The 144,179-nt window shown below is 35.1% G+C and overlaps 1 long non-coding RNA gene across 1 annotated transcript; it reads right to left on the reverse strand.

Moving 5' to 3' along the window:
* Positions 1 to 17,257: 17,257 nt before the first annotated feature.
* Positions 17,258 to 73,980, reverse strand: LOC111545112. The gene is made up of 6 exons (XR_002732345.1): positions 73,719 to 73,980; positions 59,621 to 59,881; positions 58,363 to 58,464; positions 24,533 to 24,642; positions 19,642 to 19,707; positions 17,258 to 17,288 (listed from the first exon to the last, which is right to left on the reverse strand). It is a non-coding gene; the product is annotated as an uncharacterized LOC111545112 (long non-coding RNA).
* Positions 73,981 to 144,179: the final 70,199 nt, after the last annotated feature.

A 144,179-nucleotide genomic window follows, 5' to 3' on the forward strand; every position in this document is an offset into this window, starting at 1 on the left:
TGGAAAAAAAAGTCAAAGGTTTTACTTAGATTATCAGGTGATTGTAAATGGTAACTGCTACCCTTTTATTTATAGGTACATTTGTAGTTACCATACTCCAAAAGGTCATGAAAATTGACATATTGCTAACTTAAAAATACTTTTAATATTATTTTTGATGAAATATTTTAATCTTATGTGCTTTCCATATATTTTTGGCTAAACTCAGAAATGCAGATTTAGCTCTTTCAAGTTCTGGAAAGTGTTGGCCACATAATCTAATTTGAAGAGATAATCAGCCAAACCAGATTTTTATTTTTGCTCTTTTTTCCTCCTTGTCAGGGTCTAGGTAGAAAACGTGAGTGGGTCACACATTATATAAAATTGAACGTACATTTCCAGATTATGAAATCTTCAGGTTCCTTTAACATTATACTGAATAAGTATTTGCTTTTTTATCTTACATCATTAGGAGCAAAAATGACAGCTGAGATTCTTAACTTCCAATTTAATAGAAACTTTCTCATATCCCCTGGTGGAAGGATTACTCCCTTGGGTACCAATAAGACATCTTAAACCACAGAACCCCGATTTAGGGTCAGACTTCTTAAACCAGCAGACCTTCTTAAACCAGCAGAGCCCAGATTTTGAGGTCAGAGAATCAGCATTTTACAAGTAGTTTTTGAGGTATAATAGTAATAAATATTAGCTCCATTTCCGTCCCTTGGTTTCTGAACCCATGTATTCTAGCTATGGAAAAAAACTGTGTGGATATATCATTCAGTGGCTCAGAGCATAGAGGACTGAAAACCTATCTCTTAAGGTTATGCTCATAGTAGGTAGAGCAACTGAATATTGAATAGCTATTGAATAACTTTAAAAGAGAAGTCATTGCTTTGAAAAGGGTCCAATGAAATCACTACATGGCTAGATGTAATGGGACCCTGAAGGCCAAGATTAAGACGTGATTTCTAATGCACAACATGAGCCAATAAGGCTTGTGGGAAAGGCTTTCCAGCAGTGCTGGTAACCATATCAGATTTGGCAAAGGGAAACCATGGTCTTGAACTCCTAACTTATACTCCTAACACTATGGCTGCTTTGTCCATGAATTCATGAATCAGTATTATGGAATGAATTGTTTCCCCCTAAAATTCACATGTTGAAGTCCTCACCTCCAGTATCCCAGAATGCAACTTTGTTTAGAAATAGGGTAGATAAATAGGCAATTAATGTAAAATAAGTTCACACAGGCATGCCTTAATTTGATATAAGAAGAGGAGACTAGAACACAGACAAGCACAGAGGGAAAAGAATGTGAATACACAGAGAGACGACTGCCATCTACAAGCCACGGAAAGAGGCCTCAGAAGAAACAAACTCTGCCTACACCTTCGTCCTGGACTTCTAGACTCCAGAATATGAGATAATACATTTCTGTTGTTTAAGCCACTCAGGCATACTTAGCAAACTATGCTGAGGAAAGATGTAAGGGATATCTATATGTCAAGTCATACTGTGTATATTGTGTGCTTGTGTATTTAATTACTGAGAACCTTCTCTTCCCGGGGGTCCTTTCGTACGCCCCATATTTTATACCATGGATATACTTTTAGAGGTCTATCATTACCAAATCATTGGAACAGGTGGTTTTTGTTTTCATTTGTCTCTAATAAGGAACAGTAATGAGCCAAGATTTATTTGGCATAAAAGAAAAGTCTTTGGTCTACATCTTTAGGGAAAATTTCTGTAATTTTCTCATTCAGATTTTCCAAAGTCACTGTTTATCTTGGTTGTATAGGTTAAGGACACATCTAATTCATTGCTAGAAAACTGATGGCCAATATGACACCAGATATGTTTTTTTTTTTTTAATTAGACATTTTAAAAATGGTAAAATCTGGCTCTAGTTCTAAATCTGGAAACCTTATTGAAGTCATTAAATGTGTTAAAAACAAACAAAAAACAAAAAAACAAAAAAAAAGCAAAAGGAAACAAAAAAACAAAAACGAAAAATTGAGCTCAGGTCCTGCCACAACCCAATGAACAGGTCACTTCCACTCGTCAATACTGTTTGCCAGGTGGACGTATGGAGATAACTGAGATAATTAAAAGGCTGGGGGAGGTGCATATAGTGTGTGGCACCCACAACCCCTATAATTCTCCAGTGTGACCAGTTAGAAAGCCTGATGGAACTTGGGAGATGATGGTGGACTCTCAGGAACTGAATAAGATAACACCCCATTTGCATGCAACTGTACCGTTAATCATGGATTTGATGGACCATTTGACAACAAAACTAGGAGAGTCCCGTTATGCAGTGGACTTGGCCAATGCATTTTTCTCCATAGCTATGGCTCCAGAGGGCCAGGAACAGTTCACCTTCACATAGGATGGGCGGCAATGTCCAACAGGATGGAATTTTAAAGTGTTGCCACAGGGTGGTGTGTGTAGCCCCACCATATGTCATAGTCCAGTTGTCACAGATTTAGTCACCTGGCAATGTCCCCAAGAGGTCCACCTATTCCATTGTATAGATAATATTACATTAACCTCTGATTCTCTTGCGGATTTAGAAGCATCCGTGCACCTCTTGTGGCAACATTAGGTCATCAATGAATCCAAGCTCCAAGAGCTTGGATTATCTGCCAAATTCTTGGGAGTTATCTGGTTGGTTAAGACAAAGGCCATCCCAGAGGCTATCATTGATAAGATTCAAGTATATCCCCCGCCCACCACGGTGAAGCAGCTGCAAACTTTTGTGCTGCTTGGAATATTGGCAGGCATTTGTACCCCATTTAGCTCAAATGATAAAACCGTTACATTGATTAATAAAGAAGGGCGCTGCCTGGGATTGGAATGAAGTGGCTGAGACCACCTTTCTGGCAGCCAAGTGGGCTGTTCAGCAGGCACAAGCCCTACGAGTAGTTGACCAGGGGCACTTATTTGAGCTAGGTGTGCATGTGACCACAGATGGTTTTTGTTGGGGCCTGTGGCAGTGCACGGAGCACTTGAGAATGCCAGTAGGCTTTGGGTCCCAACTATGGAAAGGAGCTGAGCCCTGGCAGTCCTGGATAGGGAAACAGCTAGCGGCTGTATGTGTTACCCTCCAGGTTTGTGAGAGTATAAGAGGATGGGCTGCAGTTACTTATTTGGTAGCAGGATGGGTGCATCCATGGGTAACGACCTCCACCCCCATAGGCATGGTGCAGACATTCACTTTGGCAAAGTGGGGGCACCTACTTGAACAAGTGGAGTATGCTGAGTACAAGCTGCTTAGCAGCCAAGTTGCAAGAGATCTTGAAACCTGTAGTCCTAATGCAAGATAAGGCCATGGGGCCTGAGACATCTCTAGAACATGAGCCTTTACTGTTTAAGGAAGGGCATCTCCCCATTCCCAATGGGGCATGGCACACAGATGGGTCTAGTCAAGGTGCTACTATGGCCTGGACCACTGTTGCAGTTCAACCTGGTACTGACACCATATGGTTTAAAACTGAGTGTGGACAAAGTAGCCAATGGGCTGACTTCAGAGCAGTATGGATGGTGATCACCAAGGAGGTGACATCTAATCTCTACCGATAGCTGGGTAACCTTTCAGGGCTTAACCTTGTAGTTAACTACTTGGAAAATAAAGAAGTAGTCAGCCACCAACCGATTTGGGGCCAAGCCATGTGGCAAACGGGTTATCAGAAGGAAGTAACCATATATCATATGTCATGCCATATGCCTTTGACCACTCCCGGCAATGATGAGGCAGATGACTTGGTCAAGGTCTGATGGTTAGAGTTGGCACCTACATGAGATGTGGCCTTGTGGCTACACCAAAAACTGGGACATGTGGAGGCTAAACTGATGCAACAGGTCAGTAAACATTGGGGACTGCTCCTGCCTCTGCAGGACATTTGGGAGGATTATCAGAAATGCTCGGCATGTGTTCAGGCGTACCGTAAATGGAGGCAGCTGCCCGGTGTTACACAACAAGTAATGGTAAGGTGTGTGCCTTTGACTAGATGACAAGTAGAATACATTCAGCTGCTGCCTAAGTCACAAGGGTATATGCATGTGCTAACAGCTATGGACATGGCCACAGGCCTGTTGTTCACCCTCCCTTGCAGGGTTGCCCCCCACCAGCACACCATCCAGGCACTGCACACCTATGTACCCTGTATGGTCGCCCACTGATCGTTGAGAGTGACAGGGGAACATGCTTCACCAGACAACAGATACAACAATGGGCACAAAAAATTACATAAAGTCGGGATTCCATGTGCCAAACTGCCCGCAAGCTGTGGGTATGATTGAGCAACAGAATGGGCTTTATAAGAATGAGTTATGCTTGCATGTCACACCCCCATCTTTGCAAGACTAGAGTTCCAGGCTTGATCTGAGGCTCCAAACCTTGAATAAATGGCCACAGAAAGGCAGCCTGGCCCTGGTGGAGTCCCTGTTACACTAGGCCACCACCCCATTCAGTTGCAGATACACTGTAAGGATGATCTCCTTCGACCAGGTATGTGGACAAATGGTAACATGCTGTTGCCTGGCCCAACACCCCTGGAGGCAGGGGAGCAGAAAACCTGGCTGTGGGCACGGACCCTCCAGGCCCCCACTGCGGGTGGCTGGCCATCAGAGCTCCCTGTGGGGAGGGCCTACAGTAGGGCTTGCATGTCATTCCTTGGGTGTTCAATACATGGTTCCTGCAGTTAACTGTAGGGGAATGGCCAGAGAAGGAACCCTCCTCCAGGGGACATATTTACTGTCTGTGTGGTGTTTTATGAGTTCCCCTGGGACTTTGGCAGGGATACAGAACCCAAAAACCATGGGGAGCTGAAAAGTTGTGGTACCATCTCCAAGGGGTGCATTATTATCCAAGGATGAGCAGTTAGCCTGAATGTTTTCTGAGGGATGTGATTTACCCTCACGTGTTAGTACCTGTGCCTGCTGTCACTTCAACCTTAGGTTAACATGCTCTAACCGTATTGTGGGCTGAGGTGATCAATATTTTCTTTTCTTTTTTTTTTTTATTATTATACTTTAAGTTCTAGGGTACATGTGCATAACGTGCAGGTTTGTTACATATGTATACTTGTGCCATGTTGGTGTGCTGCACCCATCAACTCGTCAGCACCCATCAATTCGTCATTTATATCAGGTATAACTCCCAATGCAATCCCACCCCTCTTCCCCCCCCATGATAGGCCCTGATGTGTGATGTTCCCTTTCCCAAGTCCACATCCTTTGTAGGGACATGGATGCAGCTGGAAACCATCATTCTTAGCAAACTATCACAAGAACAGAAAACCAAACACCGCATGTTCTCACTCATGGGTGGGAACTGAACAATGACATCAATGATCAATATTTTCAACTGTTGTATCTGCATCCCCCTTCCAGTAGCAGCTGTGAATGTCTTGCCTTGGCCCATACATTCAGCATCTGCAGAATACTGGACATGGCTGGAAACTTGGGGTCCCATAGCCAATGCCTGGAATGTAACATGGCAAGCTCTGGAAAAAAGATGCCTCAAGACCCATGGCGCCTCTTGCCCCTGGCTGGCTCATAGCATTTATGACAGGTGGGGCTGGCTAGTGGGAAAACATGCAGTATGCCCAGACCAGGTGCCATAGTGCGTAGAGCAACAATGGGGTAACACAGCTGTGGGATGCATTCCCATCACGGCCTGTGTAAATATAACACATGTCACCACACTGAAGGTATGGTAGAACAAGTGTCCCTACCAAGATCATGCCCCAGTGAATTTTGTGCCCCTTCCTCGGAGTTTATGGGTCTGTGGGGACACAGGGTGGCCTTCCCTATCAGCAGACTGGACTGTACCTTGTATCTTGGGGTGGCCTTCCATACTTGCCACTGTTCTCCCAGACACCCACATAACGGAGGTGCTACATTCTCAGTTTTTGCTAGTACAATGAGCCCTTTGGTGGTTCTGCCCCTTGGCAATGACTATCCCTGCAGTGGGTGTCATAACTGTGGAAGCACAAGTTACTGCTCTTGTCAAGCACACTGCTCGGGCTCTGAATTACACCTGACTGGCCCTCCTCCTGTTACTGGATGAGGTTGCTCAGATCAGAAAGGTGGTGTTGCAAAACCAATGGCCTTAGGCATAATAACTGCTGCCCAAGGAGGCCCCTGTGTCCTTTTAGGAACACAATATTGTACCTTTATCCCTGACAATCAGCAGAACATAGCAGCAATGCTGCAAGGTGTCTCATGGGAGATTAAGGTGGTTGAGAGCCTTATTGGCAACCCCCTGCAGAGATGGTGGGCATCCCTAGACTCTGGACTATGCTGAGCCCTATAGTCACAAGTAGTATATCTGGGATCTTAGGAGTAAGCTGTTGCTCTCTGCATAGTTAGTTGTTGTGGGTTATGGAATCAGGGCTCCACTCTATGGACATGAGTCACTGCCTGGTGGAGGCCCTTAGCCTAGGGGATGGAGTGTAAGGGAAATACCTGCGCTTTAGTCAGGAGTTGGCTGAGGAGCAATTCCAGCACAACATGACTCAGCAGGTTTGGAGGGCAGGCACACAACCCCGCACATTATGTAACCATGCCATGTGAGGTGCATTAGGTGATCACCCACATGAGCTTGTCCTTGGCTCAGAGCCACTATTGTCTGTAAAGGTATAATTATCCTGCTAGTGCTATACATATGGCTCCCTCTATGCCCAGAGAGAGAGAGTAAAGCCATGCCGAAACTGTTGATGATTCCTCGAGTGTTTTTGCAGCTACCTGCCACTCACCCGCCAACTCCCCTTGGACCTCAGTTAGAACCTGACAGGCACACATGGAGATGTGTCACCCAGGTCCCTTTTTAAGGGTATTCTGTCCAGCCGTAGGAAGTATAGTCAGTAGACAGCCTCTAGCTGCCAATTATTACCAAAGTGTTGACCTCAGCTGCATAGATTTCCTTCTCCTGAGGTCATACTCTTTCTAGGAAGACTTTATGTTATGGCTGAGCCACACGTCTAGAGGACTGGCCATTCTGTCCTGGCAATAGGCAACTCTGACAGATAATGTTAGCTCCAGAACTCACTGCTGGGTTGGCCATGGCATTATCAGGCCCATATCATATGCTTCTGTCTAATCCTGCCTCCTCTTCACAAGTATTGGTCCTTAATATAAATGCTGGACCTCAAATATTTTAACTTCTTTGCTGAAGAACTTAACATGTGATACAGAGTCCTTGATATTTCATTGATAAAAATTTTGATCAGCCCAAGACGCAAACTACTTAAACCAGCAGAAATTCCAGCTGAGGCTCTCAAGTGGGTTGTTTAGGAAAACGATAAGAAATGTCAGTTATAGTGTGAGCAGTATCAAGAGGGCTGTAGATTACCCCAGTAACACTCCTCTTTTGCTGTTTGATTTTTTCCTACAATATAAAAAATGTAAACATGAAATTACTTTTATATCTATTCTGTCACATCATTATTAATGAGAAAGAAAGCTCAAGAAAGAATTATTGGGTCCACTTGAAAGGTATTTATAATGAAAAGGGGCTATTTACTATGCCTGAGCATGAATTGTTGTGATTTCTAAATATTTAGTTTTATTTTGAAGTACAATTATTAAATCTATTTTTCAACAAGTTAATGGAATTTGAATGGCTAGAGGAACTAGATTTCTAAAATGGTGCCCAAAGTAATTTTTAACACTATAGAAAAGCAGAAGTATATTAAAGGCTTAGAAAATTAACAGAAATCTTGATAGCAGTGGTCTTGTGGAGTATCCTCAAACAAAGGTATTTCCAACTTTATGCTAAGAAATAATTTCTAATTTTTAAAAAGCTCTGTTTGAAAAGAACAAAAGAGATGAGATGTAACATCTGCATTTGTTTCTGAAAAGAAAATACATTTAATAATTTCTTAGTGCAACACATGTTTGAGAAAAAACATTGATTATCTTTCAAGGGTGTTATACTTCAAATGGCACGACCTTTAGCCTGGGAACCTGAAATGATCACTCTTTTGAGCAAAAGGATGTTGATATTATGCTCTCTCACTGGGAAGCATATTAACCAGATTGATTCATCCACTTATTCTTTCATTATTTATGCATGCATGTATTCAAGTATTTGTCCAACAATTGTTTACATATGACTGACTATGATTTGGGCACTGGTGTAGATGTGGAAATAAATTGGTGAACAAAAATAAACAAAATGCAATCATTTTGTTCCTGCTTTAAGAAAAACCTTGTTTGGTTTTGTTAATTTATTAATAAAACAAATACTTTATTATGTGATTTATAGGAAAAATCATCTAATACTGCGATGGAGGAATTCTGTATTTTCAATGCCTCCTTACCCAAATGTTCTAATCTTAGTTTCTGATCTTACTACTATGACTCATGAAATTATTTCATACTATCATGATCCAGGAGAATGAAACCAGAAGACATCAGGTGGCAATGAAAATGCATTTGTGTATCGAGTGTGCAGCCAGGACAATAAATCCAGACACAAATGCTGCCTGGTGGAAGAGGAAAAAAAAAAAAAAAAAAACATCTAAAAGACAAAGGCAGAAAGTAAGAATATGGAAAATGGAGTTTTAATCTCTGTGTTTTTGATGTTTATAATGTTTTTGTATAATTACGACCTCCATGCTGTTTCCCTTTCCTGAATGTGGTCAGAAATGTGACTTACTTCTAACCAATAATACGACAAAAGTGATGAGATGCAACTTCTATGATGAAGTTACCTTATATCAGATTTCATCTTGCTAGCAGACTCTTTCTAGTCTCCCTGTCTTTACTTATTGTCAAAAAGCCAGCTGTTGTGAATTCTACTATTACAATAATTGAATGCTGCCAACAGCCACAAAATGGGGAGAGCAGATGCTTTCCAAGTCAACATTGCAGATGAGAGGCCAGTTATTGCCAACACCTAGATTGCAACCTTGTCAGACCTTTTGCAGGAATACAGCTAAGCCATACTTGAACTTAGCCATACTTGAACTTGTAACTCATAGGAAGTGTAAGGTAGCAGACTTATGCTATTTTAGTCTGTTAATTGTGTGGTGATATATTACACAGTATAGAAAACTAATACTACATGTGTGATGATCTCTGAGTTCTCATAGCATTAGATTAAAAAAAAAAAGCAGAGAAAGTAAATAATACACAAGACCCATTTCATTCACTGTGATCTGAAATATAAAGAATGACTCTTAGTGAGAATCAAGAAAGCTCTACTCTTGAGGCCAGTGGTATGCCCAGTTCAGCAACATCTCATCAATATAAACCTAGTTATGTCCTTCAAACGCCTAAATGGTCTTCATTTGGTTTCTACAAAAAAATCAGAAAATTTGATGAAACCCTGCATGGAAACTTCACCTTACTCTGTCAATCACCTTCTGTGTTTTAGTTCCCCTGCTTTCAAGTGTGATAAAAGAAACCGTACTCACCTCTGCATGAGATTTCTCATTTGTAACATCTGGAATTTGGTTCTCTACAGTTTGCCTAATAAACTTTTACTCATTTTTTAATAAGTTTATAACCAGTCATTCTTTTCTCATAGATACTTTTTATGATACCTAGGACTGGGGCAAATCCCTTATTTTAACTCTTATTACATCATATATCTCTATGGTATCCCTATATGATATTTTGCTCTGTAAAATTTGTGTCTTGTCACATATCACAGAGGGTGAGACAGTCAGTGGAGAAGCTGGAAAACAGAAACAGAGGCAAGGGTTTTGAAGAAACTAAGCATCCATGTATGATTTATTATATTGGCTAAATATTAATTAATTATTAGGTACCAAACAATGACAGGGAGATTGCTTTTAAAAAGTGAAAAGTACATCTAAAATCACTGGGAGATTTAGAAGACACAGACGTACAATGAGTTCTGATGTCTATTCAAATATATGAATGTTTCACAATCCATTTAATGTGGCAATCAATATAGGCATGTCTCCAGAAAAAAGGAAGCTCTTATATAAATCATTCAAAATATTTACAGTAGTTTTAATATATGCCAAGAATATTAAACTCAAAGAAATATAAAACACATATTACAATAGTTTGGTTTACTTCTAGCACAGTAAATTTGCATCCTTAAAAATGTATCATTTTTAGACAGTTGCAGACATAATGATTCAATGCAGTATCTTTTCTATGAGATTTGTATCTTTCTTTTTTTTTAAAGTATTTGAAAATTCACCTCTCCTTCATTTCACAAATATTCTTCAATCATGTACTATTTTCCCAGGATTACATTGTCAAATTTAATTTGGGATACTTTTTTTTTCACAATAATAGTATACCAACTGTGGAGAATGATAAATGTTAACAAAATTCATTGACAATTGTGACCTGAAAATACCAACACTGACAAATCCTATTTTTCTGAACAATGTATTCATTTTAGAAAACCCATTGACTAGCTACTATTTACTCTCTTTCTATACTAGAAAGAGTAGCTGTTCCAACAGCTGTGCCTTAAATAATTCTCTTTCCTTTTACACTCTCAGCTTAGTCTGAAGTGTATGGTTTTTCCTGACTTGATCTCAAAATATGCTGAAACAGCAGAAGTCAGCATTTATTGAACATTTTCTGATCTCATCGTGCAATAAAAGCATTCTTTTTGAAAAGCCCACTGTATGCATTATTTATTTTTATGCTACTTTCCCAGGAAAAATTTAAACATTTAAATATTTATATACATAACTATAAATGTTTAAGTATCAATTATATATTCTTAATTATATACATAACTGATACATAAATTTAAATATTTATAATATTATATATTTTTCAAAAATGTACAAACACAACAAATGAAAGACAAATTTCAGAAAATTAATATGAAGAGAACGTGTACTGAGAAAAAACATGGAGGAATAATAAGATAAAAAAAGTAATCTTGATAAAAAGAGGACACATTGCTTTGTTTTCGTTCAACACTATGTGTTACTTTAGCCCACAATTTAGCCGTTTAGCCAAGAGCAACTATATTAATATTCTTAGACAATCTGTAAACTAAAATTCCAAATGATCAGCGTTTTGACATAATGTTCCACAATCCTGTCAGAGCTTTCTAATACTTCTGTTTAGATTCACAGTTTCCACATTTAAAATAAATTTGTGCCGTTTTTCAAAGCCTACAATCAGGTCTGCTGCCTCAAGGTGGTCAAAGATATCTGTCTGCAGGCTGTGAAGTTTAAAATTTATGATAAGAAAATAGAGATGAGGGATATCAAAACTATACGTTAAACACTTTACAAATATTTAGATCTAAATCTAAAATGTATCGTACTCGTTTTCTATTGCATAATAACCAGTTACCTCATACTTAGGGCTTAAAACAACATCCATTTTGTTTCACACAGTTTCACAGGTCAGACGTTAAGGGGTTTCAGCTGGGACATGGCTCTCAGTCTCCCAAGGCAAAATCAAGGTATCTGCTAGGCTGAGTTTCCTTCTGGAGGCTCTGGTGGGGAGAATATACTTTCAGGTTAAGGCAGGTTGTTGCCAGATTCAGCTCCACACTGTAGGACTGAGGTCCTTTTTCCATGCTGGCCATTGGCTGGGAGTTGCTTTCAGTTTCTAGCAAACACCCATGAATAAATATCTCCACACATGTATCATACAACATATATAGAAAATAAATAAATGCATAAATATATTTTACACATCAGACAAGTTGAATCAACATTACTAGACTTTTTAAAAAATGGAAAGATATCACTGCTTATAATGAAACATTCAAAAAATCATCATCATCATCATTAAAAAATTACATAGCCTTTATTAATAAATTAATGTATTCAATTTTTTAATCTTAAATCTAATTTTAGTAGAGTATTTTTTTCTTAGGTTATTTCTGTAGGTACAGGTGGTGTTTATTGATGTTTCCATAGGTACAGGTACCTATTTTTATCTTAAATCTCATTTTAGTAGTGTGCTTTTTTTTCCCATAGGTTATTTCCATAGGTACAGGCGATGTTTATGGTGTTTCCATAGGTACAGGTACATAGTTTATTTCCATAGGTAGAGGTGGTGTTTGATTACATGAGTAAGTTCTTTAGTGGTGATTTGGGAGATTTTGGTTCACCCATCACCTGGGCAGTGTACACTGCATCCTGTTTGTAGTCTTTTATTCCTCGACCCCATCACACCCTTCCCCGCAAGTCCCCAAAGTTCATTGTAACATTCTTATGCCTTTGTGTCCTCATTGTTTAGCTCTCACATATCAGTGAGAACGCATGATGTTTGGTTTTCCTTTCTTGAGTTACTTCATTTAGAATAATAGTCTCCAATCTCATCCAGGTCACTGCAAATGCCATTAATTCATTCCTTTCTATGGCTGAGTAGTAATTTATCATATAAATATATATTTTTATATGTTTATTTAAATATAAAAATACGTATTTTATATTTTTAAATTTTATATAAATATGAATACATATATATTTTATATATATTTACATGATAGATTACTACTATATATAGTATACATATATACTATTATATAAATATTATACATATACTACTATATATAAATAAATAGTATATTATATATACTACTATATATAAATAAATAGTATATTATATATACTACTATATATATAAACAAGTAGGATATATATCACAGTTTCTTTACCCACTCGTGATTGATGGGCATTTGGGTTGGTACCACGATTTTGCAATTACAAATCGTGCCTCTATAAACATGCGTGTGCAAGTATCTTTTTTGTATAACGACTTATTTTCCTCCAAGTGGGTACCCCATAGTGGGATTGCTGGATCAAATGTTAGTTCTGCTTTTAGTTATTTAAGGACTCTCCACGCTGTTTTCAAGAGTGGCTGTACTCGTTTACACTCCCACCAGCAGCATAGAAATGTTCCATAGTCACTGCATCCGTGTCAACATCTACTTTTTAAAAATTGTTTTGATTTTAAGTCCCAGCTATTTATCTTTGTTTTTATTTCATTTGCTTTTGTGTTCTTGGTCATGAAACTCTTGCCTAAGCCAATGTCCAGAAGGGCATTCCCAATGTTATCTTACAGAATTTTTATAGTTTCAGGTCTTAGATTTAAGTCCTTAATCCATCTTGGGTTCGTTTTTGTGTAAGGTGAGAGATGACGATCCAGTTTCATTCTCTCACATGTGGCTAGCCAATTACCCCAGCATCATTTGTTGAAAACGATGTACTTTCCCCATTTTATTCTTTTGTTTGCTTTGTTGAAGATCAGTTGGCTGTAAGTATTTGGGTTTATTTCTGGGTTCTCTATTGTATTCCATTGGTCCATATGCCTATTTTTATACCAGTACTATGCTGTTTTGGTGACTATGGCCTTATAGTATAATTTGAAATCAGGTAACGTGATGCCCCCGGATTCGTTCTTTTTGTTTAGTTTTGTTTTGGCTATGCGGGACCTTTTGGTTCCAAATGAATTTTAATTTTTTTTTTTTTTCTAATTCTGTGAAGAATTATGGTGGTATTTTGATAGGGATTGTGTTGAATTTGTAGATTGATTTTGGCAGTATGCTCATTTTCACAATATTTGTTCTACCCTTTCACGAGCATGGAATGTTTTTCCATTTGTTTGTGTCATCTGTGATTTATTTCAGTAGTGTTTTGTAGTTTTCCATGTAGAAGTCTTTAGACTCCTCACTTAGTATATACCTAAGTATACTTTATTTTTTTGTAGCTATTGTAAAAGGGTTTGAGTTCTTGATTTGGTCCTTCACTTGGCTGCTGTTGGTGTACAGAAGAGCTACTGATTTTATACATTAATCTTGTATCTAGAAACTTTGCTGAATTCTTTTATCAGTTCTAGGAGCTTTCTGGAAGAGTTTTCAGGGTTTTCGAGGTAAACGATCATATTGTCAGCAAACAGTGACAGTTTTACTTCCTGTTTAACAACAGGGATGCCCTTTATTTATTTCTCTTTAGTAGAGTGCTTTCGTTGTAACCATGCAGAATCAATTATTGTGCCAAATTTCTTAGACTACTTATATTGGCAATGTGAATTTTTCCCAGAAAATTTGTGTATATTAGCTTTTTAATAACTAATTTCATCTTTAAACAAATTCACATTGAGTTTTGTTAAAATAGTAGTCTAGATAGATATGTCATTTTAATTATTGCTATAGTCAATTTAGTTTTAATAAACATTTTATCATTTATTTGATCATTGAATGAGAACAAAAAAACAAAATACATATAAAGTATACATTTTTGATTTGAAGTATTAGATTCAACATGATGAAAAACTTTTTAAAATAAGTTTATATTTTAGAATACTCTTCAAAAGCTGTAAATAATAGTATGCAATGAAGATGGACAGTCTGGGTTTTCATAAACATTCATTAATATAATGTTATTTGATATTGGCTGCAAATAATGTGTATAAGAAAAAAATTTGGAAAAATGTTACAATCTAAAAGGTGGAACTGACAGAGTCAGATATCTAAGTTTGCTAAGTATTAAAAAGTAGATTGCTTCACTATTAGAAGAAAAACTGAAACTTTAACTTCAGATAAACGCATGAAAACATTATGTATATTCTCCCTATCACTCTTCTTTCATAAACTCTGCCTACATAGTGGCGATTACCCTCCGCAATAAGAAACCTACCTCCATACTCTTCATTCTACGCTAAACTTCTGCATTAAAAATCTTGTACTTACAATTATGCCTTCCTTTTTTTCTGCATCAGCAATTATCCCCTGCACAATATTATTTTCTCTTTATCAAAATTTTGAGAATCCAATATCTACTTCTACCACCATAATCATCTGCATATAAATTGAGCTTATTCTTAGCTCAAATATAGGTTTCTTTGACATGAATTATTTTATTTTTCCAATTTGCATCACAATTTAAGTTGATCACTGTTATTCCTTCCGTATTTTTAATTCTTTTAATTCTATACCACAATAACTTCTACAAAATTTACAGCTTCACTTAAATTCATTTTTTCCCATTTTTAAACGAATAAACAATGGCCAAAGGGGAAGAATAGCTGGATAGAAGATAGAGTTTCTTAAGCTTCCCTGCACAGCAGGTTTGCAGGTGTGATCGTGCCCGTAAGTGGGTCCGTACGAGTGGAGGCGAGTGACTGAAATTTGTGATGCAATAATTGAACATTGTAGCAGGTTGGTAATTAACAATATACTCAACAAATTTTAATAATGAATAATATTCAAATCTAGAATTTTTCTTATTGTTCAATGCTATTCTATGAATTATTGTTTGAGAGTAGAGCAGGGAAGATTTTTTTCATGAGTAGGAAGAAAACAACTGAAAAATAATAACACTCCTTTGCAAAGCTGACTTTTCTGACTAACCTGGCTACATTATTAATAGATTATTACATAGTTAAATGGTTTTTGTGCATGAGATGGTATGCTCACAATTATTTTTACATTTTTTATTGGTGAATGCATTAATATTATGAGTTAATTTTTGGCCAAGTCTAATCATTAGACAGTTTTTTGTAATATAGTTTCAATTACACAGAGTGGGGCTATTATATCGCAGAATTTATTATGGAGTTTAATTTCTGAAACATGAGTCTTTCCCAGAACAGTGCCTGACCTAGTGTGCTGTATTTATGATTTATTGAACTGATCTGTTCCTTTTTTATTCTTTGATATAATTAGAAGTGTCATCTAGGCTGTCCTACGGAGTAGAGTTAGCTTTCTTCCAGGTGTTTGATTTTTTTCATCATTTTTTGAAATAAATATTGGATCTTTTATTGTGTTATTTTATGGCTATTGTCACTATTAGCCTCTTTCTACCTGGATAATAATATGTGGCCACCAAGGCCAATGAACACTGCAGGTCTTAGCATAATTTCATTAAAGAGATTGCTAGGTTTACACATGTTTTACACTATTTCTCTTCTCTGCTTGCAAAGACTAAAATATGTAGATATATTTAAGTATGCTTTCAGTCATTTAGTATCTTGAAGTTCTTGCAAGCATACAACAAAATGTCCCAGATACATCTAATTTCATTTATGCCTCGAGTTATAAAAATACTCTTCAAAGATTAGCTTTAGCAGTATCCAAATTCACATGGTACAATTGCTTTTTGAATTACTGTATTCCTAGCTCATACTAAGAGCAAATTAATGTTTGACAATTTAAACAATAATAATAGTCATAGACAAAAGAAATATATACACACTGTATTTCTTCTTCGAGTTCTTTTGTATCATGTACTATCTGAATTGTTCTCATTGCCACCTCCGCCTCCAGGTTCAAGCAATTCTCATGTCTCAGCTTCCCAAATATCTGGGATTACAGGTATGCATCACCACACCCGGCTAAATTTTGTATTTTTATTAGAGAGAGGATCTCACCATGTTGGCCAGGCTGGTCTCAAACTTCTGACATCCAGTGATCTGTCCGCTTTGGCCTCCCAAAGTGCTGAATTACAGGAGTGAGTCACCATGCCTGGCCTCTGAAAATTGTTTTTAAAACATATCACGGCCGGGCGCGGTGGCTCAAGCCTGTAATCCCAGCACTTTGGGAGGCCGAGACGGGCGGATCACGAGGTCAGGAGATCGAGACCATCCTGGCTAACACAGTGAAACCCCGTCTCTACTAAAAAAATTAGCCGGGCGAGGTGGCGGGCGCCTGTAGTCCCAGCTACTTGGGAGGCTGAGGCAGGAGAATGGTGTAAACCCGGGAGGCGGAGCTTGCAGTGAGCTGAGATCCGGCCACTGCAGTCCAGCCTGGGAGACAGAGCGAGACTCCGTCTCAAAAAAAAAAAAAAATAAAAAAAATAAAATAAAACATATCACATTTAAATCTTAAGACAAGCAAGGAAGTAGATCAGAAAAGGAGCTCAGGAACTGGTTGAAAAAAATTACTCAAGCTAAATAATGAAGAAATACCACAATATTTACTGAGCAGAGTTTCTGATATTCCTACCACTTTAAGAAAAGCTCAAGTTAGCAATTACATGTTTCTATTTTAAATACTCTTTTAAAAATAAATTCAAAAGTGTACATTAGTTGTATATCTTTACAGGATTGGAGAAGCTGATTCATTTGAGGCTCAAAGTCAATTAAAGGCTGATATTGGAAAAATGTTCACTTACACCAAATATCTGTGTAAGTTTTTCCCTTTGCAGGTCTACATAACACACCCTAACTAAATCATCATCACTTCATCAATGAAATTATTCAATTTTTCTGTATATCTTTTATATTTTTTAAAGATGAACTACTATTGGTAACTTTAGTTAACATGAATACTCATACACACATACACAACGTTCAAAATTTTATTCAGTCTTCATGTGGAGAAGAAAAACTTATACCTAGAATCAAAAACCAATGAAGAAAAATAAGGAAAGAGAAAATGTAACATATTAACTATAATTCTGGTAGAAAAAATGACAAAATAATTAGTTGTGATGAAGCATATACCCTATATGTTATGCCTAATCATTTAACTTAGAACAGTCTTAGATGAATGGCATCAAACCAAAGCCAAGAAACAAATATCAGGGGCAAAGACAGAGAAAGAACAGGAGGAAGAGAATTGGAACTGACTTTTTGCATAAAGCAAGAGGAAAGGTGCAGATAATGAACAAGACAGGAAGAAAAAATAAGAAAAAATAAAAAGTAGCGTGGTACTGATAGCAGCAAGGATTGTTACATTGACTATAGACGGGAAAGAGCAGACACAATGGCAGAATAGAAGATAGTTCAGGATGATGAGACAATAATCCAACAGCTTCTCAGCCTGAGGATAAGGACACAGTACTGCATTCTCAAATCACCCAGAACTCATCCTCTCAATCTGCGGAGGAGAGGGATGAAATAGGCAGCAGCAATTACTGCATCCTTATCATTCAGAAAGAGTACAAGCCTATCCTGGGGATGGACTTTGTCCAGTCAAGTTCAGCCAGGAGATTAGGACTCATTTCCCATGCAAATTACCACAATGACCAGCGGATTATTCAATCCTATAATACACATTATCTCCATCTACCTTAATATTATGCTGGCAAATTGAAGCATAAGACAAAATGAAGCAAATGTTATATGATTCTATTGAGTGTGTTAGTGTGTAATGTGAAGTATATAAAAAGTTGTAGAAAATGTGCTAATACTCAAACTTACCAAAGACTAACATTTTGTAATACATCAATCTTTTCTTTTTTAATGCACTTTTAATTTAAATATTGTATTCTTAAAACACATCAGACATAAGAATGCCGCTCAATACAATTTTACAAAATTGAATAGCACCCATACGCACTTCTATCCACTAAGCTCTCAAAGATGAGAACTCCCCCAACTTTTAAACACCCAGGTTAGATTGAATTGCTTATGAGTGTTAAATAAATGCAACTATAAATGAGATAATTGTCTATATCTTATAAAATATATAATTATATTTTATAGTTATATTTATTTAACATTCATAAACAATCTATTCAATATTCATAAGCAAATTCTGGCTTGCTTAGCTGAATATTATATTTGAAGCAGTCACCATTGTTATTGAGCATTTCAAGAGTTTAGTCATTTTCATTGCTGTGTTAAAATTATATAGTCTTGTTTAAATTTCTACAACTGTGGTAAAAATAACTGTATCTGGTACCCCAGATATGGTTCAATAAAGGAAAAGTATAGTTCAAATGTTACTCAGTAACATATATGTAACTCATTTTAAAAATCACATATAAGATTCTAGATCTATCCCTTTATATTTCATGTAACCTTTACGTTCTATGTGATTGATTTCTGCTATATCTTTTACTTAAAGAGTGCAAATTTTTATAATAAGCAAGAAACAGTAAAATTTGAAAGTAAATAAGAGGTAAACAAAATAATTAGTATACCTTTATGAGTAAAATACTTGTATCTGAAATAGATCCAATAAACCTGTGTTGTATGACATTTAAAAAAAAATGATTGCTATAAAAGAATGAACACAATAGATGGGGGATTATGGACGATGGACTACAAATCATGAATTAGCCATGGAAGAGGCTAGGGATTTAGCAATTTAAGATTGCTAGAAGAGGTAGAATTTAAATGACTACGAATCTTGGTTGATAAATCTGAAATTACAAGATAACTAGAAAGCACGAAGCAATCAGGAGGTGGAAGTCATAATGGAATAAATGATAAAGTGAGGAATGCACATAGTAAAATAATTGAAAGTAGAGATGGCAAACCGAGAAAAAAATAGTTTCTAAAATTTGAAATTAGCCATGGTATCAAAATGGTCTCAAAGGAAGCATACAAACATTTATACATGCATATACACCTATGTACATTCATGGATCTATGCATACATACACACATATGTACACTAATACACAACTGTAGGGAGGTGTCAGTGTAGTGATTTAATGGAGTGAGATCTAGAGTTAGAATAGGTTTAAACCCCAACACAAGAATTTTAAGCAACAGTAGTTCTAATCTCATTCAACTTAATCTGCTTAGATCATGAAAAATAGTCAATACATGATTAAACCTTTTTGCTTCTTTTAGTATCATGATTTCATTGTCTGTATAATAATAGAGAATTAGACTAAATAATTCTTATTCTGTGATTTCAAAATATGGAAATCCTGATATTCATATCATTAACAATAACAGTCTGTTTAAAGGTGAAGACTATCTTAATCTGAAAACAACGTGGTAGTTAAAAACCTTTGTCACAGCGTTGTAGTCCAGGGACCAGCAGCAGGTGTCAGCAGGGTTGGTTCTTTCTGAGGGCTATGAGAAAAAAGAAAAAATAAAACTCTTTTGTGCCTCTCACCTTGAATCTGGTGGCTTGCTGGCAATCTGTATTGTTCCTTGGCTTGTAGAACGTTGCTCTGATCGCTACCTTCATCTTCACGTGGCATTTTATGAATGCGTTTGTCTCAAATTCCCTCTATGATGTGAACACCACTCATATAGGATTAGGGCCCATGCTAATGACCTCATCTTCACTTAACTAATTACATCTGCACCTGTTTTCAAATAGGGTCACATTTTTCAGTACTAGGGGTAAGGACTTCAACAAATGAATTTTGGGGAAGGACACAATTTAATATGTAACACTACCGGTATTTAATTCACAACAAGAAAAAAGAGGACCAGTATTGCCCTTAAAAATTTGAAATTGTTATCAGTGACTGCTAAAGTAAACTGGAATCATGAAAATATTTTTGATATAAATACCTTTCATTCCTGTCTAAAATATACTAAGAAAATGATTATTATAAGACCTTGTAAAAACATCTCTTAATGTATCCTTAAAATATATCTTTGTCTATGTATGTAAAAGAACATATAATCAAGCAAATGCAAAGCAATTGTTACATAATTACTAAAATTCAGTTTTTTATAATATTCTAGCATATTATTTTAATCTAAAACTTTGAAATTGATTACTCTAAAATATCTCTTTCTACAATAAGTATGATAATCAGGACGTCCACTTATCTAGCTTATACCTTACTAAATCAAAGTTCACATATTTTGTGAGAAACAGAGAAAACACTGACTGACTGAAAATGAATAAAGGGTATAATTATGCACATAGTTTCCCAAGAGATTTGAGAGGTCACATCCACTTTCTTCTCTCCGTCCCTCCACCAATGTCTAATCAAAATCTTCATCCCTATGAACTCTATTTGTTCAGTATTTCTCCCTTCACTCTAGACTTTATGTACTTCAACATTTTTGTAACTGTTCTCTCTGTATCAGTATTTTACCCCTGAAGTTTTTCCAACATTAGAACTATATTAACTCTCTAAAATAGAAATATGATTATGTCGCCCTCCTGAGAAGATTCTGCAAGAGCTTTTGGTATAATATTTAAGAATATTGATATGACAACAAAATGCCTGCACTGGATCTTGCCTTTAATGCTAATTAGCTGAGTTAACTTTACCTTCAAGAAATACGTTTATGTTTACTACGTATCAATTCCCTCACCTGCGAAACTGTGATAATTAAACATATTACCTGCTTTATGTCTGTATTGTGGGAAATAAAAACATGTAATATGTTTGAAAGCATTAAAGACCTACATAAATGATGTCAAAAGTTATTGGCCTTATTGAAAACTCCAAGTACAAGTTTACTTAAAAAGATATGATCAAAGAATTTTTATTTCTGAGAGCACAAATTGTAACATCAAACCTGATACGGAGGCCACAAGTTCTCTGTTGACTGAAGATAGTCCCAGTGTCACCTATTTTTCAGCCATAATTATTAATAACACCCATTTTCAATCTCAAAATCTTCCTGTTTGTGTAATAAAGTATACGGTGACCTTATTTATATACTCAATTGTTCATTGCAAAAAGGTTTAATATACATCTATACAAGAAATTTAAACTTAAATGTATTAGCTATGGATGATAAATTATCATTTCAAAGTAAATCAACCTATTCTACCCTTGTCCACCTCCAGATTCAGAAATAATAGTAGCAGCTAAAATTCAAGCAGAATCTGTGATCTCTGTACTCCACATATTGTTTGTCCTTACAGATGCTAACTAACTTAATTCTCACAATAATCCTTTGATAAAATACATGCTATTGTTATTTTTATTCTATAGAAAAGGACACTGAGAATTGAAATATCTTAGGTTCTATACATAGTCATTTGCAAAACTAGGGTTTGATCCCAGGCAATTTGCTAGTAAGTCCATGCAAACACTATTCTACTTTATTATACTCCGTTTGTAAATAACTGACCACTCAATGTTCTCTACCTGAAAGAGTCAACCATGGATGTCAGGATAGATATTCCCCCAGCGACTATGGCCTTGCCAGGCTCTTCTTTTTTCTTGACACTAGTTCCAGAGATATATTAAGGTCTCAAAGAACTTTTCTTTTTTTACGCTAGAAACTGTTTATTTCATTCTTCTTCTAAAAGCTGGGCATTATTTACCAAATTTCCTAGCAACATAAATTATAAATTTAACCTAATAATTTATTAATAGATAACAGTTATCTATGTTTATCTGAAAACAACACATCTGGTACGTGTGTAATTTCTTTCTTGACTGATTTAGGATATTCAAAACCTAATCTCCATTACCAATTAGCATCATTCATCGCTTTTTTTCTAAATAAGAAAAGTCCTGTAAACTAGTGATCTGATAATAAAATTCAAACTTTATTTACATGACTTCCAAAGTGAGTTATGCTTGGTTTCCGCTTGACTGTTTACCATCTTTTCTTGTAATTGCTTCTCCCGATAGCTCCACTAAAATGTCTTCTCATTGGTTTATTGTGGTACTCTTTCCCTAGCCACTGAAAGCTTGAACATACTGTTTTCTATCCTTCACCTTCTTGACTGGCTAACTTTGATCTTAATGGTTCAGTTTATCTGTAATTGATTTCGTGAATCCCTTTAGTTCTCTGCCGACTGGCTCCCTTCCATACATAAGTCAAGAGGACTTTATTACATGACTCTCCTATATGACTTCTACTTCCCAGGTACTTAACACTTTGAGTAATTGCCCACTAACTTGTTGTTTTATCTTTAAAAACGTATGTTATGCTTCATTGGGAAGGAACTATGCCATGCTTACCACGAAAATAACTCTTATTAATATATTAACTAGTAGTCAACAAAGGTATACCTAACTTGATATTTTAATACTCTAGCTGTCATACAGAAATTTAACGCCAATGCCCCATATTCGTTATTTGTACATAATATAGCGTAACAATAATCAATGAAAAATAGATTTGCAGATAAAATGTAATTATAAAATAACATAAAATATTAATTTAATCTAAAATGTCACTATAAAAATGATTAATAATGTGCTGCATATAGTCTTTATAAAATGTCAACACTAACATAAAAAAGTGTGATTGTTGCTACTTCCATTTAGCTAAAGAAAGACAAGATTGTGGAGAAAGATGCTTTAAAGGTCCCTATGTTACTTTTTTCCTTTCATGAGCACTTCACTAACTTAAAACTGTCAGTTTGTTGGTGCTATACTGAAGGCAATCCAAAAAATGGCAATGAGGAAGTAAAAAACACATCATTCTCCATCCAAAAAGAGTTAGACAAAAAGCATAGATTTAAGAACAGAAGGAAATGAGTCAAGACTCTGCCTCTTATGATAGCTGTGCTTTTAATCCAGTTTTGATTTTAACCAAAAAGTGCACACTCAGAGAATTGGAGGTGGATAAGAAAAATGAGATTTTTACTTTTGGCCCAAACTAATTCAAATTAAAAGAATGACAAATTGATAGTGAAAATGTGTGTGGGAAAAATAAAATATAATTTTCTACTTTCAAACTTTATAAAGTTTAGAAGATATTTATTAGATGACAGTATGAAAGCCATTACATAATAACACCTCACTAATTACTTTGTAATACTTATTAGTAATGCATTAACATCAACATTCGTAATGATTTTTAATGTTACACGAAAATATCTTCTAATCTCATACATACAAAAAAGCACAATCTCACACACAGAAAAGCATAATCTTTGGTGGTTAAATCAGTCCTTGGACAGGTTTGGAAATTTGCCAGGACCTAGAAACCGATAAAATTTAAACTATGAATAATAAATTTATGAATCTAGAAAATATTTTATTATATAATCAAATAACACAAAAAACTTAAGTTTAATTTTTTTAAAAAAAGCTTAATACACATATTTTAGGAGATGTATTTTTAATGTTTAAATTTTATTCAGGATCAAAACATTTTTGCTTAAATAGAATCTAAAAAATATGAATTTGTACAGAAAAAGAAAATTCAATCAACCAAGCTTCTATCAATGGATGAATGAATAAAGAAAATATGGTACATATACATAATGGGGTCATTATTCAGCCATAAAAAAAAAAAAAACAAATCCTGTCATCTGCAACTATATATGGAATTGGAGGACATTATGTTAAGTGAAATAAACAGGTCAGAGAGACATTGTTTCTTGTCTCTTACATGTGGGAACTAAAAATGTGGATCTCATGAAGATAGAAAGCAGAGTGGTCATTACCAGAGGCTAAGCAGGGTAAGAAGGAGAGGGGGATGAAGAGAAGTTGATTAATGGGTACAGGTGTATAGCTTGCTAGAAGAAATAAGATCTAATGTTTTTTACGATAAACTATTGTATATTGCAAAATAGCTGGAGAGGAATTAGAATGGTTCTAGCATAAAGAAACGAGAAATATTTAAAGTGATGAATATCTCAAGTAAACTGATTTGATCTTTACAAATTATATTAATGTATTAAATTACCACATGTACCCTGAGACTATGTAAATATGCATCAGCTAAAAAAACAATCTAGACAAAACAAAATGTAAGTTGTACATTCACTTTCTAAAAAATACTAGATAATAAAAGTTATAGTCCTATGGTTAAATTTTGGCCATTACTTAAAACGGTAGCAAATTTTACTATGCTTATACAACCAATTTAAAGAAATTATGAAAAATGTACTTTCCTCTACATGTGTGGATACCTGTACCACATTATGTAGTGTATTAGCCTGTTTTCATGCTCCTGATAAAGACATACCTGAGACTGGGCAATTTATAAAAGACAGACGTTTAATTGGACTTACAGTTCAACATTACAGGAGAGGTCTCACAATCAAGGTGGAAGGCAAGGAGGCTCAGGTTATGTGGATGGCGGCAGGCAAAAAGAGAGCTTGTGGAGAGAAACTCCCATTTTCTAAAAAAAAAAAAAAAAAATCAGATCTAGTGAGGCCCATTCACTATCACGAGAACAGCACGGGAAAGACCCACTCCCATGATTCAGTCGTCTCCCACCAAGACCCTCCCACACAATGTAGGAATTATGGGAGCTAAAAGATGAGATTTGGGTGGGGACACAGAGCAAACCCATATCATGTAGCTCCCAGTAATTATATGAATATTTTTATTTCAATTTCAGAGACATTTTGTGGGTCTTGCAATCAGGAATATCAATATCTCAGAGTGTTGACAGCTGTTGGAAGACCTTGGTTATTGACTTCTTAGTTTAAAAGAATTTAAACAATAGATACACAGCAAAGGAGATGCAGCACTGAGCAATTTATTGCAGAGGAAAAAGAATATTTTGAAAGTTAAAAACAGAATAGACAGTGCAGGCTGAGGGCGAGAGAATTTAGTGTAGGCTATTCATTAGAATGAGACAGGAAAAACTAACACGAGGGAAACTCCCTTTATGGGAGTCCTACATGATTATTCATGAAGGTGTGGGGAGAGTTGTTATAGTAGGGATGTTCTGGGTGGTCCTCTGGGCACAGTGAAGTAACTGTGCATGCTTGTTCATATATCACATTTCTCATTAGCATCTTAAATCTCCATCTAAGGTTGTGATTTTACTATTATAATGAGCAAAGAGTTAGTCTGAACACAGGTAAAATCAAAATGTACATGTTCTCTATAGGGGAAATTCTCTATTGGAGATAACTTGGCTTGAATAACGTCGACGACGGTGCAAATACTGGGGCTTATTGTGTTGACTGTATAGTCCCAAGGCTGTTGTGTCCTGAGGACATAGTTACTCCCTTGACCGCCTCCTACCTCAAGAGTATTGTGACTTTCACTGTCTGATTTAGTGACAAATTTCAAACACAGGAATTTCATCACAGAAATAATGCATTTTACATTTTTATAAGTAGTGGAATACATTAGATAATTTTTAATATCTTAAAAACATAGCTAAATTTGTTTTACTCTGGGACAAATATGCAATGGCTATTTTTTGGGAAGTAACTATGATGGAATAAAGTATATAGAGTAAAATGAAATATGTTTATGCTTTAAGTTTGGGGTTGAGGGGAGGCACGAAAAGAGGATGTCTTCATACAACTCAATAAATCTTTTGACTGATGGAAATTTTGCCTATCTGTTCTTTTCTCGAAATGGCTACTTAACAAAAAAGTGAAAATGGTTATGGTAATTTTGTGTGTGGGACCAGCCCGAGGCAAGATTATAGTGCTTCCTTCTCAGTGATTGCTTTTCAAATCTTGAAAGTAGCCCAGGAAAAATATTGAAGTTAGCGGGGACCAACAGAAATAATTAATTTTTAAATTTACTTTTCAGATATCCTCTGCATACGTGATAGTCAAGTATTCCGACTGTTATAAGTAATGGTTAACTTGGGATGACAAGGCAATATTTTTTGAATGCCCTTCAGTTTTGTGATTATATCAATACAGATGTTTATTTGAACTATTTTTCCCTTGCATTTATTGTCTTTGTGCTATTTCATATCATTCACAATACCTAAGCACTTTGAAAAACAGATCATAAGAAAGGAATAAAAGTATAGCATTTATCCCTAAAGATGACCTGGGATTCTAACTTTTCTGCAGTAAGATAACTTCTATCAATCAACTTGATGTATTTATTTGTTTAGCCATAATCTGATTAAACATGGCAAAGAATACTTTCATTTAAGTAAGTTTGTTTTTAACAATATACTGTATGTTGTCTTAGTCTGTTCTGGCTGCTATAACAAAATGCTATAGATTGGGTAATCTATACACAACAGAAATTTATTGCTCACAGTCCTGGAGGCTGGGAAGTCCAAGATCAAGAACCCAGCAGCTTTTATGTTTGGTGAGGGTCTGTACCTCATGGATGGTGTCTTCTATGTGCCTCACATGGTAGAAGAGGTGAATAAGCTAATAAGCTCCCTCAGGCCTCTTTTTTTTTTTTGATGGAGTCTTGCTCTATTGCCCAGGCTATAGTCCAGTGGCACAATCTCGGCTAACTGCAACTTCCACCTCCTGGGTTCAAGCAATTCTCCTGCCTCAGCCTCCCTAGTATATGTAAAGAATGTCATTCAACTTTGTGTCTTTATGGCATACTGTAAATTTTAGTCAATTACAAAAGAAAAAATGTATATATTCCCCCAAATATGTATTTGTGTATCCCAATTGTGTATACAGTATATAATTTTAAAAATATATGATACATTTATAATTTTACATATACTAATATATTATAAATTATATTAATTATATAAAGTATGTGATTACACACATATACAAAATGGACAATTTTAATATAATATCTGCATATGATTAGAAATGAAGAACTGGGTAGGTTTATATAAAATTCAATGAGAGTTACTTTTAATCATATATAATCATTTAATCATTTCTTTTTTAAACTCAAGTACTTCCAAAGTAAGAATGGTAGCCACTGGCAAAAAAAAATACATTATTTCAACATTAGTTAGTTATAGATTATATATGCCCCATCCCCCACCTCACTTTTCTCCAAAATAATGTGTAAAGAAATGATTTACATTATTACCTCCTAGCTCAGTGGTAACAAAAGTGAATGGTGTTATTGTGAGAATACCCTTAAGCAAATTTTCTCTAGAGAAATAGCTATGGACCATTACTACCCCAGAGGGACACGGTCTCTAGGATTACCCTCATGTCTATGAATCCACTCCACCTCTGAGCCGTGAGAGTCAATTACGTAGATATCCACTGTCACAATTTGACTTGAAAGTCAAAAATAAAGAAATAAATAAAAAGAGAGAAAAAAGTTCAGCCATTTTACTATTTCACTTTATTTTTCTCTCTTCCTCCCTTTTTAACTCTTCCCATCCCTTTCTTCCCTTCATCTCCTTTGCTTTTTTTTAATTCTATTTTTTCTTTGTCTTTTCTTTTTCTCCCTACTTCATTTATCTTTTCCCTGACATACCTCTTTGGCATATAAGTGGCCAAACATTTCCTCTTGCTGTTTGTCATGATTTAGTAAGAAATTTGGTTATGATCTACTTTTTTTTTTTTTTTTTTTTTTTTGAGATGGACTCTCGCTCTGTTGTCCAGACTAGAGTGCAGTGGCAAAATCGCAAGTCTCCTGCCTCAGCCTTCTGAGTAGCTGTGATTACAGTCGCCTGACATCATGCCTGGCTGATTTTTGTATTATTACTAGAAACAGGGTTCACCATGTTGGCCAGGCTGGTCTCAAACTCCTGACCTCAAGTGGTTCACCCGTGTCTGCCTCCCAAAGTGCTGGGATTACAGGTGTGAGCCACCGCACCCGGCTATGAACTACATTTAACACGATAATCTACTAGATGCTATATGAAAAATGAGAAAAGAAAAAAATATCAAAATACGCACACACACATGCATGCGTGCACACACACACACACACACTCACAGTCTCTGCCTTTACAATTTATTTTCTTTTTTTTCTCATGTGTACTTGTACCCTACAAAAAGACCAAAATACCAGTGAGTTTTGATCATGAAGTACACCTAGCCTGTATTACATTCTCTCACATGTTAGTCTCTGAATTGACTCTTAGAACACAACATTTTGGATGCACCCCCAAAAGTACAAAAGATGGTATTGTTGACATTCTAAGCTTTGACACCCAGAGTTCTTATTTTTTATTCATAGGTTACAGATATTCAATGCAAATATATATTTAAAAACTATGGAACATTTATTTCAATCAGTTAATATAGTGATACACATACTTCCTGATAATACTTTATTGTTATCATATGCTAAAAAGCACATTTTTGTCTGTAATATAGTGTTGTGTTTCTAGTAAATGTGTTGAGTTTCAGATAATATACTCGGAAAGAACTATTTTACTAATCTCTTTCTTTGAAAAGAATACTAGTTACAGTCCAAGGGGTGTTTTCAGTGAAGAAATGATAAAGCAAATGTGTTTTTCTACCTGCCCAGGAATAGATTTGTTTTTGTTGTTTGATTGATTTCAATATTGGTCCTTATGCTCATCAAACAAAATTTTAAGAGAGAGAGAGGGAGAAACAGAGAGAAAGAGAGGGAATAAGCATATACTATAAATAGTTGTCATGTAAAAACATTGATTTAATTCATCCAGTAGACGTTTTTCCAAATAAAAGTGGAAAATCAAATACCTTCTTTAGTTCTTTTCAGAAATTTCTTCTGCAAGGACATTGAAATAAAAACACTCGCAATAGTGAGATTAAGTTGAAGGTAGACCTTTACAAGAATCAAGAGATGCAATCTGTTTTAAGAAGGAAATAGTGTGGTACACCCTATTTAGTACACTTTTAGAGATAATTGCTTTTCTACCAGAAGATTTCTAAAGACTTATGTTGTAAATTTTGAAACTGCTGTTTACAGTGTTCTTTGTTCTTTTGCTTTTCATAGACAGGCCTGAAATTAGAAGTTCATATGGAAGTTCCTAGCATCCTAACTCAACGAAAAGTAACTTTCCTTTTTCTAGTTTAAAATTCGGTAAAATCATTCCTCCCTAGCAAACCACACCGAATTCAGTGTAGGTGGTAAAAGGAAACTTAAGCTTGACCAATCAGAAACTGCCAAATTACCTCCAACTAGAGACCATTCACAAGAATGATCCCAATAAGGCTGCCGCTTCACTTTGGCCAATCACATATTTTCTTTCCCTTCCTTCTGCACTCACCCTGAAAAAGCTTCCCCCTAGTGCTCTGTCAGCCACTTCAGCTCTGGAGCTGCCTGAATTGTGAATCACTGAATATTCAAAGTATTTACTATTTTAAAGTGACTCAGTTTTTCTTTTTCCTTTTTTTTTCTGTTTTCTTTTCATGACTTTTTCCAACCTTCCACTTTCCCTCCCTTGCCTTCTTGTATTCCTCAGAGTATATTGCTTCCATTTTTACGATCATGTGTACCCAAGGTTTAGCTCTCACTTACAAGTGAGAACATGGAGTATTTAGTTTTCTGTTTCGGCATTCACTTGCCTAGAATAATGGTTTCCAGCTGGATCCATGTTGCTGCAAGGATATGATTTCATTCTTTGTTATGACTGTGTAGTATTCTGTGGTATATATGTACTGCATTTTCTTAATCCAGTCCACTCCTGATGGGCAGCTGGGTTGACTCTACGTCTTTGCTAGTGCAATGACTCAGTTTATCTTTTAACATAGCTAAGAATACAGTATTCCTCCCTTCTTGAGCTTTCAACCAAAGCCTTTCCTTTTGGAAAGAGGAAGTCAGTGTTTAATGTCCTGCCCCAATGAAGTTAAATTATAGCTGAGTGTAGTTGAATGGTGGAGACTTCCTTCTTTCGATAAGTCCTCCGATGGAATAAGTGCTGTACATTGTTCCCAGTGTGTTGATAATGCTATGGCGCTGATTGCCCTTTCCAGTGCATGAGGTAGTAGTTCCACTGCAGGACAAGCAAGCCGAAAAATGCCTCCTGCCCACTTCTGCTCACTGAATACTTAGCTTTTAAATCTGGGGTTTACTCAGAGAGAAGCATGCCGTTGTCCCCACCTAGAACTTATGAGTCCTGGATCAGAAACTTTGCCTGAGGGAAGAAACAGACTATAAAACCAGTTTCCAATTTCTACCCAGAACACCTGACTTTATTTGCAACAGATAAGTTCAAAACTAACAATGCTCTCAAGAACAGTACCTGAGTGGTGAGAGGCTTTTGTGGGTAGATAAAAGACAGAGGTTATACTGTAGCCCAGTGAGTTTACAATAGAAAAACTTGGAATAAAACAGCTAGAAGAGGCTAACATGGTGAAACCCCGTCTCTACTAAAAATGCATAAAATTAGTTGGGCGTGGTGGCGGACACCTGTAGTACAGCAGTCTGAGATCTAACTACAAGGGGTCAGCGAGGCTGGGTGAGGGGCACCCGCCATTGCTGAGGCATAAGTAGGTAAACCAAGCTGCCAGGAAGCTTGAATTGGGTGGAGCCCACCACATTTCAAGGAGGCCTACATGCCTCTGTAGACTCCACCTCTGAGGACAGAGCATGGCTAAACAAAAAGCACCAGAAACCTCTGCAGATGAAAATGTACCTGTCTGACAGCTTTAAAGAGAGCAGTGGTTCTCCCGGCATGGAGGTTGAGATCTGAGAATGGACAGACTGCCTGCTCAAGTGGGTCCCTGACCCCTAAGTCCTAACTGGGAGACATGCCCTACTAGGTGCAGACCAACACCTCACACCTCACACAGCTGGGTACACCCCTGACACGAAGCTCCCAGAGCAAGAATCAGACAGTGACACTCGCTGTTCAGCAATATTCTATCTTCTGCAGCCTCCGCTGGACCCAGGAAAACAGGGTCTGGAGTGGACTTCAAATAAACTCCAACAGACCTGCAGCTGACGGTCCTGACAGTTAGAAGGAAACTAACAAACAGAAAGGACACCCACACCAACACCCCATCAGTACGTCACCATCATCAAAGACCAAAGGCAGATAAAACCACAAAGATGGGGAAAAAGCAGTGCAGAAAAGCTGGAAATTCAAAAAATAGAGCACATCTCCCCCTCCAAAGGAATGCAGATCATCGCCAGCAACGGAACAAAGCTAGATGGAGAATGACTTTGACGAGCTGAGAGAAGAAGGCTTCAGTCAATCGAACTTCTCAGAGCTAAAGGAGGAACTATGAATCCAGCACAAAGAAACTAAAAACCTTGAAAAAAGAATGGAAGAATGGATAACTAGAATAACCAACGCAGAGAAGTGTATAAATGAACTGATAGAGATGAAAACCATGACACGAGAACTACATGAAAATGCAAAACCTTCAGTAACCGACTCAATCAACTGGAAGAAAGAGTATCAGTGATTGAAGATCAAATGAACGAAATGAAGCAAGAAGAGAAGTTTAGAGAAAAAAGAGTAAAAATAAATGAACAAAGCCTCGAAGAAATATGAGATTATGTGAAAATATCAAATCTACATCTGATTGGTGTGCCTGAAAGTGATGGGGAGAATGGAATCAAGTTGGAAAACACTCTGCAGGATATCATCCGGGAGAACTTACCCAACCTAGCAAGGCAGGCCAACATTCAAATTCAGGAAATAGAGAGAATGCCACAAAGATTCTCCTCGAGAAGAGCAACTCCAAGACACGTAATTGTCAGATTCACCAAAGTTGAAATGAAGGAAAAAATCTTAAGAGCAGCCAGAGAGAAAGGTCGGGTTACCCACAAAGGGAAGCCCATCAGACTAACAGCAGATCTTTCGGTAGAAACTCTCCAAGCCAGAAGAGAGTGGGGGTCAATATTCAACATTCTTTTTTTTTTTTTTTTTGAGACGGAGTCTCGCTCTGCCGCCCAGTCTGGAGTGCAGTGGCGCGATCTCGGCTCACTACAAGCTCCGCCTCCTGGGTTAACGCCATTCTCATGCCTCAGCCTCCCGAGTAGCTGGGACTACAGGCGCCCGCCACGTCGCCTGGCTAGTTTTTTGTATTTTTTAGTAGAGACGGGGTTTCACCGTGTTAGCCAGGATGGTCTCGATCTCCTGACCTCGTGATCTGCCCTTCTCGGCCTCACAAAGTGATGGGATTACAGGCTTGAGCCACCGCGCCCGGCCTCAACATTCTTAAAGAAAAAGAATTTTCAACCCAGAATTTCATATACAGCCAAACTAAGTTTCATAAGTGAAGGAGAAATAAAATATTTTACAGACAAGCAAATGCCTAGAGATTTTGTCACCACCAGGCCTGCCCTACAAGAGATCTTGAAGGAAGCACTAAGCATGGAAAGGAACCACAGGTACCAGCCATTGCAAAAATATGCCAAAATGTAAAGTCCATCAATGCTAGGAAGAAACTGCATCAACTAACGAGCAAAATAACCAGATAACATCATAATAACAGAATCAAGTTCACACAGAACAATATTAACCTTAAATGTAAATAGACTAAATGGTCCAATTAAAAGACACAGACTGGCAAATTGGATAAAGAGTCAAGACCCATCAGTTTGCTGTATTCAGGGGACCCATCTCACATGCAGACACACACATAGGCTCAAAAAAAGGGATAGAGGAAGATCTACCAAGCAAATGGAAAACAAAAAAAGGCAGGGGTTGCAATCCTAGTCTCTGATACAACAGACTTTAAACCAAGAAAGATCAAAATAGACAAAGAAAGACATTATATAATGGTAAAGGGATCAATTCATCAAGAAGAGCTAACTATCCTAAATATATATGCACCCAATACAGGAACACTCAGATTCATAAAGCAAGTCCTTAGAGACTCACAAAGAGACGTAGACTCCCATACAATAATAATGGGAGACTTTAACACATCATTTTCAAAATTAGACAGATCAACGAGACAGAAAGTTAACAAGGATATCCAGGAATTGAACAAACTCTGCACCAAGCGGACCTAATAGACATCTACAGAACTCCCCACCCCAAATCAACAGAATATGTATTCTTCTCAGCACCACATCGCACTTACTTCAAAATTGACCACATAGTTGGAAGTAAAGCACTCCTCAGCAAATCTAAAAGAACAGACATTATAACAAACTGTCTCTCAGACCACAGTGCAATCAGACTAGAACTCAGGAATAAGAAACTCAATCAAAACCACTCAAGTACCTGGAAACTGAACAACCTGCTCCTGAATGACTACTGGGTACATAACAAATGAAGGAAGAAATAAAAATGTTCTTTGAAACCAATGAGAACAAAGATACAGCATACCAGAATCTATAGGACACATTTAAAGCAGTGTGTAGAGGGAAATTTATTGCACTAAATGCCCACAAGTGAAAGCAGGAAAGATCTAAAATTAACACCCTAACATCACAATTAAAAGAACTACAGAAACAAGAGCAAACACATTCAAAAGCTAGCAGAAGGCAAGAAATAACTAAGATCAGAGCAGAACTGAAGGAGGTAGAGACACAAAAAACCCTTCAAAAAATCAATGAATCCAGCAGCTGGATTTTTGAAAAGATCTACAAAATTGATAGACTGCTAGCAAAAAGAATACAGAAGAAAAGAGAGAAGAATCAAATAGATGCAATAAAAAATGATAAAGGGGAAATCACCACCAAACCCACAGAAATACAAACTATCATCAGAGAATACTATAAACACCTCTACGCAAATAAACTAGAAAACCCAGAAGAAATGGATAATTTCCTGGACACTGACACTCTCCCAAGGCTAAACCAGGAAGAAGTTGAATCTCTGAATAGAACAATAGCAGGCTCTGAAATTGAGGCAGTAATTAATAGCCTGCCAATCATAAAATGTCCAGGACCAGACGGATTCACAGCCAAATTCTACCAGAGGTACAAGGAAGAGCTGGTAACATTCCTTCTGAAACTATTCCAATCAATAGAAAAAGAGGGAGTCCTCCCTAACTCTTTTTATGAGGCCAACATCATCCTGATACCAAAGCCTGGCAGACACACATCAAAAAAAGAGAATTTTAGACCAATATCCCTGATGAACATAGATGCAAAAATCCTCAATAAAATACTGGCAAACCAAATCCAGCAGCACATCAAAAAGCTTATCCACCATGATCAAGTGGGCTTCATCCCTGGGCTGCAAGGCTGGTTCAACATATGCAAATCAATAAATGTAATCCAGCATATAAACAGAACCAAAGACAAAAAACACATGATTATCTCAATAGATGCAGAAAAGTCCTTTGACAAAATTAAACAGTCCTTCATGCTAAAAAGTCTCAATAAATTCGGTATTAATGGAACATATCTAAAAATAATAAGATCTATTTATGACAAACCCACAGCCAATTTCATACTGAATGGGCAAAAACTGGAAGCATTCCCCTTGAAAACTGGCACGAGACAGGGATGCCCTCTCTCACCTCTGCTATTCAACATAGTGTTGGAAGTTCTGGCTAGGGCAATCAGGCAAGAGAAAGAAATAAAAGATATTCAATTAGGAAAAGAGGAAGTGAAATTGTCCCTGTTTGCAGATGACATGGTAGTATATTTAGAAAACCCCATCATCTCAGCCCAAAATCTCCTTAAGCTGATAAGCCACTTCAGCAAAGTCTCAGGATACAAAATCAATGTGCAAAATTCACAGGCATTCTTATATACCAATAACACAGAAAAAGAGAGTCAAATCATGAATGAACTCCCATTCACAATTGCTTCAAAGAGAATAAAATACCTAGGAATCCAACTTACAAGGGATGTAAAGGACCTCTTCAAGGAGAACTACAAACCACTGCTCAGTGAAATCAAAGAGGACACAAACAAATGGAAGAACAAACCATGCTCATAGATAGGAAGAATCAATATTGTGAAAATGGCCATACTGCCCAAGGTAATTTATAGATTAAATGCCATCCCCATTAAGCTACCAATGACTTTCTTCACAGAATTGGAAAAAACTGCTTTAAAGTTCATATGGAACCAAAAAAGACCCCGCATTGCCAAGACAATCCTAAGCCAAAAGAACAAAGCTGGAGGCATCATGCTACCTGACTTCAAACTATACTACAAGGCTACAGTAACCAAAACAGCGTGGTACTTGTACCAAAACAGAGATACAGACCAATGGAACAAAACAGAGCCCTCAGAAATAATACTACACATTTATAGCCATCTGATCTACGACAAACCTGACAAAAACAAGAAATTGTGGGCATTGTCACATGCCCACTATTTAATAAATGGTGCTGGGAAAATTAGCTAGCCATAAGTAGAAAGCTGAAACTGGATCCTTTCCTTACTCCTAATATGAAAATTAATTCAAGATGGATTAGGGACTTAAATGTTAGACTTAAAACCATAAAAACCCTAGAAGAAAACCTAGGTAATACCATTCAGGACATAGGCATGGGCAAGGGCTTCATGTCTAAAACACCAGAAGCAACGGCAACAAAAGCCAAAATTGACAAATGGGATCTAATTAAACTAAAGAGCTTCTGCACAGCAAAAGAAACTACCATCAGAGTGAACAGGCAACCTATAGAATGGGAGAAAGTTTTGCAAACTACTCATCTGACAAAAGGCTAATATCTAGAACCTAGAAAGAACTCAAACAAATTTACAAGAAAAAAACAAACAACCCCATCAAAAAGTAGGCAAAGAATATGAACAGACACTTCTCAAAGGAAGACATTTATACAGCCAACAGACACTTGAAAAAATGTTCATCATCACTCGCCATCAGAGAAATGCAAATCAAAACCACAATGAGATACCATATCATACCAGTTATAACGGCAATCATTAAAAAGTCAGGAAACAACAGGTGCTGGAGAGGATGTGGAGAAATAGGAACGCTTTTGCACTGTTGGTGGAACTGTAAACTAGTTCAACCATTGTGGAAGACAGTTTGGCGATTCCTCAAGGATCGGGAACTAGAAATATCATTTGACCCAGCCACCCCACTACTGGGTATATATCCAGAGTATTATAAATCATGCTGCTATAAAGACACATGCACATGTATGTTTATTGTGGCACTATTCACAATAGCAAAGACTAGGAATCAACCCAAATGTCCATCAGTGACAGACTGGATTAAGAAAATGTGGCACATATACACCATGGAATACTATGCAGCCATAAAAAAGGATGAGTTTGTGTCCCTTGTAGGGACATGTATGCAGCCGGAAACCATCATTATCAGCACACTATCACAAAAACAGGAAACCAAACACCACATGTTCTCAAGCATAGGTGGGAATTGAACAATGAGATCACTTGGACACAGAAAGGGAATATCACACACCGGGGCCTATTGTGGGGAGGGGGGACAGAAGAGGGATAGCATTAGGAGATATACCTAATGTAAATGACAAGTTAATGGGTTCAGCACACCAACATGGCACATGTATACATATGTAACAAACCTGCACATTGTGCACATGTACCCTAGAACTTAAAGTATAATAATAATAAAAAAAAAAGTAAAAAGAGCTCAGTGCTATTGCCCCAGAATTTAGAGTGACTATGGGAATATCCAAAGCACTGCTCACTCACAAGCAGAAGCAGAGAGTGAATATTGTGTTTGTATTGGTGATTAACTTTTATTAATATAATTCAGATAATCACTAAACAAATAAAAAAGCAAGTAGTAATAAGAAGACCAGGAGACTGGGAGGAGGGAGAATAGAATTCTCCCTTGCTTCTGCATCGCTTTCAGTGGTTGCTGGAAATCCTCAGCATTTCTTGGTTTGTGGCAGCCTAACTCTAATTTATGCCTTCATTTTCACATGCCCACTTACCCTCCGTGTGTATTTTTGTCCAATTTGTCTCTTTTGATAAGAGACCAGTCATATTGAATTTAGGACCACCCAAATCCTGTATGACATTATATTAATTTGATTCCATCTGAAAAGACCCTATTTCCCAATGAGGGCATATTCACCGATTGCAGGGGGACATGAATTTTTGAAGGACACTATTAAAATCTTTCATAATTAAACACAGGAGTAAATTTTCATGACCTTGGATTGTTAGTGAATTCTTAACTATTATGCCTAAAGAATAAGCAACAAAAGAGAAAATAGATAAACTGGATTTATCAAAATTAAAAACCTTTATGCTCCAAAAAGATATCATCATTAAAGTCAAATAAACAACCACAGGATTGGAGAATATATCTGAAAACTATAGGTCTTAGAAAAGACTTGTATCTGCTAGCCATAATATATAAAGAACCCTTAAATCTAAATAATGAAAGGCAAACCTAGTTTTAAAAGTGGGTAGAATTTATTTTAGAAGTCTGAATAATATTCTATTGTGTATGCATTAGGGTTCTCCAGAGGGACAGAATTAATAGGATAGATACATAAATGAGTTTATTAAGTATTAACTTACAAGATCACAAGCTGCCACAATAGGCATTCTGCAAGCTTGAGAAGCAGGAGGACCCAGTTCCAGTCTCCAAACTAAAGAACTTGGAGTCCAAAGTTCAAGGGCAGGAAGCATCATGGGAGAAACATGTAGGCTGGGAGGCTAGGCCAGTCCTGTCTTTTCTCATTTTTCTGCCTGCTTCATATTCATGGACAGCCGATTAGATTGTGTCCACCAGATTGAGGGTAGGTCTGCTTTCCCAGCCCACTGACTCAAATGTTAATCTCCTTTGGAAACACCCTCACAGACACACCCAAGATCAATACTTGCATCCTCAGTCCAATGAAGTTGACACTCGTATTAACCATCACAGTGTATACGTACCACTTTTTCTTTATCCATTCATCTGTTGATGCATACTTAGGTTGATTTCATAGTTTGACTATTCTAAATAGTGGTGCAATAAACATGGGGATACAGGTAATTCTTCAACACACTGATTTCATTTATTTTGGATTATACCTAGAAGTTAGATTGTTGTATGATGTAGTAGTTCTGTCAAATTAGTACAATCTCATGGCTGGTTTCTGGTTTTTTGCTTGTGTGTTTTTTTTGTTTTTGTTTTTGTTTTTTTTTCCTTTTAGGTGAAATTACAGTTGAACAATCCTCAATTTTACCTGTATCTGGGCCAGATTACTTATGTTGAGGTGAGGTGAGATAAGCACCTTATACCTCTATGTGAAATTAAATCACCTAGGCTGCTGCTGCTAACATCAGTGAATGAACTCTTACACACCTGGAATTAGTAAGCTTTTCCAGAAATAAATTTTAATCTTTTCCTACTCGTCATTCTCCAAACTTCTAAGCACATTTTGCAGACATGCTTCAGTTTCATAGATTGGTGATACAAAAATAATTGTAATAATATATTGGGGCTATTTCAAAACTTGGTTATATAAACTATTTATTATGTTGAATTGCATACTCCAAATAACAAATATCAATATCTATATATCTATATATACACACACACATACACATATATTTCTAAACAGAGACAACATAATTAAAAGTGTGAAATAGTTGTTTTCTCATTTTAATTTCTATAAATATATATTTTTTAAAAAACTCAGAAAAACAAGTAAACCTAATAATCTGAAGGAAATAGGACAACATTCAAACAGCTGTTAAAATTGGATTTATGTATTAGGTTTTAGACTATTACTTCAGTTACAAACTTAGCCTCTATTCTTACATATAGGACCAGCTTCAGTGCACCCTGTCTCCGCCCCACTGACACCAGTAGCATCTAGCCTGTTGAGACCTGTAGCCATTGATACCAGTAACATCCCCCTTATGAGAAATCTGGATCACAGTTAGTTCCATTCAGGAACTAGGTAGGTAGGTTCTGATACTCTAACTCTAAATTGTAGGTAGGTTCTGATACTCTAACTTTTTCTCTTTGTTCGTCTAGACCTAGAATGGCTAGCTGTTTCCTGCAGTTATTATCTTTATGTTACTTCGGGTTCCGCTGATATTGTTAGTCTCCTCGCACATAAAATTTAAGGAATTAAACCATTCTCTACAATGAAATCCCCTCAGCTAAAACAACTAATATAGCTTCTGTTTTCTTGAGTAACGCTGACTATTATAGTCAATGCGTTTTAAATTATATTCTTCATTTGTTCATTTTTCTGAGATATTTAGTAGTAAATTAAAGAAACATTGCTAAAAGAGTATTGTACATTTTTAACATAAACGTATCAGAGAAAACATCTCAAGCAGTCATGTCACACAGAAGAGACAATTGTTGATGATGAAGTAATCACAATAGAGGTCATATGTCTTACCATTATTTAAATTATAGTGGAAGGTTGTGGTGGGTAGATCACTTGAGGTCAGGAGTTTGAGACCAACCTGGCCAACATGGCAAAATCCCATCTCTGCTAAAAATACAAAAATTTGCTGGGCATGGTGGTGGGCCCCTGTAATCCAAGCTACTTGGGAGGCTGAGGCAGAAGAATCGTTTGAACCCAGGAGGTTACAATGAGCTGAGACTGCACCACTGCACTCCAGATTGGGTGACAACAGCAAGACTTTGTCTCCAAAAAAGAATAACAGAATCATAGTGAAATATGATTATTTATTACAATAGACATTAGAATTTCATTATGATTATAGTTTGTGAAGATTTCCATACATATTACCTTTTTCTATTGAAAGAAAAGAGGTCTTGTAGATTTTGATCATCTCTATATTCTATAGGACTAGAGTGTAAGATTAGGGAGGCATATATACTGCTGGGTTTTGTTAATTGTGGACCAAATTAAATTTCTTTAGTTTGTTTTTCTGTAAGTCATTTGCATTTATAGCAATACATTGAATCTCCACTATCACTTCCTATTACCAAACCTAATTAATAGATATAGTTCAAAGGATAGTTGATTACATATTTCTAAGGATGAAAACAGGTATATTAGTATGCTAGGACTGCCATAAAAATTACCACAGTCTGGGTGGCTTGAAAAAATTGTGTGTGTGTTGTGTGTTTTGTGTGTGTGTATATATATATATATATATTTTTTTTTTTTTTTTTTCTTTTCACAGTTCTGTAAGGCTAGAGGTGCATGATCAAGGTTTTGGCAGACTTTTTTTTTTTTTTTTTTCCCCTGAATTCTCTCTCTTTGGCCTTCAGATGGCTACCTTCTTGCCTTGGGTTCACATGGTTGTCTCTCAGTACATTCATGTGTTTTGTCTGTTTCTTTCTCTCTCTCTCTCTCTCTCTCTCTCACACACACACACACACACACACACACGAACACACTGTCCTAAACTCCTCTTCTTGTAAATGAGCCACATTATATCAGAATAAGGCTCACTCTCATTGCCCCACTTTAATATCATTATCACTTTAAATACCCTATTTCCAAATACAGCCCCATTCACCCCTCCCTTTCCGCCCCTCCCCTCCCCTCTTCTCCCCTCCTTTCCCCTCCCGTCTTCCCCTCTCCTCTCCTTTCCTCTTCTCTCTTCTCTCCTCTCATCTCCTCTCTTGTCCCTCTCCTTTCTCCCCCTCCTCCTCTCCCCCACTCCTCTGCTCTCTTCTCTCCTTTCCTCTCCACTCCTCTCCTCTCCTCTCCTCTCCTCTCCTCTCCACTCCTCTTGTCTCCACTCCTCTCCTCTCCTTTACTCTACTCTTCTTTCATTTATGTCCTGTTGCTTTTGTTTATTTGTCTGTTTTGCAGTTTTTAAGAGAGGAGGTCTTACTCTGTTGCCCAGAATGCAGTGGAATGATCAGAGCTCACTGCCACCCTGAACTCCTCAGCTCAAGAAATTCTCCCAATTCAGCCTCCTGATTAGTTGCAGCCACAGATGCGTCCTGTTTTGCTGGATTAATTTTTTTTTAAAAATTCTTAGAGATGAAGTCTATATTGTCTAGGCTGTTCTGTGCTGCCACTCCTGGCTTCAAGCAATCCTCAAGCTACCATCACAGTCTGAGGTCCTGGGGTTTAGGGCTTCAAGAATAAATTGAAAGGGAAGGCACAATTCAACCTATAACAAGAGGAAAACTGTCCAAGAAATGATTTAACTTATCTTTACACTAAAAAGCCTATGAGATTAAGTGACTTGCTCAAGTTAATGGAGATCGTTAGTGATAGAGATCAGCACAGAACCCCTATCCCTGCACATCCATTTCAAGGTCTTTCCCATTTTACTATTTTTCCTCCATCCTTGTGGCGAATGCACTACTGTGAATTAGTAAGTTGCACCCAATATACGCATACATGGTTGGCATCCTAAAAATGTTTTCTAGTTCCCTATTCTATTATGTATTATTGGTTTAACATTCTTATTTGGTTATAATATTTATTATTGGTTTAACATTATTATTTGGTTATATTATTTATTATTGATATAACATTGTAAACTTTGTAAATTTCTATTTCATAAGTGTGACACTTATGAAGAAGTTAACATATTGGCATTCAGTAAATATTTTATATTTTATCACATCTCAAGATTCCTGTGCATTTCAAACTAACTTCGCAGTTATTCTAAAATCTTTACATCCGAATATCGCTGAAAGTCTCTAGATAGGTAAAATATACATGCAAATGTATATTTTACCAACATATTTGTAAAACAGGTACAGGTTTCTTTGATTTATAATATTATGAGAATAAGCACATGGTCAGAAAACAAAGTGCAATTCATTTTAAAAGTGATTATATAAGATAAAACCTAATTCATACTGTATTCCAATAAAATATAAATTTCCTAGTAAATCATGCAAATGACAAACTGCTTAAACATAAATACAATCAAGACTAAATGAGAAGTGCTTAAAGCCAAATTGAAAAGAACCAACAGAAATGAATCCAAATTAGCTATGTATGTTTGAGGTCTTCAGTTGGAAATAGTAAGCATGCTGTGGTTCAGAATATTTATAAATAAATGTCATCCTACATCATATTAAATTACACATGTTTCTAATTGTCCTTTCTTTAGATTACAAAAGTCATTTTAATCATCTGGTAATCTTTACAATACAAACTTATTGGTCAATAAAAAAATTCCTTGTCAGTTTCATGTTATTTCGTTTGTGGTGCTATGATTATTTCATACGTGAGTAGATAGTTCTCTCAAAAAAATTCCTCTGAAACAAAGTCATATTAACTCATTTACTTGCCTAGTTTCCTACAGATTCTTGATTTTTCAAAAAATCCTTGTTTCTTTACTTGGAACAAGCATCTTGAATTAATAAACATCAGGAAACTATATGCCAGATCCTCCTGAATGTACAGCATAATGCTTTATGGCAGTCGACAGATGGATTAAAACTAGAATGCAAACATATCCAGGGGTCTGATTTGAGAATAAGGTCAAGGCTTTAGAGGCAGAACAGAGGGGTATGCTTTCAAATAGAGCTTTGAGACTAAAAACTGGTTTACAGGTATAAATATGAGACTTGTCATTACTACCATAAGTGAAAGTTGCTAATCAAAATTCAGTACCCATATGACCAAGGGCATGGAAGGCAAGCAGGAAAAGTCCAAAAGATTGAGTAGTGATTCTAGATTGGCAGCTAACATCACTGAAATCATGTAGTTGATAAGCTGGTGTAGGTGAAGTAAGAATGGAGCTTCAATGGAGAATCCTAAACAGTACAACTTAAGGACAAATAAATATTTATCAGGATATGAGTGCAAATACAGAACTCAGTTACAATCTGACTTACAATACATTCATTTATTACTCAGCAATATGAATGAATAGGCTTGTGTCTCCATGAACATATGTGATTTTACTTCACAGAGTCCTTCTGGGGTACTTTGTTGACTGAGATGTGAGGGATTCTAAAGGTTCTGAAGCTTGGCTATGGGCATTGATCTCTTGATAAGTTATTTTCTTTGATCTTATCACCACAGAGAAAACAAACAAATTATCTTTCTTGTTTGTGAGGCCAAATGTATTGTTAAACCAAGCTGTTACAGGCTCAGAAATTCTCTTCCAAAAGGGAATACTAACAGGTACACTTTCTTTTTCAGATTGTCTCAGCTTTGCAAAGATGATAGAAAAGCATATCAGAATAAAGTAGGCCAATGGTCAGCCTCTTTCATTACGTAGAAAGTACGTGTCCTTCCTACATGATCGTGATCACATGACTAAGTCTCATGTTTGTGCAGCTATGAAATTTAAGTACTCAGTGGCTGGCTAAGTTAAATTGTTATGCTAACAATCCTGGTGCCAACACGTTTAGCTAGCTCCACTAAAGGCTAATTTCTGGGCCAAAATTTATTGATATTCCTAACTATAAACATTATTATAACTTCTGTAGATTGTAAAATATAAATAAAGAGATGTCCTTGATTTTACAAAATTTAGGCACTAGTGAATGATAAAATAGGCATTCTTTACAGTGAAACTCGGGAAACAAGCCAGGGATTCAAGCACAGAGAAGAAAAAACGCGTAAGATTTTACAGTTATTCTTACCTATCACGTTCACTACCTTCTGTTTAATCTTTACTTGTCTTTAAACAATCTATGTACATTTTCTTTAACTAATTTGATTCATACAGTTGTATCAAAGTAGAATAAGTCAGTGATCTAAAATTCTATTTTGAGCTCTTGCTAGACATCTATACCCAAATGCAACACAAATAGATTTTCAGTCTGTCCCAAACTGAACTTATCATGTCTCAAAACAGGTTTTCTTTTTAATCCCTCATCTGTCTCAATAGTTCCACATGCTATTCCGCCAACTTGAAACCTTGGAGACTCTCTAGTTTTCTTGAGCTTCCTCATTCCCAAATCTAGTCACCAATATCGATTTTTCCTATTTAAAATGTTATTCAATTTATTCCTTTTTCTGTGTCGCTAATGTTTTGCATTTCTGTAACTGTATTTTCTATTTGTTTCCTAATATATTCTTTTAGTTAACTTTATTTCAATCAATGCTAAATTGTACAGTGTTTTTTTCTAAAATGTAAGCTGATCATTTCAATTTTTGCTCCACATTCTTCCAAAGCTTTTTTAAAATATAAGTAGATAAAGCATTCACATAGACTGTGTGACTTATTCCTATAAGACCAGGTTGAGCTGTTTAATTTTATCTATTCCAATACCTTCTCTATGTTATACTTAGAAATATTTGACAAACTTGTCCTGAGCTCATATATCACCCAGCCTTTGTATATGCTACTCTCTTTGCTTAGAATATGTTCAGATTTTCCATTAAAGGGATGATTAGATTTTAATAAACCAATTCATTTGTATTTTTGTTGGTTTTGCTTCTAAATCATATGTTCCTTGAGAACAAGGACTGATCTTATAATTACTGTCAATAAATAACTTAGCATTACATCTGTCACTTGAGTGATGTTCATCAAAGTAGTAAGTACTGTTGGATATTTCTGAAAGTTTTACAAGTAGTTCCCCCGATACCTCCTCTCTACATACATAGAATTATTTCAAATGTGTGACATTAGTCAGTGGAGTGGGCAGAAAGTCATATCATCCAGTTGTGGGAATTAAGGAAAAGAAAGTTCCATTAATCAGGATATGCTATGTTGCACTTTGCTGACAAATAACCTCTCATGTCCCCAACTCTGTAGTTGGATAATGAATGTTTACTTTTCATTCACCACATAAGCTGTGAATATGAGTGTCTTTCCAGGGCAATTCTCCTCTATTTGACATATCAGCAATCCATATTGATAGAGTCTCCACTATGTAGAATTCTTTGTTTTCACAGTCAACATGACAAGAGAGAATGGAGAATCTCCTATTAATTTGTATGTATTTCTGTGAGTAGTTGATTCACTTTTTATTGGATTATTTTCCATTGACAAAAGTAAGTTATATAGCTATGCTTAACTTCAAGGTGGCAGAGAAGTATAATCATCCTATGTGTCTAGGAGAAGATAAAGCAAAAATATTGCTTTCTTCCATAAAGATATAGGAACTAAGTAACAAACAGTAGCAACAGAGCCTTTCATAGAAATATTGACATGCCAATTAATTAAACAGTAAAACCATTTCATACTAATAAAACATCAAAAGTGATATGATTTTTTAAAACTCTTTTGTGATTCTAATTAGATAGTGTCTGTTAGGATTAGCTAATATGAATGAAATACTGTGATTCAACATGGCAGGATAACTGTCTTTTTAAAGACTGTCAGAAAAATAGGCAATGGCACACTGAAACATATGGGCATTATGAAAACTGCATACTTGACCACTATTAAATGTATTAAATATCAGTATTAGTTTATTTAATTATTAATTATAAATTTTGAATTTCTCCCAATTTCTAAAACTAAATTTGAATGTGTATTTGTTTGGTTGCATTGTATATCTGTTACTGAGAAGAGATAGAGTTTAATTATTATAAAATATCAAGCCACACAAGCATGATTTTTTCTACAAACATATAAATGTCACTATACTTAAGATAGTGTATTTTATAATTGCAGTTATGATTGCTTAATTAATTAATATGCAAATAATACATAATTTATTGTTAGTGGAGTTCTTTCTATTGTCCAACAATATTTTGTGTTGTCCGAGATCCCAGTTTTAAGAACTACTCCCAGCATCTTTGTGATTATAAAGAAATTTCCCTTTTGAACTAAAAAAACAAATTTCTTTTTTTCCAACATCCCTCTCGATTACCAGCAATCAATCTTTTGGTGTTTTTTTTTTTTTTTTTTTTTTTTAATTTGGTATTAGTTCATTTGAGTAACTGCTAAACTATTCCATGTCCCCAAATAGTTTGATTTGTAAGGATGACAGCAGATGTTCTGTTGAGTAGAAAATTCCTCTAGTTTTATTTCTACCATCCTTCTCTATTTCAGTCACATAGCAAACACTCAAGATGTTGAACTTTCTTTCTTAGAAGGTGACTTGGGTTTTATTCTTGCCAGTTGCATTTAAACAATTCTTTACTTCTTCCTGAAGATGAGAGGATTAGTAATTTTCTTTTTCTCTGCTCTTTACCTTCTGATTTAGGATACTCATAGATACGTGCCATTGCACATCATAATTCAACTCCACATTTTGAGCTGAGGGAGAACTATAGCAAGAGTTGAAGGATCTCTCCTTTAGGACCATTGAGAATGTAGAGTGTCTCTGGAGACACAAAATCATACTAAGATTTTAGAGTGATTCTCTGCATGCTTCTCTTACTCTGCCTATTATATATTTATATTATGCAATTTCCCCTTAGTTATTAGCATTTAATTTTGAGTATGTTACTAGCTACAAAATGATGACTTTATAGGCCCCTAGCTGGCTCTAAATTTTGTAAAATGTTTGATGTATAGAAAACTTAGTTCCTTTTTAATATTAGTAGAATCTACTGGCAACCTCGGAAACATCTAAGAGCCATTTGCAATGTGGTCAGTAAAGAAGTAGAGCGACATCAATGCACTTTCACTCCTTATTGTAGAAGGATCCATCATGTTGAAACATTGTTGAAAAAGAAAACGTAGACTCATAAAATACCTACTTATAAATTTGTTCAATTTGTAATTATAATTTTCCTTTAATCTCATATGTTGTCTAAACATGAGTTTACTATACATTATTTTTAAATTGGCCATGATAATTTAAAAAGAGATGCTGTAAGATTTTTACAACTTTCCTTTTTCTTAATTAACTTTACATGTATATATTTATTATAAAACACCAGAGAATATGAAAAGATATTTGCTTACAAAGACATTAATATATCTTCTTGCAAAGAGATAAATATATCTCTTTGCAAACAAATAACTTTGCATATTGTACATACATAGTTATTTATAGAATTATTTATGAATATTTTATAAATTATTACATTTATTGAAAGAAGATAATGTTTTTTATCTTTCCAATATTAATTAAGAAAAAGGGTCAACATATGGGTCCTATGCTTATCATCAATCAGTATTAAATTCCATCAATTGAATGTCTAAAAGGAGTACTTAACAATTTATATCTAATTACTAAAAATATTGGCTCTAAAATTATCTTCCAAATGTTCAGTTAATAATGAAATTTTATTCATTGCAAACCATCATGTCACCGATTATCATAACACTAGCAAATGGAAAACCAAAAGGAGTATACGCTTATGGGATATAAAGCTAAAGAATCATCAAATATTTTATACAGATATTTATGTATAATTTTCAATTTCCATGTAACATACAGTGAATCTCTTATTATCACTTTATTTTTGAATTTTAAGATGGTTAAAGTGAACTGGATTAGGTTTTATGCCAGTGTTCCTGTATTCACTATCAAAAGTTAGTATCTCGCTGCAACCAATTTCACTAATAAAATAATTATTTTTAGTGAAATTCAGTGCTAACCTTTAAAATAATAAACAATAATTAGCATTTATTCATTTATACTGTAATATAATATATACATTTTCTTTACATATTCCTATGAATATTGTACGCGATTTTTATGTACAGAAATATTTTTAAAAATACCATAATGTTTACCTGAAAAGTTCCATAGAAACTTCAGAAAGGGGAAAATACCACAATTAGGTCTCCACTGAGGGCAATGGAAGTGGATGCATTCTTTTCTATAAGAATTTCTTTATTTTGTTATAACAGCACACAAGTAGCCAAAAGGCCTAATGTAATGAGTATAATAATTTGCATTTTTAAGTTGTCATGCTTACTAGAGAAACAAATCAATATTTTGATTTTCCATTTTCTTCATAATCAGTGTTTTAAATTTTTGGTATATTATCAATTCAATTAATGTTTTCTATTTAATTTTTTCTATGTGATAAGAGCAAGCTACATTTAGTACACTTTTTGTAATAAATGGTAGTTCTATTTTTATAATTTGCTTATTTTCCTAAGATAGCTAATATGGCTTGGCTGACAATGACTTAAGTTACATTTTGTCATAATTAACTCAAGATAAGACACATTTCATAAGGCATCAACAGCATTTTTTTAAAATTTTGCTGTGATCTTTCAAAATTTATTTAGTAAAACAAAAGATCTATTATAGCACGTGCTTTAATTTATTAAACTTACTTAATTCTGACACTCCCTGTTAGCCCCATAGAAACTGCATCTATCTAGACCACTAGTTTGACCAGTATGACTACATTCCCTTATTACCACTGAGCTAAAAATTGTCCAGTAGCTCAAATGTTTGTACTGCTTGCATGTGTGCAAATTAAGCTACTATGTACTATATATTTTGCCAGAAAAAGTTTGATAGATAATTATGTTAGAAAGAATGAGATCCAATTTTCTAAAGATGATGAGATTTTTGTGGTCTAGAAGCTGCAAAATGGCCAACATGATCTCAATAAGAACAATCATTTTGTGATTTTTATTCTATATAGTTAATATCCTTTCAAAAGCAATATTATGAAGAAAAAGAAGAAAGGAATGTGTGGTTTTATTTCCAAAATAAAAATGTACTGAATTTAGAGTTTTAAACATAATTCCAACTGGATCTGAATGAGCATCAGGCAACTTCCGCACAGTTGGGCACAAGCTCCAAGAGTTGGCACCTTTTGCTCTGCAAAGGCCCAGAACTTGACAAGCGCTTTTGGATGAAGGTGTAGTGGCACAGCTGTTTGGGAGACCTGATGGAGCATGTGTCTAAAATATTTTTCCAGCCAATATTAAGCACTACTTTTTCTTTTTCATGAATATTTATCAAATGAGAGAAATACAGAGAAAGTGATATTGTTGGAAATGGTAATATATCATTATTACTACAATTTTAAAAGAACATTATAAATATCAGTAACAAAAAAGGATAAATAGAAATATCAACAAAATAGTGCGAAATAAATAGGAACATGCATTTTTGTGTATGTTTGATACTTTAAATTTTTTAGTCTTCGTTTTTTTTTACCTCATGTTTCTGACTCAAATCAAGTTCATGCTTAGAATATTTCTAATCACTTTAAATAAAACCAAAGGAAAAGAATGGACAACATAATGTCTATTCTTTACTCAGCATTCCACATTTATTTGGAAAGTTGAAAATATAAAGTAGTTACAAAACATTAATAATTCACAAACTGGAATATCAGGTATTTTAAACATGTCCTTTCAACAACAAGCAAATGTTTAAATGGATGTGGGGGGCCAAAACACCTTCTTAGTATTTCAATCTGTTCCCCAAAGCTTCTTGGGAAAGTAAGTAGGAGAATTATAGAAAATATAAGCTAAAAAAACCATTAATGATCTTTGTCCAGGAAGTTAAAATATAATTATATGGCAATTAGTGCTATCTTACTGAAGGTTTTTTAAATGGTAGTTAAAATTAATTAACTTTGACTTATATTATAACATAATACCTAAGCCGTTAAGAAAGGGCAAAATCTGAACATGAATGTTATTTTTCTAGGGATACAGATAATTAAAAAAAAATTAAACCTAAGAATGAATGGCAGATTGCAAAACGTGGCCCTGATTCTTGATTTACCCTGTGTCCACATCTTTTGTTGTGCAAATGCAATTCTCTCTCATTCTGACTCCGGGCCAGCCAGCCAGGTAACTTATTTTTCCAGCAGGCTATCAGTAAACTAGATGCAAACACAGATTTTTTTAAGGCGCTGATCATTTCTGATTCCGGTTTTGCTTCTGAAATGGCCAAGAAAACAAGCATAAAATGTAGGATACGGAATATTCATTTCAGGATATTAATGTAGTTTCTGGTTAATGCTGTAATAAATTACCACAAACTGAGTCTTTTAAAACAGAAGAAAATGTATTCTTTCACAGCTCTTGGAGTCAGAAATGTGAAATCAGTATCACTGGACCAAAATCTAGGGGTTGGCAGGGCCGTACTCCCGGTGAAGCCTCTAGAGGACAGTCTATTCCTTGCCTCTTCCAGTTTTTTGTGGCTGCCAGCATTCCTTGGCTTGTGTCCATATTACTTCAATTTCCAGTTCCACAGTCATATACTCTCTTCCCTTCTGCTATCTATAATCTCCCTCTGCCTCTCTCTTATAAGGACACTTGTGATTGCATTTAGGGCCAACTCAGATATCTAGAATAATCTTTCCATCTTAAAGTATTTAACTTAATCATATTTGAAAAGACCCACTTTCCAAATAAGGCAACATTTACAAGTTCTCTGGATTAGTACCTGATATCTCTGCAGTGAAATTTTTTTAGTTTACCACAGTCTTCCTTTGGCTCAAAAGTTTCACATTCATAACACATGAAAAATACATTCACCCCATTGCAATATTCCCAAATGTCTTAATCAATTTCAGCATCAACTCAAGTCCAAAATTTCACCAGTTCAAAAGTTATAAATATCATGATCTAAATCATGTAAATAAGATGTGTGTGCAGCTATGTCTGATTCATCTGGGGAAAAAATCCTTTCCAAAATTCCTTTCCTTTCTGTGGACTTCTGAAAATAGAAGACTGGTTATCTGCTTCCAAAATAGAAGAGTGGGACAAGTGTAGGAAAAGCTGTAGACATTATTTCAAAAGGTAGAAAACGAAAGGAAGAAAAAGATCACCAATTCCAAGCTATTTCAAAATCCAACAGAGCAAATTTTGTTAAGTTTCAAGGTCTAGGAATGATCCTTCAGCCTCTGGGCTCATGGCTCTGCCCTCTGGGTCCACAGCTTGGGCTTCTCTTTTTTTGAGGACATATATAATGACATTAAAGGCCCACCTAGTAATTTCAGAGTTATTCATCTATCTCAAGATCCTTAATTGTACCTGCAAAGACTGTTTCCAAATAAGGCAATTTATAGGTTCCAGAGATCAGAATCTAATATCCTTGGGGAACTTGGTTTCAGTCTCCCATATATAATCTTCCCAGCCAAGGCCACTATAGATAAGTAAGTGCATCCAGCTGAGACCACCTACGTTACAGAACCACAGCCTCAAGCACTCAAGAAATGTTTAGCATGGTACAGCATTACTATGGATATTGATATTAGATATACAAGAAAAGACTTAAAACTTAGCAAGAACACATTATGTGCTAGGAACTTGAAGAAATTCAGTATAATTTGAAGAAATTATTATAATTATTAGGAACTTGAAGAAATTCAGTATGATTGAATAATTTCGGTAACCTGAAGAAATTCAGTATAATAAATACAGTAAACCTAGAATTTATACGATAGGGATGGGAACAGAACTGTCAGGGCTGGCAAAAGATAACACAGGCAAGTAAGCAGGAATTAGGTGTTGAAGGGCTATTTGAGCCATATGAAGACACTTAAAATTTGTAATGATTACAATGGGAAAATATTGAGGCATTTGAAGCAGAAGAGACATTTTCACAGATATCCTTCTAAAACTCTGATTGGACTCAATACTAGACAAAACTCATCAACTACTAGCTCTAGAAAAACAGGCACTTGGTACTCTTGTAATGTTAAACAGAGAAGTCACTGTGTACACTTGAGAAGCCAACTAGTTTACATGCTTATTCCATGACTGCATGCCCTAAACAAAAAGACCTTTCATAATTGATTTTTGCAGATTTTAAAAATGTATGTCTGGTTCTCAATTCCAACAGTTTTGTGAAGATCTAAAAAAAAAGTTACATTTTATTTTAGGGAAAATAAAATGGATTGGAGAAAAAAGACTGAAGTGAGCAGACCAAGTTGCAGGATACAGGAGTAACATACTGCATGGAAGCCATAATGAGGAATGTATTAGATAGATGTACATGTTATTTAGGCTACAATATTGACCACATGTGGTGATTAATAAAAAACCTACAGATATTTATCTTTTTTTTTTAAAGGTTTAACCCATGGAATGCAATATTAAGGATGAGAAGAACGGACTTTTTGGGGAAAAAAATTGGTTAAATTTTATATATGTGTTTTTTGTGGCACCTGTGAGATTTTCACCTTGATCAGTGATTGATTATCAGTTAGAGATGATCAACAGACTGGTGACTATATGGCCATATAGTTAAGAAAGGGAAGCGGGCCGTGAAAAGAGTTTGTGGATTCATCAGTATATGGAGAGAAACTGAAGCAAAGGAATGAATGAGTCTTTTCAGAAAAATGTGTGAAGTGAGTCCAGGGCAGACCCTGACAAACATTAAATTTAGCAGGATAAGTAAGAAAAAAAATATTAGAGGAAGTTGAGAAAAAGTGGAAGACGTATAGAAGGAAAGCCATAAATATGTCTCTTCAAAATAGCCAAGAGAAGATATTTTTCAAAACAGAAGGAGTGTTCACAGTTATCTTGGTCTATGACTTCAGTTTGGCTACCAAGACAGCCTAGCAGTGCTTCTGTTTCCTTAAACTATTCTTAGCTCCAGTTTTCCTAGCAACTATTTCAAACATTTACATTTACTTTGAACTCACCATGCCTAAACCCACATGCATCTCATAACTCATTCTCAGAGAAGGCTTTGTTTTCTAACTTACACACACAAAAATAAAAACTCTATTGGATGAAACATTTTTCCGTTTCCTAACTGTGGCTGATTAGGTTCTCTGTAACAGAGTTTGCCTTGCTGGGTATTTATTCCAGTACAACTTCTGTTGAAGGTGAGGGAAGGAAGCAGTGTTAGGCAGAGAGAGAAGCAGAACTGTGGCCCTGGAAAACCCCACGGAGAACTTTGGAACATATACGCCCTATCAGAGTTGTCCAGTGTTGAGTTAAAATATACCCAAGCCTCAATCAGTCATTGATGTGTGACGTCCTGGGAAAAAGGCCATTCCTTTGAGCAAAGTGGCTGTCAATAGCTGAGGCCAATGCTGAACTAGAGGGTAGCTGTGGCAATTAATGCTATCTTGAAGGGTAATCTGAGTAGTATAATTTAGTGAGTATAGTTACAAACATACACTTACATACGTATCAATCTTCTGTTTCTTCTCATCACCTAGGAGAGATCTCCTTTCCTAGGCTAAGTACTCTTTTCACCAATTTAGCACTTCCAAGTTTTCTTAAGTCTCTTTTTGTAAGTGACTGTTTTTGTCAGCTCTTTCCTAAACATATTTAATATGTTTCTTATGTTAAAAAATAAAATGAGAAAACCTCATTTAGCTACATGTATTTTTCCAGACACAATCCTATTTCTTAGAATATCCAATACACTTATACAACCTGTAAAGTTATATGTGATCATTTCTCATTGTTCATTCTCTAATCCCATGTTCCGCCTTTACCTAGTGCTCATTTCTGTTGTAGTCTTTTTTAATTGTTATTTATTTGTTTGGCCCCTCCCTGCCTCCCTTTTTGGACTGCTTTTCCTGTTTCCTTTCTTGTAATATTCTTCCTTCATATATTTTTACATTAATATTTTCTCTCTGTCTTCAGGTTTAAAAGAGGATCCTTATTACTTGCCCACGGGAAAATCTTGATCCCTTTATCCTGTTCTCTATTTTTTATCAAAGAATAACTATCTGAAATGATATATTCTTTATTTGATTATATATCAATTTTATTTCTCCTCATTGAATGCAAGCTCTATAAGAAAATAAAGTTATTCAATAAAATATTACGAGCAATAATACATGATGTAACAACTTTATAATACTTGTTTTTACATTAAAAGGACATCTTGATTCTGTATTTTCATAACAATGTATCATATATTAAATGTATAAATGGAAATAAATGAATGTAATGGATTTATCCAACAACCAAATAGTAACTGTATATTCTGAAACAAAACTGTGTATTATGAAGACACATGCAAAGTAGACTTCATCAGATAATTTAGGAGCTCATAAATACAAATATATAAAAAGAAATTGTATTATCGCATACATGGTAAAAAATGTTATATGCAATTTTATAGTAGGAACAGTGGTGAAATAAGTTTCTGCTAATAATCTGTAGTATTTTAATGTATGTTAAAGTTGGATTCTGGCCAACTAAACCTGCTGTATAGTTAACATCCAAAAAAAAAAAAAAAAAAAAGTCAAGGTCTTTGAGACAGATGAATAATTCTACCAAACTCCACCCTCTAACTTACCTATATTTTAGACTAATTTAGAGACCTGTTGGATTGTTTAATCTATAATCATTATAACACCATGCTGTGTCTGCTAGATAAGAAAGCACAGGGCTGGAGGGGAGAATCAGACCATAGTGCTGCATCCTTGAAAATAACATACAACTGCCTTGTGCCATATGGAATTCTGAGCTAATAGTCCATGTTCTCATATCATGTTTGTGGCTTCGCTGATGAAGGTCCTAATGAAAATGACCAGTGGGGTTAACAGCACTTAACAAAGGAGCAGAAGCAGCACTGACCAGGAAAAAAGGAGCTAGACTGATGCTGTCAACAAAAATTGTAGAACAGAGAATTACATTCTGAGATATGTATGTCAAGTAGCATACTATCTCCAAGCTTTAAGGTAAGAAGAGATTATGGTTTTGCCTAACATAATCAAAGAAAGGTTAAAAAAAGGAAGTTTATTCCAATTTATATTTTCAGGAGAAATATATTTGTTCTGGAATACCACTAACAGTCTCTTTTCAGGCTATTGGTGACCAATATATATGATATAAATTCATCCTAATTCCAAATCCACATCTAAAGAGAAGAGGGTAATAAGAATAATTGTTCCCAAGCTGACTAAACAAGACAATTTTCTGAGTGATTTGGAAAAAATTTTTAAAGATTAACTAGCCCGTACCAATCTTAGTAATGATACATTTTGATTATGGGGTACATGCATAATCAGCTTTTAAAGCTTGCATGGTGATTTGATGATCAGGAACATTTGGGGACCTTCAAAGGCACTGATGGAATGAGAGGATATTATGGACATTAAAGCATACTCCTCTAACACTGAATAAGGAGAAAAACAAAACCTAGTCAGGACTATCAAAGTACCACCAAGCAGTTTAGAACATTGCTTATTTTTGATGTCATTAATTCTTCATGTTTTGTCAAAAGAATGCTCAAAATGACCTAAGAATCCAGCTAGGCAGAGAAATACAGTATACAAACATTCTGATTAAGGGGGCAATGTATTGCACATTATATTTGAGAAACACTTCCATAAAATCAGCAGATTAAATTGTTTTGAAAGTTTGAAGAATTATCTGTAAGACATACTTTGGTAAAAGGCCCTCTTTCCCAAAAATGTCCCACAAATTGCTCTGCTTTATATAATGTGTCAAAAATTCAAAATTGTCATATTTGTAAAACATTATGAAATCTATGTGCTTAAAAATGATGCGATGTCACTATTAATTTTCAATTTGGTTGACAATAATATGCTTTAAAATTAAAAAAAAAAAAAACATTTGCATTTTATTTTAAAACATTATGCTGAGCCCAAGAGTTTGAAGACCATCCTGGGCAATGTGATGAAACCCTGTCTACACAAAAATAAAAATTAAAAAAATGATCCAGGTGTGGTGGTATATGCCTGTGGTACCAGCTACTTGCATGACTGAGGTGGGAGGACCACCTGAGCCCAGGAAATCAAGGCTGCAGTGAGCTGAGACTGCACCACTGCACTCCAGCCTGGGCGACAGAGTGAGATCCTCTCTCAAATAAAACAAAACAAAACAAAAGAAAACAAAAACAAAACATTATGCCACAAAGCTAAAACATGTTGATTAACATCTGTTACACATATTTGCTCAAGCCTCTGTCATGTGAGCAAATGAATACATCTCTTGTGAAAGTGTAAACTTTTCTAAAAAAGATGCTTTTCTTTCATTCTTCACTGGTTGCCTAAGAACCTGCTCTTATAATTTTCATCTCCAAGGGCACAGAGTAACATTTCTTACAAATTCTTATTAATTACTCTTAAGAATTGCTTTAATTTTTGACTTAATATTAAAATTATATTAAAAAGAAAATACAGGAATAAATCATATTTTATAGAAGGCCAGAGAGCATGAGTTGTAAAAATTCCTTCATTCTATCTTCTCACAGTTTAAGTCCTGACAATCCACAACTAGACATAATGGGTACGTGTGAGATTTGAAAATTATGTAACAAAATTTTAAAGAGGAAAATATATTTTATTCCAAAGTAGTTTTGAAGAATGGTAGAAAACAAATCAGTACAACTAAAAGTTTGGGGCCAGGACAATTGAATAGTTGGGAATAGGCCAAAAAACAATAGAAGGAATTAGCAGCATGGAGAAACATTTGCCCAGACAGCAGCCCAGGATTACCTAGGGAATTGGTTGTGAAAATGAAATGAACTAATTTTGATTAATATTTGTAAAGAAGTTGAGGGAACAGAATAGTTTATTAGTCCATAGCACTGAAATTTTAAATAATGTGCATTTTCAACCATAATTTACCATTCATCCCATATCTACTGACATCAAATCTGTCTACACTCAGAAGAGTGACAGAAAACAAAAGCCAAGCCAAGCAAAACAAACAAATAAAATAACACATATTTTAATGTGTCAAAGTTCTTAGAAATTGAAATACATTTTTCCTGAACTATGTTTCTACTTTTAAGGCATTTTTGAATCAAAAGTTGTCATACTTTCTTTTCATCTTTTTCAGGAAAATCTTATTCAAATGAATCTCAGCAGGGGTGATAAAACGATAAACAAAAAAGTTTGCTTCACATTAGTTTGCTGCAAAAGATTTCTACTCTTTTCTTAATCTGAAAGAACAATTTTGAGTATCCCAGGGTTCATAGAAAAGGGTGAAAAAAAAATCTTAGAGCTATCACTATGGCTCTATATTCAAATATGTGAAGGTAAAGAAAAGCATATGGCCATGACTGAGAGACCTCAGAGTGGAGCACTTAAGGAAATCAGTATGAAAAATAAAGTGCCCATTACCAAGTGATGATTTACTGTATAATTTATGGGAGAGTAGAGTATGCTTGAAACTGCACTTAGCACCTGGATGCCATGAAATATAAATTGAGATGAAATGTGCTCATGAAATTCCATTAATAAGAAGTATGATGTTGGTTTCCTTTTTATTTTGCTTGCAGCTTAATAGAAAGCAGAGGTAAGCCTAGGCAATATTCAGTGGCTTTTATTTGCTTATTTCTTGGACTCATGAGACCTTGGTTATCAAAGAGAGTTTAGAGGCTGTCTGGTGTAATCTCTCTCTTTCTTTTGTCTCTCTCTTTTTCTTTTTCTCCTTCAACATCTTTGACATATGCAAACCTAAAACACCAAACTGTGTATTCCAGAAAGATTGTTATATATTTATTCAACCATTATGCATTATCTATCTATGATATACTAGACACAGTATTTGCCACTTGGGATATATTAGTGCCGTGGTCTGAATGCGTCCCCTCAAAATGTATATGTTGAAGTCCTAACACCTGGGGTATTGAGAGGTGAGGTTTTTGGGGGTGATCATATGATGAGGGCTTCATTCTCATGAATGGGATTAGTGTTTTTATAAAGTAGGCCTGAGGGAGCTTGTTTGCCTCTTCAATCCTGTGAGGACACAGGGAGAAGGAGCCATTTACAAGAAAACGGGCCCTCACCAGACACCACATTTGCCATGTGCCTTAATACTGAACTTCTTAGCCTCAAAAACTGTTAGAGACAACATTTTTGTTTTGAGAAGCTATCTAGTTTACGATAGTTTGTTAGAACAGCTCAAATAGATGAATACACTCGATGGACAAAAGTGACCCAGAGCCTTCCTTCCTGGAGCTTATATTCCCACATGGCAGATTGGGGAGGTGGTTGATTTGTGGTATTTGGTATATTAATCATGGTTCTTCAAAGAAACAGGACTAATAGATTGTGTGTGTGTGTGTGTAGAGAGAGAGAGAAAGAGAGAGAGAGAGAGAGGGGAAGAGAGAGAGAGAGAGAAATGTATTTTAAGGAACTGATTATTTAAAACAAAGAAAGGAGGCTTATGGAGGTTGACAAGTCCAAAATTGGCCAGATAGGTTGACAGGCTGGAGACTCAGGGAAGAGCTGATGTTTAATTCAAGTCTGAATTCTTTCTTACTCTGGGATAGGGCAGTCATTGGTCCTATTAAAGCCTTTAACTAATTGGATGAGTTTCAGCAACATTATGGAGGACAAGCTACTTTACTTTAAATCCACTGATTTAAAGTTAATCTAAAAAACAAACAAACAAACAAGAAAAACAAAGCAAAACAAAACACAACACGACAACAACAACAACAACAAAAAACCCTTACAGAAACATCTAGAATAATGTTTCACTAAATAAATATCTGGGCACTATGACCCAGACTAATTGGCACATAAAATTTACTATCATATTCTGAAAGTGAGGAGATTTACCGTAAGGATACTATAAATATAAATGATGACCAACCAACTAAATCAGAATATTTAAATGTTATTTATTCACACCTTGCTATAGTAAAAGAGCCTCTGTCTCTTACGTTTTGGCAAAGAATCAAAGACAGACAGAAGACGGGGAAAGATTTACAGTGTGAAAAATGGAACGCTTCAAGCATTACCTGATTGGAGGCCGTTGGCATGGGGAAGTCTAGGCGGGTTAATGCAAAGCACGTATTCTTTGCGACTGGTTAGGGATGCATGTTTGGCTTTTCTTGTTGGTCCTAAGTTGGAAGCAGAATAAAAATTATATAAACTGTCAGTTATTAAGTAGTGACCATTTTGGGCTGTTTGTTATGAAAGTTATTGTTTTGTTTCCTGGATCATTACTAGAGATAGGTGTCTGAATTGTTACAAGCCTGACTTATAGCAGACTGGCTTCCTGGGGTGTTTATTATAAGGAGATGTTTTCCTAGACAGGTTGCTGGGAGGTGTCAGTCAGTGTTCCATTTTTATATTTAGTCTGGCCATTGTTTATTTGTATATTCAGTCTCCCAATATAGATAATATACAATGTAATAAAGAAGTGAACTGCATAGTATATAAGAAGGTGATAAATATTGCATGGAAATTCTAGAATAACATAAAATACTCGGAGTACAAAATGGGGAAAGGCGTGAGAAAGATTACAGTATTAAATTGTTAAGAGCAAGTTCATTTACAAGGGGAGATTTAAGTAAAAACTTGAAAAGGATGAAAAAATTAGCCAAGCAAAGATCTGAGGAAAGATAACCCTAAGCATATTGAATAGTTAATATTAAGCCCTTAATATGGGCTGATACTTGATGTTTATAATATATTTGAAATAATTACAGTGCCTCTCCCCTATTATCTTGAACTCACCCTCTTTTACATATTTTTCACAATTAGTTATACTTTGAATTATTCATTATCCTAAAAAGATGATATTAGAAGTTAAAAGAAAAAGAAAAAACAGAGAGTGATAGAAATAACCAGAGCAGAAGTGAAGTCGGTAACCAGAGATCGCTGGCTTGTAGTCAAATAAGGCTTACCTTTGGAATCTAGATTCTAACTTGGAATTAAAAAAAAAAAAGAGAGAGAGACGTTTTAGATATTTTGGGTATCTCTTACATCATGATAGTAAGGCATCCAGGCCAGACAAATATATTATGATACAGTCCTTAACATGGGCCTTTTGATCTGAGTTTTGAAATTAAACAGATGTTGCATGCTTAAGCTTTAACGTACGATTGTTTAACTGTTGGTCCATGTACACCATAACAGATTGAGGCTGTATAATAATCTCGAATATGAAATTGGAGAGGACATTTTGAGGAGACTTTGGGAGGGGTCTTCAAATTGCTATGAATCTAAATATGGTTCAGTTCCCAAAGGGTGGGGACAGTTTCTACTCCTTACCTCTCGTCTGGTGAAGGGTGCTTCCAGAAGCTTTCTCAGAGGACTTCAGAAGTGTTCTCTGGCGTCTGAGTTCAATCCGTGATGTCTCAGGGGCAGCACAGAAAACTCGAATTGCTTTCCATTAAGGAAATAACTACCTTCATATTACAAGATAATGGGCTAGAGAATGTGTGAGTTTTTAATGTAGAACAGATCTGGACCACACAAAACAGGGAGTTGGTCTGAGCTCTGTTAAATCCAATCCAAGAGGTAATTGGACCACTGTGAAGAGATCATACAAGTTTGAATAAGAGTAAGGGTGAGATTTAAACATTTCCCCGAATTTCAAGAATGTTGGCTGAGGAAAGATATCTCTTTCCTTGTACCATTTATCCTAACTGTGTTTCAATAAATGAGTAATGCCCCCCATCTCAAATGCCAAAAGCTGGTAAACTTCTTTGGCTATTAAAAAAGGGAAAATATTATGTTTGTTATTTCAAGCTAATGCAAAATTTCCTGTTATTTATGATTTATCAGAAATCTCATGGAAAGTGACCAAATGTTTAGCCACAGAAAGGTTCATGCACTTTCTATTGAATAAATTTTAAAGGATTAGTAGGAAACTAACAAACAAAACGGCTCTAATTTGGCTAGAACTCATAGTATGTGCTCATTTCCTTTACTAGCTGTATTTTTGCTGTACTATAAAAATTGAATGTTTCACTGCCTCAAGGTGAATGACTTAGAACTAGTATTTCCATAAGTAAAGTCTGTGGGCTGAAATTTCTATACCACTTAACTAAGACAGTTTAGGCCTCACATCTGCCAAGAATAGTGAAACAATTTGGCTTCTGGACTGCTCAGCTCCTAAAATAATCCCTGATAATCATTGTCTCCTTGTATTAACTTGACACCCTGTGCATTCTTCTAACCCAGAATAGGACTTACAGCAAATATAACCCAAAAGACTATCATGGGAATGATTGTTTGTGACTTCCAATGATAGGTCATAAGACATTGCAGCTTCCACTTTGTTATCTCTTGGATCACTTGCTCCAGGGGAAACAAGCCACTATGTCAACAGGCCCATCACTGAGACATTGACATAGGGAGGAACTGAGGCTTCTTGCCAATAAGCAGCTCAACTTGCCAGGCATGTGTGGATTAGAAGTGAATTTCTGGCTGGGCGCAGTGGCTCATGCCTGAATCCCAGCACTTCGGTAGGTTAAGATGGGTGGATCAGTTGAGGTCAGGAGTTCAAGACCAGCTTGGCCAACATGGTGAAACCCCATCTCTACTAAAAAATACAGAAATTAGCCAAGAGTGGGGACACACGTCTGTAGTCTCAGCTATTCGGGAGGCTTGAGGCAGAATTGCTTGAGCCCTGGGGACAGAGGTTGCAGTGAGCCAAGATGGTGCCATTGTATTCCAACCTGGGCAATGTTGCAAGATTCTGTGTCAAAAGGGAAAAGAAAGAAGGAAAGGAAAGGAGAAAGGAAGAAAGGAGGGAAGGGAAGGGAAGGGAAGGGAAGGGAAGGGAAGGGAAGGGAAGGGAAGGGAAGGGAAAAGGGAAGGAAGGAAGGAAGGAAGGAAGGAAGGAAGGAAGGAAGGAAGGAAGGAAGGAGGGAAGGAAAGAAGGAAAAATTGAATTTATCACCCCAGGCAAGCCATCAAATGAGTGTACTCTGACTTGTTACCACTTAAGAAACCAAGGCCCAGGACCATTCAGCTAAGACACTTGTTATTGCTGCTGTTTTAAGCCAATAACGTTTTGAGTAATTTAGTATATACCTGTAGAAAATAAGACAAGTTCTAATCTTATTCATAGCACTCTTAAAGTTGTCCACCCAAAGACGGATTTCCATTTATGGATGATAGAGTGTTGTGTTTCATCTCCCTCCTTTGTGCAAATAACCACCTCTAGCTCGTTCCCTCACATAAAGCCTATATTCTCAAGCCCTGTCTCTGCATGGACTTTAAACATGTCGTTCCCATGATCAATAACTCCTAGAAATGTGCACTTGCAAAGTTCTGTTTTTATGTTTGGAATACAATAATTTTCCATTTTTGTGCAAAACAATATTCTAGCATCTTGGGAAGAGAGGCTATTTTTTATCAGAATACTACAGGAATCTTTAATTTTCTCATCAAACTGAAGTTAAGAAGAAGATCAAAACTGTTCAGGCATCAACCCCTGGTTAATGTAAGTATTCCAAGTCTGAATATTCATCTTTTTAGTGACAAAGTAACCTCAGGTAAATGTCACACATACTATTTCAGCCAGGCTAGCATTATCATCCCCTAAATGCTATTTTCCTAAAATTACTTTTTTATTTCAAATATTAAGATTCTGAGTCTGTCAGTCCTCTGTTTTACTGAGAAGTATGGGAAAAAATGTTTGCAGAATAAATAACTTCATTAAAATAAATTATTGTTTAAAATGCAGGTTCATGGGCTCTCCCATCTGAGTCTATCAAGTTGAGTTATTACATTTTCTAAATCAATATCAATGGAGTTTTAACTTAAATGTTAATACATTCTGGTAGTGTAGCTTAGAGAATTTGACTCAATACAACTGACGTAAAACCTGGAAATCTGCATTTTAACAATCAAAAGAGAGAATTCTGATAAAAGTGAAACTAGTGACCACAATTTAAGAAATATTGTCAACGTTCTCTCCTCATTTATTGTTTATTTTCTTTTTTTTCCCACTTACCACTGATTCTTTAAAGGCATTTTATTTATCTTTTTTATTTTTTTGTGGGTGTTTAGCTTATTTTTCTTTTTGCTTGTTTGTTTGACTAGCTTTTATATGGCCTCCGTAGTTGTGATAAAAGGTACTATGGTCTTGAGGAGTGAGTAGAAAGAAAAGCAGCAGCAGCAGCAATGCTTTATGAGTGGGGCCTTAAGCAAATCAAGTTTTCATAAGTCAGAGCCAGCTACATAAAATTTCTGTGAAGATGCAATTAAAATGAGTATAAAACATCAATGTGAACTATTCTAGGATAAATGGTAATACACACAGTAGCAGATATTTATACTTGTTTCTAGTTAACTCCCAGATGCTAACTATATTATTAATATTAACATTTAAAGAAACTGATAGCAGGATCGGGAGAGGTGGGACTGTTTCAAGTACAGATAAAGATTTTTGATTGAGGTTTGAAGTTAGAAATTTCTTTCCAATTTATAAAAGCAATTATACCTTATAGTACACAAGAGGGTATATCAAGTTCACTGTAAAAAAGTTACATATTTGATAGGCAACTGAAAGTAGAGCCCGGGTAATTTGATGTGATGCTCTTAAAGAGCTATGCACACTAGTTTTATTTTTTTTTTCTTATCCTGTTAATGTATTTTGGCTTCTGGTCACCATAAAGAGGGAAGATTTAAATTCAGTGTAAGACAATGATTAATACTTCTTTCCAGAGAAACATCCAAAATATTAATACATGAATACACACACAGATATACAAATTTTGTATGTTTGAAAGTTTTGATGTATTTGTTATTTTTGCATGAAATACATAAAGTTGTTAATAATATTATATTAATATGGAGTAGTCTGCTTATTCATGAATACATTGAGATGCAAATAATTATTAATAAAATTAGATTTTTCTTTCCATATTATACTCAAAATAAAATAGGATTTGGAATGTAGTGTTCTCATTCAAAGATTGCACAATTGCAGTTTTAGCTATCTTTGGGTAACACAGAAAATTTCTGACTTTTCATACTAGTTTGTGACTTTGCTGAAGTGAGGTAAAAAAAAATTAATTGCTTGTGTTGTAAAGCTGGGGTACAAGAGAAAAACACATAGGAAGAGAATGAGCCCATTCTACAAGGTGTATCACCATCTCAAACCACTCTTTTGGCCTCTATTAACTCTGAAGTATACATTACATGGGGCTAATGAGCTTGGATATTCTCAAAGGTTTTCATAACGTAACTTGGTTAATAACCCCTCCATTCTGTTAGAATCTGCTGAGACTCAGTTTCCTGTGTAAAAAAAATCTGAATATTAATAAGATCTAATTTAAGAATACTCATTTGAGGTGGAAAAGATTTTATATATATATATATATATGAAATACCCATAATGTCTAATTGCTTTACAAATTCCTGTAATAATACTATGATTTAGAAGTATTATAATTGTAATAACTCATCAGTGATTCAATGCAAAATGTACTCATATTTTCAAGTTTTTTTTTTTTTTTTTTTTGAGACGGAGTCTCGCTCTGTCACCTAGGCTGGAGTGCAGTGGCCGGATCTCAGCTCACTGCAAGCTCCGCCTCCCGGGTTCCCACCATTCTCCTGCCTCAGCCTCCCGAGTAGCTGGGACTACAGGCGCCGCCACCTCGCCCGGCTAGTTTTTTGTAGTTTTTAGTAGAGACGGCGTTTCACCGTGTTAGCCAGGATGGGCTCCATCTTCTGACCTCGTGATCCGCCCGTCTTGGCCTCCCAAAGTGCTGGGATTACAGGCGTGAGCCACCGCGCCCGGCATTTTCAAGTTTTTAACGAACTGTAAACAACTGTTGATTCCAAGCAATAAAAAATTCTAATTAATTAAAATGTTCTTATAAAGTAACAATAAAAGGTGGAAAATTAAATTAGATCAAATAAGATAGTTATTAATAAACTACAATTATTAACTATCAAATAAGAGAGTTATTTAATAAAGTAGTTATTTTACTAAAGCTAGAATCAAAACACTCTAAAGATAAATAATATCTTTTAGGAACCATTCTTTTTTCATATAAACTTTGATTTAAGATGCCAAAAGCCAAAGTGCCTCAATTATCTTAGAAATTAAAACGTAAAATTTTATAGGAAAATATGAAAAATTGAAGATCTAGTTACAAATGTGATTATATCTCAGAATAGCAAAACTTTTCAGTATATTTTTTGCTTTTCATTTATTTTTAAGAACTTGTTATTAATCTGAAATGATATACTCAGATTAATGTATATCAATAACTTCCTGAGTAAAGTAGACACTGAAGTATCAACTATGTGTCAAATGTTAAACAGATCATGAAGATATTATGAAAAAGCTTATCAAATACACTTGGATGAAAAAGATAAAAATTCATAATAAAACAGAACTTAACAAATGAACACAAGAATAAACACAAATCCACTGTAGACTTAATTGAGTAATGCAATTTTGTTTCAATTAAAACAACCAAATAAATCTAAACATTAATACAATCAAAGAAAAAACATGACTATCTGATATAAGAAAATCATTCTATAAAATTCAACTTAAATTTAATTACCAAAATAATATTTAGTTGATCCTTGAAGAATACACGCTTGAACTGCACAACTCCCATTATACATAAGTTTTCTTCCACCTCTGCCACGCTTGAGATAGGAGGACCAACCCCCTTCTGTTCCTCTTCTGCTCAGCCTATTTAATCTGAAGACAATGAGGATATAGACTATTTGTTTTTGCTTTTGTGGTACTTGCTTTTGGGTTCTTGGTCATGCAGTTCTTTGCCTAAGCCAATGTCTAGAAGGATTTTTCTAATGTTATCTTCTAGAATTTTTATGGTTTTAGATCTTAGATTTTTAGTAAGGTGAGAGATGAGGATCCAGTTTCATTCTTCTACATGTGGCTTGCCAATTATCCCAGCACCAACTTTAGAACTCCTTTTAGCAGTTTTTGTAGTACTGGCTTGATAGTGGCAAATTTTCTCAGCATTTGTCTGTCTTAAAGAATACATTTAAAGGTATTGTTTACTTTGATGAAGATCCATTGGTTAAATTTGGCTTTATTTCTGGGTTCTCCATTCTGTTCCATTGGTCTATGTGTCAATGTATTTAGCAGTACCATCCTGTTTTGGTAACTATAACCTTGCAGTATAGTTTGAAGTTGGGTAATGCGGTACCTCCAGATTTGTTCTGGTTTAGTCTGGCTTTGGCGATGAGGGCTCTTTTTTCTATTTCTTTTTTTTTCTTGGTTCCATGTGAATTTTAGGACTGTGTTTTTCTATGTCTATGAAGAATGATGATGGCATTTTTATGGGAATTGCATTTAATCTTCAGATTGTTGTTGGCAGTATGGTCATTTTCACAATATTGATTCTACCCATACATGAGCATGGGTTGTGTTTCCACTTGTTTGTGTCATTGATTAGTTCTTTCAGCAATGTTTGTAGTTTACTTTGTAGAGATCTTGTACTTCCTTGCTTGGGTATATTCCTAAGCATTTTATTTTATTTTTTTGGAGCTGTTGTAAAGAGATTGAGTTATTGATTTGATTCCCAGTGTGATTTTTGTTGATGTTTGGCAGCGCTATTGATTTGTGTACATTGATTTTGTATCCTGAAACTTTACTGAATTTATTTATCAGATTTAGGAGCCTTTTGGATGAGTCTTTAGGATTTTTCTCAGTATGATCCTATGACTGGAAAACAGTGAGAATTTAACTTCCTCTTTACCAATTTGGATGCCTTTTATTTCTTTCTCTTCTCTGATTGCTCTGGCTAGGCCTTCCAGGTCTATGTTGAATAGGTGTGGTGAAACAGGACATCTTTGTTTTGTTCCAGTTTTCAGGTGGAATGCTTTCAACTTGTCTTCGTTCAGCATAATGTTGGCTATGGGTTTGTCATGAATGGCTTTTACTACCTGAGGTATGTTCCTTCAATGTCAATTTTGCTGGTGGTTTTAATCATAAAGGGATACTGGATTTCACTAAATGCTTTTTCTGCATCTATTGAGATAACTATACGGTTTTTATTTTTAATTCTGTTTATCTAATGTATTACATTTATTCACTTGCTTATGTTAAACCATCCCTGCATCCCTGATATGAAACTCACTTGATGCTGGCATACTATCTTTGTTATATGCCATTTATAAATTTTCTTCGTCTGTTTGAAGAACCAGCTTTTTGTTTCATTTATATTTTATATTATTTTATTTCAGTTTTATTTAGTTCTACTCTGATTTTTGTTATTTCTTTTCTTCTGCTGAGTTTGGGTTTGGTTTGTTCTTGCTTCTCTAGTTCCTTGAAGGGTGACTTTAGGTTGTCTATTTGTGCTCTTTCAGATTATTTGATGTAGGCTAGCACTGCTTTTTCTGTATCCCAGAGGTTTTGATAAGTTGTGTCACTATTATTCAGTTTAAAGAATTTTTTACATTTTCATCTTGATTTTGTTGTTGATCCAAAGATCATTCAAGAGCAAATTGTTTAATATTCATGTATTTGTATAGTTTTCAGGGTTTCTTTTGGAGTAAATTTCCAGTTTTATTCCACTATAGTCTGAGAGGATACTTGATATATTTTCAATTTTCTTAAATTTTGAGACTTGTTTTGTGACCTATCATATGGCCTATCTTGGAGAATGTTCCATGTGCTGATGAAAAGAGTGTGTAGTCTTCAGTTGTTGGGTAGAATGTTCTGTAAACATCTGTTGAGTCCATTTTTTTTAGGATGTAGTTTAAGTCCATTGTTTTTTGTTAAATTTGCCTTGACGACATGTCTAATGCTGTCAGAGTAGTATTGATGTCCCACACTACTATTGTGTCGCTATCTATTTCATTTCTTAACTCTACTAGTAATTGTTTTAAAATTTGCGGGCTCCAGTGTTACATGCATACATGTTTAGAATTGTGGTATTTTATAATGACTCTCTTTGTCTTTTTTGTTGTTGTTGCTTTAAAGTCTGTTTTGACTGATATAAGAATAGTTACTCCTGCTTACTTTAGGTTTCCATTTATGTGGAATATCTTTTACCACACCTTTACCTTAAATTTATGTGAGTCCTTATGTGTTAAATGAGTTTCTGGAAGATAGCAGATACTCGGTTGGTGGATTTTTATCCATTCTACCATTCTGTATTTTTTAAATGGAGCATTTAGGCCATTTACATTTAATGTTAGTATTAAGATATGAGGCACTGTTCTATTCATCATGCTAGTTGTTGCTTTAATATCTTGTTTTTTTTATTTTTGTCATTGTGTTATTGTTTTATAGAATCTGTGAGATTTATGGTTAAAGAGGTTCTATTTTGGTGTATTTTATGGTTTTGTTTTAAGATTTAGAACTCATTTTAGCAGTTCTTGTAGTGCTGGCTTGATAGTGGCAAATTTTCTCACATTTATTTGTCTTAAAAAGACTATTTCTCCTTCATTTATAAAGCTTAATTTTGCTAGATATACTCTTAATTGGCAATTATTTTGTTTCAGGGGGCTAAAGGTAGGACCCCAATCCCTTCTGGCTTGTACATTTTCTATTGAGAAATCCGCTGTTAATCAGGTAACCTGATGCTTTTGTCTCACAGCTCTTAAAATTCTTTCCTTCATTTTGACATTAGATAACCTGAGGACTACGTGATAAGGTGATGATCTTTCTGTGATAAATTCCCCAGGTGTTCTCAGAGTTTCTTGTATTTAGACGTCTGTATCTCTAGCAAGACCAGGAAAGTTTGCCTCTATTATTCCTTCAAGTAAATTTTCCAAACTCTTAGATTTCTCTTCTTCTTCAGGAAAACCAATTCTTCTTAGGGATGGCCATTTAACAGAATCCCAAATTTCTTGTGGGCTTTGTTCTTTTATATTATTATTCTTTTTTTTTTGTCTTCATCTGAAGCTTTGTCTTTGAGTTCTGAAGATATTTCTTCTTGTTTTTCTAGTTTATTATCGAAACTTTCCAGTCTGCTTTACATTTCTCTAAGTGCGTCTTTTATTTCCAGAAGTTGTGATTGTTTTCTCTTTATGATATCTATTTCTCTGGAGGATTTTTCATCCATATCCTGTATTTTTTCTTAATTTCTTTAAGTCTTTTTTCTTTTCTTTTCTTTTTTTTTTTTAACCTTTCTCTGATATCTGCTTGAGTAGCTTAATAATCAACCTTCTATATATATCTGGCAATTCAGAGATTTCTTCTTGGTTTGGATCCATTGCTGGGGAGCTAATGTGATCTTTTTGGGGCTGTTATAGTACCCTGCTTTGTCACATTACCAGAATTACTTTTCTTTTTTCTTTTCATTTAGGCAGACTGTTTCATCAGAAAGATCTGGAACTCAAGGCCTGCTCTTCAGAGTCTTTTGTCTCATGGGGTTATACCTTGGTATGTTGCTCTACCCTTCCCCTAGGAATGGGGCTTCCTGAGAGACAGACTGCAGGGATTGTTACTGCTTTTCTGGGTCTGACCACCCAGCAGGGTTATCAGACTCTGGGCTGGTGCTGTAGAATGTCTGCAGAGTCCTGTGATGTAATCCATCTTCAGGTCTCCCAGCTGTGGTTAACAGCACCTGCTCTGGTGGGAGTGACAGGACAGTGAAGTAGACTCTGTGCCTTGGTTGTAGAAATGCTTAGCGTGCTGGCTTTCTCAAAAGCTGGTTACGCTAGCAATGAAGTTGTCACATGGACAAACTCGGGACCTCTGGTTAGCCAGGATTTTGCAGGCAGTGGGACCAGCTGTTGTTTTTTCTTTCCTGGGGGCAGGAAAGAGAAACTTTCCTGTCATGCATTGCAGTGATGGCCTGAGTTGGTTGGCCTCCTGCCAGGAGGTGGTGCCTTCAAGAGAGCACCAGCTGTGCTAGTATTAGAGGGATGTAAGCTTGTACTACTAGGTTGGCTAGGGTAAGTAATCTGGTTTCTCAGGTAATGGGCAGGGCCATAAAGCTCCGAAGAGTTTATGTCTCTTGTGTTCGGCTACCAGGGTTATCAGATGGGAGCTGGGTTGGGTGGGTTTGGGTTCAGACTCTGCTAGGGTGGGGCTTGTTGCAGCCACTGTTGTGGGGGGTGGTTCTCAGGTCAATGGGGTATGTTCCAGATGGGATTATGGCTGTCTCTCCTGTGTTATATAGTTTTCTGGAGAACTGGGGGATAGCCAGGAGCAAAAGTCCTAACCCTGTTCCCATGCAGTTGGCAAGGCTGGTCTTGCTCCTGCAGTCCCCTGCTCAGACCTTGCCCCAGGCCTTAAGTTTCACCACTAAGAAAGCAAGCATGCAGATTTGATGGCAGAGGCTCCTGTATTCATATCTGAAGCAATTCTCATTCATGCTCCAGATTCTTCTCAAGAAAATTTGTGCCGAGTAGAAATTGTTACAAATTTCGGTTGGAAACTTCTTTTATCCTGGAACCCTTTTTTGATTCTGTTGGTTGCCTTCCCTGAGGGTCCACGTGAGGTGTAGTCAGAGATGGTTTTCCTGGTCTCAAGCTGGAGACTGGGAATGCCTACAAGACTCTTCCCACTGCTGCTTCTACTTTTATATTTTGTGCAGCTCCTTGCATTCACTTCAGCTCTATTACAGGTTAAATCTTTCTCCAGTGATGTGGATTTTTACATTCCCCAGTGAGGATGTGTGTTCAAAGGTAGGTTCCCCCCTCACACTTTTAGAACTCACATTTTTCTCCTGTCTCGTGGAACTTGTAGCAGTATACCACTTTTTTCAAAGGCTTTGTGAATTATTTTATTATTTTTTTTTCTGGTCCATTCCTGCAGTGGTTCTTCAAGCAAAAGTTCATGGTGTGAGTCTCCACACATTGTTCTTTCTGTTCAAGTGGAAGCTGTATATGAGCCCTGTCTCCTATCCACCATCTTCCTCAGAGTCCCCTAATAAGGCATTCTTAATTTGATGTAATGTATATAATTATTTCCCTCTAAGAACAAAAATGTGACAAAGATACTTGTTATCACTAATTCAATTCAGAGTCATACTTGATAAATTAAATGATCTAAAATGCAAGAAAAGGAAATGAATGAGATTGAATAAAGTGAAATAAACTTGTCATTACTCATGGTCATATGACTGTGCATGTACACAATCTAGAAAAGCCTACCAAGGAAATATTAGAATGAAAAACTAAATTAAACAACTTTACTTGATAGTAGATTGTTAAAAATTAATGGCATTTCTAAATAGCATTAATAAAAGTGACAACAACAAAAAAGAAAATTTAAAATAGCATTTAAAATAGCATCAAACACATCAAATATATTTTTAATTTCTAGCTATAGTGGACAGTAGATATTGGCAAATTGTCTTCCCCAAATCAAATAATACAAGTTAAAAACTGGAAAATATTGCCAAGAAAACGTCCACAATTTTTCATCCCTGGAACTGTACAAAGTCCCAAATTGGTAAGCGTTTATTCAAGAAAAACTCTTGAATAATGGGGAAAACAGTAAGAATCTGTAGGCTTCTTGCCTAGAGCCATTCCATTTACCGTTCCCTTAACCCAAAACCTCTGCCCTGCCAAGATTGATTTGCTAATATTACTATAGTGGGGCTGGAAAAGGATAAAAAGCAGCTTCACTGCTAAGAGAGCAGATTGGATTTTCAGCAGAAGGTGAATACCCATGCCAGGTCACATTGTCAGAAAACAAAGCACAGTCTGTAAGAAACAATGAGGAAACCCATGACTGTGCAGGCCTGGAATTAGCATCTTGGTTGAGTCAGTGATAATTCTGCCAAAAAATTAGTGGGATCTTTGAAATTAGGGAGGCATAGAAAGCTATATAACTCCTCATGCATCCTTGACTGTCAGGAAAACTACATACATGTGCAAGGCGGAATCTAAAGAGCCCGGGGGAATTAATTGTGAAACAAGAGAAAAATGCCCAAACTTCAAATACTCTCTCTAATTCACACACAGATTTATTGCCAAAGATTGAAAGAAACCACTGTTTAGGAAGTATGAAGAACAGTTAAAACTCAATAATAGAAGATGCACATTTCTCTTAAAATATGGAAAAAATTGTTTAGACTGTTCACAAAAGATATGAATAACCAATAAGCATAAACACATCATTACTCATTAAGAAAATGCATATTAAAACCATAATGATGTGTAACTACACACTAACTAGAAATTCTAAAATTACCAAGTTTGCTGAGCATGTGAAAAAAGTGGAATCCTAACATAATGCTGGTAGAAATGTGGAATGAGATTATTTTAGAGAACTTTATGAAAATTTCTTGTAAATTTAGAAATATAGTACATTTATTGTATGACTCAACTATTTTACAACTTCATTATCCCAGAGTAATGCAATATGGGTACACATATAGACTTGTTGATATATGTTTATAGTAGTTTTATTCTTAATAACTGTAAAAAACTCAAATGTCTACCACCAGAAGGAACCCATTAAATAAAAGCTAAGTGAATGGGATTATAGAATGATACTCTTAAAATACTTAGTCACTCTAATGGATAAATGATCTACTTACAATAAATTTCAAACATTCCAAAAATACCCTGAACAAATTGACCCTGTGTATATTATCACCTTTTGAGCACTTTTCTTTTCATTGCATTCCAGGGATGCAAGCTCTTTTATATTTCCAAATATTCTCCAAATGTTCAGTTTCATTAGTATATCGCTGCCTGTAAATACTGCACTCTCTTTGCTAGTAACTTATTGCCTCATTCTACCTCTAACACTTCAGTTGCTAATTATTTTCGAGGCGTACATGCAAATGTCTGTCATTTATTTACTCAACTATAGTTATTAGATAGCTAGTAAGTCTCTGATTCTTCTAGGCTTTGGGATACAGCATTAAAGAGGAGATAATCTCTGCCTTTTCGAATCTTTATTCTAGTGTATGATAGAAAAAAATGTATGTGTTAACATGCAGTAGACCAGCTGCTGATACATATTAATAATAAACCTAATTAATTATAAGTAATAATCACCAGGTTATTAAAATGTATACCATGTAATATAATGCGTATTTATAATTAATAATTAGTAAAAAATATTTCATTAGTGTTAAAAGTTAATAAGGTAGGCCCAACTTTTCTCATTGGAGCAGTGTTAAAATTTTACATGGATTACTTGGGAAGGCAACATTGGAACAGAGGTCTGAAGAATTGGGGGAGATGTGAATGATCTCGGTGTAATTATCTTGGGATGCTGTATTACAGACTGCAGAAATAATGCTTGGATGTTATCCTTGAATCTCCAGTTATCTCCACTGCTTCATTTTGGCTTTGTTTCGTATTGTTACTGTGTTTAGAATTTTTCATTGTATTACGTGTAGATCTGCCTTTTTTCTGCAATGAGTGTAAACTCCTTGTGGGAAGAATAATGACTTTTTGTTTAACATTATTTGTAAAGCTAAAAAAAGTGAATGCTCATGGCAAGCATTAGTTAAATATTGTTGAACAAAAACTTTTAATGTACGAATACATTTAAATACATTTTTCAAACATTTTCAAACATATTTTTCTAATGCTGTGTAATTTACAAAGATTTGGTTCCAATAAGAGCAGATGGATTAATATTAATAGGCTATTAATCCATTACAAAATAGACTGAAGAGCCAAGTTGCAGTATACATGGGGAAGTATACGGCTTCTTTTTTTTTTTTTCAATACATTAAGCTCAAGGTACTTGTGAGTCATTCCAGTTATTGGCACATGGATATATCTTTTTTTGAAGCATTTAATCTGCTTCTGTGTATTTTTAAAGCTCATATCTTTCTTGCTTTTACAAAATGTGTTTCTGTGTCTTTGTTGCTCTTTAGTCACAATTCCTAATACAATAAAGCTACATATTAACTTTTCCATTTTTAATAATGAATTACTTAAAACTCATCAAATAGTACCTCTTAATAGAGGTAAAGCTGGGTTTCCGCAAATACATAAATATGCAGATTATAGAAGCATTGAAAAGCATATTTCAATGGATATTATGACCAGCACACTCAAATACAGGAGGGCAAATGACATTTTAGAATGAGTATAGATTTTCATGACAAATGGAAAATAACATTAAATATTTTTGAGCCATTACTAAACATTAGATGCTTGACTAAACAATTAAGACAAGCTTATTTGAACCTTACAACAAAAATATGAGCATTGTCTGCATGTTTTCAGATGAAGAAAACAGAGGAACAGAAAATTTTAAAAACTTGTCAAAGTTGTCATCACTGCTAAGTGATCAAAACAAATTTTGAAACCAAGTCGTAGAATTCTAGGGTACAGTTTTAATTGCTGTGTTTTAATTGCTGCTTCAATTCCTATGATAAAAGATTTTTTGTCTCCACAACTACCTATTTACTACATGATTAATGATACATTATTTAAATTCTATCAGCATACATGGTGTTTTGGTAAATTAAATGAAAGTGTGCGTTTAACTCACCAAATGATGCCTTGCTACCAGGGACACTCAGAATTCTTAGTCCCCTACTCCTCTTTTTAAAATTCAAGGATGAGAGCTCCTGTTATTTCACATTCTGTTTCTGTCTGGGTCAAGTTTCCTGTGGGCTGTCAGAGCTGCTAAATCAGGTGTCTCTTCATACATGCCACTTAGAAGAGGCAGAAACACTGTCTTCCTGCAGCTCCCGGGCCCTTTAAATACAGAGTGAGAACCTCTTACAGGTCTCTCCTGTGCAACAGTTCACTGTCAGCGTTTCACTGCGGTCTGACCAGCCCAGGAGCCTGGAGCTGGCTGATAATACAAAGAGAAATGTCTGCTCCATGACAGATACTGATGGCAGGGGCTGCCAGTCCCAGTGGGCTCTGACTCGGGCCACAACCACACACAGCATTCCACAAGCTGAATCCACTTTGATGAAAATGGATTCTTTCTTCTATAGAAGGGTTCATTGGACTCATTTAAATTAGGTTGTAATTCTAACTAGAGCAGACAGATTTTGCTTACCATTCTAGCAATATTTTCTGTTATTCTTTTGTAATATAGTAGATTGTGTGGGAATTTTATTCACAACTGTTGCTGTCATGTGACTTCCAGTCAGAACTGCATTCTGCAATATTATATTCTGAGTTCTAAAACCGTTGTTATATCTAGAGTCTTACTGCTAATTTAAAGAGATAATCAAAAATCTATTCCCCTCTTTATCTCATCATTTCATACTTCTCTACGCTGGGCTTTCATGAAAATATGCTGGATTCACCAATATGTCATTGTTTTGAATATTTTTATTTGTTGTGTTTTGTTCTTATTCAGAAGTGCTAAATTGGCTTAGGGACACATAGGATATATAAAGCAGACAGAGACAAGCACTATTTAATGTAGTTGTTCATTTCTTAGATGTGAAAATAGAGACTTGATCTAGTTCACACTGCTTGTTAATTCTGGGTAAAAATGAAGATTTTAAAGTCCTTCTCTCTGATCTGGTACTCTCTGAAACTTGTCACACATTCACATACAAGCAAAGTGAAAGGAAGAATTTATGATGCTAACCCAGAATAATCAACACTACTTGTGTAACCATTTATGTAATGATAACATCTTTTGTTTATATAATCAGGATTTAAAATCTAATTAAAATACATATTCATTAAGATTTGCAGAACAGGAATTTATTCTTGTTTATTAAAGGAATTGCTGAATTACTGAAACAAAAAATAGGTTTAAAGCTGTATCATTAATATTTTTCATTTTCAATTCAAAGCTTTTTTTCATTTTCAAAAATATAATAGAACTTGTAACATTCTGTCCATTTTAGATACATAGCAAGAAATAAGCTGACAATGTAAGTTGTAGGGTAGTATCCAAGGTAATCAAAGCAGAACTTCAAAAGTAGTATATTAATTTTTGTGCAATGTATTATACTGGTAAATTGATGCTTTAACTTAAGAAATTTCAAAATTCCACATTTGTCTTTAAGACCTTATGTTTAAATTCACATTTTTCATATCCCTTGTGGTCAATGAGCCAAGTTCACATTCAACATCATTTCTTATCTAAGGATCTTCAAACAGGTCTCAAGTCACTATAAACCTCATGACTATGGCTTTTACAGCTATGATATTTAATATGAGAGTTAAGATAACTACTATAATCTTCAGGATTAAAATTATTATGTATGAGAGAGTGTGGTATCACTATATTTGGACAATTAGAGACATAAGAAAGTACATATGTATATATATACATACTTAGTACACATATATACTTTATATATATTCATATATATAAAGAATATAAATATATATATATTCTTTAGATTCTAGTGAATTCTTCACATTCTCACTAAATTTTTCTAGGACCTTATGATACATTTCAAAATTACATATGGTTGATAAGAAGAAAGTAATACAGACATCTTTCATAATATGAAAATCAGCAGGGCAAAAATACAGTTTAGATATTTATGTAAGGATCTCTCTAAGATGTAAGTTGAGAATTATAACAAAGAAACCCTATATTCAAGGCTATCTGACACAACATAATATCTTAGAATTTGGGTTTTAGGGCCAGGAAAGGTGGCTTACACCTGCAATCCCAGCACTTTAGGAGGCCAAGGCAGGCAGGTTGCTTGAGTTCAGGAGTTCAAGATCAGCCTGGGAAACATGGTGAAACTCCGTCTCTACTAAAGAAAATCACAGAAAACTAGCTGCCTGTGGTAGTGAACACCTGTAGTTCCACCTACTGGGGAGGCTGAGGTGAGAGAATTACTGGGCAACTGAAGATCCTATCTCAAAAAAAAAAAAAAAGAATTTAGATTTTGATCATGCCATTATTTTAATTCCAAGTTAATCATTCAAACTTTAACTAAATCCTAAACTTGTTTTATATGTAGTCAAAGCTCTCCAAAATGACATTATCATGACTCACAATATCCGGTATACTAAAATGTGGCAGAAAAACAATACTATAAAAATAATACAAAAAAATTCTTGTGCAAAAATCCAGTAAGTTCAAATCCTAATCACATGCATAAATAACAATGCATGGTTAGATGAACAAATAATTCAAATATCAATGTGGACTAGAAAAGAGAAGCAAACCAAAACACAAACATGAACAAATAGAACAAAACAGACAGACATACCATGGGGACAATAGCATTGGAACTAGGAGGGGGCTCTAGGATCAGAGGTAAGCGATGGACCAAAATGTGTTTCATTCAAGATGGGTGACCTAAAGCCAGACTTGAGTCTCAGAGTCTGATCAATGGTCAGCTCTTAGCTGCTTGTTGAAAGAGGCAGAGCTACAGCCTCTAGCAAACTGCTGGGCCAAATGAAGAGAAACAGAAACAGGCTCCTGACCAGAAGCTGAGCCATACTATCCTCCGCTATGGATCTCCAACTGGAAGATGTAATGTCCAGGGTACATGGAAGAGATGAAAGCTGGGGTTTTGGGGAAGATGCAAAATCATACAGAGGCAGGGGTGAGAGAAGAGACAGAGGGAGACTGGAAACCAACCTTAAAATATAATAACATAGGATACAAAATATCGCTTCAAAAGGAACCTAAACATTTTGAATAGAAGAGTTTACTCAATAAGTCATTATTGAAAGAAAATTGAAACATACATTCACCATAGATAAATAATATACATATGTAAACAAGCAACACATGAGGTATTTTAAATAAGAACAAGAAATATATTTTCAAATGATCATAAAATAAAATATTAAAGAGAATATATAATACAGGTCACATTTTCTATATTGCATTTAAATTAGTTAAACAACATATATAGTAGGAGATGGTAACCCTATACTTAAAAAATTAAAATGTAATGCTGCATTATTTCTGGGTTTAGATGGAAGACAGTGGATATGCTACATATCAAAAATCATGGGACGTAGCTAAATCTGTATTAAGCAGAGAACTTGGAGCCTTAAATGCTCTAAATAGCACACATGGACACACAAGAAATACAAATAATAAACTAAGAATATACTAAAAATGGTAACAAAGACAACAAAGTAAAACTAAATATAGTAGATGTCAGTCATAATAAAAATATGGCATAAATAAATAATACAGAATACATCACAGAGGGAACAGATTGGATCAATAAACAAAACCTCTTTCTTTGAGAAATGTGATAGAGAAGGCATTAGAAGACATTTTAAAGAGGAAATTATATAACTCTATGTGCACATGCATAGTATAAGTATGTGTGTGTATATATATATGGTATGTCATTACATATCACATGTATATATACACACATATCATATATATATAAACTCATGTATAATATATATGTAAAACAACAAAAAGATTAAATAAATTAAATTGGTCATCAAATGTTTCACAGATTATAATGGAGATCATAGAATTTAAATGCCATTCATAAAATTTAATAAATATATATTTCTGTATGGTAATACTACTTCAGAGAATAATAAAATAGGGGAAGATTCCCAATATATTTTAGCATGCTAGTAAGTTGTTAATCCACACGTGGGAGAAAATTGGTGAAGGAAAAATAACTTGCAGACTAGTCTCACTTGTAAACTGTATGCACAATTATGAATTAAAATATTGACAAATCAGATAAACTATTGTAAAAAAGATACATAACCACCAACTGAATTTATTTAAGGAGTTAAAAGATATTGCAACATCAGAATATCTGTTCAAGTAATGTGTCATATGGACATTAATTTAGAATAAAATTGATTATCTGAAGATTTATAGGAAAAAGTCTGTTTATTACAATTCACCATGTATCCATGACTTAAAGAAGTTTATAATAAACTCAGAAGAGAAGAGAATATCCTTACCCTGAAAATAAAGTCATAAATAAATTATCATTGATCATTCAATTTAAAGAGCTTATCTATATTCTTTTCTTTGTATTACTGGGTTTCAAAACCTACAAATTACAGTTCCCAGAATCTCTTGCCAATAAACTTCCTAAGTTCTGCCTAATGGAAATGGTCGCTGGAGATCAGAAGGCAGGAAGAAAAGAGGAGCTTTCTCCTCCTGATGGCTACTAGCAATTGTTTGTGGTAGTTATGACAGCAAGGGGAATGTTATTTCAGAACCTAGCATTCCAAGCATAGGTATCAATTCAACCCCTAGTTAAGAAAACAATTTTACAGGAAATCCTGAACAGATTATAACTGTCTCCAACAGAACAACTGCAGGTACAGCCTCTTGAATTTCAATCCTGGACCAGTAGAAGTTTCTGATGTCTAGGTATTATCTAATTATTTTTTGAACCTTTCAGACAGGCTCCTTTTTGCTTCTTTACTTGAGAATTTCCAATATGTTTTAAAAAACCCTCCTATTCTTATTTTTTAAATTGGTTTATATGGTGTATGTGCAGATTTCTTACATATGTATATTATTTAGTGGTAAAGTCCGGACTTTCAGTGCACCCATCACTCAAGAAGTGAACACTGTACTCAACAGATTATTTTTAAACCTTCACAAAGCACATATATTAAATTCTATCTGGAGTATTTTATGCTTTTCAGACCAGACCTGTGGCTTTTATCACCATCTCTACCTAAAATTATACTAGGCTTATTGTGCATTGTAATATATCAAAAAAAAAAAAAAAAAAAGAGGGGGAAAGGGCATAACATGTGGGAAAAAAGTGAAAATTATTTTCTTACACATAATATGATTTATTCACAGTCTGCAGTTTTACATACTGCAGAACAACATTTTAAAAATCCATGTGTATTACCAACAAAATTAGAAATAAATTAGAAATAAACTATGGGTAAATTTAACCAAAAAATACTGCACATAAATTCTATGGAGATTAGTAAATATTATTGGAGAATAAAGAACTGAATACAAGGAGAAAATTATTTGGTTATGGAAGGGAAGATAATATGATAATGGTGTCTTTTTTCTCTTAAAATCTATAACATCTAAACTAATGAAAATAGTAATACTACGTAAATTTGGCAGTAGGAATTGGAAGTCAATTTTAAAACTGACATGGAACATCAAAGTTCCAATAATACTGAAGATAGTTTTGAAGAAAAAAGCAATGATGTGATCAGAGTGATTGGCTCTTAACTAGATAGTAATTGTCAAGTCAATAAAACAGTCATGGCAAAGGAAGAGATACATTGACCAGTGGACAGAATGGGCCGAACACATACCCGTGTTTATACATATAAATTACCTATATTTCAGAAAATACATTGCAAAATTTTGAGAAAGTTCGAGTTTTTATAATAATTCAACAATACTTTGCCATTTATTTGTAAATGCCTTATCTCATTTCCATAATCTGGACAAAAAATAAATCAATTATTTTTTAATTTTTAGAAGAAAAACATGAAATTCTCATTATATCCAGAAATCTTGAAAAAAAAAATTTCTAAAATTAAGCACAAAAGCCGGTATATGACTAAATTAGAAAAATTTTCTACAGAATAGAAACTATATAATGTGTAAGTATAAAGTCCACAAAATATGACAAAATATTTGCACTTTCTATAACTAAGAATGTTTTATTGACCTGTGAATTAACTTGTGTAAGAAGTGTTATTAATTGAAAAAAAGCTCTTTCAATGTGCAGGAATATAATCATAACTAACATTTTAAGTGATGATTTTGTGCTAGACTCTGTTCTAAATGCTTTAAGCCCTCAGAATATCCCTGTGAAGTAGGTATTCTTACTATTCTCATTTTACAGATGAGGAAACTTAAGAACAGATAATTTAAGTGATATCCTCAAGTTTATAAAGCTAATGTGCAACTGGGGTCTATACCTTGTCTGTTTGACTATAGAATTTCTACTATTAAGCAATAGAATGACAATCCTGAGAATATGATACATGCACGGTCAATAAATGTGGGGAAAGCTGCTCACACTTAGAAATCATCAGGATAATTCATATTGAAACGAATTGTCACTTTATGCACATAAATTAGCAAACTATTAAAAAGCAAACACTGGCAAGGATGTTGAGAAACAAAAACTCTTCCGCATTGGCATAACCACTATGATAAACAACTTGGAAGTATCAAGTAGTTTATATTAAACATACACGTCCGGCCTGGCACGGTGGCTCACGCCTGTAATCCCAGCACTCTGGGAGGCGGAGGCGGGCGGATGATGAGGTCAGGAGATCGAGACCATCCTGGCTAACACGGTGAAACCCCGTCTCTACTAAAAATACAAAAAATTACCCGGGCGTGGTGGCGGCGCCTGTGGTCCCAGCTACTCGGGAGGCTGAGGCAGGAGAATGGTGGGAACCCGGGGGGCGGAGCTTGCAGTGAGCCGAGATCGCTCCACTCACTCCAGCCTGGGCGACAGAGCGAGACTCCGTCTCAAAAAAAAATAAATTAAAAAAAAGTACATGCCCATAGAAATGTATATAAGAGTATTGATTAAATAGACTGTGGTGGTATAGATAATGATTTACCATTTGTAAATTTCCTATGAATGAGAATACCTATAATTTGGATCTCACTTTATTTTTATTTATTATTATTATTGGATAATAATACTATTTTATTATTATATTATTAAAATATTATAATATATTATATTTTATTATAAGGCCATCTCAGCTCACTGCAAGCTCCGCCTCCCGGGTTCCCGCCATTCTCCTGCCTCAGCCTCCCGAGGAGCTGGGACCACAGGCGCCGCCACCACGCCCGGCTAGTTTTTTTGTATTTTTAGTAGAGATGGGGTTTCACCCTGTTAGCCAGGATGGTCTCGATCTCCTGACCTCGTGATCCGCCCGCCTCGGCCTTGCAAAGTGCTGGGATTACCGGTGTGAGCCACCTCACCCAACCTGGACCTCACTTTATAATTCAAAATATTATTAAATATATCGTTCAAAATTTAGAAAACGCTTTGTTATAAATAAGGCTTCAGACATTTCATTAAGAGAGTTTTAAATGACATTTTAAAAGTTGAGAACATGACTTCACAAATTTCTTGTGATATTCTATAAGTGGGTCACAGTAAGAATATGCAGTAAACCTTTCTCATGAATAGCGCAGTACTCCCTTTCTTGAGACACATAATGAGGAAGTGAACAGACTGTCTTACTGTAGGCTATTCTTTACTTACTCACTTTGCAATACCCTAAGCTTGTCAGTAGAAAAAAAAAAAAAGTTTTATTTGGAAGAAAACCAAATCGATTGATTGCACAACATCCAAGAATCATAAACTTTTTTGTGATTTCTCATAGAGACTAATCCAACCACGATTCTTACCTCAATTTCTGTGAACACAGTCTGCTTTACAGTAATTGACCACTGCTCAGGTGACTTTTCAATTCTATTGCACCTGACTAGTGATTCCTCTTTGCATTTACGTTTAGAAAAAGACAATTAACATGGACTTCGATACTCCAGGGATATTGCAAGTCCCCGTCAATATTTCTCCACATCTTTAATGCTAACCTAGACTCTGTAACCTTTACCCAAAGCTCCATTCTTTTTCAGCATATTATTGACCTCTTATTTTATAACCAGACTAAGCAGGGTGCTCTTTTAAGGTCCCTCATTCTCCCAAAGGTTCTAGCTGAAACAAGCCTTAAAATCTCCTAATATAAATTTCAACGTGTACAAATGATTATAACCTACTTAGAGTATGAGATATCTGCAAGCACTCAAAACCTCCCCACAAAATACTTGGAGTTATTTTGTCCATCTGTCTCTCCAAAACAAACCAAAAAAGCAGTTCCAAAAATTTCTAGGAGCACCCGTCTATTGTTGCCCATGGATTAGTAATTTTTCAGCCTTTGCTAAATGCCTATATGCCTTCCTCCCAGATATTATTTGACACCTCATTCTCTGGCCTTCGGGAACATATTACATCCATTGAACCCTTAAAATTAGCATTTCCCGCATCGTGGTTTACTTAATTTCAACAAACCTTTTCAGCTATATTGTCATAAAAATCATGTAATTGCTGCAGGACAAACTTTTGCCCCTCACACATGTCCCGTATCATATTTCTCATGTGAATTAGACCCGTGGCATCAGGCATGCCCCATGCCTGTGTGTGATAGCAGCAGGTGCTGCCCTAATTGACAAAGCCAGTATTCTTATATGAGACACTTCCATTCACCTCTGCGTTCTCCATGCTGTGTTTGCTCTCTTCTAAGTTCATAAGACATAGTAACTCTCTACATGGCAGCAGACCACTGATAAATAGGCCCTATTAGCCAATATCTCCATCATCTTATGTCACTGTAGCTCTTTAAATGCAGTTACTCTGCTATCTTTCTCTGATGATGGTTAGCTACACTTCATTCTACATGATTACCTTGCATCTATAGAAATGGTTTTAAAGCCACCAGAGGATCTCTTAAATATCTACTTAGACAACCCAGACTTATTTCTATTTTGTGATGGCTCCTGTAAATGGAATTTGTAGGGGAACATAATAACTGCCTATACCATAGTTTCCTACCATGAAACACTTAAGGCATACTCTTTGCTCACTGTAAAATCAGCCAGAGCTGCTGACCTCATATCTCTTATTAAAGACTGCACACTGACAAAGGGGAAACCTGCAACTATTTACAATGACTCCAGATATGCTGTGGGAGTCTGTCATACAGTTGCCACAATCTGGAAATAGCACAAATTCTTCACCTCTGAAGGTGCTCTTATTGCCAAAGGGCATACAATTGCTGCCTGATTGCCTGTGATTCACCTTCCTACTAAAAATGGTATATTGTTCACCGACCTGCCTATACTAAGAAGACTAATACTGTATCTCTAAGGAGCAGTAGAGCCAACAAGGCTACTAAATGTGAAATTGAAAACAGACTTCCTTAAACTTTCTCCACCCAAGTTACAAACCTGCCTTTAACCCTGGTTAATCTTATTAATTGTCAAACAATTGTACCAGTATGAAAAAGACAAATGGATACAAAGGACTAAAAGACAATTTGTTCTGCCCTGACATCCACAAAATCATGGCATTCATGACCAAGTTATTTCCAAAGCACTACTTACAAATCTCACATTTCTCAAGGAAATTAGCCAACTGCAGAGAATCCTCCAAGGTCTACACTGCTCCTAGCACTGCTCCAGATGGATTTTATAGATTTACCGCCATATGTAGGTTTCTCTCACTGTTTGGTGATTATCTGTACTAATTCTACTACAATAGTAAAGAAGATTAACTTAGATTATTCCTCGTTTGGGAACTTCATCATGGAATGAATCAGATGAGAGATTTCATTTTATGGCACAAATAAACTACTTTCTTACAATAACTTTCGGGTTCTCATTAACATTGGGCATTCTGTACTATCCTCAAACACCATGGCAAATGGAATATAAAAATCTTGACTCAACTACACTTAAATAGTCAGAAGCCGTACTCCTGGCCTTCATAAAAATCTGTAACATTCCAAATAGGACACACAGATAAACCCTTGTAAAATAATTTTGGGTCTCCCTATGCCTATTAACATCTCTAAATCTCCATTCCTGAATTGAGAGAACATGATGGGGATTTAAGTGAACAATTTGATGCTATGGCTAGCTATATACAGGAGCTAACAGGTATATTTGAAACATATTATCAACAGGTGAAAAACAAAGTGTGGCCTCCATCAACTTGGCATTCTTTTAAGGCGGGAGATTGGCCGTGCCTAAAGGGTTTTAGAAGAAAGCATACATTGTCACCTTGCACAGTACTGAAAAAACTGAAAAGGGCTTTGCAAAGGACTGCTGAGCCCAGCACTGTCATCAAAATCAAAGAAAAATTCTGGTTTCATAAAAGCCACATTAAACTAGACCAAGGTAATTACTCCCAGGGCAATTGGAAGACCATCCTTTTAGGTGAGCACAAAACAGGAATTTCCACAGTTATATGGTTGTTTGGCTATTTGTCCTCTCCAAATCTCATCTTGAAATGCAATTCCCAATGCTGTTTGTGGCGCCTGGTGGGAGGTATTTGGATCATGAGGGTGGATCTCGCATGAATGGCTTAGTGCCATCTCTTTAATAATGCATGAGTTCTTGTTCTGGTAGTTCATGTAAGATCCAGTTATTTAAAAGAATATGGCACTTCCTCCCCCTTCTCTCTTGCTCCTTCTCTTGCCATGTGACACACCTGCTCCCCCTTCACCTTCTGTCATGAATGTAAGCTTCCTGAGGCCCTCACCAGAAGCAGATGCTGGTACCACACTTCCTGTACAGCGTGCAGAAATATGAACCAAATTAAGCCCAGATGCGGATATTTCTTTATAGCAACGCAAGAATGGCCTACTACTCATAGCAATTCTGTCTCTGAAGTCAGAAAAATAAAAAAGCAGACTGCTGTTCCCAAGATCACAGATCAAGAAATTTCCCTCTTTTTAAGTCTCTCTCCATCCTAAGTAATGTTCAGTGTTGAGGATGTTATTTCTTTACTCCTAACTTTTAGAATTTATGGTGTGAAAAAAAAAATCCTAAATATTTCCATGATAATAGAACAAGATTTCATACCACTATGAAAACATTGGCAGCATTTTAATCAGAATTTAAGTTGAATGCTGTGGTACTTCAAAATGGTCACGTCCTTGGTACACTGACTGCCCCTCAAGCATGAGGGAAAATTGTGCAATTATTGTCAAAAAAAAAAAAAAAAAAAAAAAAAAGCTGCTTCCAAGTGAATTGGACAGGACAGTGTCTAATGTACACTTTTTAAAAAAGAAGATAAACACTCTCTCAGATTAATAATGCTCAACCAATTTACTGAATTTATCCATTCTCAAGTTTGGGAGTCTGTTTTAGTGGGATTTGGAGAAGTGTGCTCAGATGCGGTCTTTTTCTGCTAATTTATTCTTATACTAATCTATGTTCTCTTGTCCCTTTGCAGATCTTTAACTACGCTGCTACCAACCTAACTCTCCTCTCCACATCCACCAACTCAGCTTTTTAATTCGTAAAATTCCTTGGGAAGTTTCAGACAGAGGAAGTGAAGGAGTTCGGAACATGACCCACAACAATATGATACTTAGGAACATTGATTCTTTTGAGCAGAAGTCATTTGAAACATAGCTGATGCAGGAAAGGGGTCTCTGACCTCTCTAGCTAAAAGCAGGTCATAAAATTTCCCACTAGAAAAATGCTCCCCTCTGTCGGGAAGAGTACATGCTCATCACCAGACACTGGGAATAGATACACAAATGTATCTGCACAAACAAACCTACTAGAACAACCTTTATCTTTCATTAATTTTTCCATTTATTTTCTGGTTTCTTTCTCAGAATTTACTGCTTCTAGACCAAATCCATGTGTCTTTTCACACCTCCACACAAAGTTACCATTTTTTTTCTTCTTGTTGTTAAAAATATATGTTATCAGCCTTACCTGCTGTTTTGGTTTTTCATTTTTCTTGTGATGACTCTGGTGAGCACTTAAAAATATTCCATAAAATGTATATTATTTTCTCTTCTTAATATGCCCTAGGTTAGTTTAGTTTTTAGACCCAGCTATGGAACCTAAGAGAATAATGAGAAGTTTTTCCTCTCCCACAGTACCAATTGTTGCCAGATTGTAGTTTCAATACATATTTTCCAAAACTAGTATTTACATGTGCCCAAATAGATTATCTTTTTGTTCATACATTAGATGATATAAGAAATGAAAGGATGCCAGTTCACACTTACTACAAAATGGTGATTTCTTTACATGACTTAAAAAAATCATTACTATAATTTCTCAATTATCTCTGATCAGTCACAGGCCAACCAACCCAGATTTGTATGCTAAAGGAGAAGCAACCACAGAAAAGATGGTCTGATCCTGTCTTGGATTTAAAAGTAGATTGTGATTTCTATAATACCTGAACTTGGAAATTAATGTGGTAAAGAAATTCCCAACATATATGATTATTACAATTATTATAATACAACAGCAGACTATAATTTGAGTTATAGTAAAAATATCCTTGATTTATTCAGTTTTTTGGTCTTATCCTGCAGCCCAAACACATTTTCCAGTGACTAGCATATATTCGACGTGTTAAAACAGAGCTGGATTGAATGACTGAAAGAGCCAAGGTTGTAGAGTGGAGGAAGACAATAAGCTTATTTCTAAACCACAGTTCATCAGGCCATTTAAATTCTTTCATTCCTAGTTTTCTCAGTTCTCAAACAGATATAATAATGCTGGCCCTGTAAATGTCACTATGAATTAAACAAAACATTAGCACAATGCCAAAAACATAAGGTAATTTTTAAAAACAGAAGTAGATAGAGGAAGCCACTGACCAGAGTATTCCAGAATCAACACCAAGTGATTAACACTGTAGGTAGATATGCTTTCTTGTTCTTTAATCATAATCAAAAGTAAACTTATTCAATAATCAAAGGTAAAATTGTTACATTTTCTGGGTTAACCAGTAAAACACTGGGTGCACATATATCTCTATGGTATTTTCATCTTTACATAGGCAGTGTTTCCCACAATAGTCATCATATTCGTCCTGAATGGTAAATGTAATGTTGTTTAAGATAACTAAAACAAATCTATTGGAAAGTGGTTTTCCTATTTTAGCCTGAAATAAGAATTACATAAAGGACCTATTATAACACAAATTTCTGGGCTTCATCTCCAGAGTTTTTGATTCAGTTGGCCTGAAATTGGGGTCAAGAGTTTGCATTTCTCAAACATCCCCAGTGATGCCAATACTGCTAGTGATGGGACTTCACTGTAAGAAACAATGACCTAGAGAATCTATGTTTTTTGTTTGTTTGTTTGTTTGTTTTCTGTTTGCTTGCTTTTTTACACATTCTCAGATCATTCTGGTGATATGCCAAGATTCAAAAGTATTATTATGACTTATCTATAGCTAACTTCCTACTTCCCAAGCTCTTCTACTTGTTATGATCTTAGTCTATCCTGCTCTATTCCCATGTATCTTCCTGCCACACTTTTATTGATATCAGAGAATGAACTTTCTTTGACGAATAAATTCAACACAATCAGAATATTGAAATTTGAAGAAGTTAATATTTATTTCTTCACATGGCATCACTCTTTTATGGTTTTTATGACTGTTTGCTGTATTTATTTTTTATTCCAACTTTTATTTTAACATATTGTCTCTTTACTCAGATTATGGGCTACAAATGAAAATGCGTGCAAGGACTAGGAAAAAAAATGAGATAAATGGGTTGGGGGGAACTCTGGTGAACAAGACGGCCCTTGTCCTATCTAAAAGAAAAAACATTATCATATTCAATTAATTACTACTATAAAAATACAGGCTTAATATCAGTAAGCACTGGGTTTTAAGAGAAGAATCAAATTTATATGTGTGTGTGTAAATGCAAGTATTCAATATTTGCTGAGTGAATGAATCTATAAAATAATTACAATCTTAACCTACTAATCTATGATTTTCATAACCTTTTAAGAATAGGTTTAAATTTATAGAAAAGTTGCAAAGACAGTACAAAAGTCCCATATTTTCCTAACCAGTTTCTCATTTTTTCCAATATCTTATACTTTTCTGGTACATATGTCACAACTAAGGAGGCAAATTTGGTATATTGCTATTAACTATATGTGATTTTCTAAAAAAGTTTTGCTAGTTCTTCCTTATGTTTTCATTATGTTCCAGAATTCCATCTAGGCCACATTATTTTTCACATCATATCTCCTTAGGCTCCTCTTGGCTATACCAATCTCTCGGAATTTCCTTGTTCTTGATGACCTTGACAGTTTTAATTTGTACTGATCAGGTATTCTGCACAATGTCACTCAGTTGGGATTTTTCTGATTTTTTTTTCTTGTAATTAGATATGGGTTATGTGGTTTGGGAGGAAGACCATGGGGTCAAGCACTAAACTTAGCACATTATACGGAAATACATATTATCAACAGGGCTCATCATTAATGATGTTAACAATTACCTGTCTAGGGCAGTGTTTATCAGCTTTCTCCCCTGGCAACCATGGTAACCTTTTACCCCATTCCCTTTTTGTACTCTACTCTTTCAAAGCAAGTCACTAACCAGAACACATATTCAAGAGAGGGTGGAATGGTTCCACCTTTTTGAGGGGAGATTATCTTCACCCAAGTTACGGGGATTCATCTGTAAAAGACATTTGCCTATTATCTCTTGTAACAATAATATCTTCAATTAAAAAATTATTTGACACAATGTGACATTTTAAGAGAAAGTATGTGATTCTTCCTTTTATTCTACCATAGTTTTGAAAATTAAAAATCTCACTTTCTAAATTCAGCTACATTGTAATGCCTTTTGCAAATACAGCTTCAAAAATTGGGTGTATATTAATGAAATACCATAATCAGAGATGATCTAGGTATTGCAGAGGAGCAGAAGCCTGAATGAGTTAGTAGAGCAAATCTTCTCTGGGATAAAGCTGGATAATGTGAGGCTCTAAGTAGCATGTATTATACAAGATGCACGGATAAACAAGGCATATTGTACTTGATTGACTCAGACTTCTTTAATATATTAAAGACTCCAACAGCTTACCATGCTTTTAGATTTCCTTTGCTTATGGACAACAAAGAAGCAAAGTACAATAATAAAGAGTATAACAGAGTTTTTGTCCAGGAAAGAACCTCAGCCATGATTATTTTAATAGGCTCTTTTCATTTACAAAAATTATTTAACCTGAAAATGTTGACAGACTTGCATTATGGTATATATTTATCAGAAGAATAAATAGCATTATCCCCAATTTTTGTGATTCCCAAACTAGTACTTTATTATTTACATTCTATTTTACTGTGAAGAATCAGAGGAGAAAATTAATCTTTAACTGGAGAGAATGCTGAATTGCAGTTTTCTTTGTTCTATGCTGGTTTGCTTTACGTCACCTTCACTAAGGCTATTAGAAATGTTTCTCAGAATCCCTTTCCCTAGGTTTTGGATTATGGTTAGCTAACAGTAAAATTTACCTGAGGTTTGAAAGGCAAAGTAAAAGCAGCAGCCTGTAAGGTTGAGAGGTTCTCACAGTGGAACCTGGCCATGAACGTTTGAAGGGGTGCCTCTTTGGGTGGTCTCCATATCTAAACTTCACTTAGATATGGAACCCGCCTTGACCGCTAATCGTGCTAGCCCCTGTGGTCCCAGGTCAACCACCCAGTGCTTGGCTGGAGGCCCTTAGGAGAGGTAGTTACAAAGGGGCAAAAGATTTCCAGGACCTGGAAATTTCTGTGGATCTCTTTCTGAATCCCCGCTTACAGATTGCTCTTCACCTGCAGATTTAATGAATTCTCATACTTTCCTCTGAGGTCTTATTCATGCACCAATATTATACAAAAACGGGTTAGTGAGTCTTTCTCTTATTTGCTGATGTTCCCATTTCAATTTTCTTTCCAACTCTCCCTACATACGAGTAACGCCTAATTCATACAACAAATCTCTAATTCCCATTGTGATTAATGATTCCATTTTCTTGGCTAACATCTGACTGACACATTTTTTTTTCATTTCATTTTATTTTGTTTTCTTTTGTATGTTTCACCTTTCCAGACCACCAAATGAAGGAGAAAACTAATTTTTTGGGGGGGAGGCAGAGGGGAATAAGCAGCTTTACTATAAACAGGGTAATTGTTTTAAAAAAAACGAATAATAGAAAGAAATCACCATTGAATGTGTTACTTGTATTACTTTGCTCAGGCCATGCTAACAAAATGTGGTATACATCTGACTGAGTGGCTTAAAGCAACAGAAAGGTATTTTCTCACAGTTTGGAGGCTAGAAGCTCAAGATCAATTTGCCAGCATAGTTGGTTTCTGGTGAATGTTCTCTTTCTGGGTAGCAAAAGGTCACCTTCTCACTTTGTTCTCATGTGGCCCTTCGTCCAGTGTGGGTGAGTGAGGAGAGAGGGAGTGACCAAGCTCTTTACTGTCTCTTTCTACAAGGAAACTAACCCTGTAGGATGAGGGTCCCACCCTTATGACCTCATGTAACATTAATTACCTCCTTTGAGGCCCCATCTCCAAATACAGTCACACTGGGGTTAGAGTTTCAACATGAGAATTTTGGAGTGACATAAACATTTAGTCTGTAACATTATTTGAGCAAATAAACCCAAATAATAAACCAAATAAGTGTATAAATATATCAACACATAAGTAAAATAAAACGACATGATCATTAATTTGAATGTTTCAGACCGCCTATTCCTAAGTGTGAACCTTAAATAACTGTTGATCTGAATTCTTCAATAAATTGGAGATTTTTATTAAAATATAGATTCCCATTCATATTCAATCAAAATTTACAGGGAGCTGACTAGAAATGTATTTTATGACTAAACTTTCCAGATGATTCCTTAGAAAACTGCTTTATAAACATCAATTTAAAATAAAAAATAAAATTCATTAATTATCTCTTTTCAGTCACATCACAGAAAAGATTTTAAAGCCAAATTTGGCCCTAATTTGAAATTATGATGGATGGTCAGCAACACTGAACATGGGCATAGAAAGTTATAGTGACACCAGCTATGGCATATGTGAGGCATTCTTGTTACAAGTTAAAAGAAGGAGATGGATAAAATTAGTATCTGCGATATGCCTCTCTAATTAAAAATGATTTGTCCTTTAAGTTTACTTAAAAGTAAACAAAAAGTTTGAAATCTATTGTGAACATTTATAGCAAAAGCTAAACCAAATAGTCTAAAATGTCAAATGTACCTAAAGTTTTATTATACATAAGAGGGAAAAGGGCAAGAATATAATAAACGTTAAATGATGGGAGATATTTTTAAAAAATACAAAAAACTATGAAAATTAAATTTATTTAATATTTAGATTTTTTAATAGAAAACAGGAAGAAATATAATTTTATGGCAAAGCCGTAACTCCTAGATTTAATAAATATTGGCAAAATGCAATTATACCTGTTTTAAAATTAATTTTTAAAAGTACAATTACATTGAGTAGAATAATTTGTCTTAGAAAAGACAACTCTACAAAATGGATTAAGGTTTAAAAGTAGATGGAAGGTATAACAGATAACATTGAACCACTAGTTTTTCATATCTAAAGTTATGACATAACCAGTTGAACTACAGGAGAAATCTGAATGCTCAGTGTGTACATACTACTTTTAGAGGTGACATAAAGGAAGATACGATATGGCTTCTGACTTAAAATATGTTCATGTTATGATAGGATAAGCCAGCAGAAATAAACTAGAAATAGGCAGTATGGTTAAGGCCGAGAGAAAATGATTTAATGAAAACAGTTAAAGTAGAACAAGAATTGAAGTTATTTTTATAGAGTGGAATTTTACTGAAGCAAGTGAGTCTTCAGCCAAACTAATCTTTTTATTTTTTATTAAAGTATTATAATTCTCTTTTATATGACTAGTGTTAAATACTAAGAAAGAACAATGTAAATAAATCTGATAAAGATACTTCAGGATTATCAGAATGGGGATCAGGTGTGGAAGTTAATATTCTGCCATTAAGACAGAAGCTTGGTCCAGTGGTTTACAATTTTTAAATTCATTGCTTTGTTCATTATTTACACATGTCCACTGGCAGCTTGCCAATCATAATATATGCATAAAGACAAAAGCCATATAATTAGCTGTGGGTGACCTGTTTTGGCTGGAAATCTCTCCTCAATATGCTTATTTTGAAGCAAACATTTTGATAAAATTTCTGTTGGGATGAATATAGCTATCTCTACCAAACTTATCTCCATATGAAATGCACCCATGTATTCTTTCTGAAATTATTACTTTGTTATTATAAAGGCATTGGTTGACTTGGAGCCTGCACATTACTTTTTATTGAATGTTTGCTAATATATGGAAAAAAATACTTGCTGTAGGCATCAAGATGGAGAATAACGGTGCTGAGTTCAGTAACTTACAGTTGACTATATTTTCCCATTTTATTTTATGTTCATTTTGAATTGCATATGTACTGTATTTTATAGTTGATATTAGCACAAGACCCAGATGTTCCTCACACATCTGTTTACATACCTTTATATAAATGAACTTTAAAATGATACTGGCAACTCCGGAGACCGCATTAGTCTCAATAAAAAGTACATATTTTTGTCTTGTCTACATGGGGATCATCTATGTATAAGTAGATGTCGAGTAACTAGCCATTTTTCATGTGTTCTTGCAATGCTGTTATTTACATACTCCTGATTTGTTATGCCTGACCATCTGGTTATGGATGAAATACTGCAGTTACTTTTTTCTTTCTTTTGCCTTTGTTTAGAAGGACTTTCTAAGTATTATCAATACCAAATGTTCTGTGATTATTTATGCTAATAACCTAAAACATTATTAAATATTTATTCCAGATTGTTGCAGAATACATTTCTAAATTTACATACCATTAAATTTTTTAAGTGACTTTGTAAAATGGTAGAATTAAATATGTTACATGACACACATTAATTCTTAATAACTGTATGAAATTGTAGATCTACACAGCTCTATTTTTACCAGTAAAAATGCAGCCTGTGAGTTAAGTGCTTAGGCAGAGTAGTCAGAGTATTTTGTGATAAGAATGATTATTTAATTTATTGACTGTGAATTTGGTCAAGGTACACTGTATAAATACGTCTACATTTCAATTTATCTGTAAAGTGGGCTAATTGTAGTATCAATTCATACAGTTGTTGTGTGAGTAAAATTAGATTATCCATTTAAAGAATTTAGCATACCATTAAGCGTGCAACAAGTACTCTATTGAGGGTTGTCATCTGGGATTAATATGATCAAATTGACATTAGTTCACATATTATACAAGAATTTGAAGAAATTGACAGTATCACTGCTTACTCTAACTATTTTGTGAATTTTAATATTGGAGATAAGCTACTAATGTATGTTTTCCATTTCTAAACAATGTGCATGGCTTCTGCACTCAGTAGCTATTCAACTTTATTTGCATGTGAGGCCAAGAAATCACTGGAACATCTCACAAGGTTGCATGATTTTTAGAGAATTTTAGATTGAGGTGGTTCTCTATTAGGAAAAGTAGGAAGTTTGAGGTTTGGTCTGAGGGCAGAGAAATAAAAATATGTTCCTCATTACATTGTATAGTGGCATTACATTTACATAACAAATCCCTGTTTAAAATATTTGCTGGTGAGGAGTCTGAAGCTAAAACTGCAGCATGGATGTGGACAGGTCCTGAGGATATTGGGGTAGCCTGAGATATAGGCGATGAGATGTTTGCCCAGAGAATTCCACAGCTTGGAATAAAATTAGAAGTGACAGGTAGAGAGAAAATTTCTAAACTGATGGGAGGAATAGTTGTATCATTCATTGTCAATTAAGAAGTCCAATTCCCGATTCTCTATTTTAAGTTTAATGGTGGGTACTGGGTATCCAGTGAAAGATTAGATGACCATCTCAATCAACGGGGAATTATCTGAGAGAAGGGGATTATTTAAGGTTTCTTTTTGTTTTGTTTTGTTTTCATTTAAGTGCAAGACAATTGTTTTTCCTATGTCCTGGCTTTTTATACTATTTACAAACATTTGGAGACAAATAGGGAAGTGTTTGTGGTTGGCAAGAAAAATAGGTGGATATTGAGGTACTCTCAGAGTCATAAGTTTGTTTTTTTAAAAACTCGATTTGCAAGGTGAGTGTGGAATTTAAGTCCTCTTTCTTCTTGCAAGCTCTTTCCAAATAAGTGAGCATCATCTTTAATAATAACACTGAGAGATTGCCTTCAATGAAAAATAATTAATATACTGAAGTGGCATATTTTGGCATGGCCAGTTCTAAAACCCTTCAATATCTTTTAAATTTACAGATAGTTGCTTTATGACAGGATAATTGATATATATTTAGCCGATAAAAATGATCATACATTTTTCTATACAGGCATTATACAGAATTAATTCTCACTTCTAACTAGTAAGATTTTCAATAATTAACATTTTATCAACAAATTTTAATAGAGTATAATTTAATATTATTCTGTTTAATGTTATTGAAATTATTGAAAATAAAAAATGGAAAAATAAAAAACCCATTGTTGAGAAATTGCATAATATAAATATTATGGATTTCTAAAATATATATTTTGAATTAAGCTTAGTTATGTGTTAGATTTATCTAGCTTATATTGGTGATTTTCATTTATTTTTTACTTTTTCATTTTGAAATGAAAAGAGATCTTTGAGAGATTACTATAAGTAATTGTAATTGGTTGCTGCTAATGAGGACTCTGGCAGGTTGAACAGCAATGGGTGCCAGTGGGCTTTCTGGTGGTGTCTCTTCTCTGGCATTTGAAAGGAGAATTAAACCACTTTACATCAGACTGTACACAAAACCCAAGACAAGATGCTTTGGGCAAAATGTTGAGAAGACAGGAAAAAGGAGACAACTTTCTGTTAATGAGGATCTGGAGGCTATTGCAACTCATTAGTAAAAATTAAAAGACACATGTGACAATACTTTTTACTTAAAACTAAACGTTTGAGTTATTGTGGTTGTAGTTCTACTACACAATGCTGTTTGTGGTTGTAGTTCTACTGACACATACAGAGTGTATGGTGTCAGGTGAGTTCTCTCTAACTTGTTTTCATAACTCTGTTGCGTTAATTTAGGATACAAATTACAATAAAAAGAAGACAAATACAATTAATTAAAATTAAAATACAATTAACTGATTATTATCTATACCTACTGATTTCACTTTGGTGGTTAAGCCTTGGTATATTTATTTCCAATGATAATATAATGTTTAAAAGTTTAAAAAATTACCTGAAAAGGATGCTGTTAGTGGATTTCTTCTTGAAGAATAATAATCATTTCTATTTACAGAAGGAGAAAAGCAGTTGAAGTAATAATTTGCCAAACAATACTAGACAATATCAGCCATTTTGCTTTTTCTATCCTTAGTAACTTGTTTGACCAACGGTATTTGAAGCTTTCTATCTTTGAGTTTCTATTTCTCTCAAACCAATATTACACTTGTTTTCATTCTCTCTATATTGATAAACAGTTTTCCTTCTCTTTTTTGATTTTTTTTATGTCCTGAAGACTGTCTTGTTACAATGTTTAACAGCAGTGAGGCTCTTTTGCATTCATCTTTGCCTTTGTGTCATTGTGAAGGTCAAAATCTGTCAGTCTGCAGCATATGTCCTCTCAATAAGGCTGTCTTTCTTGTACTTCCTCACCCTCAGGAACAGCATATAATTCCTCATGAGTGTCTGCTGTCATAAAGAAATACCTGGACTCAAAAATACTTGAGGTGTTTGGTGGCTTAGTAGATAAAACCTTTGACCCTTTACCTCAGAGAACATGGCTTAAATTCAAACTTCCAATGTAAGTGAAAAGAGATTTATAGAGTAACTACTATTATCTGTTCAGAATGTTCTAGAGCAAGGTGCAAAATATCTGTAACAGAAATCATCTCAAGACCAAATTTACTCAAAACCCTTCTTATCTCCAAAGTACAGGGCTTTAGAATTTGAAATTAGGATTGCTATTTAATTCCAAATTATTTATTATCAATTCTCCTTTTATAATTAAGCATATTTGCTTTTGAACTCTTGTTAATTTCTTCAGCATCCCAGGAAACTGTGAGATCCTTAACTAAAATCAAGGCTTCCATCCATTTTGAAAAGAAAATCAGCATTTCAAAGATCACTGTTTATCAATTATGATATTCTTAGAGCACTCTCCTTTATCCAAGATCAGGAGAAGGCATATGTTTCTCACAGGAACTAAACATATGCCTACAAATAATGTAAAAGTTGTACTGCGAGAGAAGATCATATAATTAATTTTTTTTTTTTTTTTTTTTTGGTGGTACCTGGGTTTTCTCAACTTCATCTTGGGCTATGTAACTATGAGATGAAAAATAATTATATTAAAGTACTATGCATAGTACAACTTATTCAGCACAGTGTGAGAGAACCTATGTGTTAGCATCTGAAGATTATGAAAATAAGACAGCAAATATGGCATTTGCATATGCAGTCTGTAGTGGATCTTTGAAAATAGGTCAAACTTCTTTTTACAGGAAAGTGATAACAAAGAAGCCTAGAGTAATATGGAAAGAGAGATTAAAATGTGCTTTATCAGCAACAAATATTAAACACTTTTTTCCTTTGTGACTACATTAAATGCTATTATAGTCACATTATATGTTAACTATAAATAAAATAAATATATTTTATTACAGAATAATGGGTATAAAATTTTGTGTGACATATAATTCTGTAAGTAATTGTAAAAATATCAAGGTTCTACATAGCTTAAAGTCACAGTGAGATTTAAAAAATTATTATCTGGTAGTTTATCATATAAATCTTATTTCAGTATCAAAAGATGTAAGGCATAACCATAGAGATGGAAAATGTTTTTTGCTTACCTTTTTGAGGAGACAATATTATATTTATTAGAAAGTTATATGTAGTTAGGAACTGGGAATGCAGTGAATGGGGTACATAAAGAAATTATAAATAGTTTTGAATGGACAATTTGGCAAGCAACTAATGATTTAGTGGACAATAAATTAATAATATTGAAAAATATGTTTCAATTTGTAAGAAGAGATTCTTTGAAAATCTCATTCAGGTGAATGGAAGGTTACATAACACAGACCATTTCAAATCATCCCCCAATAACAATTCTTATATTCAGTTCTATATCAAGCTAACTAACATATCTCTTTTATTGTGCTTCACGTTGTCGTGCTTTGCAGATAGTGCATTTTTTACAAATTGAGAATTTGTGTAAACCGTGCATGAAGTAAGTATATTGGCCCCATTTTTCCAGTAACATGTGCTCACTTAGTGTCTTTGTGTCCTATTTTGGTAATTCTCACAATCTTTCAAACTTTTCATTATTATTGTATCTGTTATAGCAATCTTTGATCAGTGATCTTAAATGTCACTCTTGCAATTGTTCTGGGAAGCCATGAACCAGGCCCATATAAGATGGTGAACTTATTCAATAAATATTGTGTGTATTCTGACTGCTCCACTGTTTGGCCATTCCCCCATCTCTCTTGCTCTCATCAGTCCTCCCTATTCCCTGAGACACAGCAATGTTGAAATTAGGCCAATGAATATTACTACAATTGCCTCAAAGTGTTCAAGTGAAATGAAGAGTTTCACATCTCCCAATTTAAATCAAAAGCTATAAATAATTAAGCTTAGTACGGAAAGCGTGTAAAAAGCCAAGATGAACTGAAAGTTAGGTCTCTTGCATCAAACAGAAAAGTTGTAAATACAAAGGAAAAGTTATTGAAGGAAATTAAAAGTACTACTCAGTGAAAACATGAATGATATGAAAGTATCAAATATTAAATAAAAGCATTTAGTTTAATCTCATTGTGACTTTAAGCTATGTAGAACCTTTATACAAAATAGATTTTTATTCATGTGGAGAAAATTTTACTGGTCTGAATAGAAGATTGAACCGACTACAGCATTCCCTTAAGCCAAGTCAAGTTCAGGGTAAATCCCCAACTCTCTTCAATTCTGTGAAGGCTGAGAAGTGAGAATACTGCAGAAGAATGGGTAGAAACTAACAGAGGTTGGTCCATGAGGTTTAAGGAAAGAAACTTCCATAACATAAAAGTGCAAGGTGAAGGAGCGAGTGCTGGTGTAGAATCTTCAACAAATTATTCAGAAGGTCTTTCCACTAAACAACAGATTTTCAATGGAGATTAACCAGCTTTATATTGGAAGTAGATGTCATCTAGAGCTTTCATAGTGAAAGAGGAAAAGTCAACGCTTGGCTTCAAAGCTTCAGAGAACAGGCTGACTCTCTTATTAAAGCTAATGAAACTTGTCATATTAAGTTAAAGCTAAATGCTCAATTGTGAAAATCTCAGGGTCCTTAAGGATTTATGCCAAATCTACTGTGCCTATGAGACAACACAGCCTGGATGACAGCACATTTGTTACATAATGGTTTACTGAATGTTAAGCTTACTTTTAAAATCCAAATTTCAGAAAAAAACAAAAGTTCCTTTCAAAATATTACTGCTCACTGACAAGGCACCTGATCACACAAGAACTCTGGTGGAGATGTACAGAGAGAGTAATATTGTCTTTACATATCTAAGGGAAGAAGCTGGAGTAAAAATTAATATAGAGAGTTTATAAGGGCCAAGGTTGAGGACAGTTACCTGGACACACTTTCAGATTGTCATGGAGAGTGCTTCATTTGTCTTTCATTGCAACCAGGTTTTTAAAGGCAAAAGAGGCCAGGCATGGCGAATCATGCCTGTAATCTCACCACTTTGGGAGGCCAACGTGAGAGGATTACTTGAGCCCAGATGTTTGAGACCAGCCTGGGCATGATGAGACTCCATCTCTACAAAAACTTAAAAATTAGCTGGGTGTGGGGGTGCATGCCTGCAGTCAAAGCTATTTGGGAGGCTGAGGCAGGAGGTTCATTTGAAACAGGGAGGCTGAGGCTATAGTGAGCCATGTTCATGCCACTGCACTCCAGATTGGGAAACAAGGCAATACTCTGTCCCCCAAAGAATAAATAAATAAAATATAACTAAAGATAAAAGAAGAAATATAGAGTAGGCTGATATAAATTTGTTTGTCAGGAATTCTCATTGGTTTACAGAAATGACATTGATTCATGACTGGCCAAACATTGCTGAGCTGTAAAGTGTGGGTTGCAATATCTGGCATGTGGCATTCTTAGCTTAATTTGTAGCTACTTGGAGCATTAACAAGCAGTTTCGATATGGGAAGGAGGACATGGTTGTTGTCTGATTTTAATGCCTCTTTGGGCCTTAAAATGTAAAAGTCAAACATTCCTCAGATAAAAAGTATTTATACATTTTTTCATTCTCATTTTTATGCCTTCTAACACAGCATTTATTATGCAGCCCATGACTCAAGGAGTAATTTCAACTTTCAAGTTCTGTTATTTAACAAATACATTTTTTTAGAATATAGCTGCCATAGATAGTGATTCCTCTGATGGGAAACTAAATTGAAAACCTTCTGGAACAGATTGACCTTCTGGAACAGATTGACATTAAGGACATTCATGATTCATGGGAGGAGGTCAAAATAGAAACATACACGAGAATTTGAAAGAAGGTGATTTCACCTCTCATGGATGACCTTGAGAGGTTCAAGATGTCACTACAAGAAGTCATGAAGATGTGGTGGAAATAGCAATAGAGCTAGAATTAGAAGTGAAACGTGAAGATGTGACTGAATTGCTTTAATTTCCTAATAAAGTTTTAATGGATGAGGAATTGCTTTTGGTGGATGACCAAAGAAAGTGGTTTCTTGAGATGGAATATACTCCTGATGAAGATGCTAGAAACATTGTTGCAATGGCAATAAAATATTTAGAATATAACAGAAACTTACTTGATAAGAGAGCAGTAGGGTTTGAGTGGATTGACCCCAGTCTCAGAATATGGATAAAATGCCATCAAAAAGCATCACATGCTACAGAGAAATCTCTCATGAAAGAAAGAACCAATTGAAGCAACACACTTCATTGTTGTCTTATTGTCAGAAATTGCAACAGACACCCCAGCCTCCAGCAAACATCACCTTGATCAGTCAGCAGCTGTCAACATAGAGGCAAGACCCTCCACCACCAAAAAGATTATGACTTGGTGAAGGTAAAGGTGAACATTAGTATTTTTGGCAACGAAGTATTTTTAATTAAAGTATGTACATTGTTTTTGTAGACATAATGCTATTGCAAACTTAACAGACTGCAATATAATGTCAACCTAACATATATGCATTGGAAAACCAAAAACAATGTATGATTTCCTTTACTACTACATTAGTTGTATTGTGTGAGTCTGGAACCAAACCCTCAGTACCTCTGAGGTATGCCTGTTAGAGTTTTCCAAAGAAATGCAATCAATAATAAAGATATATATGTATATAAAGATATACAAGTGTGTATATATAGTATTATAGCCTATTAAGATATATAATATATATTATGTATTCTATTATATATGAATATAATTTAATTTACATATTACATAACATGATATCATTTGTATATAGACTTACGTATAGATGCACACATATAATTTATTATAAAGAGATGGATTACCCACATAATTCCTGAGTCTAAGAAATCCCCAGATACGCCATCAGCAAATGGGAGCCCCAGGAGAATCAGCGGTGCAATTCCAGTTTGAATGCAAAGACCTGAGGACAACAAGCGTGGATGATGTAAGTTCCACTTAAGGGCAGGACACTGCTTTCCCAGATTAGAGAGTCAGGTAGGAAGAGTTCTCTCTTACTCAGCCTTTTTGTTCTACTCAGCTGTTCAACTGATGGCATAAGGTTCACCCACATTAGGAATGACAATCTTCTTCTACCAACTCACATGTTAATTTCATCCAGAAACATCCTCATAACATTAGAATATTTGATGAAAAGTCTGAACATTGTGTGGCCCAGTCGAGTTCACAGCAAAAATTAACGACCACAGGATTTTAGAAATAAAATATTTCCCTTACAAGTTTGGTTGGGTAATTACGAACTTATTTTCACTACATAAATGATAATTAGCTTTTCTTAGGTTCAATATCCTATTTCTCAGATTATCTATTTTTTTCCACAATTTAAGTTCAAGGTTCATTTAAATACTTTTTTTATTATTATTTGGGAAATATTAATGCATATAACCCTACTCTTTATATGTACAAATACTAAGTAACTTTTCTTTTTTTTTTTTTTTTTTGAGACAGTTTCACTCTTGTTGCCCAGGCTGGAGTGCGCACGCGAACTTGGCTCAACGCAACCTCTGACTCCTGGGTTCAAGGGATTCTCCTGCCTCAGCCTCCCTGAGTAGTTGGGATTACAGGCCTGCGCCACCATGCCTAATTTTGTATTTTTGGTAGAGACAGGGTTTCTCCATGTTGATCAGGCTGGTCTTGAACTCCCGACCTCAGGTGATCCGTCTGCCTCAGCCTCTCAAAGTGCTGGGATTACAGGCGTGAGCCACTGTGCCTGTCCACCAAATAATATCTTAACTTTTTACAGTATTTATTTATAAAACCCACCCAACCCAAATCAGTTACTCCAAATAGAAAAATAGATTATAAAATAGATTATAGACTATAAAAGTGTCAATATATTTTTCTACACCTAATTCTTTTTCTGACATTCCTTTTTATCTATATAATTATTTTTGATATGTTATACTTTTGTGGTGAAAAAACCTATTGGTCAGGCTTTCAGAAGATATTATTCTCTTCTTAGCACTCAAATGAGTATTTGATTATGTGTAAGTAATATGGTTTGAATTTGTGTCCTCAGTCAAATCTCATGTCCAATTGTAATGTTCAGTGTTGGAGGAGGGGCCTGGTGGGAAGTGACTGGATCATGGAGGTGAATTTCTCTGTATCGGTGTTTTCTTTATACCATCAGTCTGGATTACAAATTTTGATTCTTTCCTGAATCTTTACTACTAGATTTTCTCATTGGCTGTTTTGATGGATTCCAAGGTGCCCTGAATGGGTCTTCCTTCTAGGATCAACACACTTCTTCATTCAATTACTAAAAATATCCTTGCTGCTAACTACTGTCAAGAACCCTGAAAAATAAGAAATTGTACTGTATTTTCAAGCTAGCAAGTTAACCTGCCACAATTTCATAGCTGATGATAAAAGGCATAAGATTCCTGGTTCAGACACAAAGGATACATTATTACTCATTGTAACAGCAGGAATCAAAATATCAACAACAACTTTTAAAGTGTGACATAAAGCAGTACAGATAATATATGTACATATATTGAGTTGCATCACATAAAAGGACTCTTAACAATTGAATCTTTTATAGTAGGCATTAGCATGCTTACTTTTGGCTCTAGCTGGAAGTATTCTCTTTACTATACTAGGCAGTAAGTATATTTGCTCATTACTCCAGAGGGAGATACCATCTCTGTCTTCCAAAAATGTTTACTATGGTAACACCCTTGGAAAGATAGTCCAAAACAAATAAAAATTAGTATCTCACTCACAAGACTCACAGAAACTTTAGAGACTTGTAAAAGTTTATATTGCACATTGAAGAAAATAGTGTCTCACTTAACCTTGCATTCCTAACCAGGGCAGACTGTGTCCAAAGTGCAATGTATGCGGAATTCAAAGACCCATACCTGACTCTCTAATGGAAACAACTCAGCAAAACTCCCTGAAGAATTTTCTAAGGCCTCCATTTTTAGCGTATTCAGTTAAATTTTTGCCTCTGCCTAATCCTAATCCCCTTACGTTTTTATTTTCTCAGACAGCACTCCCGCCAATAACTTCCTGCATGTAAATCTCCATTTCAGACTGTTTATTGTCTAAAAAGGCTCCTCAGTTTGCCGCCCATGAGTTAATAACCCCTATTTTATTCCAGCACAAACTTCTGTGGCCGCAGTGCCTTTGCACAATTCTTGACCTGCACTCAGGAAGAATGAAATAGGCAGACAAGTGAAGGGAGATCAAGATGAAGATGAGGTTTATAAAGTGTTACAACTCAGAGGAGACCCATAGCGCTCCTCTGTAGGTCATCCATCAAGTATTCATTTCTCAGCAGAGAGGAGACCCTGGAGAGAGTAGCTCCTCTCTGCAACTGGTTGTCCCAACTTCTCAGCAGAAAGGAGGCGATGAGACGGTGGCTCCTCTCTGCCAGCAGGTGGTCTTTGCACATCTCTCAGCAGAGGATAGCTCCTCTCTGCAACCAGTTTTTCCGTCATCTCCAGCTATCAGTAGAGGAAGTAGCTCCTCTCTGCAGCTGGTGCTTCTGTTGTCTTCATCTTCTGGCTGTCCTCTGCCCTGCTCTGCCTGAGCCCAGCATTTTATAAACCTCAAGGTGAGGAAGTGCACATCGATTGGTCCATGGACGGCCATGGGTGGGCCCAGAGAAGGCACCCTCAAATCCCCACTCCAGTCTGGGGGACAGGCAGTCGGGCCCTCAGCCTTCAAGCTCTCCCTGGCCTGAAAATGAGGACTTCTTGGGAACCTGTACACTTCTGCCCAGAAATCTGTTTGTCTGTCATTCATGGCCCCGCGGCTCAGCCTCTATCCCACTTTGAGGTTGGAGCAGGTTCCCGGAGCGGAGAGGCACCAGGCAGGGAGAGCACACATCCTCACACCTGCAGGGAGTGGGGCCTTTCATCACCCTGAGAGTGAAGGCTACAGAGTCGCCCAGGTCCTGCATCTGGTAGGACAGGAGCAGCTGCACCTGGGGTGCTCCCCCCGTTTTGTCTGGAATCGGTGGGTTCTTGGTCTCTCTGACTTCAAGAACGAAGCCGCAGACCCTCACAGTGAGTGTTGCAGCTCTTAAAGATGGTGTGTCTGGAATTTGTTCCTTCTGATGTTTGGACGTGTTCGGAATTTCTTTCTTCTGGTGGGTTCATCGTCTCGCTGTCCTCAGAAGTGAAGCTACAAACCTTCGCAGTGAGTGTTACACTCTTAAGGCGACGCCTCTGGAGGTTTTCTTTCCTTCTGTCGGGAGTCCTGGAGTCCTTCATTCCTCTCGATGGGTTCGTGGTCTTGCCGGCCTCAGGAGTGAAGCTGCCAACCTCCGCGTGGAGTGCTACAGTTCATGAAGCTTGCGTGGACCCAAAGCCTGAACAGCACCAAAATTTACTGCAAAGCACAAAAGAACAAAACTTCTACAGAGAAGAAGAAGAACTGGAGGGGTTGCCTTTGCGAAGCCGGGGCAGTCTGCTTTTATTCCCTTATCTGACCCCACCCACATCCTGCTGATTGGTCCGTTTTACAGAGAGCCGATTGGTCCGTTTTACAGAGAGCCGATTGGTCCGTTTAACAGAGCAGTGACTGGTCCATTTTGACAGCATGCTGATTGGGCGTTTACAATCCCTGAGCTAGACACAGAGTGCTGATTGGTGTGTTTACAATTCTTTAGCTAGACGCAGAGTGCTGGACAGAAAAGTTCTCCAAGTCTCCACTAGGTTAGCTAGATACAGAGTAGTGATTGGTCTATGTACAAACCTTGAGCTAGACAGAGGGTGCTGATTGGTGTATTTACAATCCCTTAGCTAGACATAAAAGTTCTTCAAATCGCCACTAGACTCAGGAACCTAGCTGGCTTCACCTATTGGATCCTGTCCCAGGGCTGAGGGCAGAGCTGCCTGCCAGTCCAGCGCTGGGCACCCGCACTCCTCAGTCCCTGGGTGATTGATGGGAATGAGCGCCCTGGAGCAGGGGGCGGCGCTCCTAGGCGAGGCTCCGCTGGGCGGGAGCCCGCCGCTGAGGCGGGGCTGGGACATGGCGGGCTGCAGGTCCCTAATCCTGCCCCGCCGGGAGGCGGCTGAGGCCCCGGGAGAATTCCAGCGTGGTGCATGGGGGCCGGCAGTGCTGCGGGACCAGGCGCAACCTCGGCAGCTGCTGGCCCAGATACTAAGCCCCTCACTGCCCTGGGTCGGTGGCACCCGCCGGCCGCTCCCAGTGCAGGGCCTCTCCCTCCACACCTTCCTGCAAGCAGAGGGAGCTGGCTCTGGCCTGGGCCAGCCCAGAGAGGGGCCCCCACAGTGCCGTGGTGGGCTGAAGGCCTCCTCAAGCCCCACCAGAGTGGACGCCGAGGCCAAGGAGGCACGGAGAGCGAGGGCTGCTAGCATATTGTCACCTCTCACTGTCAGCTTGGAAGGGGCGGGTCTCCAGTTTGTCCCTGGCTCCTTCCTGCTCCGTGGAGTGGGAGGTTCCCGTCTGCAGCTGCCCCCTAGAGGTAATATCCTGCCTGCTCTTAGCCACCGTGAAGAGCACAGGGAGGCTCAGATCCGCAGCAGCAGTTTGGGCAGGGCTCCTGCCTGCTCCTTAGAGCTGGAGGCCCAGGTCTACAGCCAGGAGAGGCAGCTGCAGCTGCACCTGGGAGGGCAGACCCTGTCCTCTCCTGGCGCCCCACTGAGAGCTTAGGGAGGCTCAGATCCACAGGCACAGTTTGGGCAACTGCAACGCCATCCGGGAGGGTGGGGCTCCTGCCTGCTCCATAGAGTAGGAGACCTGGGTCGATATCCATAGTTTGGATGGCTTCAGAAGCATCCAGGGAGCTCCTGCCCCAACTCAGAAGGGGTGGGACTTCCACTGGCTCCATGGAGTGTGCAGCCCCAATCGCGTCTCCCTGCAGCAGTCAGCGCAATGGCAGCAGCCACTGACATCAGAATCACACAGCTGGGAAAGTCGATGAGCACTGGGCTTGCCCAGAATGAATATTTGAACATGAATTACCTTTGAAGAGAAGCTATTTCATCTCTTCTCAAGCCTGTAATTTAAGGTAAGTAGATTATTGTGGCTATTCCACCACCACCAATTCTTCCCCTTAACAAACATTTAATCTTCATAATTAAGAATATTTTTTGTACATGAATTATGAGATTCTGTAATTTAAGTGCATTTCAAGTTTTAGAGAAAGAAGATCAATAGATGTTTTATTACTCTGAGGAGTTTTTAAATTTATGTTTTTCAAAATATTAGTTATTTTAACTCTGAAGCATTTTTCTAGGAAAATCGTAATTATAGTTACATAATAACCCTGACGCATAGATGATTAACTTCTGTGGAATTTACTTGTATACTTGAATAATCCATTTTCTAAGATTTTATTTCAAATAACTATTTAAATAATTATTAAAGATCCAGTATGTGTAAGTATATATGTGTGGAATTTTGTGTAAAAATTTAATAATTTAATAATTAAATGCTTAAAAACGTTTAACTCAAGGTCATCTTAGTTGTAAACAGCTTCTGACTCTTCCTCAGACTTGCAAAGGTAAATATGAGATTTATAGTTTTAAGTTGATTTTGAGTGATGGAAAAGTTGTGCATATAAAAACTGAAGGTTTTATTTCAGTAGAGTAGCTGCAGGAAAAAGAAATAATGAGAAAAAGTGTAGAACTATTCCAGCTTTACACAATCAAATTTATAGCATGTCATGTTTATCAGGTAAGAGAATATTGGAATCACCATATTCCAGTGAAATCACACCCTGTTCTTCATCATTAGAGAAAAACCTGGGGACTTCAAACAAGTTACTAGTAAGACTGTCTATATTTAATGACTTTACAGATAGTACTGGACACATACTTCTAAGTTAAAACATGCTTTTGCTCATATTGCAGAATGTAACTGTGACCATGGTGGTAGCCACTTTAGAAGGTGATTTTTAAAAAGGAAGATAAAAGAGAAAGTAATCCTCCACCAAATTAAATTTAAATTAGGTGGAATCTTGTGCTGATTGTTTAAAACATTTACAAATAAAAATACTTTTCTAAGATTAGACTTAACAGAATTTGAACATTTTGAAGTCAGTTTGATCAAGTATGTGATGATTTTAACACTTGGTGTTCAGAAGCATGTTATTGATTTAATATACGTAAAGTTATCTGCAAATGTTGGAGAAGCTTTACTATGAAATGATTTTCAGACAATATTCTTTCTCACATTGCTAAACTCCTAAAATTTTTGAGATTATTTTGGTCATTTTACTTAAAAGAAAATAGTGTTTCATTCCCTGGGAAATTGCAAGTGATGTACTGAGGAGATGTCACAATAAGATAAAACTTTACCATAACTTGGTAAGTAAGAAACAGACTATCCATTCACTTAAATTGCAGGATGACATTACTTTCAGGTTATTGAAAATAATTGGGAAAAACTTTCTCAGCTAGCCAGTCATGAGTGGTAGCATTCAGCTATTACATTCAAATCAGGCCTGCAGTTTATGCACCCTGATGGGCCACTGAATGGAGTTTTATTGCCATTGCTGATTTCAAGGATAATAGATACCAGATCTAACTTCCTCTAATCAAGTTGGTGATACCCGTAAGCTTGTAATGTTCATTCCTTCCTTTAATCTTTAGGAAGCATGGGTATTTGCACATTGTGCAATATGAATGAACCAAAGACAATAAAAATCCAGCAATAGTAACACAAAATATTTTAGAGAATTTCTTTGTGTCATTTCATAAAATATTTTGCATGCATGTATAATAATGAAGTTAACCAAAATAATTGTATCTATTGGCTTTATTTATTTTCATATTTTGTTAAACACAAATCACTTAGTCTTTAATGTCTCAGTCCCCACTTCATTATGGACCATCAACTAGAATTAGATAAACTCATTTCTCTTATTTGTTTGGTATTATTCTACCGAAAAATTTCTTTTAAAAATCCTTAGCACTTTATGTTGCTATGTTATGTATCCAGCTATATTTTTGAAACTTTATTTTAAGATGCTTATGAGATACTTATATTTCCCAATTATTAGGCATGATGTAAGTGCTGAGTATCATACGTGGAATATAATAGATGATTTGTTAATATTTGTTGGGTTGTTTACTTATGCTTTCACTTAAATATGTATCCTGCATATCTTTGTTCTTTTGGCTATTTTACTTATTTATTTATTTATTTATTTATTTATTTATTTATTTATGTAGCTCTTAATTTTCTTCTTATTCTCTCTCAGCTTAATAAAGTATAATAGGCCAGGTGCCGTGACTCACGCCTGTAATCCCAGCACTTTGGGAGGCCTAGGTGGGCGGATCACAGGTCAGGAGATCGAAACCATCCTGGCTAACCGGTGAAACCTTGTCTCTACTAAAAATGCACAAAACTTAGCGGGGCGTGGTGGCGGGCACCTGTAGTCCCAGCTGCTGGGGAGGCTGAGGAAGGAGAATGGCATGAACCCAGGAGGCGGAACTTGCAGTGAGCCACTGCACTCCAGTCTGGGAGACAGAGTGAGACTCCGTTTCAAAAAAATAACAAATAAATAAAGTATAATAGACAAAATTATATATATTAATGAGAAACCACATGGGAAACCACATCTCTAAAAACAAACAAACAAATTAGCTGGATGTGGTGGCATGTGTCTCTAGCCCCAGCTACTTGGGAGATTGAGGCAGGAGGAATGCTTGACCCCAAGAGGTTGAGGCTACAGTGAGCTGTAATCATCACTGCACTCTAGCCTGGGCAATGGAGCAAGACTTTGTTTTGGAAAAAAATTTTTTTAAAAAGTCTCTATACTGTTTTCCATACAGGTTGTACAAACTGACATTACCACCAGCAGTGTACAAGTGATTCCGTTTCACCACATCCATGTCAACAACTATTCTTTTTTGACTTTTTGATAATAGTCATTCTTGCAAAAGTAAAATGATATCATTTTGTGGTTTAAATTTGTATTTCCCCAGTGATTAGTGATGTTGAGCATTTTTTCATATTTGTTGGCTGTTTGTATGTATTTTGAGAAGTGTTTGTTCATATCATTGACCACCTTTAGATAAGATTATTAATTGTTTTGTAATTTGTTTGAGTTTCTTTTAGATTCTGGAAATTAGTTCTTTGTTACATGCATAGTTTGTGAATATTTTCTCCCATTTTGTGGGTTGTCTGTTTACTCAGATGATTGTTACTTTTACTATACTAGTTAAATTAGGTCCTATTTATTTATTTTGCTATTTGTTGCATTTGCTTCTGGGTTCTTAGTCATGAATTCTTTGTCTAGCCCAGTATCCAGAAGAGTTTTCTTAGGTTATCTTCTAGAATTTTAATGGTTTTCTGTCTTAGATTTAAGTATTTGATCCATCTTGAGTTGATTTTTGTATATGGTTAGAGGCAAGGATCTGGTTTAATTCTTTTACATGTGACTAGTCAATTTTCCCAGCATCCTTCATTAAATAGGGTGCCATTTCCCCAATTTATGTTTGTGTATGCTTTATCAAAGGTCAGTTAGTTTTGAGTATTTGGCTTAATTTCTGGATTCTCTGTTCTGTTCCATTTGTCTATGCACCTGTTTTTATACCAGTACCATGCTGTTTGGATAACTATATCTTTGTACTATAATTTCAAGTCAAGTAATGTGATGCCTTCAGATTTGTTCCTTTGTTTTTTTTTTTTTTTTTTTTAAGAATTTCTTTGGCTATTCAGGCTCTCTTTTGTTTCTATATGAATTTTAAAATTGTTTTTGCTATTTGTGAAAAATGATATTGGTATCTTGAAAGGAATTGCATTGAATCTGTAAATTGCTATGGGCAGTACAATAATTTTCATAATATTAATTCTTCCAATTCATGAACATAGGATGTGTTTTCATTGGTTTGTGTCATCCGTGATTTCTTTCAGCAGTGTTTTTCAGTTCTCCTTGTAGACATGTTTAACCTCCTGGGTTAAGTATACTGCTAGTTTTTTTTTGTTATTATTATTTTCTATTTTTTAACTTGCAGCTCTTGTAAAATGGATTGAGCCTTTAATTTGATTCTCAGCCTGGTCACTGTTAGTGTATAGCCATGCTACTTATTTGTGCACATTGATTTTGTAATATGAGGCTTTACCGAATTTGTTCATCAAATCTAGGTGTCTTCTGAAGGAATCTTTAGGGTTTTCTAGCTATACAATTACATCATGGGTAAGTAGTGATAATTTGACTTCAAATTTGGATGCCCATTATTTCTTTCTGTTGCCTGACAGCTGTGGATAGGATTTCCAGTACTATACTGACTAGAAGTGGTGAAAGTGGGCATCCTTGTCTTGTTCTGTTTCTAAAGGGGACATGCTTTGAACTTTTTCCCATTCAGTAATATGAGGAAAATTTGGCTTTGGGTTTGTCATATATGGCTTTTATCATTTTGAATTAAGTCCTTTCTGTTCCTAGTTTATTGAGTGTTTTTATCATATATAGATGCTGGATTTTATTGAATGTTTTTCTGCATCTATTGAGGTGTTCCTATGGATTTTGTTTTAAATACTTTTTATGTGATCTAACACATTTATTTATTTGCTTATGTGAAGCCATCCCTGCAGTCCTTGGATAAAACCCACTTGATCATGGTATATTATCTTTTTGAGCTGCTGTTGGAATTTTGCTGACGAATTTTGCATCTATGTTCATCAGGGATATTGGTCTGTAGTTTTTTGTTGTTGTTATGATGTGCTTTCCTGGTTTTGGTATCAGGGTGATACTGGCTTTATAAAATGAGTTGGGAAGGATTCCCTTTTTCTGAATCTTCTCAAATAGTTTCAGTAGAAACAGCACAAATTCTTCTTTTAATCTTGGATAGAATTCACCTCTGAATCCATCTGGCTCTAGGCTTTTTGTTTTCCTTGGCAATTTTAAAATTACTGATTCAGTCTCACTGCGTGTTATTCATTTGTTCATAGTTTCTATTTCTTTCTGACTTCATTCAGGAGGGTTGCAGGTTTGCAGGAATTTATCCATTTCCTCTAGATTTTCTAATTTGTATGCATAGAGGTGTTCATAGTAGTCTCAAATGATCTTTCGCATTCCTGTATCATAAATTGTAATGTCTCTAGTTTCACTTATAATGGAGTTTATTTCAATATTCTCTTCTTTTCTTGGTTAATCTAGCTAATTGTTTATCAATTTTGTCCATCTTTTCAAAGAACCGACTTTTGTTTCATTGCTTTTGTACCTTTTTGTTTCAATTTCATTTATTTCTGCTCTTTGTTATTAATTTCCTTCTGCTAGCTTTGGGTTTAGTTTGTTCTTGTTTCTCAAGTTTCTTCAGGTGTGACATTAAGTTGTAAATTTGTGATAGCTTATATCTCTATTGTTATTCATTTTGACAAATTTTTAAATTTCGATCCTGAATTTATCATTGACCCAAAAATCATTCAGGAGCAAGTTGCTTAATTTCCATGTACTTTTATAGGTTTGAGGGTTCCTTTTGTAGTTGATTCCCGTTTCATTCCACTGTGGTCTGAGAAGACACTTGATATGATTTTGATATTTTTAGATTTATTGAGACTTGTATTGTGGCTTTTCATATGGTCTATCTTGGAGAATGTTCCATATGCTGATGGGAAGGATGTATATTCTTTAGTTCTTGGGTAGAATGTTCTGAAAATACCTGTTAGGTCCATTTGTTCTAGATTATAGTTCTGGACTATAAAGATATGCCATTTACCTGGCATATCTTTTTCCACCCATTTATTTTGAGTTTATATAAATCCTAACATGTTAGGTGAGTCTCTTGAAGATAGCAGGTATTTGGCTCGTGATTTTTTTTTTTTTTTTTTTTTTTTATCCATTCTGCCAATCTGTATCTTTTAACTGGAACATTTAGGCCATTCACATTCGGCATTAATACTGAGATTTAGGAACTCTTCCAGTCATTATGTTAGTTGTTACTGAGACACTTTGGTTTCTTCACTGTGTTATTATTTTTTAGACCCTGTGAGTTTTATGCCTTCAAGAGAGTCTATACTGGTGAATATTCTTTGCTTCAGGATTTAGAACTCTCTTTAGCATTTCCTGTAGGGCTCCACTAGTAGTAATAAATTCCCTCAGCATTTGTTTGTTAGAAAATGACTCTCTTTTTCCTTCATGTCTTATTGGCTAAGAGTTATCGTGTTTAAGGAGGCTAAAGATAGGAGCCTAGCCTCTTCTGGCTTGCAGGGTTTTTTGGTAACAAGTCTGCTGTTAGTCTGACAGGTTTTCCTTTATAGATTACCTAATGCTTTTGTCTCACTCCTCTCAGTATTCTTTTTTTCACATTGACTTTAGATAGTCTGATGACTATATTCCTTGCTAAAGTATTTTTTTGTGATTAATCTCCTGGGAGTACATTGAGCTTCTTGTATTTGTATATGTAAATGTCTAGCAAGGCCAGGGAAGTTTTACTTAATTATTCCCTCAAATAAGTTTTCAAAACGTTTTGCTTTTTCTTCTCCCTCAGGAACATCAATTATTCTTAGGTTTGGCCACTTTACATAATCCTTTGTTTCTTCTAGACTTTCTTTGTTTCTTTTTATTCTTTATTTTTGTCTAATTGGGTTGATTCAAAAGCCTTGTCTTTGAGCTCAGAAATTCTTCCTTTTACTTTTTCTAGTCTATTTTTTTTTGTTGTTGTTGTTCAACATAATTTTAATATATATACATATTTTAGATAATTGTAGGGGCTAATGCATTTATAAACAATGTGTTAAGCTGATAGTTAACTCTAATTACTCATTTATAAAGCCTCTACTTTCAAGGTGTGCATTTTTATGTCTTTCACTTTTGAAAATAATACCTTTTTTCTTTTTTTTATTTTTCATTTTTTTTTAAATTATACTTTAAGTTCTAGGGTACATGTGCATAACGTGCAGGTTTGTTACATATGTATATATGTGCCATGTTGGTGTGCTGCACCCATCAACTCATCAGCACCCATCAATTCATCATTTATATCAGGTATAACTCCCCAATGCAATCCCTCCCCCCTCCCCCCTCCCCATGATAGGCCCCATTGTGTGATGTTCCCCTTCCAGAGTCCAAGTGAGCTCATTGTTCAGTTCCCACCTATGAGTGAGAACACACCCCAGTGAGAGGAACCCAGTACCTCAGTTGAAAATGCAGAAATCACCCATCTTCTGTGACGCTCACACTGGGAGCTGGAGGCTGGAACTGTTCCTATTTGGCCATCTTGGGCGTGTCCGTATATTCCTTTTTATAATAAGGGAAATATTGCAACTTTTTAACACTGCTTGTGTTTCAGCATAAAATATTTCTGTATCATTCTAGTTATATTCCTAATCAAGCTACAAATGTTGAGGAAGATGGAAATTGTCCAAAAAATATACTGATCACTTTAAAAACAAGTTCAGATACATCTTCTTGCCATGCTAACAAATACAGAAGCTTGCCCAATGTGATTGGGGTTTAATGATTGCCGGGTGAAAAGCTTTGTGAAGTACACACCAGCTTGCAAGTCACTAGTGGCAGCTAAGAGTATGGATCTAAAAAAACAAAAACAACAACCCAGAACTGTGTGTTAGGTATTTATGTATGTATGTGTATGTATATTATCTGTGTGTATGTGTGTATGTACACACACATAAAGGTATACTCTGGATGTATATACATACATACACTTACTTGACAAATTCAAAAGAAGGGATTAACAAGAAATTGTGATACTACATTTGAAAACTAAATGTGAACTTTAAGTCCATATGCATTTTCTTTCAATATTCATACTATAAGAAATGTAAATTAGAAATCATTTAACACATAGGAATTGATTATAATACATATGTTTTATAAAACCTAGCATTGTCAGTATATAAACTATCTGAATCTAAGGACTTTTGAAGTATGTAATCATTAAAATAGAACAGGAGAAATTATCTGGTTCAAAATGTTTTGGTGCAGAAAACAACGTGTCATTGATAGATAAACCAATATGTTAAAAACCAACTGGCAGAAAGCGGTGGCTCACGCCTGTAATCCCAGCACTTTGGGAGACCGAGGCAGGCAGATCATGAGGTCAGGAGATCGACATCATCCTGGCGAACAGGGTGAAACCCTGTCTCTACTAAAAATACAAAAAGTTAGCTGGGCGTGGTGGCAGGCGCCTGTAGTCCCAGCTACTCGGGAGACTGGGGCAGGAGAATGGCGTGAACCCAGGAGACGGAGCTTGCAGTGAGCCGAGATAGCACCAATGCACACCAGCCTGGGTAACAGAGCAGCGAGACTCCATCTCAAAAGAAAAAAAAAAAAAAAAAGCTAACCAACTTAAAAATGGGGGATTAATAGTTAAACACTTTTTCATCCTATAAAATTGCTCCATTGTGAAAAACTGGGAAATTCATACATTAAAAAAAATGGTTATTTTCTCAAATGAGATTTGACTTGTTATTTAATTGTACTTTCACTAATATGTAAGAAAAACAAACAATATAGGGCTAATAAAAGGAAAGGTGACATTTGAAAAATTATACTAAATTTTATGAATTTGAAGATATTAAATTTAATAATTTGATAGGACATACTATGTTGTCTTAGTCTTAATTCATTGAGCTATTTCTTGAAGAAACTTGCATCTTTAATTTTCACGATGCTATTTACATTAACGAAATGAGTAGGTGTTTAATGAAAAAAAGGTCAGTGTTAAGTAATAATTATCTAGATAGTAGAGTAAGATCACTTGATTGTTTTCTGCAAATAGTGTTGAATGAAAATAGCACTTTAAGTAATAAACAGAAATGCATATACAATGCTAGAATCATGTAAAAGTAATTTCCAGTAATCGAAAATTACAATTATTTCACAACTGAAAATGGCATAGACTGCATATGGAGAGAATAATCATCATTCATAAAATCTAGATAATATGATGTGTTTAAATTTTATGAAAAAATACTGTGTCAATAAAATATTCAATCCATACATTGTATCTCAGATTCTTTTAACATAACATTTTAGAGAATTCCATACCTGAAAATAAAATTTAGAAAAACTCATACCAAAAGAAAAACAATTTAAATGGTTTGAAAATATTTAATTATATAAGACATAAAAAATAGCCTCTTCAAGTTTTTTGTTCATAAATCAGCTGCGTTGTAACTTATTGAATATATGTATAACATATTCAACGTTGTTTTCAAAATTATTGTTAAAATTTATCCAAAAACTTTTTCAGTATTAATACAAGCTTCCAATATCTTTTTCAAACATTTGACAAAATGGATAAATATAAATACAAATGAAGGGCAAAATAACACACGTACATCAGCCCTAAAATTATGGGAGGGAGCCAAAGTCATGAGAGCACCTTGGAAAAGCTTGTAAGATTGAATCATCCAGAAATAATTCCCTTCTAGAGAAAGAAATTTAAAAGGCATCCTGGCAAAACCAGAAAACCCATTAATCTGTGGGATAAGAGTTGCAAGGTAAGTTGGCCCTTGTAAGACAAACCCAAATCAAGAAAAGTAATTTTAGTGTCAATGGATCAACCTTATTTTGGGTGACAGAATAGGAATAGGAGCTAAGGTAGAAACACCAAAAAGTAAGCCCAGATATGGTAGAGTGTTCCTTTGGTTTAAAATCTTACATAAAGGAAGATTTTATAGCAATGTATTTTCTAAGTGGACAACATGCATATTTGTAAAATAAGTTATACAATGTATCCCCTAAAGTAGAATTGACCTGTAGATTAAAAAATATATAAATATACATAGGTTTCTAATTGATTGTGTTGAGATTTTTATTTAACATTTTACACAGCAGTACATTCTCATTTTATCTGAATTCTTGTTGATCACTTTAAAAATTTTAAATATTTCAAATCCAAATATTCCAATAAAAATACAGAGATAGACATGCAAATTATAGTTTAATTTCTCTTCTGAACATACCATGCATTATATATTTGTTATTTAAATTCAACAGTATATTGAAAGAATAACTTTATATGTCCTTCTTCTATTGGCTTAGAACAACAGCAGCAACAACCTTACTGTTGTATGCCTGATAAATCAAGGCCTAGGATGCTCAGACAACCTATTCTAGAACATTTCTTCACAAAACCCGTCTCTCCTCTTTGTATTTATTCATCTCTTGCTCAATTTTATAATCCCCCACTTGTTTATTTCCAAACTACACACACACACACACACACACACACACACACACACACACACACACAACCTTATTGCCCCTAAAAAACAGATATTCTTAAATCTATTCCCTGCTGAAAATCTGAAAATGCCAATGTTTCACCCTAAATGCACAGTCCAGGCCATTTTTTTTAATGAAAACTGCTTTTGCCAAATTCTTGAGAAGTTCATACCTTCTTCTAAAAAAACTAGAGGGGTCTGGTAAAGTAATTTTCTGAGTGAGAATAACAAATGCTCTTCTTGGAAAGTCAAAATACATAGAAGTATGCAAGATTCTGGGACTAACTAGCTGGGGGTGGGGAAACCTAAATTATAAAGATCCCAAAACTTTTCCAATATTGTAAGTTTAGCATGGGTACTGTATTACAATTCTCCACATTCACAGAATCAATAGGATATAAATATGGATATAGATGTGGATATACATATATAATATATAGTACGGAAATTGGCTCATGTAAACTGAGAATTTCCATGACAGGTCATCAGCAAGCAGGAGACCCAGTGATGCTGCTGTCATCCAGCAGTCCATTTTTGAAAGCCTCAGAACCAGGGAAGTTGGTGGTGTAACTCTCAGTCTGATACTGAAGGCCTGGGAATCTGGAGGACCACTGATAGAAGTCCTGAAGCCCAAAGGACAGACAACTTGGAACTGTGAAGTTTCCACTGTATTAGTCCATTTCCACATTGCTAATAAAGTCATATCCCAGACTGGGTTGTTTATAAAGGAAAAAAGTTTAATTGACTCACAGTTCCACAGGGCTGGGGAGGCCTCAGGAAACAATCGTGGCAGAAAGGGAAGCAAACACGTCCTTCTTCACCTGGCAGCAGCAAGGAGAAGTGCTAAGCAAAGGGGGAAAAGCCCCTTATAAAACCAGCAGGCCTCTTGAGAACTTACCATCAGGAGAACAGCATGGAGGTAACCACCCCAGTGATTCAATTACTTCCCATCAGGTCCGTCCCACGACATGTGGGGATTATGGGAATTCAAGACGATATTTGGAGGGGAACACAGCCAATCTATATTGCCCAGCTTGAGGAGAGAGAGAAAGAAGATTACCTTTCCATTGCCTTATTTGTTGTGTCTGGACTCAGCCGATTGGATATTGCCACACCACATTGAGGGCAGATCCCCCCGCCCCCCTCAGTTCACCAGTGTCCTCTGGAAACAACCTCACAGTTACAGCCAGAAATAATACTTTACCAGTTTTCTAGGTATTTCTTCATCCAGACAAGTTGACACCTAAAATTTGCCTTCACAGGTCTGTAACTCAGAGACAATAGAAATAAAGAGATTGTTGCTAAAGTCTCTGGGGAAAAAGAACAATGTGAAAATATGGGTGAGTTTTAAGTTTCCAGCTATGGAAGCCTAAAACTGTTTCTCTCTGTCCTGTCATTTCTCTACAACTTTATTATTCTTTGTTGAAGTAGTTATACAAGTTGGGGTTCTAAGTCATCTTTTTTTAGTTACTATTCATTGAGATTTCTCCTGCATGGTGCATATTTTTGTCTTGTTAATCAATCTTTTTGTTAAACAGCCCCAGCTGAGAATTTAAAATGAATAGAAGTAAAATTCTGCCTACCTTAAATTTAAACTTTAGATAACAGGATTACTCTGAAGATGTAGTTTTAATAAGCTCTAGTTATATGTATTTTAGCTTGCATTTAATTCCAAAAGACATTAAAATAATGAGAAATAGAGAAGGAAAAAATTATGTAACTTCTGTACATTTTTATATGTAAAGCAAAGAACATTTTCTGAAGTTTTTTTTATTAGTATACTTGGAATGTTAACAATTAAAGTAGCAATGCATGAAACTTTTTTTTTTTTTAGAGCTCTGGAAAATATTTAACACAAAAGAATAGAGAAACAAAGGGAAACACACATGAGACATATGGAAAATAACAGTGTGGCAGACAAGCCCCACACTGATCATAACATAAATATAAATGCATTAAAAACTCGAATAAAAATGTGGAGATTACAAAACCAGATTTTTTAAAGAAAACACCTTTGACAAAATTCAACAGCCCTTCATTCTAAAAACTCTCAATAAATTCGGTATTAATGGAACATATCTCAAAATAATAAGAACTATTTATGACAAACCCACAGCCAATATCATACAGAATGGGCAAAAACTGGAAGCATTTCCCTTGAAAACTGGCACAAGACAGGGATGCCCTCTCTCACCACTCCTATTCAACATAGTGTTGGAAGTTTTGGCCAGGGCAATCAGGCAAGAGAAAGAAATAAAGGGTATTCAGTTAGGAAAAGAAGAAGTCAAATTGTCCCCGTTTGCAGATGACATGATTGTATATTTAGAAAAACCCATCATCTCAGCCCAAAATCTCCTTAAGCTGATAAGCAACTTCTGCAAAGTCTCAGGATACAAAATCAAAGTGCAAAAATCACAAGCATTCTTGTATACCAATAACAGACAAAGAGCAAGCCAAATGATGAATGAACTCCCAGTCATAATTGCTTCAAAGAGAATAGAATACCTATGAATCCAAATTACAAGGGATGTAAAGGTCCTCTTCAAGCAGAACTACAAACCACTGCTCAGTAAAATAAAAGAGGACAAAAACAAATAGAACATACCATGCTCATGGATAGGAAGAATCAATATCATGAAAGTGGCCATACTGCCCAAGGTAATTTATAGATTCAATGCCGTCCTCATTAAGCTACCAATGACTTTCTTCACAGAATTGGAAAAAACTACTTTAAAGTTCATATGGAACCAAAAAAGAGCCTGCATTGCCAAGACAATCCTAAGTCAAAAGAACAAAGCTGGAGGCATCATGCTACCTGACTTCAAACTATACTACAAGTCTACAGTAACCAAAACAGCATGGTACTGGTACCAAAACAGAGATACAGACCAATGGAAAAGAACAGAGCCCTCAGAAATAATACCACACATCTACAACCATCTTGTCTTTGACAAACCTGACAAAAACAAGAAAGGGGGAAAGGATTCCCTATTCAATAAATGGTGCTGGGAGAACTGGCTAGCCATAAGTAGAAAGCTGAAACTGGATTCTTTCCTTACACCTTATACAAAAATTAATTCAAGATGGATTAGAGACTTAAATGTTAGACCTAAAACCATAAAAACCCTAGAAGAAAACCCAGGAAATACCATTCAGGACATAGGCATGGGCAAGGACTTCATGTCTAAAACACCAAAAGCAATGACAACAAAAGCTAAAATTGACAAGTGGGATCTAATTAAACTAAAGAGCTTCTGCACCACAAAAGAAACTACCATCAGAGTGAACAGGCAACCTACAGAATGTGAGAAAATTTTTGCAATCTACTCATCTGACAAAGGGCTAATATCCAGAACCTACAAAGAACTCAAACAAATTTACAAGAAAAAAGCAATCCCATCAAAAAGTGGGCAAAGGATATGAACAGACTCTTCTCAAAAGAAGACATTTATGCAGCCAACAGACACATGAAAAAATGCTCATCATCACTCACCATCAGAGAAATGCAAATCAAAATCACAGTGAGATACCATCTCACACCAGTTAGAATGGCAATCATTAAAAAATCAGGAAACAACAGGTGCTAGAGAAGATGTGGAGAAACAGGAACGCTTTTACACTATTGGTGGGACTGTAAACTAGTTCAACCATTGTGGAAGACAGTGTGGCGATTCCTCAAGGATCTAGAACTAGAAATACCATTTGACCCAGCCATCCCATTACTGGGTATATACCCAAGGGATTATAAGTCATGCAGATATAAAGACACGTGCACACATATGTTTTTTGCAACATGAAACTTTATCCTAGACTTTTGCAATGTGCTTTCTATTAGATTGTTCTCATATCTGTTAGATTTTTATATTTGTAAGAAACAGATTATTTCTGCTTATTTGAAAATAGTATCACAGGATTACAAGTACCTAGATAGACCATTATCTGTGATAATGCAATCCCAACAGATTACTGAAAATGGAATAGAGTTGTATCAAACTTTTCTGTACTTTAGCCTTCTTTCCACTCTCAATAAGAGCCATTGACAATTGTTCTCAATAGTTTATAACATACTTGGCAAACTAATTATGCCCCCATCTGCAACCTGAATAGTTCCTCTAAATTCCTCTACTTGCATTGTTAAACACAAATTCACATCTTACCTTAAATAATTTTTTCTAGAGTTGTGCATTAGTCAAGGCAAATTCTGGAGACGTTTATACGTGCCAAGAGTGTTCCAAGAATAATTATATGGGGGCACAGGAAGAACAGCTTTTACTAATATTAATTATATTCTCACTGTCAATTGAGAGGAAACAGAGTCATTATGTTAGTATAAACTAATTAATATCATATTGTATTAAAAAAGAAAACAGATATTGTCATAAATTGGTAGATTATTTAAATAATTTTCTAGAGTGTGTAAATTCAACCAATAGAAAACTAACAAAGGACAAGCAGAACACTACTTACATGAATTACTATATTTTTATAATTTTAAAATGCCACAGACCGGAGTATTATTAGTAATCTTAAAACTTTTTGTTATCTCTATTAAAATGGTGTATGGGGGTGGTTACACTCTCACAATGAATCACTAAATAAACACATTGATTGTACAATGTCTTCTAATTATTCAGAGGTTAATAGGTGAAAAAAATAGTGCATCAAAGGCAATGTATTGCCATAAACTAACGGTAAAGGCACAGCATAATAATTTTTTACAATCCATCTCTCACTGAAAAATACTGAAGGAGATACTTGTATAAACTTGACAATATATGAAATACGAATTGATCATATAGATATATTAATAATCATATTTCCCTTTAGTAAATACTATTGGTTATATTTTTCACCATTAATTATTGTTATTAGTATTAATCAACACTAAATACTATTCTAAATGTGCTCTAGACAGTCTAAATACTATTCTAAATGTGCTCTAGACTAATAACAGCAGGATGCAAATTATAAAGCTATATTTAGAGAGTTTGATATGTGTACATAAGGAAGTCATTTTTATTTTTTAATTCTTATCCACCTGATTTCCAAATCTGATCTGATGCTGTCTGTGCAATGTATCCGAGTTTGTTGTTAATTTTAAATAATAAATGGCATGCATGTTTTACAATGTATAATTTTTTATCCAAACAATGACTTATGATATCAACATCCGCCCATTCTAAAAAAAAAAGTACATACTTCATCACATTATTGAAACATAAAAAGGAGGCAGTACCTCTTTCTAGCACATTGCAAAATTTCTATTACAGTGGCTCATATAGTAAATACTCTAAAACACGTAAGCTTGCACTATTGTGATTTTCAGTGCTGAACACTTTCATGTACTGAACTGCTGATCTGTAAATACATTTCTAGATACAGATAGCATTTTATTATTGCTTTCATAAAAATGGTTTACAGTGCTGTAATATTTACATTACATATTTTTAAGTTATGCCTATTATGTCCCTGTGCCACTCACTTTGTAAATAAATAAAAATTAGGAAATTATCAAGTAATGTATGAGTAATATTGTTTATTTAATATTTGTAAACTTGGCATACTTTTGGAGCTTCAAATGAATAACTTTTCAAATTTTAACCCAAATATTTTTAAGTTCCAGGCCACTGGAGGACACATTTTTATAAATGTTACATTCTAAATTGCAATTAATTTTTCTACCCCTTTGAGCACATTTAAGTCTGAATTTGTTACTTTAATTAAACTGAATAATTCAAATATTAAATGAAACTGTGTAACATCAACTAATTGAAAAGCAAGTGGGCTGATTACGGAATGTGAAGACAGATTTTAAAATGCAGAGTTATGTACTAAATCTCCATTTATTTTAAAATATCCTTAAAAATTAATTTTTGTGAGTCTAAAATCAAAGGCAAATTCTTACCTTTGGGGTAAGGGTGTGTGTGTACGTATGTGTTTGTGTGTGTGTATGTGTGTGTTTTAAACAAAACTGGAATATTACATCAGGTTTTCGTGTTGATATGTACTATCTGTATGGATTCCCAATATATTCTACCTTCCTTGATCAAAATGTGTAAGTTTCATTCTTGATAAGCATCATTGATTAAAATATGATTCTAATAGTTTAGCTGAATTTGATTAAGTGAGGATTTTTACATTGGGAAGATCTTTACTGAATTAAAAAATATATATGGAGGAACAAATGTCAGAACAACATCTATATTGCTTTGATTTTTAGTTGCAGTACCATTAGAATGGTTTGCTTAAATATAAACATGTCTGAAAAATTTTGGTGGAAAGTAGATAAATATAGTTAGACACAATACATTTTAAAGTTTCAGTTGTATAAAAATGTTAAAGAACACAAAAATTTCACTCACTAATGTTTAAATAAGCAAAGCAACACATGTTAATTATTTATGGTTTGAATAAAAAATAGAATTTGATTCTCATAATGACATTTCATAATGAGATAAAGTTGTTAGACTTATTCTTTTAATTTATTATATAGCCCAATAAATCTTGTTTCTCAATAAAAGAAGTTCTTATCTTCTGTTTTTTGAGATACCTTTAACTAGAAATGTTTTACCTTAGCCAGTTCTGTTTCTTTGTTCCTTTGTTATTGTAAAATAATTTGTCTTAATATAAACTCACCTCTAAATGACCAAGTACATTCAAAAAGTAACAGAATTTCCAAATTCTTCTTTGTTCCATTATATTTTTAATTTATTTTCATGGTGCTAACTAGATCAGAGGGAGAAATGTCAACATGCTCTGCCTATACGTAGAAACACTGTAGGTTTTAGAAAAGTTCTAATTACTTAACATGTTTACATTTTGACAATTGCTCAAACGTAATTATGGATGCAAACTGGCTGTTCCTGAGTATTGATTGCTGAGTTCTGGATTCATTTCTCTACACCTATCAGAATTGCTTTCTAATCACCAGCAACCATTCACCCAAGGGCTTACAAGATTTTTCTTAAGTCATTTGGACACTGTCAACGGAGATATACATATATAATGTGTGTATATATATACACACATAATATATATATATATAAAATTTCCTTGTGGTCTCATCACCAATAAAAGTAACTTAGTGCTTAATGGTATTCTGGTTAACTGTTTTTACGCTGTAGTAAGAAAAATAAAAAAGGAAAACTAAATGACCTGAATAAAATTTGTATGCTCTATTAGTTTTATGATGCTTCAATAAAGTAGTTAAAGAGCAGATTATTGGTGACTCTCTTAAACAATGAGAGGATAAATTTTTATCAAATGGATTAAACCATGCCGGACACAGTGGCTCACACCTATAATCCCAGCACTGTGGGAGGCCAAGGCAGGCAGATCACTTGAGGTCAGGAGTTCAAGACCTGCCTAGGCAACAGGACGAAATCCTGTCTCTACAAAAAATACAAAAATTAGCTGGGCGTGGTGGCACCCACCTGTGGTCCCATCTATTTGGGAGGTATAGGCAGTAGGATTGCTTGAGCCTGGGAGGTCAAGGCTGCAGTCAGCCAAGATCACGCTACTGCACTCCAGCCTGGGCAACAGAAAGAGACTCCGTCTAAAAAAACAATAATAATGAACTAAGCCCATTCATTAGGACTTTCATGCATTGGTTTTCTTCATTTCATTAGCACATTTCAAAATTTATTAGATTTATTTTTAATTGGCGTATCTTGACATCACTTTGAAATAAATTAAAAAGATATTATTGACATAGAGATTAGAGAGCAGACAGAAGATATGCTTAAATTTACTTCATGATATTGAAGGAGTTTAGAACACACCACACTAAGATATGCTTTTCTGGAATACTGACTATTTTAAGTTAAAGGTAGTTGAAAAACAGCAGTTTCAAGATCACTCTGACCTTTCTTCTTAAAAGCAAGAAATGAAATTCCCATATGAAAGATGTTCTCCCCAAACCAATAGAAAATTATCAGTATCATTCTTATTATAAAAGCTGGAAAGGTGAGGCTGAGGGAAATCTGTACAAACAAAACTTGTTGAACTCACTCTTCTCTTTCTAATTGTTTCTCTATCCACGTAACTAGGGTAGCCCAAGCTCCGTTGACTTTTTTCCAAAATTTGCTACTGTTTGTCCAATTTGCTATATAAGTGTATATTAGTGCTCAAATCTATCTGTCTTTGGATGTTCATTTACTTATTAATGTTCCCATGCCAAATTTCAGAAGTTTCAAATTCTTCTTTCTTTCACTAAATCTTGTTTTAAATACATTTTTATGATTTTCTCCTGTTATCTGTCTTATGTAAATTTAATTCTCACGTCTAGCCAAAAAAACCTAGCCAAAAAACCTAGAGATAAAATATTTTCCCCCTGCAATATATAACAAAGAAAAACTCATTTTAAATTTTCAGTCCTAGAACGCCATGATTTCTGTACTATGCACTTAACAGTAACAAAGTTCTCTTCAATGCATTAACAAAATCAAAGTCTTTATTGTTTAAAGAGCTAATATGATTTACAAGTATTATTACTTGTAGTCACTATTTGTCCATGGAGGTGGGATCTCGTCTTGAGGCCTTACTTTTGTGTGGAAACAGTTTCTGGTCTTCAGCTTTTTATGAATAAAAGAATCAGCATTGTGAGAAAAAAAAAATTGAAATAGTCATTCTTATATCCTTACCCATACTGAATAAAGTGATACTTATGCTGAAATGCTATCTATTCATGTCTTGTAAAAGAGACATATTTAAAGCAAAGAAAATAATCTTGACTCTGTCACATTTTTCTCTTCAATGAAATAATTGTAAATAATGTAAATTTATACTTGGGAGGTGGTATGGTTTGACTCTGTCCCCACTAAAATCTCACTTTCAATTGTAATAATCCCCATATGTCAAGGGCAGGACCAGGTGGAAATAATTGAATCATAGGGTTGGATTCCCCCATACTGTTCTCATGGTAGTGAACAAGTCTCACAGGATCTGATGGTTTTATAAATGGGAGTTCCCCTGCACAAGCTCTCTTGCCTGCCACCATGTAAGACTTGTCTTTGCTTCTCCTTCACCTTCTGCCATAATTGTGAGGCCTCTACAGCCATGTGGAATTGTGAGTCTATTAAACCTGTTTTCTGTATAAATTACCCAGTCTCGTGTATGTCTTGGTTAAGAACCAATATGAAGGTTAAGAAGAGACTAACACAATAAATTGGTACTGCAGAGAGTGGAGTGCTCCTGTAAAGATACCCAAAAACATGGAAGCAACTTTGTAACTGGGTAACAGGCAGGGGTTGGAACAGTTTGGAGGGCTCAGAAGAAGACAGGAATATGTGGGAAAGTTTGGAACTTCCTAGAGACTTGTTCAATGACTTTGACCAAGATACTGATAGTGATATGGACAACAAGGTCGAGGCTGAGGTGGTCACAGATGAAGATGAGGAACTTCTTGGGAACTGGAGTAAAGGTCACTCTCGCTATGCAAAGGGACTGGTGACATTTTGCCCCTGTTCTAGACACCTGTGGAACTTTGCACTTAAGAGAGATGATTTAGGGTATCTAGCAGAAGTTTCCAAGCAGTAAAGAATTCAAGAGGAAACAAAGCATAAAAACTGAAAAATTTGCAGCCTGACTATGTGATAGAAAAGAAACCCCACTTTCTTGGGAGAGATTGAAGCCAGCAGAAAATAATTGCATAAGTAACCAGGAGTGTTAATCAGCAAGACAATGAGACCTTCATGATAGTCCCTCCCATCACAAGCCTCCTAGGAGAAAAATTGGTTTCCTGAGACAGGCTCGGGTCTCCCCTACTCTATGCAGCCTCAGGAATGGTGCCCTGTGCCCCAGCTGCTTCATCTTTAGCTGTGGCCAAATGGGGCCAAGGCACAGCTCAGGCTGTTGCTTCAGAGGGTGGAAGCCCCAAACCTACACAGCTTCCACGTGGTTTTGGTCCTGTGGGTGTGCAAAAGAGAGTCATTGAGGCTTGGAACGTCTGCCTAGATGTCAGAGGATGTATCAAAATGCCTGGATGTTTAGGCAGAAGTCTGCTGCAGGGGTGGAGCAGCAGAGGTTCTTATGGAGAATCTCTGCTAGGGCAGTGCAGAAGGGAAATGTGGGGTTGGAGCCCCCACACAGACTCCCAACTGGAGCACTGCCTAGTGGAGCAGGGAGGAGAGGGCCACCATCCTCCAGACCCCAGAATGGTAGATTCATCAACAGCTTGCACTGTGCACCTGGAAAAGCCACAGGCACTTGGCGCCAGCCCATGAAAGCAGCCGGAAGGGAACCTGTACCCTGCAAAGCCACAGGGGCGGAGCCGCCAATGGTCATGGGAGCCCACCTCTTTCATCAGTGTGATCTGGATGTGAGACACGGAGTCAAAGAAGATCATTTTGGAGCTTTACTATATGACTGCGCCTCTGGATCTTGGACTTCCATGGGGCCTGTAGACTCTGTTTTGGCCAGTTTCTCCCATTTGTAATGGGTGTTTTTACCGATGCCTGTACCCCCATTGTATCTAGGAGGTAACTAACTTGCTTTTGATTTTGCAGGTTCATAGGCAGAAGGGACTTGCTTTGTCTCTGATGAGAATTTGGACTGTGGATTTATGAGTTAATGCCGAAATGAGTTAAGACTTTGGGGGACTGTTGGGAAGGCATCAATGGTTTTGAAATGTGAGGACATGAGATTTGGTACTGGCCAGGAGAGAAATGATATGGTTTGGCTGTGTTTCCACCCAAATCTCACCTTGAATTGTAATAATCCTCATGTTAAAGGCAGGGCCAGGTGGAGACAATTTAATCATAGGCGTGGTTTCCTCCATACTTTTCTCATGGTAGTAAATAAGTCTAACAAGATCTGATTGTTTTAGAAATGGGAGTTCCCCTGTACGAGCTCTCTTGCCTGCCACCATGTAAGACATGCCTTTGCTTCTTATTTGCCTTCTGCCATGATTATGAGACCTCTCCAGCCATGTGGAACTGTGAGTTAATTAAACTTCTTTATAAATAACCCATTTTCACATATATGTTTAGCAGCATTAAAACAGACAAATACAGGAGGTTTGTTAATAAATGTATAATCAAATCAAGATAAATCAGTTGAATATTAATGTCTAGTTGTATACAATTATAATAGCTTTATGTAACCATCTCCAATTTACAGAGAGCTGCTGAAAGTATTAAAAATCTTTCTTTGTGCAACTGTCTTGCAGATCAGCACTGGGGAGACACAGGTCTATTCTGCTTCTCCGTGTTTTCTCTCAGCAGTTTTATCATCCCACTTTAACAAGATGCATTACACTGTACAAAACAATTTCTTGATTTATAATTTGATTTCAATATTATTTTGCTGAAAATTCACCTCAGTTGCCTTCACTGAATTTTTCAATATACACAAGTTTACACATACTCTTTTGGTTTATTGTTATACAGACTAATAACTTTGACCATTTTTATTAGATTGTTCTAGGACATCATAAAAGTGGAATTTCTAGTCTCTATCATTTTAGATAATTTGAAGGTGAAATTAATTGTTTTTCTAATCTCTCCTTTGCAGTTTTTATAAGATTGATAAAAATATTGCCGAACTTAGATAATAAATTGGTGTCCTAAATGGAATAACACATCATTGCAATTGTATATGTTTTGTTGGCTTAAAGCATTGTAACATTTTGTTTCTTTTTCGAATGTAATCTATTTTATATCCTATTTTAAATATATTTCATATTCTATTTATAGATAATAAATAAATAGAAATATACTACTATTGTTTTACATGATTGTCTGTCAGATAGAGGTCAATTATACTGACAGAGATCTGGGAACTAACCAGATATGTAAATTTAATGTCAATTGTTTTTAATATTTAAATTACCTATTAGTTTTATTCTGATTATGATAACATGAAATTAATACTTACTTTCAGAAACAAAAATTATTGAGAGTTTACCACGTGCAGGCACTGCACTAAGCACTAAAATCAGAGCAACAAATGTGAGAGGAAATGATCCCTGCTTTTGAATAGTTTCAAATATAAGAACAAGTTGATATATCGATGTGAAACTAAGTGTTATCTCCACAATTTGAGGTCAAGTTGACTAAAAGTTATGATGTACTCTACAAAATCTTCCCATTGAAGGATTAAGGAAAAGAATATTAGTGATGCAAACTTTCAATAGCCCTAAAATTAAAAAAAAAGGTCTAATAAACTGCATGTCAAGGTGAAAAATTTTTAGAATCAAAAACAGAAATATGTATGAAGTCATTGGGGAAAAATCAGTATGCAATTTTGATTGATTCATATATCTTTCCTCAGAAAGGATAAACCTGAAAAAGAAACCAGCTTTCTAACTGCTTTCCAAGACAGCAAAGAATTTTACTCCTGAATAAGGCCCACTAATATATATGTACTGAAAAAATTTTAGGCTGTATTTCAACCTATTCAGTGAATATTATAACAAAGATGATTTAAGGAAAGTTTTCATTTTCAAGGAAAAGAGGTTTGAAGGAGAAAATGTTAAACCTCAAGAAGTCATAGGTAAGACTTGCTGGCTATAAATTTTAATTCAAAGTTCCTTACAAAGTATTGCTTTAAATATTCTCAGAGTATTCATACATAAACTCTTACTCTCATAAATATATTCATAGATAATGTGTCCAGGATATTCTCTTTTAAGTCAATAGACTTTAAAAGTTAGAACTGCAAATATACCAAATGAACATATAGAAGCAATAAAAAGCAGTGAGACTTTTGATTTAAAATAAATAGAAATCTGGTAGCAATTAGGAGCCCAGTACATAAAAACAAAAACAATCTAAATTACATCTAGCTCCCATTTAAAGAAAATGGATTGTTTAATAATCTAATTAAAGATGAATAAACGTGAAAAAAATCACCATAAGGCAGTTATACAGACATTTTGTAGTGCAAAACATAATAATCATAATACTATGGATGCTAAGAAAAAATGTAGTTGAAATTAAGGAAGTTTACAAAATGAAAAATTTATAGAAATAAATACTTTTCAATTAATAATATTCAGACCAACACAAACTCTGGCTAAAAAATGAAAAATGAGGCTCTGAAAAACAGCAAGAGGAAAAGAGTTAGTTAATATAAATCTTCTGGCAAAAAAAAAGAAAAGAAAAGAAAAGAAAAAACAAACCCAAAAAGATCTAAATCAACTTACAAAAAGTTCTCATCAGGCTAAGCATGGTGGTTCATTTTTGTAATCCCAGAACTTTGGGAAACTAAGGTGAATGTATTGCTTGAGCTCAGAAATTCGAGACCCAGCTGAACAACATGGAGAAACCCCATCTCTACAAAAAATAGAAAAATTATCTGGGTGTGGTGGTGCACAGCTGTACTTCCAGCTACTTGGGAGGCTGAGGTGGGAGGATCACCTGAGCCCAGGGAGGCTGAGGTTGCAATGAGCCACGATCATGACACTGCATTCCAGCTTGTGTGACAACGTGAGACCCTGTCTCAAAAGAAAAAGAAAAAGGCTCACCAAGTTCCAGGCAAAATGCAAGAGTGATTGACATTGATGTATATCAAGGTGAAGTGTGTAAAATTTAAATTTAAATGATAAATTTTGTACTCATTGGGGTAATAAAATAGGTGACGATCTGTGCATGGCACATATAGTCCACATATTTTTATAATCTAAAAGTGACTAATAAAATTGAGCAATACAGAGTCTAGAGAAGAAAAAAAAGTGACAATTATTATTATTTTTTCTTCTTTTTTTTAAAAAAAATTTTTTCTTGAGATGGAGTCTCGCTCTGTCTCTAGACTGAAGTGCAAAGGCATTATCTCGGCTCACTGCAACCTCTGGCTCCTGGGTTTAAGCAATTGTCATGCCTCAGCCTCCCACATAGCTTGGATTATAGGTGCTCACCATCGTGCCTGACTAATTTTTGTATTTTTAGTAGAGATGGGGTTTCACCATGTTGGTCAGGCTGGTCTTGATCCCAGGTGATCAGTCCAGCTTGACCTTCCAAAGTGCTGGGATTACAGGTATGAGCTACCATGTCCAGCCAAAAGCAATAATTATTTTGACCACGCCAAGTTATCAGTTTTTATATGTGAAGGAAAGGCAGACTTGTTCAAAATTTTAAAAATTTAAAAATTAAGAACTTACAAATCACAAACCAATACTTTTGTTTTTTTATTTTAAATCAACTAACATAAATATTTAATATTCAAAAAATTTTAAAACCATAGTATAAACATTGACATAATCATTTTTTATTTAAAACAGACATTAGACACTTAGCATATATATATATGAACAAAAACTGTGAAATCAATTTAAAATTCTAACATCAAATCTATTTTTCAGCTAACTTGACTGTCCAGAAATATAAACCACTCCTATTTTGTGTTAGTCTACTGAACTTATATGTAATATTTAAGTAATAAGTTTTGCATGTTTTTAAATTTTATGTGACACCTATCAATTTCCATAACTTTGAATATTTTTCACATTTTGTGGTTTATGATTAATTATGTAGAACTATTTTGTTAATTTTAATTCTGTATAACATGGGATTAATCCACTTTCTATGAAAGCACAATTTAATTTTTTACATTTTTTTGTTTTGCTTTGCTTTGTGTCCAATTTTATTTTTGGAGAGAAGTTTCAGTTCATAGTGAAACAACAAAAAAAGTATAGAGATTTCCTAAATATCCCCTTTTCCCACATATACATAGCATCTCCCATTATCACCATCCCCACCAGAGTGGTACATTTGTTACGGCCGATGAACCTACGTTGACACATCATTACCCAGAGTTCATAGTTTATATTAGGATTCACTCTTGATATTGTACAATCTATGTCTTTGCAGAACTGTATAAAATAAAAAATATCCACCATTATGGTACCATAAGGAGTATTTTGACTGCCTTAAAACTCATCAAAGTTCCACCTATTTATCCCTCCCTCCCCTAATCATTGACAACCACTGATCTTTTTATTGTCTCCATAGTTTTCCAGTGTCATGTAGTTACCATTATATAGTACATAGCCTTTTAAGATTGGCTTCTTCTGCCGAGTGATAGGCATTTAAGTGTTCTCCATTTCTATTCTTGAATTCCTAGCTCATTTCTTGTTAGCACCGAATAATATTCTATGGTCTAGATCTATCACAGTTTATTTTATTCACCCACTGACAGATAATTTTGTTGTTTCCAAGGTTTAGCAATTTTGAATAAAGCTGGCACAAAAACGTATGTGTAGGTTTCTGTGTGGAAATCATTTAGACAAATATCAAGGAAGGTGATTACTGTATTTTATAATGAGTATGTTTAGTTTTATAAATGCTTCCAAGGTGGTTGTAGCATTTTGTATTCCCTTTTGCAATGAATGATAATTTCTGTTGTACCACATCTTAGTCAGCATTTCATGTTAGTGTTTTGGTTTGGGGTTATTCTGATATAGGTGAAGTAGCATTTTATTATTGTTTAACTTTGATTTAATGACATATAATGTAGAGCATCTTTTTACATAACAATTTGCCATGTGTATATATTCTTTGGTGAAGTATCTGTTAAAGTCTTTGGCCTATTTTTCAGTCAGGTTGTTTGCTTTCTTATTGTTGAGTTTTAAGAGTTATTTGTATATTTTAAATAACAGTCATTTATCAGATGTGTATTGTGCAAATATTTTTCTTCAATTTCCAGCTCATTCTCTTGACACTGTCTTTCACAGAGCAGAAATTTTAATTGTGATGAAGTCCAGTTTATTAATTTTTTCCTTTCACCAATTGTTGTTTCCTTTCACCAATTGTGTTATATTCAAAAAGTCTCTGTCAAACCCAAGGTCTTCTACATTTTCTCCTACATTATCTACTAAAAATTTTACAATTTTGCATTTTACAATTAGGTTAGTGACTCACTTTGAGTTAATTTTGTAATTTTTGTAATGTTTTTGCCTAGATTCATTTCTTTTGTCTGTGGATGTCCAGCCATTCCAACAGTGTTTATTTTTCTTTGTTCCATTGTATTGCTTTTGCTCCTAAATACAAGATCACTTAGCTATATGTATGTAGGTCAATTTCTGGATTCTCCCTTCCATTCTCTTTATCAATTTGTCTATTCTTTCAACAACACCACACTGTCTTGATTATTGTCGTTTTATAATGTGCTAAATTCAGGAAGTGTTAGTCCCATGACTTTGTTCTTCTCCTTTAATATTGTTTTAGCTACTAGCTACTAGGATTCTTTGACTTCTCAATAAAAACTATTACATTAGTTTGACAAAATACACAAAATAAGTTGCTGGGATTTGATTGGAATTACATTGAGTCTATAGTTTAAGTTGGAAAAAACTCACATCTTGATAATACTGAGCATTCCTATTCATAAATATGAAATTTCCCTCTGTTTAGTTTATCTTTAATTTGCTTTATCCGAGTTTTGTAGATTTCTTCATATAGATCTTATACTTATTAGATTTTTACCTAAAATTTTCACATTGGGGGAAGGTAATGTAAATGGTAGTATGTTTTAATTTTCAAATTACACTCATTCATTGTTGGTGTATAGAAACAAGATTGATGTGCATATTAATCGGTAACTTGATTCCTTGCTGTACTTGCTCATTAATTCTAGGCATTTTTCTGATGATTTTTTCAGGTTTTATTCATAGATAATGGTGTTATCTGCAAAGAAAGTTTTATTTCTTCCCTAATAATCCGTATATCTTTAATTTCTTTTTTTTTCTTTTTGCATCTAGCTGTGACTTTCACTACAACATTGATAATGAGGGATGCATTTTTAATATGTATTTATATGTAATAACTATATGTATCTATTTTGGGGCATAGATATTTCTTATCAAGTTGAGAAAGTTCTCTTCTATTCCTGGTTTAAAGGGAGTTTTTTGTTTTGTTTTGTTTTGTTTGTAATCATGAATGCCTGCTGAATTTTTTCAAATGCTTTTCTGTATCTATTGACATAATCATGTGATTTTTCTTCATTACCCTGTTGATGTGATAGATTACATCAATTCATCTTTGGATGTTGACACAGACTTATATGTGTGACATAATTCTTCCTTGTTTGTGGCATATAATTATTTTTATAAATTGTTCAATTAAATTTGCTAATATTTTGTTGAGAATTTATGCTTCTGTGTTCATAAGAGATATTTATTCCTAATTTTATTTTTTTATTAATGTCTTATTTTGGTATTAGGGTTATGCTGCCTTCATAGAAAGAATTAGGAACTATTTCTCCCACTTCTATCTTCTGAAATACGTTGTAGAGGATGAGTAAAATTTGTATATTAAATGTATGGTACAGTTCACCAGTGAACTCATCTGGGCCTTGTGTCTCCTGTTCTGAAATATTAATTATTGATTAAATTTCTTCAATAGTAGCAAATCTGTTCAGATTGTTTATTTCCTCTAGTGTGAGTTTTGGCAAATTGTGCCGTTCAAGAAATTGGTACATTTCATCTAGGCTATCACATATGTGGACATAAAATTGTCCATACTATTGCTTAATGATTGTTTTAATACTCATGCGATCTGTAGTGATGTATACGCTTTCATTTCTAATATTAGTAATTTGTGTCCTCTTTCTTTTTCCCCCAATTAACCTGGTAAGAAGCTTATCAATTTTATTGATCCTTTCAAAAAAACAGCTGTCAGTTTCATTGATTTTCTTTATTGGCTTTCTCTTTTCCATTTAATTGATATCGCTACCTTTATTTATTTTCTTCTGCTTATTTTAGATTTACTTTGCTTGTCTTTTTCTAGTTTCCTAAGGTGGTAATTTAGATCATGTTTCCCTCTAAGCACTACTTCTGCTTCATCCCACAAATTTTGATATTTTTTATTTAGTTAAAAATACTTTCTAATTTCTCTTTCAATTTTTTCTTTGATGTATGTGTTATATAGAAATGTGTTGCTTAATCTCCATGTATTTGAGGACTTTTGAGTTATCTTTATACTGTTGATTTCTAGTTAAACTCTATTGTGGCCTTAGAACAGGTCTTGAATGACTACTATTTTAGCTATATTAGAGAGTATTTTATGCCTCAGAATGTGATCTATCTTGGTGAATGTTTCATGTGAGCTTGAGAAGAATGCATATTCAGCTGCTGTTGGATAAAGTTGTCTGTAGATGTCCATTAAATCTAGTTAATTTATGGTGCTGTTGAGTTCCACTGTGTTCAAATAATCACTAATTTTCTGCCTGCTAGGCCTCTCTATTTCTCAGAGAGAACCACTGAAATATCCAACTGTAATATTTGATTTATTAAGATCTCCTTGCTCTACTATCAGTTTTTGTCTCGTATATTTTGATGCTCTGTTGTTAGTTGCATCTATGTTAAGGATTGTTCTATCTTCTTGAAGAATTGATTCCTTTATCATTAAATAATGCCACTTTTTCTTCCTGATAACTTTTCTTGCTTTATGTCTTCTCTGTCTGAAATGAATACAGTTGTTTCCACTTTAGTTTTAAATGTTAGCATGGCATATTTGTCTATGTTGATGTGCTTTTAATATATATATCTAATTAAGTATTTTTATTGACAGTATAGATGAGTCTTACTTTTTAATCCATGGTGACAATCTGTCTTGTAATTGATGCATGCAGGCCATTGGTATTAAAAGTAATTATTGATATAATTGGTTTAGTACCTTCTGTATTTGTTACTGTTTCTAAGGGTTGTCTATTTTCATTGTTATACTTTTATTTTTCCACTTTTTCTCTGCCTTTTTTTTTTTTTTAAGATGAAGTCTTGCTCTGTCACCACCCAGGCTGGAGTGCAGTGGCACAATCTCAGCTCACTGCAACCTCCGCCTCCTGGGTTCAAGCTATTCTTCTGCCTCAGCCTCCCGAGCAGCTGGGACTACAGACGTGCACCACCATGCCCAGCTAATTTTCATATTTGTAGTAGAGATGGGTTTTCACCATGTTAGCCAGGCTACTCTCAAACTCCCAACCTCAGGCAATTTGCCCACATTGGCCTCCCAAACTGCTGGGATTACAGGTGTGAGCCACCACACCCGACTTGCCTTTTGTTTTGAGAATTATATAATCTTCCTTTCTTTCACCTTAGTCTATGCTATACTTATTTCACATTTTTGCCCTAGAATTTGCAATTTATATTTAAAACTATTTCAAATGTGTTTTCAAATAATACTATACTACATCATGGGAATTGTGAGTATCTTATAATAAAATAATTTGAATATCTTCTTTTCATCATTTGTGTCATTGCTGTCATTTACCTCATTTACATATATGCTTATATAGACATGTATATGATAGGTACAAAAGCATATACAATACATTGTTATTTTATTGAACAAACTTTTCTCTTTTATATCAGTTAAATAATAAAATTTTTATTTTACTTTCACTTATTACTTATTTCATGATCTTTTTTCTCTATGTATATCAAATTTTCTGATATATGCTATTTTTTCTTCTCTCTAAAATACTTCTTTTAACATTTCTTGCAACACAAGTCTACTTACAAGAAATTATCTTAATTTTTGTTTTGTTTTGTTTGTCAACTTTTGCAGGTCTTTATTTCAATTTAACTTTTGAAGATACTTTTTCAGTATACAGAATTCTAGGTTAGTAGTTTTTTTTTTTTTTTTTTGTCTCAACACTTTAATTACTTCACTGTACTCTCTTCTTGCTTGCATGGTTTCTGAGAAGAGAGCCGTAATTATTATTTTTGTTCCTCCATAGGTAAGGTGATTTTCCTCTATCTTTCAGAATTTTTTCTTTATCTTGACTTCTGTCATTTGAATATTATATGCATAGATATATGGGGTTTTTGCATTTGTCCTACTTGATGTTCACTGAGAAAAGTGGGTCTGTAATTTGATGTCTAATATTAAATTGCAGAAATTCTGTTTTATTATTTTTTATTTTCTTCTTTTCTCTCTTCTCCTGGTATTTCTATTACACATTACTTACACCTTTTGTAAATGTTCTACATTTTTTAAAAAATATTCTGTTCTCTTTGTTTCAGTCTTTATTCTTTTTAACTTTTCTACTTTTCAGATTTCTAACGATGTAGCCACCTGGTCAGGGATTCTTTCTGCAGCCCTATTCAGTCTACTAGTAAGTTCACCAAAAGCATTCTTCATTTCTATTGTAGTTATTTTTTATAATTAACATGTTTTGGTTCTTTTTTGGGAATTCTGTATCTCCGCGCATATTTCTCATCTGTTCTTGAAGACCTAATTTATTCATTAGCGCCCTATAATATTCATCATGCTTGTCTTAAATTTAGTGTCCGGTAATCCCGAACTCCCTGCCATGTCCAGTTCTGGTATGTTTTCTGTCTCTTCAAACTTTATCTTTCCCTTTTTTAGTATGCCTTGTACTTTTCTTTGATAACTGGATATGATGTGCTGAACAAAAGGAATTGCTATAAATAGACCTTTAGTGAAGTGTTGATAAGGTGTGGGGGGAGGAATCATTCTACAGTCCTGTGATTAGATCTTAGTCTTTTAGGAAGACTACAACTCTAGGCTGTGAGCCTCAGTCTCTGCTCCCCCTTAGCTAAAATAGGATGGCTAAAGTGGGTTAAAGTCGGATATGTCTACACTCCACTTGAAAGGCTAGACCTGACTAGAGTTTAGTGTTTCTCACTCCCCATGCCAATTATACCCTGACAAACAAATAAGTAAAAATCCATCAGGTTAAGTTCTGGTTACCTTACTAAAAATAAGAAAATGGTGTGGCGTATTTCAAAATGATTCCTTTTCCATTCCCCCACTGGAAGCATGAGACAATTTTCTTTGATATTTATTGTGAGAACCGGATCATCATCCTGGAGGTAAATCTCACAAATATCTGGGCCCTTTCTAATAATTTGGTCCCGTTGAAGTTTTAACACTTAGATTTGTCCACACTGAGTCTCAAGCAATTAATCTATTATAGTTCAGGTATTTCTACCATGGCACTGGTTCCCACAAATATAGGTTTTTACTCTGTTGCACTGTGAGTCTCTGTATCTACTTGCCTGTCTCTCTAATGTTAGGGGCAGCACTTTTCCCTGGGACCTCATTTCTCTGATACAGCTAAGAAAAGCTGTTGATTTTTCAGTTTTTTCAGCTTTTTACTTTTTGTTAGAACAGTGGTGATTTCCAAACTTCCTTCATGTGGAACCAGAAGTTTATGTTTTAAACAAAAACAATTTTTAAAGTAGAAATTACTTTATATCACTTTCTCAATGGACATATGGAAGAAGATATATCAGATGTGTAGCCAGAAGCAAAATTTTTAGGTGATAGGGTATGAGCATTTTTATGCAGCATGACTGATTTGTCATTGCATCTCAGTTCTAGATACTTGTTAATTTATATCATAAATTATTTAAAAAATAATTTTACACTGATTTCATTATTATTGCGTTGTATTCAGAGAGCTTATATCCTTGAAGTTTTAGACTGTTGATATATTGGTACCCAACTGTGTCCATCTTGTTCATGATGCTGTTCAAATCTTTTCTATCAAATCTGTTCATATCAATTTTCCACTTGATGAAGAAGCTACATGTCACATTTTTTAGTGAAATATTCTAAAATATGTGAGTATTACTGTCAGTTTTTGGAAATTCTGACCAATATAATCTTTTGGATATTGTTCTAGGTACATTCAAGTTCAGTATTCTTCTTTTTTGTTGTTATATTTTTAACTTCTTTATCGTTATTAAAGCGTTTTGGCCTTACAATCTACTTTTTATAATGTTAACATAGATTAAAACTTGTTTTTATTGTTGATTCCCCAAAATTTACTTTTATCTCTTTACATTCAATCCTTTTTGTTTTTATATACTACGAGAAGATGTCTCCAAATAAAAATGAATGCTATTTAATTTTGTTGCAACATTCTAATAAGCACTGGGAGTGTGAATTGATAGTAGGAATATACAAATTAATGAATTAAAACTTGTAATCAGCATTCCATTGATTTCAGAATATAATTAAGAATACATTGCAACACTTTCCAATGTTTGATCCACATGAACAACTTAGATAAGTAAAAAGAGTTGATGGCTGCTGTAAATGAACTGACCACAGATGTGATGGTTTAAAGCAATAGAAACATGCTCTCAAAATCGTAGGTGTGAGAGGTTCAAAATCGAGGTGTTGGCAGAGCCACACTCTCATCAGAGGCTTGGGAGGAGAATCCGTTCTATGTCTCTCTCCTAGTTTCTGCTTGCTATAGGCAGTGAGTGATGTTTCTCTGCTGGGAACTGCATCACTCCAATCTTTGTCTCTTGCTTCATATTAGCTCCTGCTCTGTGAATGTGTCTTCATTTTCAGTTTGTATGTCTACCTCTGATTCACTCTTAATAAAAAAAATGTTGTTGAAGTTAGGGCTCACCCAGATAATCTAGAGTCATCTCGTTATCTTAGAATTCTTAATGAATTACATACACAAAGTCTCTTTTTTCCAAATAAGGTAACATGCACTGGGCCCACGCATTACTACTGGGACATATTTTTATCATTCAAACTATTACAAAGTTATTTCATAAACTCATTAAAATATTATTTTTGTTAAAAGACGTTCTATGTCACTATTATTGAAAATTTATTAGATATCTGCTTTAATTAAGCCATAGAGCCTGCTGTTAGAGGAAATTTAAAAGCAACATTTCTGAAGTAGTTACACAGAAGTATGAAGTAGATTAAACGCTAGTCAGAAATGTTACGAAAAGATCCCCTAGGAAATATTAAGTAACAATTTTTCTGTGACATTCTCTTTCTAAAATTAGTCCATCTGTTTTTTGTTTGTCTTTTGTTTTTTTTTTTTTTGGAATAGAGTTTCACTCTTGTTGCCCAGGCTGGTGTGCAATGGTGTGATCTCGGTTCACTATAAACTCCACCTCTCAGGTTCAAGCAATTCTCCTGCTTCAACCTCCCAAGTAGCTGGATTAGAGGCATCCACCACAATGCCCAGCTAATTTTTTGTTTTTTTTTTTTTAGTAGAAAGGGGGTTTCACCATGTTGGCCAAGCTGGTCTCGAACTCCTGACCTCCAGGATCAACCTGCCTCGGCCACCCAAAGTGCTCGGCTTACAGACATGAGGCACAATGCCCGGCCTGTTAGGGGTTAAGTGATTTATTAAATTGTATTTAATCAGTTGCTTAAATTAATTTCTAGTACATTCAAGAAGATTAATAGTTTCAGTTAGATTATAATTTGACAGATGAGTATTTTATGTTTTACCATATTTAAGTAAAATAAATAAAAATTAAGATTACCTGTATGTCTTTTGCTGAAAATCTACATCCATCTTTTAATAATAATCTTCTGCATATAAAATATCTCTGAAATTCAACCACTTTTATGATAAAGTGAATATTATATCAGGATAGATTTTTACTTTTATTTTTGGTCTACTATTTCCATATATGCTAATCTTGTAGGTTTTTTTTTTCCACTCTGGTGGAAGATTTAGTTTAAAAATTGTAACTTACATTCCGTACATTGTTCCAGTGGCTTTGGGCAATGTGTACATTTTAAATAAACTAAATTAATACATTAGTTTTGCTGTTCTAATTGCCTCTTAACTCCAGTATTTCTGTGAAGACACATTGCCTAAATAATATCTGAAGCCATATTTACCATTCATAAACAATGGGATGCAATTGCAGACTTTTAAAATGAAATATAAATATTTATATTGAATATAGTTATCATAATTTATTTGAAACCTACTCACATTTTAAATATATAAAGTTGAGAGACTAATGAAAATAAAAAGAGCAAACTGTGAAAGTCAGTACTTGGGGCAGGAGTTTTTAAAAAAATGTATGAAACAGGCTGGGCACGGTGGCTCATGACTATAATCTGAGCACTTTGGGAGTATCGGGGGAAACCAGCCCCCAATAATTCAACGTTATTTCATGTAGGTTATTTTCTATTTCCATAAGTGTCGGCTGGTCTGAGAAATAAAGGGAAAGAGTACAAAAGACAGAAATGTTAAAGCTGGGTGTCCGGGGGAGACATCACGTATCAGTAGGTTCCGTGATGCCCCCCAAGCCACAAAACCAACAAGTTTTCATTCGTGATTTTCAGAGGGGAGGGAGTGTACGAATAGGGTGTGTGTCACAGAGATCACAAGCTTCACAAGGTAATAAAATATCACAAGGCAAATGGAGGCAGGGCGAGAGCACAGGACCAAGGTGAAATTAAAATTGCTAATGAAGTTTCGAGCACACATTGTCATTGATAACATCTTATCAGGAGATGGGGTTTGAGAGCATACAACCTGTCTGACCAAAATTTATTAGGCAGGAATTTCCTTGTCCTAATAAGCCTGGGAGTGCTACAGGAGACCGGGGCTTATATCATCCCTTATCTACAACAGTAAAAGGCAGACGTCCCCAGTGCAGCCATTTTAGAGACCTCCAGTTAGGAACGCATTCTCTTTCACAGGATGTTCCTTGCTGAGAAAAATAATTCAGCGATATTTCTCCTATTTGCTTTTGAAAGAAGAGAAATATGGTTCTTTTCCACCTGGTTCTCAGGCAACCAGACCTAATGGTTACCTCCCTTGCTCCTGTTGTTTTTTCAAGGTGCCCAGATTTCATATTGTTTAAACAATTTGTGCAGTTAACACAATCATCACAGGGTCCTGAGGCAACATTTATCCTCAGCTTATGAAGATGATGGGATTAAGAGATTAAAGTAAAGACAGGCAGAGGAAATCACAAGAGTATTGATTGGGGAAGTGATAAATGTCCATGAAATCTTCACAATTTATGTTCAGAGATTGCAGTAAAGACAGGTGTAAGAAATTATAAAAGTATTAATTTGGGGAACTGATAAATGTCCATGAAATCTTCACAATTTATGTTCTTCTGTCATGAATTCAGCTGGTCTCTCTGTTCAGGGTCCCTGACTTCCCGCAACATGGGAAGCCGAAGCTGGCAGATCACTTGAGGTCAGGAGTTTGAGAAAAGCCTGGCCATAGTGGTGAAACCCTGTATATACTAAAAATACAAAAAATTAGCCAGGCATGATGACATGGCCCATAATTCTAGCTATTTGGGAGGCTGAGGCAGGAGAATGGCTTGAACCTGGGAGGCAGAGGTTGCAGTGAACCAAGAGCCTGCCACTGCACTCCAGCCTGAGTGAAAGAGTGAAACTTTGTCCAAAAAAAAGCAATAAAACAAGCAAGCAAGAAAGCAACAACACTGTAGATACAAATTTCTTTCATTTATATTTCATCTCATATAATTTAAAGTACAACTATAAAAAGGCATGTGGGCTGAAAATTCATATCCCCATAAAATTTATATATTGCAGCCTTAACTTCCAATTTTATGATATTTGCAGATGGAATTTTGGGAAGGTAATTAGAATTAGATAAGATCTTGAAGGTGGAGCCCTTTCGATGGAATTAGTGCCCTTATTAAAACAAACAAACAAACAAAAATTCACTGGAGAGCTTGCTTTATTGCTCCCAGTATGAACAAAAAGAAGATATTATGTGATCACATGGTGAGATGGTAGCTGTCTACAAGCCAAAAGACGAGGCCTCAGAAAGAAACCAATCACGATAGCACCCTGACTTGAACTTCCAGCTTCCACAACTGCATCTGTTGTTTAGTCTACTGGTCAATGGTATTTTGTTATGTCAGCCCAAACTGACTAGTGCAAAAGGCTAGGAGTTAAACGGATGTACTTGTAAGGATTGTAGCTAAAAGTCTCTTTGCATGATATTTTATTTAATTGTTCTCAATTATAATAGCAATTAAGCTCATTATTTTTCTGAAAAATTAATTTAGACTAAAAGCATTAGCAAAGCAGATCAATTTCCAAACATTTGCTAATGTCTTAAAAGTTACTTTCTTTTTTATTTGATTCTAAGTAAAAGTAGTAGCAGTTATTAATTTGTAAACCAGATGTTTATTAAACATCTATAAAGTGAAAACCCTGGATGCAAAGTTGGAAAGTATATAGACTCCCTGCTTTCTTTTGAGTTATATATTTAAGAAGTCATAAAAGTCCATAAATACTTTCTAGTTGGTTTTGCTTTGTTTTATTGGTTGTAAACATAGAAGCATACATGATTAATTCTGAGTTGTATATTAGAGAAGTAGTCAAGGAAGGGCATTATTAAAATTGGACCATCAAGAATTTGTTTTCTGGGACTATTTTCAAAAACAATAAACTTGGTACAGATGCTGCTTGCTTTACAGTGGGGTTGTATCCTGATAAATTCATCATAATGTAAAAATATTGTAGGTTGAAAATGTATTTAATATTCCTACTGTATATTTAATGTACCTACTTTATAATAAGCTACTGTACATAGCCTCTCCCACCTTAAATGTGCTCAGAGCACTTATATTAGCCTACAGTTGGAAAAAAAAAACCTAACACATTCATTATCTTATAATAAAGTGTTGAAAAGATTAAAATTAATAAATGGAAATACAGTGTCTACAGAATGTGTATTGCTTTTGTACCATTATAAAGTTGAAAAACTGTAAGTTGAATCCTCTTAAGTAGGAGACTGTACAGTAATGCTATGGCAAATGGAGGGAGAATATGATGATAGTAAAAAATGATATTTATTTTAGTAACATATATTATTTATTTCCTAGACAGTTAAGAAAAGCTGTCAAAAGCAAGGCCAGTAGGAATTTGATGTTTAGATTTGTTACATTTACAAGAAGTATAATATTGAATAAAAGCAAGTTCTGTTGAAATGTGTAGAAAATTCTCATTTCTCATGATCTAGTTTTGGTAAACATGCACATACCCCTATATTTCAAAATAATATGTATAAAAGTTAACCCATTTTTAAAAGTTGAATATACAGTTGACCTTTGAATAACATGGGGTTTAGGGGCACTGACACCCCCTCTCTGCACAATGAAAAATCCACATACAATTATGACTCCCCCCAAAATTAACTATTAATAGCCTATTGTTGTCTGAAAGCCTTATCAGTAACATAAATAGATGAACACATATCTTGTATATGAATTTTACTTACATTAAACTAAGCTGGAACAAAAACGTTGTTAAGAAAATCATTAAAAAGATAAAGTATATTTACTATTTGTTAAGTGAAAGTGGATCATGATATGGATCCACTGCATTAAGTGGAGTAAATCATTGCCTTCATGTTAATTAGACTGAGGGGAAAGAGGAAGAGGAGGAGCTGGTCTTGCTGTCTCAGGAGTGGTACATGTAGAAGAAAACTCAAGTATAAATGGACATGTGCAGTTCAAACTCGGATTGTTCAAAGGTCAACTGTTTATAAACTGTTTATAAACTACATTTAAGAAAAGATACCAAAATTTGCAACATGTAAATCTATCTCCAAATGGTTTGAGAATATAACATATTTATGTTTAGTATGTATTTTGTAATCTTTACTATTTTATATTCCTCATAATTATTTTTATTACTATTTTAGATACTGATGAAAGTATTATGTTGGAAATATTTTAAATAAAAGTGTTTATCAATGTAAAATGGTATTAAAAATGCTACCAGGAAAAGATACTGGGAAATATATTAATAAGAATATTCAAGATGCTGTTTTTAATAGAGGGCTGAAAATAGAACCAATTCATGTCAGGTCTTGGATGTTTACAAAATTAAATACAAATGTTTATATCAGTAAAAGTACACTGGATTATGGTGTATTAACAAACAACCTTGAGCTATTAGTGATTTTGTAACATAACGTTTTTTTTTCTTTGTATACTCACAGTCTTCTGTAGATCCAAATATTTTTTAAGGCATTCATCAATACATTGTCAATCATTTCAGGCTGGTTTGATGTTATGGCACCCTCCTACCAGCTTTCAATTCCAATATCATAATGGCAGGAATAGATAACGAAAATCACAAAGCAATTCTTAAATGCTTTCACTTAAAAGTGCTACATTCCCCTACATCTCACATTTTATTGGTTTAAGTAAGTCATATTTCCATGTCTAATTTTTCTATTTGCCTGAAAGTTTGCTACCAACGTGAAGTATGGGTCTACCTTTTCAAAAATTTCAGTTGTAGAAAAATAGAAGAATAAAAGTTATAATTGAAATTGCATTACAGTTTGTACTCCAAAACAAATGGCTCAACATCATAGCTGATATCTCCTGGAGTTCACAAACATTAAAATTTACTGTTTGTGATGTTCAGTTCTCAGGGGTTTTATAAATGCATAAAATCATTCCTCCACAAGCTCAGTATCATCCAGAATAGTTCCATCACCCTAAAGCTTCCCCAGTGTTTACTCTTCACAGTAAATACTTTTCTTTCTTCAACCCTTGGCAGTTACTACATTTCCAGTTCCTATAGTTTCTTTTTCTTTCTTTTTCAACATATAATATGTAAGAAATCCTATGATATGTGAAGTTTGGGGTTTAACTTCATTCATTTAGCAGTATGCACTGAAATTTCACTTACGCTGTTGCATGAATCAATGTCATGATCCTCTTTTAGCTGAACAGCCTTCCATTTTATAGTTGTACCGCAGTTGATTTGCCTATTCACTTGTTGAAATACATCTTGGTAGCTTACAGTTCTTCACAGTTGTCAATAAAGCTTATATGATAATTCAGTTATGGGATTTAGTGTGAACATACCTAGGAATGCTATTTCTGGGCCATGTATTGTTTGTGTTT

This window comes from Piliocolobus tephrosceles, chromosome 2 (assembly GCF_002776525.5).
Source record: "Piliocolobus tephrosceles isolate RC106 chromosome 2, ASM277652v3, whole genome shotgun sequence".
In the NCBI taxonomy this organism is placed as follows: domain Eukaryota; kingdom Metazoa; phylum Chordata; class Mammalia; order Primates; family Cercopithecidae; genus Piliocolobus; species Piliocolobus tephrosceles.